The 130474-nt window shown below is 38.1% G+C and overlaps 2 protein-coding genes and 1 long non-coding RNA gene across 5 annotated transcripts; all 3 read right to left on the minus strand.

Moving 5' to 3' along the window:
- Window positions 1–548: 548 nt before the first annotated feature.
- POLR1B (RNA polymerase I subunit B) lies at window positions 549–21600 on the minus strand. Its single transcript, XM_072634666.1, has 15 exons — window positions 20652–21600; window positions 18147–18314; window positions 17683–17829; window positions 16530–16662; window positions 14352–14488; window positions 14006–14229; window positions 13212–13383; window positions 10535–10706; window positions 9210–9491; window positions 8123–8256; window positions 6897–7067; window positions 6274–6430; window positions 4381–4577; window positions 2994–3247; window positions 549–1532 (listed from the first exon to the last, which is right to left on the minus strand). The coding sequence occupies exons 1-15, from the start codon at window positions 20826–20828 to the stop codon at window positions 650–652; spliced, it is 3408 nt and encodes a 1135-aa protein (XP_072490767.1). The 5' UTR covers window positions 20829–21600; the 3' UTR covers window positions 549–649.
- A 9892-nt stretch (window positions 21601–31492) lies between these two features.
- Window positions 31493–77525, minus strand: TTL (tubulin tyrosine ligase). Of its 3 annotated transcripts, none has more exons than XM_072634667.1 (8): window positions 77302–77525; window positions 76791–77009; window positions 62762–62840; window positions 56713–56954; window positions 50906–51041; window positions 48379–48648; window positions 37060–37203; window positions 31493–33622 (listed from the first exon to the last, which is right to left on the minus strand). In XM_072634667.1, the coding sequence occupies exons 1-8, from the start codon at window positions 77330–77332 to the stop codon at window positions 33508–33510; spliced, it is 1236 nt and encodes a 411-aa protein (XP_072490768.1). In that variant the 5' UTR covers window positions 77333–77525; the 3' UTR covers window positions 31493–33507. The 3 variants fall into 3 exon arrangements, with proteins under 3 accessions (XP_072490768.1, XP_072490770.1, XP_072490769.1); XM_072634669.1 differs by lacking the exon at window positions 77302–77525 and adding an exon at window positions 77114–77296; XM_072634668.1 differs by lacking the exons at window positions 31493–33622; window positions 37060–37203 and adding an exon at window positions 39513–39634.
- A 9111-nt stretch (window positions 77526–86636) lies between these two features.
- On the minus strand, window positions 86637–91054 carry LOC140527895 (uncharacterized). The gene is made up of 2 exons (XR_011974964.1): window positions 90886–91054; window positions 86637–86834 (listed from the first exon to the last, which is right to left on the minus strand). It is a non-coding gene; the product is annotated as an uncharacterized lncRNA (long non-coding RNA).
- Between the last annotated feature and the right edge of the window lie 39420 nt (window positions 91055–130474).

A 130474-nucleotide genomic window follows, 5' to 3' on the forward strand; every position in this document is an offset into this window, starting at 1 on the left:
CCAGGCACTGAAGCCACTCTGGCTAAAGGGGCCAGGTCCTGAGGAATCCCACAAGGGGTGGGGAAGGTCTGCTAAACTGTCCCACTTACATTAAGTGGAAAACTGCCTGTATTGTCTTTCTCTCAACTGTTCCAATGCTGTGGAACATGATCTAAAATTATAATGAAATTATGACTTAAAAGCACATTAAGATTTTTACATCAATTTGTTTTAAAGGATAACAGAAAATAACTTTTTTCTTTTACCAATACAGATAATTAGTTCTTGTGTAAGGAGTATGGTTCAGATAACAAGAACACTGCAATCTTAAGAGATCTTAGACTAATGTACTCTGCAACAGTCACACACGGATCTTCTCTAAGCCTCCTTCCAAATAGAGAAACTCATTTTTGATACCAAACATAGTTCAGATTAAAAAATTCGTATAATTCCTACTGAACATAGAACACTATTAGTCTATGTGCAAAATGATATTTTGCTTTCTGAAACAATTCCCAATCAATGTTTAATAAAACAGACAAAATAATGGATTAAATTCCTCCAACCCCTGCCCATCAAAAAACTTGTTTTTTATTAAAAAGAACTTTAAATGCAAAAAATACATCTGAAACAAATATCTTGAGAGACGAAGACCAGAGGAACAGAATAGTTAAATGACATCCAGTTTGACTTTGATATTCATAGCTGCCAATTCAGCAACAAAATAGCGGAAAACATAAGGAACAGAAACTATGTCGATGGTGTCACTCCGGTTACACACAGTGCAGTTGTATTTCCTGTTGCGCATGGCTGACCAGGAAGGTGGTGGCTTCTCTAGAAGTGGTGAAAGCAAGCTGCCACACTTTACACACACATGGGCAACTGAGCGATCAGAACAGTTGAAGAGGCGATCATGAAGCAGAAAGGAAGTGCCATGTGCTAAAAGTGCATCTCGTTCCATTTCTCCAAAACGGATTCCACCCTGGACATTCCTTCCCCCAATAGGCTGGTTAGTGACTTTATCTCGGGCTCCAGTTGTCCTCACCTGAAATTTGTCTGAGACCATGTGACGTAAGCGCTGATAGTAGACAACTCCTATGAAAATATCTGCTTCTAATTCTACCCCACTGATGCCACTGTATAATCTCTCTGTGCCATAGAAGTTGTAACCAGCAGCCTTTAACATTTCACCAAAGTACTCCAAGGCAGAATTCTCCTCTGAAAAAGTAAAGGGTGTAGCATCATGGCAGAGGCCATGCAGAGCTGCAGATTTCCCTGCCATGCTCTCAATCAACATTCCAATGGTCATTCGAGATGGAAAACCATGAGGATTGAACAGAATGTCAGGTACCATTCCACTTTCTGTAAAAGGCATATCCTCAGTAGGCCACAGTCTACTCAAAATTCCCTTCTGTCCATGGCGACTAGCAAATTTATCACCAATAGTTGGGTTCCGGGGGATTCTCATTGTAATGCAGATGCTCTTGAATTTTCCATTCCCAGAGTCATTACTACATACTTTGATGTTATCCACGATACAATTTTCCTTATTTCTAAAAAAGAAAAGTTTTTATTTATTATTAGTTTTTTCAATGGTCTTAGTTTCTTCAAAATAATGTATTCAGGTAAATATTTCCTCCACGAAACATTAGATCAGAAATTCTCTTTCCCTCTCTGTGAACATGTATCCCACATACCTCAAGGCAATACACACACACACACACACACACATATATACATTTATTGTAAAAATATATGCATGTATATGTGTGTGTTAATTTGAAAACTTTCAACAAAAGTAAAATTAACCTCATCAGAATGCCAAAATGGATGAAGGAGATTTCTTCTAGATATTATTGTTATGTGAGTTTTTGTTTAGGACTGAAAATGAATTAGGTTTTCAAACTGAGGCTTCTTCTGAAGAGCCTCATGATCCTGTCTGTAACAATCAAGTTATCTGAAAAGCTACCCACTATTTTACTGAATCTATTATAGAATCCAACTATACTTAAGATTAAAAAAAACCACAATGCATTAAATTCAGATCAATAAAACAAAATCTTAAGCTTATCTTGCATTTTTCAAACTTATATTTAAGGTAGTTACTAAAAAAAAAAAAAAAAAAGGTTGTTCGTCAGTGTAATGGTAAGGAAATTTGAAGATCTTTCCTGCCCCTTAATAGGCTCATGTGACCTGCTTTGAGCTCTGGCCCAGTCCACAGTCTGAGTCACATGAAGGCAATGGTGGAAGGAGCTTGCTAAACGGTAGAGCAGGCAGGATACAGCAGGAAGAGAGTGAGGTGGAGCTGAAAGGCAGCAGGCAGAGTAGAGCAGATTGGGTGAGAGAGGGGCAATTTGCCTAAGGGAGCTTCTTTGTGGGGAGGCCTGAAAGAGGGAAGTCTTGGGGATGGTGGTTTTCTTTCTATTGGTAATGTGTACAAACTTCCTTGTTATCATAGAGGAATTGGCTTTCTGGTATCTGAATAAATATTTTGGTTTTGTCTTTGAGGAAGAGTTTATATTTTGCAAATTTATCCTGGAAATACACCTGCATATCCATAGCAGCATGTGTGGGTATAGCATTGGCTACAGTAAGTAAGCATATGTTAAGCACCTACTATATGCCAGACATTGTACTAAGGATGTCAACCCCCCTCATTTACCTTATGTTGCTTCCAATTTAGCTCTGCAGAGGGTTCTGAAGAGAGAATCAGTACAGAAAACCTAAAGGTAACTTTTACCCACAGTAGCAGTTTATTCACTTATAATTAAGGCAGTGGGTGCTGGACCTTAATGCTTTTCTTTCCCAAATAATGCCTGGGAAAGATCTTGGCTAATGAAGTCAGCACAGATTGGCTGATCAAAGACTACACCCGAGACTGTAGTTAAGATGTGCTCATCGCAGCAAAAACCTAACAATCACTTTTTAACATAAACTTTTGGTGGAAGACAGCACATTTCTCAGGAGACTCTGTAAAATGAATAAATTTTCTAAAAAGAGGGATCCAAACTTACTTATAGTATGTCACAAAGCTTTCCCCTGTATTGATATTTAGGTAACTGTAAAAAGGGTCCCCATATTTCAGAAGAGATCCAATATGTGGCAAGCCATCATCATCTAATTTCTGTAGAGTCCGTGGATCACCAGGCTTGACTCCAAACACAAGACTATCATCTCCTTGCTTGATTTTTCCTGAAAGATCTATGTGTTCTGTCTTGTAGACACTTCCATGAGCAAAGCCTCTTTCCCAGGAAGCTTTATTCACAATCTAAAAAAAACAAAAGAATCATTAATCTGAAACCTGTCTAAATCACTGTCATGTTAAGACTTTTAAAGGTAATTCTATTTGACTTTAAAATAATCTTTCATTAAGATTAAATATACTATATCATAGTCATTTTCAGTTTGGACTTTCCAAATTGGAGAAACCTGCTTTACTGGATGAATTTTGAGAGGGCAGGAATTATAACCCACAAAGAAACAAGCAAGCATAGTAATTTCTTTAAAATAGAAACACACCTTTTTCTATCATATCTTACTCTGGTGCCTTACTTGTGGCAGGTTTTTCTAGCCTGTAAAAGCTTGGTGGATGGGCCTGATAATGGACTGCATTTTTGTTGTCCAAGGACCAGCCTAGATGAAACTGGAGAGGTTCAGGATGGTTGAAGGAGGATGTTTTTTGACTGTGATAATCCTTAAAATATCTGAAAGGCTGTGGACAGCTGCACTATGTACTAGAGGAGAGTGTTCACACTGACAAAATTATAGATCCTTGAAGTATATCTGTTCTTGTATCACTTCTCATATCAAGATACTGAAGAGGAGAGTTCACTCAAAATAATCAAATTTATTGATTACAAACAATTATTGAAACAAATACAGCAAGAAGAGATTAGGTCCTTGAATATTTAAGGAATAAACAAAGTATTTTAGAGTATATATGATCTGTGTTCAAGGCACTGTGCATGGAAAGTTTTTGATTTGCCAGAAGCTTGCCTATCTAGGTGACACCATGAGCCAGAGTTATGTCAAAGATTCTTACTTGGAAAACACAAACTGAAAAGTGTCCTATCCCAAAGAAGAGAAATAAGAAATCCCTACCTTTGCTTCCTTGTAGAGGAAGGGGTCTATGGATACAAAAAGCTACATATCATAACAGACTTTTCCAAGATGTTAGTTTTGTCAACTGCTGGAGTTTTTTCCTTCTTTTCTTTTTTCTTTTTTTTTTTACAACATATTGATCTAAAGGCAGGGGTTTGGGGGTGGGGGAATATATTGGGAAATGTAGGCAACATAAAAACAAAAGTTATCAATAAAAATTAGGTTTTTATCTTTCTTTCTTTTTTTTTAAAAAGAGCCTGGTCACTCTTAGTTTTTGAAATTCCTTTTTCAATAACATACCATAGCATCTTCCATATCATATCCTGTGTAAGAAATGACAGCAACAACAGCATTTGTCCCAATGGGATAGTTATCCATATCATAGTAATCATACATGTATGGTCTCACTAAAGGGCTTTGTGGAGTCTGAAGACGATACAGTTTGTTATCTGATCGGTCTTGGTAAGTAAGAAGTGGAAATCCCATGGTTTGTTTACCTAGAGAAAAAACCCCAAAATTGTGAATTCCCAAAATATTTTTAAGGGTTTATTATTTTACTACCCAATGTATTTTTTTCCACATATCAGAAAAATACCACGTGAAAAAGTCAATGACAAGCAATAGAAAATGACGAGAGAAAAAGTAACAAGAGATCCAGATCCATAACCTACTTATCCCTGAAGTATATGACTTAGGTGGTTTATTCAAGAGTCGTTTTTGTATTTTTTACATAATTGACATTTTCATAACACTTTAAAGTTTGCACTTTATATCCATGAACTTATATAGGTAAGAACTACAGGCTATGTGACTGTAATTTTACAGTAGAGGAAATTGTGGAAGATAGTGCTTAAATGACTTGTCTAAGGTGACACAGCTAGCATCTGAGATAGGACAGAGTATCAGGTTTTCCTTATTCCAAGTTTAGTGCTCTCTCTAGTACTCCATGCTGCTTCTCCTTACTGAAGACAGTCTCAAAAAAATTATTCATCAATTATTTAATATCAGTTTGGGAGATTTCAAAGAGTTTTGGGGGGGCATCTCACGTGATGGAGGTATTTTCAGTAATGACTCAAGTGGAAGAAGATAGCTTTTATAATTGTGCTGCTACCAAATAAAGGGAATTAACTAGAACTAGAATTTTTGATCAAACAGAATTTGAATTCTATTTCCAAATTTTAAAAAGACGAATACTTCTTGTTGGAAGAATTCAACTTCAAAAGTACAAAAAGAAGAATGGTACAATGATGATTTTAAAATAAGCAAACATAACCTCTCCACATGAAATATATACCTATATAGTTTTCAAATTAAATACACATATTTGACACAACAATAAATTTTAAAATTGTGCTTTTCTCAAAAGCAAGATTTATGGAGAATCTTTTATATGTCAGAACATACAAAGAGCTTGGTGAAAATCTTCACTAATACAGTAACACAAATCCTGAGGGTGGTTAGGAAATCCATCAGTAATAACAATTACTAAAAAGACAGTCTTCTCTGTCCCACACTGAATCCCATAAGTGTTCTATGGCAAGGCCTAAAGACAGTTCTAGACAGTCTCCGTATTCCTACCAGGCTTTCATCTTCTGCCTCTTTTTTTTTTTTTTAAACTGGGTTATCCTATCTCAACCAGGGTGGTAGAACAGCAGCCACAAAGGCCCCACTACGGACTGGCACAAAAGCTTTGACCTGCTGTTTCCACCTGGATGTATTGTCTCTTGTTAGGCAGTCTGGAGGGCCCTCACTCCCAAGGACTCATCATATTGCCAGACTTAGTGTGGACACCCAATTAACTTAGCCTACTGTTGCTCAAAACTTTCAAACACAAGCGATCCACCACCCTCAGGCTCTCCTGAGGTACTAGGTATGTATGCCCCACCACTCCTGGCATCCACTTCCTTCTCAAGTGAACTGGGAAAGAACTACAACTAATGGGAATGAAGAGAACAGACTGAGCTAGACCATCCAGTCACAAATCTATTACCACATAAGAGGAGGGCTTCTAGAAATGTACACCTGGTTTTGGATTATGGTTTAAAGGACTCTCATTCTTAATGAACATCTTATTCTCATTTTAAAGTTAGTATGTAATTAAAATTGTTTTTACATGGTAACAGCGGAAAAATAAAATATATACATATATTTTTAAAAATAGCATGTAATCATCCTAATTAACAAGATAGTTACCCATCTGGCACTGATACATGTTTCGGGGACTCTGATTATGATCAGAGAAAGGAATGAAATTGGCTACCACGCTCAGCATGCTGTGAGGAAAGAGCTCCTGGTGTGTAGTTACTCCAGAAATAACCTCATTCTCAAAGATAGCAATGTTCATAAAGATCTGAAACCAAAAAGAAAGAACCAAGTATAGATTTTAAGGAAATAAATGGCAGTGAACGATGGGTATCATAATATTTAGAAAAGGGGGGAAAATTTTAGTTAATTTAGTTGAAATCAGATGAAAATGTGTACTCCCTAGACTATGGGAAATGAAGTTCAGTTTACCAGTACTCATCATCTCCTGCTGAGATCTAAAGAAATGCCTAACAATACAGAGTTGGTTTTTTAAAAAAATTAACACAATGAGCTCTCTATCTAAATGATAATGTATAAAAAGGGTTAAGATGGGAAAATTTTAAAAAACACCAATTTACAACTTTGTAACTGCCAAGATTCAGGTTAAATGACTCCAAGTATTTTTAATCAAATATTTTTAACAGAGGGAACAAATGGGCAATTAAAAGGATGCTTGAGTCCACAGAAACTATAACATCTTATACATGTACCAAGAAAGTACATCACTCTACCTGTTCCAGAGTGCCAATCAGTTCTTCTTTACCCAGTTCCAAATTCTGCACAGGTCGTATCATTCTACAAGGAGTAGTAAAAAGAAATAGCCCTGGGTACAAACTTGGTTTTCCAGTCATTGGGATAAGGACTATTTCCATCCAAGGAGGGATTTCTTTTTTCCCCAATACCTATTTCCAAGAGAAAGAAAATCAGAAAATGTTCTCCATTTCTTTAATTTCATGAATAATGGTTCCATATTTTAGAAAAAAGAAAAACCACCATGCAGCTGGTAGTAAATGTCAAATCATCCCTGACAAGCTGCAGTTGGTTAAAGGAAAAAAACAGAAGATCAGAATGGAAGGAACTTAACTATAAGTTCTTTTACCACCTCCCCTTATCCAACCCTCCCCATGACAGAGATGTTGAGCATGGGGGCAATCTAGGGGAGGGGCTAGGCCACTAACCACCTCTCTTATTCTCTAAATTTCTCCAGAATCCTATGCCTGATAATTCAGTCTCCTATACAGGAACCAATTAATGAATAATCAATTCTAAAATGCATAGTTAAGTTTAAGCATATATGACAACTTACACCTCACACAGAAGTCTTGTAGAAAGCTAAAAACACGTTCTTTAGTTTTATGTTAAATGTACAAATAGTATCAGCAAAGAATGTAAAATTTTAGGGACTGCTACTATGCTAACTAATTCTCTAAATAGAGAGCTTTATAATCAAAGGGATAAAGTCTCTGGAATTAAATGAACACATTATTTGAAAATATAAAGGCCCCAAATACCTATTTTATTTCTCTTTTCAAATCCCTGAGGGAAATGAGTAAGACCTGTTTGTATTGCATACAACCAAACATCTATTGCATAAGATCAAAAGAACTGATCTGAATACTCTGTTTTTAGATCACAATTAATTCTTATCTCCTCACTCAAATTTTAAGTTTGCCAATCAGCCCCTCAGATTGGAGACCTGAGGGAACAGCAAACATGTTGATCAGACACGATTCCGTAATTCAAACCAGTTACCCTATGGTGGTCAGCCAATTTACTTGTCTGAAAATATATTTCAACTTCATACCAGATGAAACTCTAGATACTGGCCATTCTTATGCTCTCTCAGATTTCTTCAGATCATTTTTGTGGCCCACTTTCTCAGGATGAATAAGAAAAAAATAGTAAAGAAAAGTTAAAAAAAAAAAAAAAAGAAGCCAATTTGCTTATCTAAGATCACCTTAAAATTCCGGAGAGAATCTGCAATGGCAGGAGCAAGATCCTTTTCCACCCAGCCAACCAAGATACCATTCAACATAACAGGGTAGCATTCATTATATGGTTGACTTGGAGTCCCATCAAACGGGGTAACCCCTGGGGAAAGAGGACAATAATATAGTACAGTCAACCATACCAAAACACTTCCAGTCATTAAAACTAGCTGCACACGGCTTTCCAACAGTCTCTTTCATCACTTTACGACACTTTATACATTTAATATTAATACCCTTAGACTAATTGGATGCTATAGGTCTTTCTTATTAGGTGTTTCTTTAATCTCAGTATCATTACTTTGCAGATGGCAAAATGAGTCACCAAAGTGTAACCTCAGCTTTTTATTCATTTTTTCCTTACTGGTAAGAAGCCCCAGAAATTAATGAATGGCCTCTGGATCCCACTTTAGATATCGCAAGACTGAAAGGATACAGAACAGAAGGAAAAGATCAAACTGCTCCTAAGTAAGTAGAAATATGGTAAAATGTCCATCAGGAATGGAAGGCTCATGTGAAAGACAGAAAATAGGCTACAGAAGAAAGGGAAAGGGCACTAGGAAATAAACAAGAATTGACTGAGGTGGCTTGAATGTCAGGGACCCCATGGACAGAAAAGTTTGAGTGCAATTCTATGTAGAAACAGAGATGATCCTGGAAATGACGGAAGATAGAGTCTCCCTAGTCCATGACATTAAATACTTTGTAGGATCAATGAGCACAGATATTAAATAGGCACTCACTAGACACAGAATGCATGATCTTTGGGCTTTAAGGATTGGTGCTTTTTTAGGACTTCACTTTCAAAGGAGGATCTGAACACTTGTTGGTTTTGATTGTAGCAGAATTTTGTAAAAAGCAGAGGGACACCTCTAACATTGCAAATTCCTGCTTTCCTTTTTAATTTTCAAAGTGTTTTCAACAGTTTGTAATGAAAATGATTAAAAAGCAGTTCCTCCAGGGAAACTATGTCCTTGCTGATCTCTCAAAAGATGAACAATTATCCACCACGATCACCGAAGGAGAAAAACTTTCACTTAACTGCAAGAAACATACCTAAGGAGCAGAGCAAAGGTGGGATGGTAGATACATAGGTAGTCTGTGTGACTATCTCACAGATAGCAGTCATGTGGTTCATCAGGCCACAGGGTTCTCCATCTGGTGTATGCACAGGACAAAGGAAACCCCAGGACTCTGGAAGTAGCTTTCGAACTGTGGTTGTTCTCATCCTGGCAAAGGCAGCACCTCGGTGTACACAGCGAAAATGGGAAAGATAGCGTATGAAATTCAGTTTGTCAGCCACCACACAGAGGCCAGAATCTTGCAGCATGCCAAGACCTAAATAAAGCAAAAATCAAAGCTGTTTAAAATCTCTAGATGCATATGTTACCATAATAAAATAAATCTTATTTTCACTATGGTTAAATAGTTTTATATATGTTAACTACCCCTAATATATTTTTGTCAACTATTTCAACCTCTAGAACAACCAAACCTTATACTACTGTTTCTATCAGATAACGAATCTGTGGAGGAAACTCATTCTAATCAGGGGCTCTTCACCTTTTTCACATAAGTCTCCCCCCCTCCCCCCGCCGCTCCTGCAGCAGTCTAGTGAAAAGTAGGGATCCCAGAATAATGTTTTTAATAATGTCCCAGAATAGTTTTTTTGATGTATAAGATACACAGGATTACAATGGAAACCAATTATAGTGAAATATCAAAAAATAAAACATAAAAAACCAAAATTTACTGGATCTCAAATTAAGGTCTGCTTAATTTAAGAGTAAATTAAGACTGCTCTAAATAAAGAACAGAATTTCTATTTCTGACTTACTAAGAACTCTGGTGGAAGTGCTAATATAATGGACAAAAGAAAGGGCAATTAAGATGTCTGGATAACACAAAAATCTCATAATTCATCCCTAAATAAGCAAGACTACAGCTATCCTCTCTGATTTTCACATCATTTCTGCTTTTTATTTGTTATGCCATAAGAAATGATGTATATGAAGAAAAATACCAAAAAAGGGAAACCTTATGAAGTGATGTGGGATTAAAAAAAAAGTAGAACCAGAATAGTAAATATACCATGTTAAAAAAATAAACCAAAAAAAGACTTTAGGAAGAGATGTAGAAGGAAATAGAAGATTTAAAAACTTATCTTGTTAAAGTTGATATGTACTTAAATTAAATTAAAATTAAAATTTATTTAATTTAATTATAATTAAATTATAAATTAAAAATAATGGAACTCAGTTTCATGTATGGGCAGTTTTTGTTTTCATTTAAGTATTTCAGTATTATTAACAAACTACACCAAAAGTCTAGGATAGCTTTTTTTTTTTTGTAATTTAAGAAAAAAAAGGTATTAATTTCACCTGATTTTGATCGTAGGTTCCCAGTAGCGAGAAGATACTCAAATGGTCTCGTAAGATCTAATCCCATACTAAATATTTTTATCAGATTTTCAGTGTTAATAGTGACATTGGTCTTTTGAGCTCTCTTATCTAAAGCTATTTTAATAGACACCAACCAAGCTTCCATCTTTTCCTGAAATGAAACAACATCAACAACAACAAAAAAGACAGTGGAGAGATTAGTTTTTTAAAAAATTCCAAGTGCTTTGTAATGATACAGTGACTTACTCAAACACTGAGAAAATGAGTCATGCTTGAGGAACTACATAAAAACCCTTTTAAATGTCCACCTCCTACATAAAGCCTTCCCTGATGACCCTCTAACAGGAATAATCTTCCCCAGACCACACCTAGCAATTTGTTCAATAATTTTCTAACGCATTTAATATGCAGTATTTGTTTATTTGTGACAATACCTTACTCCTATACTAGAATATCAGGTCCCTAAAGGGAGAGACCTTCTCTTATCTAAAACTCTATCTCTCTCAGCACAGCGTTTTGTATAGGGTAGGCACTTACCAAATGTTATTTGAATAAATCAGTATCTCAGTTGTTTCTAAACATACTAATATATGTTAGTAGTCTTAGAGTGAAGAAAAATATAATTACTTCTAGACTGTTCACATTAATGGCAGCTGGGAAAAGGTGAGAGTACAGAGATGTGGACCATAAAAGAAAATGTAGTTGGCTTTGGAATGTGCTCCTACCCTTAAATATGAAAAAGTCAATAAAACTTTTGAATTCTGAGAGAACAGACCTTTCAGTACCCAGACCTGCTTCAACCCTGGAAAGCTTCGAACGCACTCTAAATGCCAACAAATGAAAACAGCTAAGAAAAGCAGGTTACACTCAAGAACTTAGAAAGCTGTGAGTGGTCAGGAAAGGGCCAGTCTTTTCATATGAAAGCAGTGCACACCAATTAGTAATATCTCAGCAGCTGAGGCAGCAGAGAAGGCAGATTCAGAATTATTTCTGAATTTCTTCTTGTAAAAGTCAACTCCTCTTGATCTCATTCCCTCTCATTTGTTGGTCTTAGGTTTGTCCTTTCAACCACCCTCCTACCACCACCTCTTTTCAAATCTCTTCTTACTTATTGGCTCCAACTCTACAACTTATAAACATGCTCAGTTCTCTCCAGTCTTAAAAAAAAAAAATCCCCTTTTTGCTAAATCCCAACATCACCTCAAACCACTACCCATGTCTTTTCTTTTCATAGCACAACTCTTAGAAAAAGCTAAAAATCTACATAAACACTGCCGCCACTGCTTCTCAACTCCTAGTGATTTAGATTTCAATCTCATCTTTTAGCTAGAACCAATTTCTACAAAGGGCAGCTAGATGGCTCAGTGGATAAAGCGCTGGGCCTGAACTCAGGAAGATTCGAGTTCAAATTTGGTCTCCATTACTTACTTGGCTGCATGACCTTGGGCAAGTCACTTAAACCTGTTTGCCTTAATCCACTGGAAAAGGAAATGGCAAACCATTCCATTGTGGAAAATGGAGAAAACTCTATGGACTATATGGTCCAGAGGGTCTCCATAAGTTCAACACAACTAAACAATTTCTACAAAGTTACCAGCAATTTTATTAGATAGTCTATCTTAATCTTTCTTCTTTTCCTCCCATTTGCATTTTGTTACTGACCAACTTTTCTTCCTTAAGTTTTTAGAAAGACATTTCTCTTAGGTTACTCCTTTTTAGTTTCTTTTGCATCATTCTTATCCCAATCCTTTATGCATAGATATAATCTGAGTATCTCTTAGGACCTCTTTTTCTATGGTAATATCATTAGTTCCTATAGGTTCCACTATCACCTCTATGCAGCCCCAATCACTCCCCTGAACTCCACTGTTATATCACCAACTATCTATTGGACATCTCTAGCTGAATGTCTGCTAGGTACCTCAAACTCAACATGTCCAAAAGAGAAGTCACCTTTTCCCTCAAATTCTTCCTTTTTCCTAATGTTCCTATTTATCTTGAAGGCTCCACCATCCTTTCAGTAACCCAGGTTTGCAATTTCAAAGTCATCGCTGACTCTTCTCTCTCCCTCACACCCCAGATTCTAATAAGTTGCCAAATTTTGTCAACTGTACCTCCCTAATTTCTCTCACATACATTTCTCTCTCTCCAAATACACTAGAATCACCCTAGTTGAAGCTCTGTCTTGCCCAGGCTACAGCATAGCCTTCTAACTGATTTCTTAGTCTCTTGTTTCTCCCTTCTTTAATCCATCCTTCATCGAAGCTAAACTGCCATTCTTAAGCATAGGTATGACCATGTCACTATCATGCTCAAGAAACTCTAATGGCTGCCTTTTAACCCTAGAATGAAACGCAATTCCTCTGCTTTTAAAGCGCTTTTCCTACCTTCCAAGGTTTACTGCTAATTTTTCTTCTTCAAACACTCTACATTCCAGCCATACTGGATTACTGAACTGTTCAGTATATACATGTTATCTCTTGCTTCTGTACAGATTGTATCCCTCTAAAAAACCGCTGCTGTTATTGTATCAAGTTTATAGGAGATCTTGGTTATTCTGCGAGATAAATTATATCTATTTTGTTGGGTCCAGAATATCATTTGTTACGAGTCAAACATTAAGGAAAATTTGGAAAAAAATTGTGGGTTGGTGTACCTTTAAAAACATAAGGATGAGTCGTCCTGGTGTGAGAACTTCCTGATTCATTAAACTATCAGGATTCTCCTCCATACATTCTTCTTTGGCAAAAGTAAACAACTTCCGAGTCATGAGACAAAGCACATAAAACTTTTCTTCATTGGATTTCAGATGGATACACACACACTGACTATTAAATAAAAAAGAAAAAAATTCAAAGGAATTCAACTATTGATTGATCCTACTGCATTTACTAAAATAAATATATCACTCAGTCAATTCATACCAATGTTAAGCAGCTTCAGGAGAAAAATGAAAAATTGTCATTCTCCAATACCATAGCTTTTCCTCTCCAACTTGGCCATTAAGGTGAAGTCCAATGAAAAAGAAAAAGCTATCACTATTTCAAGCTCCAATGACCTCGTTGTAGAGATTCTGTGGACCACAGCAGCCACAAATCTACTGCTAATCCATATTCTCTCTAACCCAACTACAAATACACAAATGGAACCTGTGCACAGAGGCCAGAGCTATAATGTTGTTGGTATAAGGTACTCTTAGTGAGAAAACACCCCCTACCAGTGCAGGTCAGCAGAGGATTGCCTGAGCTTCTGAGAGGTGTAGTGAGTTGCCCAGGGTGACACAGCCAGTAGGAGTCAGAGGGAAGATCCAAAGCCAAAATTTTCTAGCTCTGAGGCTGGGGGGCTAACTACTATACCATCAACTACATTTCAAATATATTATCATAAAAACCCCCACCTTGAATCCCAAACCTACAAAAAAGTAAGAACATTTTGCAAGAAAATACATACTTTAACAGAAATTCTGCAACTTGTTCATTTGGGTACCAATCAGGAAGGCTGAGCTTTACTCTGAAACGTTCTCCCAAATAGTTAAGGACCTGTTTTTGTGTGAGACAACCCTCTTCCATTACAATTCTTAACATCTGAGAAACACAGTTCCTAAAAAATGAGTTCTCCTCTCTTCCTTTGATCAGCTCCTGAAAAATCTGGTAATCAGAAAAACCAACTAATGCCTAGAACAGAAAAAATAAGTTTAACATTAGTGATCTACTTAATCAAATCTATAATTCACTTTGCAGAATCTGATTGAAGCTTTGGAATCTTCTGATGAATCTCATAAGAAAAATACTCATACCTTGAGTATAAATCCCAGAGGAAGAAAAAATAATTCCTTATGATAAATAAAATTCACCATCACTGAGCCATTTTCCAGGTAGTGAAGGTTCATGTTGATAGCAGTGTGCTCATCCCTAACACAGTGCATTGAAATTCCTGTCAAAATAAGCATTACAAAATTAGAAACTTGGTGCCTCTAGCAACTATACTTGATGATAACTCAAAAAGGGTAGATCTATACCCAGAGGTTTAAGCAGTTTAAGTTCAAGTAATTTGTTTCATAAAGATACTAATCAGTTTGATTGCCAATACAGTTCTCATTTTAAGTAAATTCACATTTGACAAATTCAACTTTACATATAGAATTCCGAAAGAAATCCACATTCCAAAAAACCCACTTATGTTAACTTTCCTATGCTCACATAGCTTCTGCCCCTTGGCTCCCACCCTTCTACTCCCTCCCACCCCCAAACCTAAACAAACAAAAACAAGACAACCCTAAAAATAACCCCTCCAAATGAGAGAGAATAGATGCAGATACACCTGCCCACTGCCACCTCAATTGGAAGTGTGGCTTGAAACCTCCAGTGTCAAGAGAGACCTTTACCTCAATCCACCCACCCACTGTCTTCCATCTGTCCCTGGCCCCCCAGTGTTGCCTTACTCTCCTGTCTGTGTCCATATCTTGACTTCCAAGTGTCAGCCTTCAGTATAGTTGGCCCAGATCCCCATGTGTTCCTGTTCTTACTCTTACTTCTCTGTCCCTAGTCCCCATGTGTCCTTGAACAATGCGCTGACTGACCCCCTGACCCTTTTCCTCCCAACATTCACATTATGTAAAAATCACTTTATGCAGAGGTCTGTGAAATGGTCTACTTACATAAAACAAGAACTATCTGTATGTGCTTATGTAGGGTTGGTATATGCTTATGGGGAATATGACAAATAATTTTAAAAAAGGACAAAATATTAAAATATATTAGCAAGAGAAAGACAGAACACAGAAAATAAGAGAATCATAGAGCTGGAAGAAACCTTAGAGATCATCTGCCAAAGCGCCATAGCTTACTGTATGAAAACCTGGGCTCTCTCCCAGTCTAGATGGGAATGAAAAGTTATTATAGCACAGTTTAAATCAGCATTGGTCAAGGAGTCTGGGGACCTGCAGTAAAATCCTCTCTCTGATGTTTACTACCTGTGGAACCTTGGACAAGTCACAAACTTCCAGCCTTCAGTTTCCTTCCCTGTAAAATGAGGGCGGTTGCACAAGATGGTGTCTGACATACCTTCTAGCTCTGGATAGTTCATGTGAACCAATAATTCATATAGAAGAAATTTTACTTTGAAGGGGAGAACCACATTTAAAATGTAGTGATTATGTTCTTTTATACAAAGAGTTGACTTTGTATTTTAATACAAAAAACCAAGAGAACACAAGTGAATTCCATTATAGTAAGGAGGCTGAAAACAGAAGATGTTTCATTTTACAATAAACCAATATGGCATAAAATTCACAATGGAAAACAAATTAGATAGTTAACCTACTTCTATAAGGGGTATTGCAGATGAAATTACTACATTAAATAGCAGGCAATGTGGGTTAGTAAAAGGACCTTTGGACTAAAGAGAGAAAAGACTGGCCTAGTCCCATCACCCTTTAAAGGGAAGGTCTTGGAACTCTCATAAAAGAGTTGAACCAATCAGAGAGGCTCTTTTTCTGTCTGCCTATCTCTCTTTCTCTCCCCATATATGTATGTGTGTGTGTGTGTGTGTGTGTGTGTGTGTACATATATACACAGATCTATATGTATCTGCAAATATACAGATCTCTACATCCAGAGGAAATTTTGGGAAGTGAGAAAGTTTTTTCTTATATTGAGCCAAAATCAACTAGTATTATACAAAAATGAACATGATGTGTATGTCTGTGAAATGTTCAAGCAGAGGCTTGTTGATGATCTGTTAAGAATGGTGTATTATTAACAGAACTAGGTCAAAAGTTGGAATTAATGAATACTAATGTCCCTTCCAGCTTTCAACAATGAAATATTTAATAAAATGGAATCATACAGAAGAAAAAAGAACCAATTTAAATAAAACTTCTCTTCATTTCATTTAATCATTTTAATATTTAACTTAAAATTTATCTTTTCCTAAGCTACCATCCCAGTATTAATTGTTATGATTCACTACTCACCGTAATGGGTATAACCAGGGCCTCTGGTTTTCCATTTTGGTCTTATCATTGCAATGGGAAAATTTCTCCGAGGCATAATTAGCATTCTGATAATTTTTTCAATACCATTTATTATAAAATAGCCTCCCATCTCCTGTCAAAGAAATCAGAGTGATGTTAATACCACAAGGCTACATATACACATGCATATCTACATACAAAAGCACCTATATAAAATCAAAGATACTCCACGTCACTAATAAGAGAAATGTACATTAAAACAACTGAGATTTTCAACTCACACCCTGCAAAGCAGCAAAAATGACAAAAGATGGCAATAGTCAACGTGGGAAGTATTGTGAAAAGACAGGCACACTAATTAATTGTTGGTGGAGCTATAAATAAACATAAACATTGTGGAAAGCAACCCAGAATTATGCAAATAAAGCGATAAAATACTCATTATCCTTTCACTGAGAGACTTCCATTACTGGGCTTGTACCTGAAGAAAGTCAATAAGAAGAAACTCCTCAAATATAACAAAATATCTACACCAGTATTTTTTGTAATAAAGAATCAGAAACTAACGAGATGACCATTAATTGGGGAATGGCTAAACAAATTTTGGTACATGAATATAATGGGATTTGCTGTGCTATAAGAAATGCTGAATATGCTAAATAGAGAGAAGTGTGGCAAGATCTACATGAACTGATGCAGGGTGAAGTAAACAGAGCCAAGAAAACAACATACAAGGTGACTATGACAATGTGGTAGTCAGGAAGAACACAACATAAATACGTACATCAAAAGTGAATGTGGCAAAATCATAAAGAGCAAGTATGACTTGAAAGAAGGGATGTAAGAGGATATTCCCAACCCACCTCTTTACAGAGGTGGTAAGGTCTATAAATCTTGCACATAATTTCAAACTTTTTTGACGTACTTATCAGCTATGATTTTTTTCCTCTTCTTTTGTCTTTAAAAAATTCTATGTTACATGGGATAGCTCTCTGAGAGGGGGAGGTGGGGATGTAAAAAAATAATAAAGTCATTTTAAAAAAGAAAAGATTAATAAATTAGATGGAAAATTGGGTGAAAACAAACTTTTAAGTAAGATTTTGAATGAATTAAATATTTCTTTATTTAACCCAAGTTACTGATTTCATTTTACCTCTGCCTCCTCATGGTGCTTAATAAGAGCTTTTGGAGGAAGATTATGTAAGTTGCACAGCTTAGACTTCACCATAATAGGAATATGGCCAAGGGATTGTTTAATAATTCCCTTGGGGACCCCATTCACAGACCAGCTGATATCAGCCTAATGGAAAACAGAAGGAAAAAAAATACATTAGCCAAGATAAAAAACTGTGTCCAGACAACTGAAACTACAAAAGTAATTGAAAGGCTCATTTTAAACAGTTAGCACAACACTTAATTCTAATATGAGAGGAGGAACCGGAGAGAAACAGTTCTAATTTCTATATGATATTTAGTGCTTTAGACTTACAAAACATAAGCTACTAATGAAGTTAAGCAGCCCAGTTAAGTGTGATATTTTTATTAGATACACTAGATATACAATCGATCATATCGATTATTCATTTGTTATTCATTTAGTCACCGTTATTTACTTACTGTCAGCTTTCCCCGATATGTACTTCTCCGACCACGACATTCTGCTGGGTAGATTTTCAAATCTTTGCAGATGCTCCCTTTAGGGACCATGGGAGGAGCAACGACAGCATCCACAATAGCAAGAGTGATACGTTCATCTTTGAAAGCAAATTCCAAAGGTGGAATGGCCTGAAACACAACACCCCTTTTTCTTTATTTTGCATTTTCTGAGAACTTTCACTCAAAGGACATTCTAATCACGTCTGTTCTAAGTGCACTGATAACTTCTTATTTATTCTCATAAAGGAGATAAGCTCATTTAGACTTGATATAATTAAGAACTTTATAAAAATTAAAGCTATTCAAGGAAGAATAGGGCAATCACTGGATTGCAATCACTCTATGTTCCCTCAATAGAAGGGTCTCATTAATGACTTCATAAATATGAAAAACATTATTTGTATCCCTGAGCCTACAGAAGTAAAAGATGGTTACAGGAGATCAGGTTTATACATGAAAAGGAGAATGAAGCCAGAATCTCCTTTAAGTGACTTTATGGGGCAGAGTGACAGAAAATCTTCCCTGAATACCTGAACTCCCTCTGCTTCACTCTTTCATATTTCAAGCCTTTTGTATTTTCATCCAGCTTCTTTTTTCTTCTTTCAAAGAAAGAACTGAAGTCACCCTGCTTTCTCAAGGCTAACCCATCCACCTGTGCATTTGATCCTGTCTTCTACTGGGCCTTTCATACCATCATCTTTTCTTGAAGATTTTGAATTTACTCTTCCTTTAATTCTTTCCTTACTTTATAAGCATGCCTCCATATCAAAAGATGCCTTCCCCTGACCCTACTAACACTGTTTTACTATTTCCTTCCCCATTTTCAATGCTAAACTTTTTGGATGAGTTAGTCTATACTTGCTGCTCCCCTTCACACACTTCTCAAAGCCTGGTCATGTGCCTTCTGCTCTACCCCTCTTCTTTGAGGTCACTGCTCTGTCTTGTACCTTGTGTGGTAAAATGGGAAAAATACAGGAGAGCTAGGTTCAAATTCTGTCTCTAATGCTTCTGAGCTGTGAGACCACAGGTCTCTCACTCAGTTCCTCTGAACCTAACTTTAAGAAATAAACAAAATCAGAATAATTAAACCTCTAAGTGCCCTTCTTACCATTTCACCATATGGCTCAAAGGAGAAACTGGGATATGATGTACTTGGGAAAACTTAAATATTGGCTTCTATTATGTATTTTTGTCTTATCCTCTTATCTAGTAAACTCCATGGGGCAAGACTATGTCTTCTTAAGCTTTGTACATACTCGTGGGAATATCTCATATCATGTCCCCCACTCACACTGCTGAAGGGTGTGAAGTGGAAAAAGTTTAAGAAGCTCTACCCTAGAACTTAGCAAGATGAATCAAACAAACACTTATTAGGTGCCACATTACATACACAGGATGTTGATATAAAGACAAAAATCAAAATAATCCTGGCCCTAAAGGAATTTACGTTCCATGGGAAGAAGGTAGACAATAAACACATAATAAATACTGCTGAATAAATGGGAGGGAACACTCTCAACCAGCAACTATTCCCTTGCTCAAAATACCGCTTAATAAATTGTCAAAGGTAACAAGCATGACAAACAATCCTTTGAGTGGCTCTCATTAATTTCCAGGCTTAGTCAATTCAGTAGTATTTATACAGAACTTACTATGAAACAGAGACTATGCTAAGTATTGCAGATAAGAAGAAAGCCAAAATTTGATCCCAGTCTTCAAGAAGCTCATAGGGTAATGGGGGAGAGAAAGTAAAAACAAGATAAATACTGGAGAAACAACATGCAGATAAACTGGGGATCATCTCAGAGGAAAAGTACTAAGATTAAGGAGGACTAGGAAAGGCTTGTAGCAGAAGGTGGGAGGATAGTTTAGAAGACAGGAGGGAAAGATGAGGGCGAAAATGAGAGAGAGGGAAGGGAAGAGAGAGAGAGAGGGAGAGAGGAGACGGGAGAGGGGAAGAGGGAAGAAGGAGGGAGAGGGGGAGAGGGACGGAGGGGGGGAGGGAGAGAGACAGAGAGAGAGAGTCAGTCTCTTGCGAAGAAGGAGAGAATAACATTTCAGATCCTGCTGGGAATGAGATCCTCCCATATACCCGGATCTCCCAATTCCTCCCGGTCTCCAGGGCTCAGCCCTCAGCCTCTGCCCCGCCCCCAAGGACAGAGCCAGTCACGCGGGAACAGAGCGGGGCAAGGGGCAAGAGCTCGGCCCACCCCCGATACCGCGAGACGGGGATGGGGGCAGAGGAGAGACGGGAAGGTCGGGCCACGAGACCAGAGTAGGAGATAGAAGCTGGAGGGGGGGACACCAGCGTAGGAGGAGGAAGGTGGGAAGCCTGAAGGGGAAGGGGCACACTTCGGGGCAGGTCGGAAAGAGGGCAGGACAGTGCGGGGAGGAAAGCCGGGGGGCGAGTTATGGGGCAGGAGTCAGGGGAAGTGAGCCCCTGGGAGGGACGGCTGGCCCGCTCACCTGGACCGCGTGGCTGAGCCCCTCTCGCATAGCATAGTTGAAGGACTCGATGTGCGCCCGCGTGAGTTCCTGCAAAGCCGGCAGCTGCTGTTCTTTCGGGATCCCGTAACCCGGCTCGGTCAAGTGTTTCAGGCTGGGCCCGCCGGGTAGGTCCCGCCACTTACAACCGGGATCCATGCCGGTTAACAGCGTGGGAGAAACGAGCCACAGCTGCTGGACATCCCAGAAGGCAGTTCGTCATTAACTCCCGCCCCTCCCTCCTGTGGCATTCTGGGAAATGTAGTAAATGTAGTAAATGAAGTAAAGCGTCACATCTGCGCCAGCAAAAAAACCCAAAAAAACCAGACCCGTAACCGGAAAACTACAAGTCCCAGCAGCCCACGTGAGAAGTACTTTCTGTTTTCCTTTTCCTTTTTTTTTTGGTGATTTTTTTCCAAGTCCGCCCGGCTCACTGGCGGGTTACAGAGTTGTCAAACCCTGGGCACCAGGGTGCCCACAAAATTCCTTGAGATCCGCCGGAACCAGAACAAAATGTAATTAGGAACTATTTAGCAAGATAAGTAGATTAGTTTAAATAAATATACAAACGTATGGTATTGTAAATCAGTATCTCAGAGATCGTTAGTTTGAGAGCAGTTCCCCTCCCCCCCATTTGTGAATCTTGACTGTACCACCGTCTCCTGGTGGCCCACGCGTGTGGACTGCGGGCCCTGCGCCGCCTCGGCCCCCGATGCGCACGTTCTCCCAGGCTTTGCCTGAACTGAGGCTAGAAGTGTCGTCCCAGGCAGCTCCACATTCTCTACAAAACTCAGTTTCTCACTTTGTAAAATGGGTCTACTATTGCTTGAAAAGCTCCTTAATGAAGGGTAGTGACGTCATTTTCATCTTTGTATCTAAAGCACCTTTCTTATACTGGGCACTAAATAAATGTTTGCTGAATCAGACTGAATTAAAACATACACATCTTACGTTTTAACAATTGTAATGTAGACACGCTTAGGCAAAACAGAAAAGAATTTACGGGCCAATTAAGAATGAGAACGGTCCAAATGAAATGGATCACCTCATGATGTAATGAACACACTGTCACTGCAAGTGTTTCAATAGGAACCAGATGGCCGTCTGGCAGATGTTTCCTGCATTGGGTGAGAGGTAGGACTTGATCTCTGATCTTCCTTCCAACTTTGCATAATTTTAATATATATAACATCATAGTTTCCATTAGAATTTTTCTCCCTCCTGCCTCTACTTCCATTAGGAATTCGGGAAAAATAGTTTCCCCCCCTCATATTTAATTGATTTGGATACAGATATCAGGGAACTGTGTATAATGTAGTCACGAAAATCCCATCTGATCCATATACATACATTCATGCTCTGGTATGTCAACTACACAAACTCTTGATATTCTGTATGTATGCCAATTACTGTTACAGATATTTCTTTTCATTGTGGTTTGTTTTCCAAAGGTTGATTCTGTGGATACAATGTTATTTCTACATTGATTGCGCAGTGTTTTTTTCTAGGTAGGCAACAAAGTTTGGAGAACTGCCAGGAAATGCATTGAACATAGACATGCATGCAGTCTTGCAAAGGCCCTGATTACAGTTTCAACAAAGTGGTCTAGTCACATATGAGGCTGGTTTCACTTCTCTTACATGGCTTGAATTCCACTGCCATTTATTGTTGCAGTCAACCTCTGGGGGCAGAAAATGAGTAAGGGTACAATAATAATTGAAATATAGTAAATATGCTTTGTTTTAAATATGGAATTTGTTTTCTAACACAAATGACTGGCCATATATTGACTGAAAATTGTGACAAAAGTCATCATTCAAACGCTTTTCAATAAAACTGATTTAGATATGCTGAATCAGAAAGACCTCTAGCTAATTGGGAGAGGAAGGAACAAGGGGCATATTAGACAAAAAAATACTTTGCAATTTGTTGAAAAATGTGTTACTTTAAAATTAACACCCAATGATACATAGAAGTACAGAGTAAGGAAGCCCTTTCACAAACATGTGTTGGATAGGGTATTAGTCAGATATATTTGGTTGTGGTCCTTTGTTCTTGAAGAGGACCAAAATGACATCACTATGCCAGAGTCTCTTAAGTTTCAGTGTGTCTGATTATGGCTGATCAGACCAATATGAGCTTGGAAAGCTCTACCACAGATCAGGCACAAATTGTTCATGTGAACATTTGGGGGAGATTCTCTAAATTTGTTCATTCTGTGTTTCTTTTGAGCCACTTCAATTCTGCTTTGTTCATAGAGCACAGTGCCTTCTCTGATGTGGGCATGCCATGCTGAGTGGTCCTGCGCCAGTCTCTTCCATGTCACACAATCAATTCTAAAGTTCTTGAGAGACACCTTAAGAGTGTCCTTGTATTACTTCTTCTGACCACCATGTGAATGTTTGCCCTGTGTGAGTTCTCCATAAAACAGTCTTTTCGGCAAATGTACATTTTGTATTGGAACAATGTGACCAGCCCTTTGGAGTTGTGCTCTTTCTAGCAGTGTGTGAATACTTGGCATTTTAGTTCACATAAGGACCTCAGGGTCTGGTACCTTATCCTGCCAGGTTATCTTCAGAATCTTCCTAAAACAATTCAAATGGATGCTATTCAGTTTCCTGGAATGGAGCTGGTAGACTGTCCATGTTTCACATACAACAAGGTCAGCACAATGGCTCTGTAGACCTTCAGCTTAATATTCAGTCTAATACCTCTTCTCTCCCACACTTTCCTTTGGAGTCTCCCAAACACTGGGCTAGCTCTGGCATTCAACCTCTTTATCAATGTATACATTCCAAGAAGTATACTACCAAGGTAAGTGAACTTACCCACAGCATTCAAAACTTTTCCATTTGTTGTAACTGATGGTTCCATGTATGAATGATGTGGTGGTGGCTGATGGAACACCTGTGTTTTCTTGGTGTTAATTATTAGGCCAAAATTAGCACAGGCAGTGGAGAATTGATCCATACTTTGTTGCATCTCAGCTTCAGAGGCTGCATTGAGTGCACAATCATCTGCAAACAGAAAATCATGCACCAACACTTCCTCCACTTTCATCTTGGCTTATAGCCTTTTCAGATTAAAGAATTTACCATCAGTGCAGTAGTACTGATAAATTTTATATTTTAATGATCAAATTTTACTTCATTACATATTTTAACTTCAATTCAAAATTGTCTACACCTTTTGTTAATTTGGACAAAATATTCTTCCCAGTAACAGGATGCTATCATTCATCAAACTATTATTATGGGTTGTAATTGTAAATGTGTTATTTATCTGTATTGTATTATACATCTGTAAATGTTTTATTCTGAGCTCAATACATATTCTTCCTTAAGATGCCTTTATAGGAAAAAGTATTTTTCAGATAGGCTTTCTCAGTCACTAGCACCCGTTTTCTTTCAAGTTGTGGTATAGGAATCAGTATGATTTATGCTTTGTGAGTTTTTGGAAGAGGACTAATGCCAGTGTGGCATACAGATTACATATGAGAAATTTTAGTTTTTAATGAATTAAATCTCTCTAGCTTTTGAAGTTAATTTTTAACATTAATGTATTGCTGGTTGCTAACTGATGGCATTAGAAGCAACATATTAGTCAGTTCTCTGCAAGGAGCTAATTTAAGTAATCTGATGTGTAAGAAATCAATTAGAAAGATAGTAAAGGAATTTAAAGCATTCTGACTTCTGTTCCAACAAGCAGTTCACCAATTCTGAATTCAAGTAATATTCCTCCTGTGAGGAATCCTAGCATCACAAACCACATACTTGTTCCTACATTCTCTTGAATGTATTGCACTCAGTGTTACCAAAAAGCATTAGAGACTTCTTTTCTCTTCTTTTAGCATCCGTGACAAAAGTTATTTACCCTGTTGCCAGATAATGAGCTACCTTGGTATTTTCTGGAGTGAACCTCTACAAAACGAATGGAAGGAAACTACTGCTTAAAGATCATTCTAATAAATGATCATCATCAGATATCTCTGAATATGTACACATGATCCTTCATCCCAAGGATAGTTCAGATCAATGGATCAGGCTACGATCTCTTTTCACAGAAAAAGAAACAGGCATAAAAAGTTGAGACCTCCCCTAGAATCACACAATAAGTTAGTATCAAAATATAAAGGAAAAACACAGACTCCCCCTTCTCCCCCAGTTCTTAAGGTTATGGCAAGTAGGGAACCCCTCAAATGATAGACGTAGCACTTTTTTACTCTTATGCCCATCTATTACTCAGTATTTCTTAAGCACCTACAATGTGTCAGATGTTCTAGTTTCAGGGAATACAAAGACAAAAATGAAACAATCCCTGCCCTCATGGAGCTATTTTCTATTAAAAAAAAATCTTTTTTCTCTTGGAAAAGTTAACATTGTATTGCTTTGAGTCATAGTTTTTTCTGGCTATATACATTCTATTCTACTGTCCCTAGAATAGAGTAGAGTTTACAGTAAAAGCCATAACAGTTCTTTCCTCTCAGTTGCCTCATAAAATATGGTTTTATTTTAGATTAATCATGTTATCTATGTTACCTCTGGAATCAGATGTGGAAAGGACCTTAAGGATTATCTAGTCCACTTCCTCCCCCTATTTTGTATATTATAAAACTGAGATCAAGAGAGATTAAGTGACCTGCCCAACATCACAAGGTAGTCATTGGTGGAGGAGTAGAGACTCAATATCAGATCTTCTGACTCCAAATCTAGCATTCTCCCTTCTGCCCCATTCCACTTTAGTCTCTAAGGTCTCTCCCAGCTCTAAACTTCTTTGTTCCAAAAATAAAAAGGATAAAAACATTTTACTCCAGTGATCATATTGGGCCTTCAGAACCCTACAGTCCTTTAGGTCTTAACAGTATTTTTCACTTTCCTTGCCTGAGTTGATTAATTCCTATAAAACAAGAGGCTTATTGGTTATTGTAAACTCTGAATCTTCTGTCTAGTTCATACTACCCTGAGAATAAACTCAAAAAAACCCCAACCATATTTGACCAGACCCGGACCCTCACAAAGAGCCTTAAACATCAGCTATATTGAGATTTTGGAGGGCCTCAGCTCTTTTTGAAGAGCACAGTACCATACTTGGTATTACTGTCTTGATCTATCCCAGAAGCTAGTGTGGTTCCTAAGACTATGGCAGAACCTGGGTCTGATTTGGGTATTGGTTATGGTTAGGGCCCTAAAACCAATTCACACCTACCCTGGAGTATAGCTGAACCACTGGGGCCATGTCTGAATTGTCATAGCTTTCTGAAGGAGAAAGCTCTCAACAGTCATCCCTACCTGGGTTGACATAGAATTTGGTCACATACACAGACAAGGTTTCATCTACTCCAGGAAGAGTACTACTCCACTTTTTTTGGGAGTGACCCTGATGGAGAACTTAAAATTATTCAGCTTTGGTAGATGAGACACTTCAGAGCATCAAAAATCAAGCTGCACTATGTGATGCTGGCCATTGTCTTATGCCAGTATCTTCATCAGCAGAAAGATTCTGTTTTGGAAGAGAGGTTCTGTAGTCCCATATAGAAAGAACTGAGTGAGACAGCAGTCAACTTCATTGTCCTCTATGTAGAAGGATGACTTAAACTTTGCAGGTGGTAACAAAAATCAGGTTTCTACAACCTTTCTTTCTCTGTGACCTTAGAAACAAATACTTGAATAATTTGTCTTACTAAGGCATTTCACTAATTTTAGAATTGCAACAGGCTGCCATTTTTTGAAGTCGCATTCAACCTTTATGTATACAGTGACATTGTCTCTGATTCTCTTATACCCACCACCTGTGTGACCTTGGGCACATCCTTTAACCTATATGTAACCAATAGCTTATCTACTTAGTTATAGGCTAGTTGACATTTCCTGTTGCTGAGGAAATCATATACATACTGTGATACTCTCTGCTCTCACAAATTTCAGTTTAGTATTGCCATCCAGTTCACAATTTAGACTCACCTTACTTAACTTATATGGACCTATATTTAAATATTTTGATAGGAAAAAGCATTTCATGTCTAATGCTGGGGAAGGTTTTCAAAGTAACAACCCAATCAGTTACAGAGGCAATATAATGTACCAGCTATTTTGTTTGGCAGCATTATTGAATTGGTGCTTATAATGGGCAAGTCATATTAAGTTCTGTTTACTTGTCTATAAAATGAAAGGCCCCAGAAAGCTTGTGGTCCAATTCGTACCTGAAGAAATCTCAATATATGTTCAGTCATCAAGCCTTTGCTTGAATACGTTCAATGAAGAGGAACCTGCTGCCTCTTAAATCAGCCTGGTCTGTTCTGTTGTTTCTGAGCTGTGTTCAACTCTTTGTGACCCCATTTTGGGGTTTTCTTCGCAGAGATACTGGAGTGATTTGCCATTTCCTTCTTCAGCTCATTTTGCAGATGAGGAAACTTAGGCAAACAGGATTTAAGTGACTTGCCCAGGGTCACATAGTAAGTGTCTGAGGCTAGATTTGAACTCATAAAGATGAGTCTTCCTGATTCCAGGCCCAGTGCTGTATCCACTGTGCCATCTAGCAGTCCTAGAACCTATTCTACTTTTGGAATTTTTTTTGTTGGGAAGTCTTTTTCCCTCCAAGAATTTTTTATTTGGACTTTCTAGTTAGGAAATTGTAACACTAAACTGTCATCTCTATAACTTCCTTCTATGGCTTCGAATTTTGTCTATTGGAGCCAAACAAGAAAAAGAATAGCCCTTTAAATATTTGAAAAGCATCAGGTTACCCTAAGTTCCTTCAAACAATCCCAAAAGTAGCATTGTCTCAAGACCCTTCACTTCATGATCCTGGCCATATTCCTCTAGATGCTCTCCAGCTTATCAATGCCTTTCCAAAATTTTGGTACCTGGAAGTGAATAAAATATTCCAAATGTGGTCTGCCCAAGGAAGAGAAGAGCAGGACCATTAGCCACCTTCTCATTCCTAGAAATGACACATAATAATGTAGCCCAAGACTGCATTAGCCTTGTTAGCTGCCATCCTTTTCCTAAAATGTGACAACTAGAATTGAATAACATATAATACTCCAGAGTTGCTCTGACTAGGACAGAATGGCATTGTGGCCCTTGTCCTGCTCCTGGTCCCAGTCCTCTCAGCTAAGAAGGTATCAACTTTCTTACTGTTACTGAATCATATTGTTTACTCATATTCACTCATGTATTCCACTAAAATCCTTGTGTCTTCAGATTATCTGCTATTTCCTGTGACCCAAAATCATTGTAAGACTGTGTACACCCAAATTAAATCATATAACTAAGAGCAGAATGCATCAACTATGAATAGATTTTTCTTCTCCCTCATTATCAACTCCTATCTTTAATCTTCCTATCTATTGTTTCCTTTCCTGCTGTCTCTTGTCTCCTCCATTCTTAAAAAAACCAAAACCCAACCCTCACCAGATCCCAGAAATCCTTTTTCTCATCTGTATCTTCTTTTTTTCAGTTAAATTCCTTGAAAAAGCAGTCTATCCTCAGTACTGTTGAGTTTTCTTTCATTTTTCTAAATCCCTTACAATCTAGCTTTCAATTCCATCACCTAAGTGAAACTACTCTATTCATAGTTATCAATGACCTTTTTAAATGACCAAATATAAAAGTCTTTTCTCAATCCTCCTCCTCCTCCTAAATCTTTTGGTAGCAGGAGATTATTGACCAAAGGTATCAAACTTGCACCTCATTTAAAATGTGATCGGGAAATGTTTAACAAAATTAATACAATACAACAATGTTAATTTGTGGTTTTCTCAGTCAATATGAAACCCATAGGGATAAATTTCTATTTGTTTGATGTCACTGATGTAAGCCACCTTATCCTCTTACTTTCTTCTCTTCTGGTTTTCATGACACCGCTTTCTCCCTTATTCTTCTCTCACCAATCTAATCATTTCTCAGTCTCCTTTGCTGGTTCATCATCCATGTTGTGCCCACTGACTGAACTTGTTCTCCAAGACTCTGTATTGGGCACTCCTCTATATTGGGGCCTCTCTACACTCTCTCAGTCAGTGACCTCAGCAGTTTCTACATGTTAAATTAGCATCTATATGCAGATGACCCCCAGATCTATATCTATAGCCGTAGTTTCTCTCCTAGGCTCCAGTCCAACATCATCAAGTACTTAAAGCACAGTTCCTAGCACATATTAAGTGCTTAATAAATTCTCTTCTCTCCCCTGATAGTCTACTTTCAAATATATGTTGTATTGGTTTCTCAAACTCAACATGGCCAAAACCAAACTCATTATCTTTCACTTTCCCCCCAAGACCCATTCCTCTGCCTGTTACTATAGAGGCTACTGACAGCTTTTTTAATCACCTAGCTTTGCAGCCTGAGGTCATACTCACTTCTTCACTCATACCTTACATATCCAGTCAGTTGTCTTATCTCCACAACATCCTCTTCTCTACACTTATATGGACATCATCTTAATTTGTGGTGTCCATTCATCATCTCTCCCCTGAAGTATTGCAATAGCCTCCTAACTGGTCTCCCTGCCTCAACCTCTCCCCATTCTAATCTATCCTTCATATGACCACTAATGATCACCTGTGATGATATCAGCCCCTTATTCATGAAACCTTAATGGCTCCCTATCACCTCTAGGCTCAAATACAAACTCCTCTTTGGTATTTAAATCTCTTTGAAACCTGGCTTCTTCCGACCTTTCCAGTATTCTTAGACATTCCCTTCTGGCAATACAAGCCTGTTCACTGCTCCTTATACGTGTCACCACAGATCTCATCTTTGTATCTTTGTACAGCTTTTCCTCATGTTTGAAATACATTTTCTCCTTAGTTACACTGCTTGGAATTCCTGGTTTCCTTCAAGATTCAGCTCAGTCATCATCTTCTACATGAAGCCTTTTCTGATTCTCCTTCCCCATCCCACCTTCTCTTTTGTCTTCCTCAAACAACCTGGTATTCTTTTTGTATAGGTTATGCATTCATGTGTATCTTGTTTCCCCCATTAGAATGGAAGGGCCTTGGGGGCTGGGACTTTTTCTTTTGTCTTTGTATAACTAGTACTTAGCATTATATCTGGCACTTAGTAAGCACTTCATAAGTATTTATTGATTGACTGCTGCTGCCTCAATGCCCAGGCATTAGGATGTAAGAGCTAAAAATAACCACTGTGTGAGCTTGGGCAAGTCACTTCTCTGGAAGCCAATTTCCTTATCCGCAAAAAGGGGATTGAACTAGATGACCTCTAAGGGTTCCATCAGGCTCCAAATCTATGCTCCTATGGTCTATTGATGTACTAAATTGTTTTCTCTTTAGACATATATATGTAGAGATAAGAAAGCTATTCTCCACTTATCAAATTAAACTATTTCCAATTCCAATGTCTAAAAATCAATTTATCAAATTAAGCCTCAGATGTAGAAATATATATATTGTTCATATGTACATATATACACACATATAGTTTGTGTGTGTGTGTGTGTGTGTGTGTGTGTGTGTGTGTGTGTGTGTGTAAAACACATGACCTGTAAGAGATTTAGTTTTGGATGACTGATTTTTTTTTAAAGGCATTTGATTTGTCTTGGGTTTTCCCCCCTCCAATGGTGTGGGTTGTGGGAAAGAAAAAATAATCAGTTAAAATCCATTTTCGTCACTTTTTGTGACCATGCTTTCTTCTTTGCTTAGCTGTGATGAATAGAAATCAGAATCTTTATTACAATAAATCCAGTAGTGTTGGAATCTCTCTGTCATAAAGTTACTGAGTACTTTCTTGGCTGACCTTTAGAATAGTTAATGAAAAAAATCTTTTGCCACTCCACTGCTGGCAAAATTGGCCACCACACCCCTCAAGTGCTGTCATATGTGATAAATGTAAAATAATTCTCTTAAGGAAATAGTAACTAGCAATGCAATATTAGTGTGGGGCTGACTTTAGTATAACATGTTGGGAATATAGCTATCTTTATAAACTTAAAGCTACCTACCAAATAATGTGTGATTTAACAAAATAAAAATACAGAACCAAATTCATTTCTTAGGTATCCATGCTTTTGAATCAGAATCCCTGGGAAGCATTCAAGATGGATGAACGTTCTCAATTCACCTGCATTTTAAATAAGATCTACATTTATTATCAGGGCTAAAAAATTCCTAAATGTTCTGGAGGCCTGTGTTCAAAGGAGTTTTTCAAATCACTGAAAACAGAATTTTGATAGCACTTAAAAAAGATTCAGAGAATAAAGTCATCACCTGACTGGAGGCTAATTAACAATAGTAATAGTGGTAGTAGTAGTAGCTGGCTTTTATGTAGGCTTAAGGTTTGCAAAGTACTTTATATTCATTATCTTATTGAAGTCTCACAATACTCCTGAAGAACAATTATGAATCATGCTAATGACAGAAACAATGGACTCGGTGCAGAACGAGACATAGTTTTTGGACATGATCTCTGAGAGAATTAGTTTTACCTATCATATTTTTTAGGAGGAATCTGATTTGTTTTGGGTTTTCTCCTTCAATGGGGTAGGATGTGGGAGAGAGAGAAAATAATTTGTTAATTAAAAACAAAAAATTTAGAAAACTATATCAGTACTTGTTCGGGTTACCAAATACAGCTACATAGATAGCTATATTTCCGACATGTTATACTAAAGTCAGCCCCACAATAGAAAACGATATCACTCTAGGGATGCTGTACAAGACATGCTTCATTACTATCACCACTTCAGAGAAGGAAGCGTTAAAGATGAACAGCCAGTTTAAGAATCTACAAGGGTATCTTAGAGGTTGGCCACGTTCCCTTCTCCCAAAAAATGCCTGCTTAGGTTCAAACATTTAATCAAACAGCTGCTTTATAGCCTCCAAGATAGACTTTTATTAGGACTGATTTTGTTTCTCTCCAGAATACAAGTGTTTTATTATCTTTAAACCAGCGGGTTCCTGGTTTCTGAATCCCAGATCTCCATGAGAATTGACCCAATCAGGCCATGCTCTAAGCAATTCAGTAAACATGCCATTGCTGAATGCTGAATGTCACTTCTTTATCAGGTAACTCTTGTTCCTTTTGAATGCAACATTTCCGTATCATGTGTCCAAATTCTGCTACTTAAAACAAATCCCCAAAAACTTCATTGTAGAGTTTGTTTTATTGTGCCAAGAATGAAAGAGAGATACAGCGTGCCTCAGACCTAACACTGCACAATGGCTATGGAAAAAACATTTCATATTGCTGTAAGAGGAGGGTCATTTTCTTATCAGACCATTAGCAGAAGCCTGACTTTCATTTCTTAAATACGATCAAAAAGGTCTCTTTGCTAGACTTTATCCCTATCTGACATTCTAAGTGCATGAATGATGACACATTGAAGACAAATATGATTTCAAAATTTCCAACCTGCTACTCATTTGGTCTCCTGATGTATCCTCCAAAGAGAGGAAACATAAAAAAGGACAGAGTCAGCTTTATAAATCCAAAATACATCTAACTTAAAAAAGGGAAAAAAATTGGATGGGGAGGAGAGACTGGCAGGGGAAAAATCCTTTATGTGCCATGTGGACTTTTGAAAGCATCCCCCCTTTTTTTCCCAAAGGAGACTGCTCCAGTTGGGTGATGTGCCAACCTCCACCAGCAGTTCCCACGATGCTTTGCAGCACAGGTAGATAGCCAAGATTGACTGAACAATGCATAGAGCCCAAGGAGGAAGAGACAAAGGAAAGGTCATGAATAGGTGACCTGGAAATTCAAGGACATGTAAAAGTAGGATGAAATTCATTGGGAAGAAGGATGTCTATTTTTCAAAGTGCAGAAAACATTAATGAGAGAGGGGAGTTTTTAAAAAATTTCAAAAGAAAATCACTAAAATGGGATCTTGACAATGTGCTTCAATAAGTTAGTTTAAAATAAAGATCCTAAGTAGGTTTATAAAACAAATCAGATCTCAACACACCCACCTGATAAGAAATGAGAAGGTGCTATTTTTTGCTCATTACTGGTATTAATCAAGTAGGGGATAGGGAGAAGGGTGGATGACTTAAAAAAAAAGAATTAGCATTACGAGTTAAATTAATTTTCCTTAAACCCACAGGTCAGACTGAAATGATCTCAACACTTTTTCATCTCCCCATGATGAGAATTCTAACAGACAACTGATCCTAATCTTATTAGGAAACCTCTTCATCTCTTTGCTTGGATCCTCTTCCTAAGCTCAGGACTATTGGTGTTTGTTCCTTTTTAGGTTTTCAACAGATACCAGATACCAGGATAGGGCACAAAGAAGGTACAGGAGAGTCAATAACCAAAAGTTAATGCTCTGAGCAGTTCCTAGTTCCCAGAGCAAGATAGGTTTTCTTAATGGAAAAGAATAGAAGAGTTACCTATTGGGAACTGAGCTAAGGCACTAAGACTGCAGCAAGTGGAAAGAACTTACACATTAACAAAAGGACCAAGCTTCACTGGGTCCCTGAGGAAGAGAGATGCTATTCACAAAGTTGCCTTATTAGTAAAAATAAGATTTTTTTTTCAAAAAGAATGAGAACATAAAATTCTTGAATCCTCATTTTTTAAAGTAATATTTTGCTGTCCTTCCAGAGAGATTTGCTTCAGTTTTCAAAAGTTGTATGAGCTGTGTTTAGAGCAGAGTCTGGTGAAACATTCTGAGCACTTCTGGCTCATCCTGGATTCTCTTTGAAAGTATTTGTTTTTATTTTCTTCTTCCTTTGCAGATAAAAAAAATCCACTTCTCTCCCATTTTTGGCATGATTTCAAACAATCCAATAGTCTGTCCCCCCTGCTTACCCTCCCTCCTGCCCTCCCAAAGCCCAACGTGCGGCAGTTCTCTCCTATGTGTTGCTTTGATCATATCTTCATCATAGCTTGATAAATGTAGCCTGCTGGTTCTGCTTTTGCACCGTGTCAGTAAGAGGAAAGACACTGGATATGGCTATATCTACTATACCTTGGCAAAGCTCTGCATAAAGTTTCCTAAAATGAAAGACAGAGACAGAGGTAGAGACAGAGAGAAATAAATTATTTGTTAAATGTGTTCATAAGAAAAACAAATGTACCATGCTTTTTTTTACTCTTTTGTCCCTAGCCTGCCTACAAAAATTACTTCCTATCCCTGCTTTGGCAAAAGCGAGTAGCCATGATACATGTGAATTAGGGCATGAGTAAATCAGCATCCTCCAGCTGTGCTCTGATTTGATTTTGGGTACCAGCTTCTAGTGCAAACTCAACACATTTATTCAATCATCTTCATAAAGTACTTGGGAAGTAGACATTTACTCTGATCTACTAAGTCAAGGCCTGCTGGGGACACTAAGTGTAGGACTCCTAATCTAATCTAATCTAATCTAATCTAATCTAATCTAATCTAATCTAATCTAATCTCATCATTTCCCATGTGCCCACATGATCATGAGATCTCAGTTTCGGAAAAGAAGGGACTTTAGAGGTTCTCTAGTTCAACTCTTTCATTTTACATCTGAGTAGACTAAGATTTTCAACAGGTACAAAGAGGATAAGGAAGGGGAAGAAAGAGATACAGGAAGAGGCAGTAACTAAAAATTAATGCTCTAAGGAGGTCCTAGTTGCTACAGCAAGACATTTTCTTAATGGAAAAGAATAGAAGAGTTACTTATTGGGAACTGAATTAAGGTACTGAGCATGGAGAAACTTACAATTGGGTTTAAAAAAGTCAATTTCACAAATGCAAGGATGAGGTATGGCTAGATGGAGGTTCATCTGAAGTAGATCTGAGGAGGTTTAAGTGCATTGCAACCTCATGTAAATTGAATGTGATAAAGCAACTGAAAATGCTACTGTGACTTAAGATTGCATTAAGAGAGGCATGGCATCTAGGAAGAGATGATGGTCTTCTTGTCCTCTGCCCTGGTCAAACCTTATCTGGAACATTGTGTTCAGTTCTGAGAATAACATTTTAGAAAGACCAATGATAAGCTGGAGAGAATACAAAGGATATCTTGGTGTTGAAAGGTTTCAGGTTTATGTTAAAAGAGGACTGGCTTAAGGAACTGTACAGTTAGTTTGGTGAAAAGAGGACAGAAAGGGAACATAATAAACATGATAGTGGTCTTTGGGTATTTAAAAGGCTGTCATGTAATATTAGGATAAGATTTTCTTTGGAGAATGCAGAACTGAGGTCAGGGTGCAGAAGTTACAAAGAGGTAAACTTAGGTGTGATGTAAGGAAAAAATGACCAATAATTAGAACTAACCAAAATCAAAATATGCTGCTTTGGGATATAGTAGAGTGCCCCAGTGGGATTCTTCCTCATAGAAGATCTCCAGGCAAAAGTTGGATAATTCTCATGTGTTAGGGATGGAGGAGAAGGAATTTAGGTTTAGGTTTAGGCCCTGAGTGCCCTTCTAACTTTGGGAGTCTGTGATTTTGTTACTAAGTCATTAAAGTCAAGTGACTTTTTCAAGATTATCCAAACAAATGAGGGGCTGATCTATAGGATTTATGGAAAGGAGAAGAATTTATGAATAAACAGGAGATAGAGAGCATTGTGAGATATAAAATGGATAATTTTGATTACATTAAAAGGTTTTTGTACAAATAAAATTAATATAGCCAAGATTAGAAGGAAAGCAGAAAATTGAGGAAAAAATTTTACAGGCAGTTTCTCAGATAGAGGCCTCATATCTCAAATATATAAAGAACTTTGTCTAATTCATAAGAATATGAGTTATTCCTCAATTGCTAAATGGTCAAAGGATATGAACAGTCAGCTTTTGGAAGAAGAAATCAAAGCCATATATAGTGATATGAAAAAATGCTCTAAATCATTATTGATTAGAGAAATTCAAATTAAAACAACTTTGATTTTCCATCTCACACCTATCAGATTGGCTAAAATGATATAAGGGGAAGATGACACATTTTGGAGGGGATGTGGAAAAACTGGGGCAATAATGTTGGTAGAACTGTGGACTGGTCTAATTAGGTCTGTTTCCCAAGGTGAACAGGGAAAAAGGAAAAGAATCTATGTGTTCTAAAATATTTAGAGCAGCTGTCTTTATCGTGGCAAAGAACTGGAAATTGAGAGATGCCCATCAATCGAGGAATGGATGAATAAATTGTAGTATATGATTGTGATGGGACACAGGTTGATTTTAGTAAAACAAGTAAAAACTTGCATGAAATAATGAAGAGTGAAATGAGCAGAATCAAGAGAACATTGTATAATGGTAACAGTAATATTGATTGAAGAGTAACTGTGAATGACTAAACTATTCTGAGTAATATGAATACTCAGATCAACTACAAAGGACCTATGAAGAAAGATGCTATCTACCTCCAGAGAAAGAACTGATATATGGAAGTATGTATTGTATGGTTTCATATATGTTGACTTTCCCTAGTTTGAGGTTGGGAGGGAGAGAGAGAAGGAGCCACCTCAGAACTCAAAATGTAACAAAAAAATATATAAAACACAAAACAAATGGGCTGAGTTTTGGCCCCTGATGAAATAGTTTACCTATTGTTGTCCTTTTAAAGCACAGTACTATCTCAGAACCTTCTGAAACATTCAAATTACTTCCCCAAGCTGGGGGAAGACCTCTCTGTCTTCCTAAAACTATGTTCTTATAATTTCATGCTCATGTTCAAAAACCTTTGGTGGTTCTCCACTGCTTACAGGAGAAAAGGCAAATGGCTTAGCCTGGCATGGAAGACCTTCCAACGTCTTCCCCAAACCTATTTTTTAGTCCTAATTTCTACCATTCCCCTACAACAGCAAACAGCAAAGAGGTCTACTTATAGTTCTGAGAACAGGCCTAATTCATTCTGCATTCTCTACCTTTGCTCATGTTGTGCTATCCTCCTGGAGTTTCCCCTATCATGCTCTTCTCTTTTCTGAAACAAATCTAATGTTCCTGACTCCAGTCCAGAAGCCTCCTTCCACTGAACCACTATGGCATTTACTGTCTGTACTATTTAATGGTGACATTCATCTCACTATTGCCATGTATTTTTAGTTGATTTTTTTTTTTTTGGCATGGCCTGTTCTTTCTCCCCAGTTAGATTATATATACTTATAATTGGCAGCGTGGTAAAATAGAAGGAAAATTGGACTTGGAATTTGAAAATTATTGGTTGTATCACCTCTCTGAGCCTCAGTTCTTTATCTGTAAAATAGGATAAATGATACTCATACTACCTATCTTGCTAGGTTGTGGTGGGGAGATCATTTCGTAAACCTTGAAGGACTATATAAATGGGACCTATCATAATTATTATATGCTTTTTTATTCTCCAAAGCATTTCACACAGTGCTGAACACATAGTAGGTGTTTACTAAAAACCTGCTGAATGAGGGGGAAAATTATATGATAAGAACCTAATATCAATCTGTCTTAAAGAATGCAAAATGTCTTTATCTGGGGTTGGCTTACTGGGCACATGCGGGAGCCCCATTGACTTCAATGAGCCAGACCTTCAGCTCCTCATCCACCATGAAGTCAAAGCCAAAGAGCTGGAAACTCTGGTAGTGAAGGTGTTTGGTGCTGATTGCAGGCTCTATACACATAAGGCAGCTTCTGTAAAATTGAAAAAAGAAAGGGATTTAACAAGGAAGGAAACAAACATTTATGAAACACCTACTACGTGCTAGGTGCTGTGCTAAGCACTTTACAAATATCATTTCATTTGATCCTTACAGCCATCTTGGGAGGTAGGTGTCATTATAATTCCCATTTTATAGTTGAGGAAATAGTCACCCAGTTAGTAAGTGTTGGAGTTCACATTTGAATTCAGATCTTCCTGAGTTCAGTACTCTATCCATTGTGCTACTTGCTTTTAAGAAAGCTTAAATTTCTGTTGTTGTGTTGTTCAGCTGTTTCAGTTGTGTCTGACTCTGTGACCCTATTTGGGTTTTTCTTGGCAAAAAGATTGGAGTGGTTTGCCTTTTCTTTCTCCAGATAATTTTACAGATGAGGAAAATGATACAATAGGATTAACTGACTCGTCCAGGGTCACCTAGGTAGTAAATGTCTGAGGTCAGATTTGAACTCAGGAGAATGTCTTTTTGACTCCAGGCCTGGCTCTCTATTTACTACCCTACCTAGCTGATCCATTAGATTTCAGTAGGTAGACACATATTAAATGTTTGAGGAAGATTTTATATTAAGAGCTCTAGTTTAATAAGAGTTAACAGAGATTATCATTGGAAGTACTCTCCATATTTAGTAATAATTTAGGTAACACTTCAAGGGTTGCCACCTCATTGGACCCTCATAGCCACTCTGTGAGGCAGGTACTACAAGGATCATCATCACCCTCCTCTGATATCAAGGTTAAGTGAAGAACCAGAGGTCAGATTCACACCAGAATTTTCCTGACTTCAAGTTCAGTACACTGTCCCCTATGCCACCCTTCATCTCTGTTTCCTTTTCCATAGTTAGGTATTATGAAATAATTAGAGAGAACCAATCAACCAATAATTTTTCCCCCAAAGTCCTGAAATTACCAACGTGTTCAACCATAACTAAAGTGATATTTCTTTGCCAGTCATTACAGAAACAAATAAACAAAAAAGCTCCAATCTGGCTCCACCCTACATTTCTAAAATGTATGTTACTCTTCACTGTGTATTTCAGATAAACTGCACCAATAACTCTTCCATGAATTCAACAATTTCATATCTCACCTCGACGCCTTTTACCATAGACTTTTCCCTGTTCCTGGAATTTTCTGCCTCACCTCAGAATATTTGGTTCCCTCCAAAGTGGCTCAGGTGCCACTATATACATGAAGCCTTTCTTAATCCTCATCAGTGCTGCTCCCCACCCCCATTTGCTTTGTTTAAATTATCAAACATTTTTTTTCTCTTTTCCAAATTACTTTTTAAAACGTTTGTGTTATTTTTTTCAAATATCAAGCACTTATTTTTTTCCTTCCTTCCATTTCCTTCCACCCATTGAGAAAAAAAAGAAACCCTGAATCCCAGTAGCCCATAAACACATCTGTTTACATGTAACCCTCAAAGCTCCTTGAGGGCAGATTGTTTCATTTTTATTTTTACATCCTCAGTGTATTGCTTGGGATTGTGATAATTAACACATTTTATATTGCATGGGATTATGATAGTTGACATTTTTATAATCTGAATGAAGGTACAGATAAAAAGTTTATTAGATCTGAAGATGACACAATGTTGGGAAGGATACCTAACACAACAGAAAACAAAGTCAAACACCAAAAAGATCTCAACAGACTAAAACACTCGATCAAATCAAATAAGATCACATTTTTATAGGAATAAAATAGAAAATTATCCTTGATTTTTAATCTCTCCCTCTAAGGTCCTTAGTTTCCTTCAAGGATCAGCTTAGGAACTACTTTCTAGAGGAAATCTTTCCTCATATACCCAGTTACTAGCACTTCTTACTCCACCTATCTCATATACAGACTGTTTTGGTTTTATCCCCCAAACCTAGCTTCCAGCACATACTCAAATACATCTGTGATCATTTATGAGTTCCTCTTAATGATGCAGATGACATCCCCTCCATTCCTGTGTATCCTGTGTGCCTTTTATCCATGTCCTTCCATAAGTTGGCCATAGGGGGAGTCCACTGCACATGCTAGAGGCCTACCTCTAGATGCCTCAAGGGTATCATTGGAGGACATATCCCTTGAGGATATATTGTAATTTAGTTCTTCAGAGTTCCTTACTGTTTGTATGTTGCCGCCTGTTCACATTCACTAGGAACTTCTCTCCAGTGCCCTTTATGCGGTAATCAGTTTTAATTCTTCAGTAACAGTTGTATTCCATGTCTAGGTACCACATAGTAATGCTGGCAGAATGTTGGAATTAAAAATATGGGCATTTGCTTACCTGAGAAGCTTTGGGGTCAGTAAAGGAGCTTTGCCATTTCCCAAAGGCAAACCAGCCTGCCCTCCCCAAGGCAAACCAGTTCTTGTCCTCCTGTTCAACTCTGGACCCAATTCCTTGACCATCTGTATTGCCTGTCCCAAACATATATTCAACAAATATTTAGTAAGCATCTAATACATAATAGACAAGGAAAAGATATAGTAAGTGCTTAATAAATGTTTGTTGAATTTAATCAAATAAAGGAGAGCTGGACCTGTTTTGGAATTCAGTTAGCATGTCTGAGCATCTTAATCTAATCATCCAGGTCTCCTCTCTGCGTGGAGGGAGTAGATGGGGGAGGGTGGGCAACCTTTTCTCTCCAACTTCACATCACATTTTCAAAGACTTTGTACCATTTATGAATTTGCTTGCACTTTTCTTGTTTTCCTACTATGTGACATAGTGTATTTTTATCCATATGTGTGTTATTTTTAGGCTCTGTAAGGGCAAGAACTGCATTTTATCTAAATTTTGTATTTTTTCCAGGGTATAAATACCATACTTTGCATATACTAGTTACTAAATAAATTTTTTTAATTGAATTGATGTGATTATGCTGCCATTTAAGAACTATTTCTTGGAACCTGAAACATTAAAATTTATTCTTAGAAATATAAATTCTTCAGTTGTTGGGGGCGGGGGTTGGCAATGAAATAATTTTAGACTTTTAACAAAGCCTTTGGGTAGATGACTTGTCACTGATAGCAGTGTTATATATGTCTATGAAGAACCTGCCAGATTAGGTCAAGATAACATGGCCACCCAGGTCATTTGTTCCCAAGCAAGATACAACTGGAAGTTACCATGTCATGTTTGTGGAAAAGACTCAGCGAGCCATAACAACTTACATGAACCCAACAGCAAAATTAAACAGGATTTCAATTTGTGCCTAGGTTCTTTAAATTTCAGGATCTCAGTTCACACTGATGAGTCAGATGGTCTGCAGTATGTTCAAACCAGAGAATTAAAAAAAATTCAACTAAGAAAAGCATATGTATCAACTAATAGGTGGAACAGTTACATTTCTACTAAAAATCTGTATCTTAAATGTTTTTCTGAAGAAGACAGACTCCAATATTACCTGCTAATTGGCTTAATAACAAGCCTCCTGTATTTTAAACCAAGTTAAAACCTCGCACAGAAGTACAGTCAAAATATATTTGCTCATTCTCTTCTCCAATACACATGATCAATGAACTGTTCTGAAGCTGCTTTACAGAACACTGTCAGCTATAAGTTCTGTCAACACCTTAGTCTTAAGGGTCAGCATAAATTCAAATAACAACTCCAACTTATATTCAGAATCTTTGTAAACTAAGGGAAGCCCAGAGCCTGTAAACCAAGCTGTATCTAGCAGTTGTTGAAGAGGGATGGCTTCACACATTGGATGACAGTGATGATCTAAAAAAACCCCCCAAAATAAAAAACAAACAAAAAACTCGACAGAGAAGGCATTTGGCTGAATTGAGTGGGATGAAATTTTGTAGGGATATAAGTAAAGGCTTTCACTTGGATTCAAACAATCAACCTTACAAATACAAGATGGAGAGGCATGGTTAGAGAGTAATTTGTCTGAAAAAAGACCTGGAAGCTCTAGTGGACTGAAAGCTTGACAGAAGCCAATATTGTGTTAGGGTAGTCACAAAATGATCTTAGGCAGGAAGAGAGGTACAGTGTCTAGAAATAAGGAAGTGACAATTCTGCTGTATTTTTTTTTAATTGTTAGACCGTGCTGGGAGTGGTTAATTAATTTCTTAGCTTAAATAGTTGGCTTTCTTTTAGGAAGGTATCACAATATTAGAGAGAACTGGAATGTAGTTGGGAAGACCTGAGTTCAAATCCTGTTCTAATCAGTTTTTAGCTGTACAACCATCAGTAAATTCTTTAAGTTTTTTTTTAGGCCTATTTTCTTAACAAAGCTGGGAAGCATTATCACAAAACGGAAAAAATGCTGAACTTGGAGTCACAAAACTAGTCTGAATTCCAGCTCTGTTACTAACAGTGTAACCTTGGGCAAGTCACTTACCCTTTCTGGGCCTCAGTTTTCTCATTTGTAAAATGAAGAAGTTGAGATAGATGACTTCTGAGGTCTTTTACAAACTGGAGATCCATGATACCATTTTTACTATAACTTTGTATCATGATCTAATTAAACTTTTTTCCTTATAATTGCATATGGTGAACTTCTTTTGATATTTGATATTATTCATATGATTTATGTAACAGTGAATTCTTCAGGCATGAAATACAATTCACCACAATTTCATAGTAAGTTTTAAGGACCATCATAACTACAGATGGGGGGGGGTCAGAAGTTATATTAAGGGCAGATGTAATAAATAGCAACAGAGAGAAAGTCACCATGCTATTCAAGCGTGAGCCCAATGACAACACTTCTTTATTTGTAATGCTGGTCAAGAATGCTCATCTGGAGCATTAGATGCTCTTTTCTTAAATGAGAATGAAAATATACTCTGCTCTAAATTAACCCAGTAAATCTCACAGAACAGTTCATCCTCTAGCTAGAACAAGCTAACTTGTTCAGTTTGGCCCCAAAGGGCAAAAGTAGGAGCCATGGGGGGAAGTTGCAAAAAGAAAAATTTAGGTTTGAGGTAAGGAAAAAGTTCTTAGTAATTAGGGCTATCCCAAAGTGGAATGGGCTGCTTCAGAAAACCCTGAAGGTCTTCAAGCAAAAGTGGAGGACCATCAGTAGATTAGGTTGTAAAGAGTGTTCTTTTTCAGAGAGGGGTTGAATTAGATGGTCTTTGAGGTCCTTTCCAACTTTGAAATTCTGTGAAAATCTAAATATTCTCAAATGCAAAGAAAATCTATTTTCTAAAACACTGCATTATACTTGACAGGTTAGCTGTGACTGAAAGTTACGATGCTACAGGAAGAACTCAGGTGTGGGGCATATATCACCTTTCAGAGAAGCTTGGGATTCATGTTCTAGGGAATGAATGATTATTTTAGTCAATGCACAACTTGAACTGAAGCCTAGTAAGGATCATCCTCTTTAATATAATAATAGATGATGCTCTAGGTGAAGGGTTTGAAGGCCAGGAGCTAGACATAAGGCTAGGAAGGGAATGAAGACTGGCTGAGACTCCTGCATAAAATGGAGACTCTGTGAGGAATGTATTAGACCACATATGGCCTTGAGGCTGCAGGTTTCCCACCCCTGCTCTAGACAGAGAAACAGGGGATTGGAAAAGACTGTAATGGCTAGTCCTTTAGCATGTATCTTTCCCCAGCATCCAACTAGACTGGATGAAGTTAAAAATTTGAAAATTTTCTATCTCCACAGAACTCAGCACAAAGCTGTGTAGATGACAGGTCTTTAATAAATGTTTATGGAATCAAACTGGATAGGCAATAAAATGTAGGACACAAAGCCAGCAATATGGCTGATTATTAAACACTGAGAATGAAGCTTAGTAAAGACAGCAAACAGATTTAAAATTCTAAATGACACAGGGAAACTTAGGTTAAGTTGGCTTTTCCTAAGTAGGCACTAATTTGGAATATTTTGGCTTAAAGATAATCCTTTCAGTTCCTATGAATATCATCCAAAGTGACTGAACCTAATTATTTCAGATATGTATATTTAGGAAAAAAAAAAAGAGACCAGGTATAATTTTGACCTTTTAAAGGTTGTGCGAGTTATGAGAGCTGAAAGGCTAATTGAGGGCCTCAAAATATTTTGAGAAACAAGAATTTTAAAGTGCTTTTAAACAAATTCATGAAACTACCTCAGCCACTTTTTATATTATGCTAGAATACAAAATGTAAAAGGCCCTAATTGCTTAGGAATTGTCCTTACATAAGCAAATCCTTAAAATGCAAATTACTTGGTATTTTAATGCGGGATACTAAAAATTGGGGAGAAAAAGAGGTCAAATTGCATTCTACAGAAGTTAATATTTAGTTAAAAATCAGAGAGATTTCAGGAAATGAAATTCACTCTTATTCACGGCTGAATAACAGAACAAAAACGGACTAACCTCAGACAACAGAATCTATTTTATTTATGGTTATGTACTAAAATGATTGCCATATTTAAGCATATAATAAATAACAGTTTTAGAAGCATTAACTTTTCATCACCAAATATGTTTCAGGACGTCAAAGTAAGCATTTATTAAGTGCTTACTAAGAGCCAGATACAAAGAAGATAAAAAATATGGATCCTCCAGGAGCTATAGGATTGAGAAAAGGTCATTAGAAGTGATCTTTAAGAGATCACTGGTGATTTTGGGGAGGGTAATTTTAGTTCAATGATGAGATCAGATTAAACAGGGTTTTGAAAGGAGTGAGAGAAAAGTGGATGCACCATGTATAGAATGTTCGAATTTAGATAAGAAAGGGAAGAGAGATATTGGCAATAGCTAGCAAGGATGGTCAAATCAAATGAGGGTTGTTTTTTTTAAGGAATTCTTCCCTATACCCTATTGCCTACCTTGAGGATGGATAATCTATGATTTATTCTTCCCCTAGAAACAGTTTTTAATTTTCTGACACCAAAAAAGAGACTGGATTTTAAAATTCTTAAAGAGATAACAAAGTATTTCAGATTTTAAGGCATAAAATTTTTTGCTCATTTAAAAAAAATGCATAGCATCCTTCTATCCACTGGGGTAATGGTGGTGGTGGGGAAGGCACTTATGATATACTATTTTAAAAATCCAAACCTAAGAACAATTTAGCCTGAGCAGCTTATACATGACCATAAGCTCCTTTGTTTCACCCAGCATACCATATTCTTAATACTCACACATCTGTTTTCTTACATTCTCATATTCAGTGGGAGAGCCTTTAATTATGGGACAGGAGAAACAGGCAAAGGCTGAAAATGTATGTTACTTTAGCCTGAAAGACAAAGCTGGATTTGAACGTGTTTTATTTCGATCAAGCCAATCATCTTATTACTTGCTCTCCCTTAGAATTTAAGCACTGAAAAGGATCTTAGAAACCACCTAGTTCAATGTCATCCACGTTTGGATTAAACATCTTCAGTGACATGAATCTCACTATCTCTCTTGGCAGTTCATTCCTTTTCCCAATATTAGCAAACTGATTGGGAACTGTGCTTACATAGGGACCTGAAAAGTGTTTCTCTGTAATTTCTATCCACTAGTGCTAGTTTTTTCCTGTGGAGACCCAGGGGAGAAATAGCATTCCTCTTCCAAATGACAACCCTTCTACTATCTGAATGTATCCATTCCATTCTTCACCTCATCCATGAGTCCCCAAAGTTTTCTCCTCTAGAGTTAATATTACACCCTGTCCTTTTAAGTATCCCTCATATGTCATAGTTCAGTCCCTTCATACTGGCTGGTCTCCAGGCACCCCACTCTAATTTGACAATGTCCCTCTTAAAACACAGCAGTCAGAACTGAATACAATACACTCAGTGTGTTCAGACCAATACAGAGGTTTCTACCAGTACAGTAGTTTTCACCCAGTAAATACTTATGGGCAGTTTGGTGGCACAGTGGATAGAACACCAGGCCTGGAGTTACGAAGACCATTTTTCTGAGTTCAAGTCTAGACTCAGACACTTCCTACCTATATGACTCTGGGCAAGTCACTTAACTCAGTTTGTCTCAGTTTTCTCACCTTTAAAGTGATCTGGAGAAGGAAATGGCAAACTACTCCAGTCTCTTTGCCAAGAAAACCTCTAATGGGATTATGACGAGTTGGACATGACTGAGATGATAGACAGCAACAATACTTGTTAAACTGAATCGAATGTTACTTCCCTTGTTCTGGATATTACACTTGTTTAAATGAAGCCTAAGATCACACTAGCTTTTGGTAGTCCACTACAACTCCTGAGGATTTTTCATTTCCTTATCTTGTTTCCTGTACTCATAGGATTTCAGAACTGGAAGAAATTTTTGGAAGCTATAGAGAAAAAAGGATGTTAGGAAGCCCACCCTCTGCTGATGTGGTGGGGATGTGGGCTATGCTCTTCCTTCTACAGAAAAGACCTTTTTCTCAGCTCCATAGTGACAATATTTCTAAGTTTAAGAGGGGTTAGTCCACTTAGAAGTCTATCTTCACTAAGGCTACATTTTCAATTTGATCATCACCAATAATGCTTTTATTTCCCATCAATTCAGTTCGCTTTCAGTCCTTGGTCTGTATCAACATGGGTCCTTAGCAAAATGCTATTAGTTATCTTTAAAGTGGCAAATGTAATAAAAATGACATTAAATAATAAACATTAGAAAGGTTGTATAACAGAGACACTAATACAATTCTCTTGGAGCTATGAATTGCTTTATGCATTCTCAAAAACAATTTGAAAATTATAAAACAAAAGTCACCAAACTATTCATATCCTTTGACCCAGAGATCCTAATACTGGGCATATGTCCCCAAAGAGGTCAAAGACAAAAAAAGAAAATATCCACAAATCCACATATCCACAAATAGGGGTATTCAAAGCTGCACTTTTTTTGGGGGGGGGGTAGCAAAAACTGGATATAAAGTGGTTACACATCAACCGGGGAACAGCTGGACAAACTGTGTTAGGTGAATACTATTAGGTTGTAAAACATGAGAAGACTTGCATGAACTAATATAGAACAAAATGAGCGAAGTAGAACAATGTAAATAATGAACAGAATAATGCTAAATGAAAATGGCACTAGAAGGCAGCAAATCTGAGTCCCAGAGAACAGAGGGTAAAACATACCTCACTATTTTCAGGAGAGAGGTACAGATTGTGGATACAGAGTGGGGAATATTCTATCAGACTGTTTTTTTATGAGAGGGTTCACTTGGGAAGGACTATGTCTTGTGAAATAACTATGGCATGAAAACAAAAAACATTAATAAAACTTAAAAATACAGAAATACAGAAAATTTGGAACTCACAATTTAAAAAAATGAATGCTAAAAATTGTCTTTACATGGAACTAGAAAAAAAACTATTAAAAATTAAAATACACAAAGAAAAATTGCCATCCATTTTATTAGCCTGGAACTATTTAGAACTGAACTAAGACTTTGGGGGCATCCTGTATATTGCTATTACAGAATAATTCCCATCTCTCTCAGTTGCTTGCACCTTATCAGAAATATTTCATGCTCAGAGTAGCTACAACGTCTTAACTGAAGAATTCTAGAGGAGTTTTATGAATTCACTAAATTGAATTTTTCACAAAAAGCTGAATAATTTGGGGGGAGGGGGAGGAGTTGAATCAGTAGCAGTTTGGCAGACCCTGTCAAAACAGAATCTATAACAAATCCAGCCACTAAATTTCTTTTCTTTTTTGTAATCAATCCTACTTATAAAATAATCAGTTGGTTACAACCTCAGACAGTGGATTAGGATGGATATCTTCCACTGGGCTCACTTTGTTCTGAATGATAAGACCCACAAAAGGACATAAGACAAATAATTTGACCTAAGAATCAGAGAAGACTACAACTAATTAGTGAGCAACTGATAATATGAGGGATTTTTTTTTGTTCCACGCATGGCCACAACTTGTTGGAAAAGTACTGTTTGCTCCCCTTCCGTCCTCTGTCATCAAGTAGTACTGACTGGAATGTCTCTCACAAAGTAACTTAAATTGCAACCAGAACCCAATTTTGATTCTCCACCCTCTCAGAACAAACATGTCCCAAAAGCTACTTTCTGAATTTTCTCAAGTAGAAAGTAGCTCCCTGCAGGACAAACATTCCTTCAGGATGAGGACAATTAGGAAACCCCTTTTCCCAGTTTGTGACCAGTAAAAAAAGAGTGAACATTAATGACCTGTGCTTCTACTTGCTTACTTGTCATCCAGAGACACACAGGATGCCAACATAGAGGGAATGTGGTAAAAAAAAAAAATTGAACCCCAGGATGTTTATTTGAACATATGATAGACACCATGGACTAGTATTAAAGAATGATTGACCAGGGATTTGGAGACCTGAATTCTAGTGCTAATTGTACCATTAACCTGGAGTAAGCCATTTAGGTTCTTTGCAATTGTTTCCACATCAATAAAATCAGACCACCACCTGTCCTTCTTAGCTCATCCAGTTGTAATAATCAAATGTGTATAAACATGAAAAAGCATAATATTTTAAGCAAGTCTAAGGAGATGCTTTTTTTTTTAACAGTAGCTACTCAGCCATCATTCCAGAATAAATACTCCATGGATGTGAGTTCAGTCATCTTCCCTAAAACAACATAAAAAAAGGGCCAATATCATTTCATGGGTTCTCTTGAAAGGAAGTAAGTGCTGGATTTGAAGTCAACAGAGACCTGGGTTTAAATCCAGTGGCAGACAACTCTGATAACCTCTCAAACCTTACTCTCCCTATCGGAAGGGGCTGATATCTATAGTACCTACCTCACAGAGTTGTCAAAAGGATCAAATGGGATAACATAAAAGAAGTGTCAAACGTGTAGCCTGCAGGATGCATGCAGCCCACAGCACTAGGAGTACAGCTGGAGCCAGATTAAAATATAACTGGAAAATATTTAACAAATTAAATCAAAATACAAAAAAACACCAATAATGTGATATGTAGTTTTCTAAATCAATATGTATCCTGCAGGGATTCTTATAGATGATTAAAGGCCCCCATTCTGATTTGAGTTTAACACCACTGAGAATGCAGTTGGAACCCCGATGCAAACCTCAATTTTCCATATACATGTATCAGTTATTATTACTACTGAGACCATGACAATTGCCTCTCTCAGCTTGATAAGCAGCCTACATTCTTGGGGAAGGGTGAAAGAGGGGGACTCCTTTCCACGTAGGAGAACAAAGCCAAACTTTCACTTGAAATTGTCAGAGACAACAAAAAGATACAAATAAATTACCTTATTATTTGTTTGATTTGCAATAAGATACTATTTTCCAGCGTAATGTTCAAAGCACTTATTAGATACTGATTGAATTCCTCAAAGAACATTTCATTCCCTTCTTCGTATTTCCCATAGTTTTTTGAATATTCCTTTTGAATGCAGTGATTGGTCAAATGGCAAGTTTTATCTTGGAAATTAGTGATATTGTATGGTTCTGAAGAGGTCCGCAGCACGCCCTCTCTGTAGAGGTAGATATTATACTGATGATCCACTAGGACCCAGCTCCTGCCAAAAAAAGAGAACAGTCACTTTTCTACCCAAGCACTTGAAAGATTCAGTTATCACAAGAAGGTAATGAGATGATTATTTTCACAATTTGCCATAAATTTTAGCAGGAAACTTTGCTCTGAAAGATTAAATAAGTTCTGATATAGTGTTTGTGTTGGTAACTTTAAGATGTAACAAATGGGTAACACATCTGAACATTTTACAGAAAACCATTCTGGTTTAACCTGGTGATGAGATTGGAGGAAGGAAAAAATAAAGGTGAAGCCAGACCCAGGAGTGGGCAAAATGGGCAGTTGCCCACATAACATCTTGTTTTTATTCATGTTTATGCACTTATATACTTCTAATGCCAGAAAATATCCTTCTCCTTGTTGCATAGTTATTTGTGATGAATTACACCGTGTGTTACAGTGAAACTCAAAGCCTATTGGGCACCCAATTTTTGAATTTCACACATATAGTTAGTTGTTCAGTTGCTTTTAGTGTCTGACTCTTTATGACTCTATTTTAGGATTTTCTTGGCAAAGATAGTAAAGTGGTTTGCCATTTCCTCCTATAACTCATTTTACAGATAGGAAATTGAGCCAAACGGGGTTAAGTGACTTGCCCATGGTCACACAGCTATGCCTTTCCCAGAGTATAAAAACCTCTTGTTCTAGTTGCATTGGAAATTACTAAAGAGATAGTCTGATCATCTAGGGTGAAGAACTTTTTTATAAGAATAATAGCTCAATCTAAAAACCCATTCATCCTAAATTTGGTTCTTTATTTTGTGTCATCTTATGACAATTAATGACCTGCCTCAATGTAAATTTTTATATCTCTGAAATGAAATATATCACACAGGGATCTCCTGTACATAAAACAATAAGCTTACAAGAAACTCCCAGTAAAATGATTTGTTACTGCCAGACAAGAAAGCACTTTGGATTGCCTCTTTAAGAAAAACAGTAAATAATTACTAACTCAGAGAGTAGCAGTTCAAATTGTTAATTAAATAACTTTTTGCTTCATGATCAAGACTTGGATAACTGAAATTCTGGTTGATGAGTAATAATCAATTTAGAGCACATACCCTTCATGGAAAGATGGAAATACCTGCTGTGAGCTAGTATTAAAGATATCACAGAATATACTCTGTTGTCTGATGATGTCCTTGCATGACCTTAGGGCTGCTTTGGTCAGAATAGAACATCACACCCTTCTCTTCTCTTCTGTCAGTCCTTTTGCCTGGCTCCCTTAAGACTAGGATAAATGAGGTTCTGGTTAATAAATCAAATTCTAAATATAACCTCACACCCATGAAATTCCTAAACAGTTGGATGGAAATAAGATGCTGATGTTTTGTTGCACACATCTGTGGCAGGAAATAGCTTCAACTTTCCACATCATTTATTCATTTTGTGTAAATCTTCTTGATGATGTCTCAACTTCTTTTCAAAATTACAAAAAAAGTCCCTTAATTTTACTGAGCAAAATCATCTGTAATAAAACAAAGGGTTCTGGTTCTTTTGGAAAGACAAAAACCTGATTTTAATAGACTTTTTTTTTTGGTTTGAACCTGAGGTTTCATTGTTATAGTAAATTCTTGGTGAGAAAACTCCATCCACTGAAGCATATCAGCAACTTATCTGTCACTTGTAGTCTTAGAGAGCTGCTCAAAGCTTCTCAAGAGCAGGGATTGTCTTTTGCCTTTCTTCACATCCTCACCACTTGGCAAAGTGCCTGGCACACATTGTTGTTCAGTTGTTTTAAGTTGTGTTTGACTCTGTTTTGGGGTTTTCTTGCCAAAGATACTGCAGTGGTTTGCTATTTCCTTCTCTAGCTCATTTTACAAATGAGGAAACTGAGCCAAATGGGGTTAAGTGACTTAACCAAGGTCATGCAGCTACAAGTGTCTGAGGCTGGCTCTGAACTCATGAAGATGAGTCTTTCTGATTCTAAGCCCAGAGCCCTATCCACTGGGCCACCTAGCTGCCTCCGGCACATATTAGGCACCTCATAAATGCTTACAGGCTGACTGAGTGACTATGGTCAGAGGCAGAACTTGAACACAGGCTTCCTTTACTTCAAAGTGAGCAGTCTAGTCACTATGTTATGCAACACTTCCTTTTATGCATATAATCTAATCTTTGAATCTGTTAACTATAATGTGAAAGGATTTAACAAACATGTCCTGGACCATCCTTACTGTTTTCATAATTTTGTTTTTTAAGTATGAAAACCCCCCAGAAACATCAATTAAAAATATTACCTAATATCAAATTTGCGGTGACCTGGCTCTAATAGCATAGGCTTTTCAAGGTATTTCTGAATCACATGCACTTGTCCTTGGTTATCTATAAAATCCAGAAGTTCTGTAGCCTCTGAAGAAATAAGAATGCCTTCACCTAACAGGGGAAAAGAAAGCAAGTCATTTCAATTCATAGAATGGGGGGAAAAACCCACACATAACCAAAATGGGAGTTAGTAGTGTCTTCTAAGAACACCAACTAGTAACCCACATGTGCTTCCCCTCTCCATTTGAGGCAGTCTGACCGTGAACAGATTTTCTTAGGGTCTGAACAGATCATTAAGGTTCTCTTGTCCAGCATTTGCTTTTTCAGCATAAAACTAATTACAACAGCATGAGTATTATACTGACAGGTTTCTTTTAGAGATGTGATTTCATTACTATTTCAGCATGAATAAGTATACTAAATAAATGTCACTCCTGCATTAAGGAAAACAGCAGATTAAAATAAGTAAGATTTGTTAGGGGGTGTTTAACTAGAAATTTGTATTTTTAACTTTATAGCTCCAGTTTAAATTTTTTTTTTCCCAGATGAAATTTCAGTAATTAACAGAGGAGTATAGGATGACTACCATCCTACATACTCCTTAACTCTAAGTATCCACCAAGGTCCTATTCTCCCTATAGATATTCAGTCCCTTGGTGAGCTCATCCACACTCATAACTTGTCATGTCCATGATGGTGACTCAAAAATGTACATCTCTGCCCTCATCTCTCAAATGAACTCAGTCCCAGAGCAAGTTGTTTCAATTTTTGGAAGAAAGTGTTTTATTAACCTTGAAGCATGATTTAAGGATGAATTATTATTTTATATATGGTCTCTTCAAAACTTAATGCTTTCCCTTTTTTTTTTTTGATACCCTTGACTATAGTATTCTTATGCTCATCAGCTAGGTGGTGCAGTAGATAGAGTGTCAGGCCTGGCATTAAGAAGACCTGGGTTCAGATTCATCCTCAGACACTTAACCAGCTGCATGACCCCAGGCAAATCATTTAACCTCTTTTTGCCTCAGTTTTCTCAGGCAAATCATTTAACCTCTTTTTGCCTCAGTTTCTCATCTATGAAACAGGAATAATTATAGTGCCTACCTCTCAGGGATGTCATGAGGACCAAATGAGATAACCATTGTAAAGCTTTTACCAAAGTGCTATAAAAATATTACCAGGTCGGGTTTTTTTTAGGAACAGACAGGGCCATGTTATTCAAATGCCAAGTATACACTTGTCAAAAAGACTATGGAGAACTCACCAAGGGCAAGTTCTCACAGAGTGGTCAGAAGAGACACAAGGATACTTTCAAGGTCTCTCTTAAGAACTCTGGAATGGATTGTGTGACATGGGAAACACTGGCACAGGACCACTCAGCATGGCGTGCCCACACCAGAGTAAGTGCTGTGCTTGATGAGCAAAGCAGAACTGAAGTACCTAAACAAATTATGCAAGAAATTTAAAGAATTCACCCCAAATGTTCACATGGACTATTTGTGCCTGACCTGCGGTAGAGCATTCTGAACTTGTATTGATCTGATCGGCCACAGTTAGACACACTGAAACTTGACTCTGACATAGTGATGTCATTTTTGGTCCACTTTAAGAACAAAGGACAACAACCTATATAAATGTTAGATGTCATTAATATTAGCCATAAGGATTATTTTTTAGTTCACAAATGCACTGATTTCATTTAGAAGAGCACAAAATTTCCTCAATTCTCAGAGCAAAATTTTTCTCTTGTCTGGTTTTGGGTTCTCTAATCTATTAATAACATTTTACATTCATTCAGTGCTTTAGATAATTTACATTCTCATCACCTCTCATAAGAACCCTATTAAGTAGCAAGGTAAAGAATCAGTTCCATTTATAGATGAGGAAACTGAGGCTTAGCGATTTAAATGCAGTAATTTGGATAAAAGCATAGGCAGTATGCCCATGAGGTTTACAAATGATACAAAACTGGGACAGTTATAATGGTGGATACCAAAGTCAGAAGTCAAAGAGTTCTCTAGTGAGGCTGAAGTCATGGGTCAAATCTAGTAATATTCCATTTGGTTTCATTATATTTCAAGACTTCTCTGTGGGAAGATGGGACTTGAATCTAGGTTTCCTGATTCTAAGTTCAGGGCTTTTCCCACTATACCAACATTGGCTCCTAGAATTTTACAATGCTACATTTTGGAGGAACCTTGGATCATTTCATCTAAGTCCTTTATTTGAGAGTAAAGAAAATAGAACCAAAAGCCCCAGACTCAAACCCTTTCCCCACTATATGGATCAGTTCAAGTCAAACTCATTTGAAGGTTTTAATGGACTACAAGCTCAATCTGAATCAACAATGTGACAGAGCTGCTACAAAAGTTAATGTAATCTTAGGTTAAATCCAGAGGCATAGAGAGTATCCAGAATGAGAGCTGTACCTGTTCCACTGTACTTAACTCAGATCAGAGGACATCTAGGGTGATGTGATCAGTCAGGAGTGGCACAATTTGGGAGGCACACTAACGATCAGAGGAAATACAGAAGAGGGTGAGGGGAACATGACTAGAAGAAGCTGAAGGAACTGGAGATGTTTCACCTGGAGAAAAAACGTAGGGTGGATAGAACAACCTTCAAGTATCTGAAGGGTTTTAATGTGGAATAGAGAATTGGGCTTATTCTGCTTGGATCTAAGAGGGCAGAAGTAAGAGGAATGGAGTCATGTAACCTTTCTGAGTTTCAAATTTCTTCATCTATAAAATGAGGTGGAAAGGCCAAAGGTTAAAATAGGCTTGATATAAAGAAAAACTAAAAAAAAAAAAACCAAGGTAGAGCTATCCAAAATTGGAATAAATTGCCTCAGGAAAGAGAGAGGATCTTCAGTGCTGGATGCTGGGTGATATTTGTTGCTAATTCTTATTCAGGTATGTTTTAAATTAGATGCCACCTGAGGTCCCTTATAATCTCTTGTGCTAATTTGATATGCTACTAATTTTGCTGTTGCTGTTGTTGAATTGTTTCCGCTTTTTTGTGACCCTGTTTTGGGTTTTCTTGGCAGAGTGGTTTGCCGTTTCCTTGTCCAGCTCATTTGACAGATGAGGAAACTGAGGCAAACAGGCTTATGTGACTTGCCTGGGGTCACACAACTAGTGTTTGAGGCTAGATCTGAAATCAGGAAGATGAACCTTCCTGACTTCAGATCTAGCACTCTATGCACTTCACCACCTAGCTGCCCCCTCTGCTAATTAGACTTGTCAAAAGATAGAACAGGGCTCCTTAGAAGGTGGTGGGTTCTTCTTAACTGAGGGTTTTTATGTAAAGGCTAGATGATCACTTTTAGGAAATGTCATAGAGAAGGTTGCTATTCAGGCAGGAGTTTGACAAGATAACCTCTGCGATGCCTTCCAAATCTCAGATTTTATAATTTTATGACTTTCCCAAGGTCACATGGTTGGCAGAGTGGGAAGTACATTGGCTTTGGAGTGAGAAGACCAGACTTACAACCCCAACTCTGTTATTCACTCCCTCTGGGACTTTGGGTAAGACACAAACCTCTCTAGACCTCAGTTTTCTCATCTGATAGGTTAAATAATCTGTAATGTACCTTTCAATTGAAAATCTCTGACCCTATAACTTGCTCTACCTGCGGAGAATTCTAGATTATAAGAATCTTAGTGCAACATTCTCATCTTACACATGAACTGAGGCTTAGAGATCAAGGGACTTGACCAAGGTCACATAAGTAATAAATTACAGAGCTAAGATTTAAAACTAGGTCTTCTGGATCCAAATTCAGAATCATAGGAATGTGAGAACTGAAAGAGACTTTTACCAGATTGATTTCAGTCACCTCATTTAATGGATGAGAAAACTGAGACCCAGAAGTATGGCCATATGGACTACCTAGAGAGATGCAGATTGGATGGTACAATAGTTAGGTGGGTTCCAGATACCTAGTGGAATGTCACACAGTTCTGTTACTGATAGAATACTGTATCCACTGTTAACATTTTAAACATTTCCTTGGGAAGCAGACTTGGCATAATTATTATATTTTCAGAAAATATGAAGTGGGGAGATTTAGCTAGCTAATACCCTAGTTGACAGAAATGGGATTCAAAGTGATCTTGACAGGCTCCAGAAATGGAATGAAGCTAACAAGTCGAAATTTAATGTCTATAATTATAAATTCCAATACTTGAATTCTCAAAATCAATTGTACAGGTACAATTGTTCTGTGAATTAGAAAACAGTTAATATCAAAAAGATCTGGGAATTCTAGTGGATTGCAAACTCACTAGGAGCTGACAATGTGATGTGGGAGCCATAAAATTAATGTAATATTAGGCTGCATGAGTAGCAATATAATATCCAGAGTTAGGACAGATATTACTGTGCTCCATCTTTGTTGGATCATATTTGGAATATTATGTCCAGTTCTGGGCAGTAGATCTTGGAAATGACATCCATAAGGTAAAAAATGTCTAGAAGAGAGTAATGAGGATGTTAAGGGGAGCTGAAGCCATGTAATGCCAGGGACTGCAGAAAGAAAGGGGTGTTTTTTAGCTTAGAGAAGACATAAAGGAGGACATAATGAGAGCAGTGACCTTCAAAGAAATGAAAAAGGAGTCATGTGGATGAAGAGTCAGCTTCTTAACAATTCTAGTTGTACATGACTAATATGGTGATATGTTTTGCATAATTAAACAGGTAAAACTGATATCACATTGCTTACTGTCTCAGAGAGGGGGGAGGTAAGGCAGAGAGAGAGAAAATTTGAAACTTAAAATTTTTTTCAAAATGAATGTTAAAAATTGTCTTTACATGTAACTAGGGGAAAAGAAAATATTATTAAAAAAAACAATTCTAGTTGTATAAGGTGCTATTTGGGAGTGGGTGAAGTAGAGAGGAAAAGTTAATCACTGTGCAGAGGGCTCAATGATCACTACTGGAGGCATAAATTGGGTAGGGGCTAGATTGGATGATCCCTGAAGTCCCTTTTGAAATCAACAGTTCTACAAATCTACAAAGCAACCTACCACAGATCATAAAGTTTGCCAGTGACAGAACCAGATCTAGAAGAACCAAAGTCTCCTGATTTCCAGGATTACACTTTCATATGCTATATGATGGACATGGCTGAGATTAGACACATAAAACATTTTTCAAAATAACTGCATGAATCACTTTTGCCACAGTCCTTAAACAATGCTGACATCACTATGCCCAAGCTTAAAAAGCAGTTTTCTTAAAGCTTACAAATGTTAGTCCCCTCTTCTATTAGGTAAGTGAAAGAGAAAGAAAATTGTAAAGAGGAACTGTGATCCCCAGTAACCCAAAAGGGAGGCTAATTATGTAATATCTTTTCTTTAAACATTACTAGCTATAGCTCTGATTTGGGAATTTGGGCAGGTATATAATATAGGGATACTTACAAATGGTTTCTTTTTTGTACCAGTTTCCAAAGAAAAGCTAGAATTGCTAAGACTGTCATAATGTTCAATGCAACAGCATTCATTTGGAGAGACAGGACTCAGCAATTCCACTTTGATCTCATGGACAGAAAACTTGAGCCATCAGGAACTATGTAGCTCTATTCTCAGTTCATCTAAAACTCTTTCATTATTGGTCTTGGAGACAGATTGAATCTTACTACTCAGGCTAAGATGATTCAGTGCATCACAGTTTTAGGGAAGCAAAAAACTATCACTGAAACACCTTCAAACACAAAGGCTAATAATAAAATTGAGGAAGACAATATTCTTTCAAATATGGCCATGGCCATGAGACTAACCTTTGGCACCTGCTGAGGATTTGGCTATCCATACATTGCCCTCCCCACCCTCCTTCCTCTTGTTATAGGAGGCAAGGAAGACTTCCCTTTCATCTGTCCTTGAATTGTTTATCAAATGACGGATTCCATTCTGCGAAGGTGATGCTGGGGCCACAGGAGTCTTGAGATTAGTTGGATAAATCACATAGGATTCCGGGAACCATGTGCACGATTCTGTCAATTCAGGACTTGTCTTGATTAACCTAATGGATAACAACAGATGGTCAGTTGCCCTTTTTTTAATTCCAAAGAATATCTTCTGGGGCATGGGAGTGGGAGGTAGGCTCAGTAAGTCCAATCTGTCACTCTGATCACTTTAATAAGGCTGGGGTTCCTTCATCTAGGTGACAACAAGTCACAGGAAGAACAGAGTAGTCAAAGACTGAACTCTTTTCTGGCTTAGCTGTCCTTGGGCCCTTACATGAGGGAAATACGATACACCCTGAGGCTGGAGTCCATTTGCCAAATGGAATGTTAAAAGCAAGTCCAGCTCATTCTGACATTTCACTTGGTTCAAAATAGCTTTATAGTATCTACAAAGAACTAGAGATATTTCCTGTTATCCTTCAGTGTACAACTTGTCAAATCAACATTTTTTGAACAAGAATACATTTCATGAAAAACTGAGCCAGACCTACACTGGCAAGGTGAAAAGTTGAAATTATTTGGATAATACAAGCTAAAGAAACAAGAAAGCACTTTTGCTTCAATTATGGGGATAATTTACAGGGGGAAAAACAGCAGGGGTGGTGGTAGGAGGCACCTTAGTTATTCAGACAATTTGCACAATTCTCTAGTTCTTTGTTAGTGTAGAGCTATTCTCAGTTTCCAAAGAAAAAGAAAACATCTTTGATTGGAGAGAGGACCACAATTATGGTAAGGAGCCTGGCTACTTCTACAGCTTCCTAATTAGCCTACTTGCCTAAAGCCTTTACCCCCTCCAATATATCTTCCACATAGCTGATAAAATCATATTCCTAAAGTATAGGTTTGATTGTGCCACTCCCTTACATAAAAACCAAAACTCTAGTTCAGGGGTGGGAAATCTGCAGCCTCGAGGTCACATGTGGCCCTCTAAGTCCTCAAGTGCGGCCCTTCCACTGAATCCAATCTTCACAGAAACATCAAAGGATCAAAGTCAAGGATTTGTCCTGTGAAGCTTGGATTCAGTGAAAGGTTCACACTTGAGGACCTAAAGGGCCACAGGTGGCCTCAGGCCATAGGTTCCTCACTCCTGCTTCCCTATTGCCTTTAAGATAAAATACAAACTCCTGTATCGGGTATTTAAAGCCCACTCTACCTCTCTAAGCTGATGACACCTTGCACCTCTTCACACACTTGATAAGCAGACTGACCTCACATACAAAACTCCATCAATCCCTTCCACAACCTTGCGTAACCTGCCCTCTTCGCCCCCATGCCTGGACAGCATTTCTTACTCTTCTTTTTCATATCCTTAACTTTCTTCAACCTCAGTGTAAGCAACAGCTACTGCTTGAGACCTTTTCTCCTTCTCCCGGATGCGCATGCCTCCCCTGCCCCTCCAAATAATCTTCTTCTTCTTTTTATTTACATATTTCCCATTTACTTGTGTATGTTGATATGGCCAACTAGTTAGCACAATGAATTGAGCATTAGAGTTGGAGTTAGGAAGTCCTGAGTTCAAATTCCTTCTCAAATACTTAGCTGGGTGACTCTGGGCAAGTCTTTTAACTTCTGTATGCCTCAGTCTCTTCATTTGTAATTGTACCTACTTCAGAGTGTTGTTATGAGGATGAAATGAGGAAAGATTAAAGCATGCTGTCAGTCTTAAAGTGCTATATAAATGCTATTATTCTTCCTGTGGTTATTCAATCACTTCAGATGGGTCAGACTCTTCATGACCCCATTTTGGGGTTTTCTTGGCAAAGATACTGGAGTGGTTTGCTATTTCCTTCTCCAGCTCATTTTACAAATAAGGAACTGAGGCAAACAGGGTTAAATGACTTGCCCAGGGTCACATAGTTGTTAAGTGTCTGAGACCAGATTTGAGCTCATAAAGATAAGTCTTCCTGACTCTAGTTTTAGTGCTCTATCCACCAGGTCACCTGACTGTTGTTTTCATCAATAGATCATAAACTCTACAGAAGCAGGGATTATCTCATTTTTGTCTTGGACAGAGCATCTCGGACAGTGCTTAGAACACTGGATACTGAATAATTACTTGCCTATTGATTGATGATGTATTCAGACAGCAAATAAACAAATATTTGTTGACTCCTTACTTTATTTGAGTTACCAAGCCAGGAGAGTGAGTACTCAAGTAGAAAGGAAGGAACTTAGTGAATACTGAAAAACAGACTGAAGACTCAGAGCTAATCTTAAAAATCAAAGGAAAAGACGCTTGATTCACAGTTACATCTGAATTCCCTGCTACAATCCCTTCCTCTTAGCCTCACATCAGGGAGAGGGTTATGGGAATGAGACTTTTCTTTCAGCAGTTGGGGGAGGGGAGGTGGAGGTTGTTGATCAGGGGAAACCTGAGCAACTGATGCCAATCAGATTGGCTGAGGAAATTACAGGATACAAGGGGTAGTAACTCAGATAACAAGCTACTAAATAAAGCATCAAGAAGGGCTTGCACTTTGCTGCCCTTTTACAAGGTAGGAAGAATGGTTGCAATCAAGTTTGATGGAATTAGAGGGAAGCTAAGCCACTAGCTGGGCAGGAGCTCAGCCACACCCTAGGTAGCCCTTCAGAAAGCCAGAGAGTTCTCAAGAAAAAGAAGAGAGGTAGAAGACAGCTCTGAGGAGTATGGGCACTGGCAGTCAAGAAAAGAGCCAGTTATGGAGGAAGAACCCAGCTCTAGAGAGAGAATCTCTTTGCCTTTTGGGGGAGAGAAGGGATTGGTTACCCTCACCCCCATCCACTGGCCATGGCATCCATTGGGGGAGGGGAAAGTTTTGTAGCTAATTTTCTCAGATATCATCTCAGCAACTGTTTTTACTTTGAGCTAACTGTGTTCTTTAGGTTTTCAGTTGTCTTTCAGTCATGTCCGACTCTTCAAGATCCCATTTGGGGTTTTCTTGGCAGAGATATTAGAGTGGTTGTTTGTCATTTCCTTCTTCAGCCCATTTTACAGATGAGGAAACTGAGGCAAATGGAGTTAAGTGACTTGCCCAGGGTCACACAGCTAGGAAGAATCTGAGGCCAGATCTGAATTCAGGAAGACTCATCTTCTTGACTTCAGACCCGGCGCTCTATCCACTTTGCCACCTAGCTGCTCTGTTCTCTATGTATTAAACATGAATGAACCAATGGGTGATCTTGAGCTATAGTATTAGAGGAATATAGACCTATAGAGTATCCTGGGGGTAGTTGTTCCTCCAGAGGACCCAAACTTCAAGTTCAGATTAGTGGGAGAGGTCCCCCAGAAGGGTACTCCATTTCAATCTTGAACATAGCTATTATTTTTATATATGTAAAAGTATATATAACTATATATGTATATATTACACATATATACATATATACACACATATACATATACACATATATATAATGTATATCCCCATATACAAACAGGCAAGAAGGACAGAGTCAAATGAGGATAACACTTTAAAAGAATTTTAAGTCATTTTTTTGTCTTTGTTGGAATTTTGAAAGGTTATTTCACTACCTTATTATTATGCTAAAACCCTGTTGCATCTAATAATAATAATAGCTAACATTTATATAGCACCTACTATGTTCCAGATACTGTACAAATATTATCTCATTTGATCCTAACCTGAGGAGATAGGTACTGTTATTAACCCTATTTTACAGATAAGGAAACTGAGGCAAACAGAAGTTTAAGTAACCTGCCCAGTCATAGAGCTACAGAGCACTTGAGGCTGGATTTGAATTCAGGTCTGCATGACATCAGGTACAGCAATCTATTCATTGCTCTACTTAGTTTCCTCAGGTTGTCTTTTACTCATTTTTTAAATGTGATAAGATTTTAAATTAGCTTCATTTTCAAAGCTCCAGTTTCTTATGCAGCCAGTTTTTGAATGAACCATTTTCTATATTCAGACCTTAACACATCTCTAAGTAGAAAGAATAATAACTATAGTAAACATGTTTGTAGTGTTCTAAAGTTTGAAAAGGGCTTTTCAAATAATATCTCATTTATCTTCACAATATTCTTGGAAATCTGGCACTATTATTCCCCCATTTTCCAGATGAAAAAACTGAGATACAGATGAAGTGATTTGCTCAGGGTCACAAGCTATTAAGTGTCTGAGGCTAGGTTTGAATTCAGGTCTTCCTGACTCCCAAGTCCAAGGTTCTTTTCATTGTGCTCTAGCTGCCTTTAAATCAGTACATTTGGAATCCATCAACAATAAAAAGCTAAATATTTAGCAATAAAAAAAACTGTGACAGTCTAGGATCACAGGAAAGTTAACCATAGTAATGGCTTTAGCAATATTTGGTATTGCTACAATTACTTCAGCATTAGTATGAAACCTTTATTATATGAATTATATGAATCCTTTGTGTCATTCAGAGAATAATCATGAAGAACCCAAAGCAAAGTATGATCAGGTATTATGCTTTGAAGATCAACGATCCAAGTTTTCCTTAAGTACAAATAGGCCATGTTGATCTTAGGAAGATCACTTATAGACTGATTAGAAAGCTGTTTCACAGGAAATACCACCCTAGAAAATAACTATACATGTGTATTTGTACTCCACTCTTTCCTGTACTGACATTGGCATCTCATGGAATACCTAAAAAGGCATGGAAAGACAATTTATGTGGCTATGAAGGGGCCTGAAATTTACTTTTTAATTAGGAAAAAAAATTGGAAAAAAAGGAAAAGTAGCAGACACAGCATTTTCTTTGGGAAAAAAGGGTAGCACCCCTCCAAATGAGAAGAAACTAATCACTATTTCCTAAATCCTGGTAGGATTTATTTTTATGGACATTTCATGGACATTTATAATAAAGTATATATTATAAACCTAGGATCCTATGACTTTGGGAAAAAGAATGAAGGGAAGGAGCAGTCATTAGGTGCTTACTAGGGCTGGCTTATACAGACCACTGTGCTAAGTGCTTTACAAATGTCATCCCATTTGAGCCTTACAACAACGCTGGGAGGTAGGTGCTGTAATTACTTATTATTATTCACATTGTACAGTTAGGGAAACTGAGGCAGGCAGGTTAAGTGACTTGCTCAGGGTCACACAGCTAGAAAGTATCTGAGGCCAGATTTGAATTCAAAGCTTCCTGATTCCTCTGTGCCATGTAGCTGTCTAAAGAGGACTCTTCCTTAAATGAATGCAATTGTTACCCTCAGTCAATATTTAGGTATTCATTAGGTCTAGGTCTTTTCAGTGGAGAAGGAGGGAAAACGGGAAGGAGATAAACAATCACATAACACCTGCTATGTGCCAGGCATCGTGGCAAGTACTTTATCAATATCTTACTTGATCTTCACAACAAGCCTGCAAGGTAGGTGCTGTAATTATTCCCATTTTATAGATGGGGAAACTGAAGCAAACAGCACTCTATCCACACACCACCTAGCTGTCATAGGGCAGCTAGGTGGTGCAATGGATAGAGCACCAGTGCAAGAGTCAGGAGGACCTGAGTTCAAATCTCACCTCAGACACTTGACCCTCACTAGCTGTGTGACCTTGGGCAAGTCACTTAACCCCAACTGCCTCATCCTGGGTCATCTCCAGTCATCCTGATGAATATCTGGTCACTGGATTCAGATGACTGGAGGAGAAGTGAGGCTGGTGACCTGCACAGCCCTCCCTCACTCAAAACAAAGTCAAGTACAAGTCATGTCATTATTTCTCTGTTGGCATGGTCTTCTTTGGCAATGAAGGACGAACACACAGCTGTCATAACAGAGTTCTAGTGTGTTATCAAATAAAGATAAAGAAAACTTTTTTCTATTTCTTAAAAAAAAATTTTCAACATGGAAAAATGCATTCTCAAAAAAATTAAACAAGGTTTAATGTACACTTACTTAACTAAAGAAGCTTTTCGACAAAGTTTGTCAGCCCCTCTATAATAATTCACCAATTGTATAAGACCAGGTTCATGACCTATAAAGGAAAACAAAGAGTTAAGGCATTATTTTTAATGGTTGGGTAAGATGAGAAAAAAGGGGTGGGCAACAGAACACTAAGAGAAACAACTGTATCATCATTATCCAATAATGTTACACAGAAAAGGCTGACTATGATACTATAACCAGTTTATGTTTGCTCTGTTTGAGAACCAGCCAGTTAATATTTCCTAAGCATGTACTGTGTGGCAGGTCCTGAGCTAAGTTAAGGGCTCCAAAGTATTGAAAAAAAACCACTCCCTGCCCTCAGCTTGCATTCTAACGAGGGAGACAACACATACATAACTCAAAATATGTAAGAGAGATAAAACATAGATTAAAGTAATCTGAAAGGGAAAAGTAGTAGCAGCTGGGCTGAGGGGATGTGTGACTCAGAAAAGCCTCCCAGAGGAGGTGGGATTTGAACTGAGTCTTAAAAGAAGACAGGGAAATCAGAAGGAAGTGAAGGGGTGGAGCATTGCAGGCATGGAGAACAGGAGAGATGGCAGGTGGAGTATCATGTCTGAGCAAGTGCGAATGAAAGAGAGACAGAGACACACAGAGAAAGACACCCAGAGAGAGCAACAGAGATGAAAGGATTTAGAGATGGAGAGGCAGAGTGAGCATGAGAAAGAGGGGAAGGGAAAAGGACAGGGAGAGAGACAGAGACACAGAGAAAAACACAGAGAGGCAGAGAGAGTATTACAGAGATAAAGAGATTTAGAGATAGAGGGGCAGAGCAAGAGAAAGGGGGAGAGAAGGAAAGGGAGAGGGAGAGACAGAAGATAGAGACAGAGAAAGACACAGAGATAGATATTCAGAGATACACAAAAAGATAGAGACAGAGAGAGATGGTTAAACTTATATGCTTTAGAAAAATCACTTTGATTGTTGAGTGAGTGTGGATCTGAGTAGAGAGAATTAAGTAAGGCAGAGAGACCAGTTAGAAGACTGGTGAGAGGTTATATAGGCCACAGCTAGGACTGTGGCTATATGAATATGGAGAAGGGGACATAAACGAGATGTTGTGAAGGTAGAAACAGTAAGATGTAGCAGTGGATTAGAGATGTGGGGTGAGAGTGAGGTGTAGAGGATGGCACCTCTGGGTGACTAGCGGGATGGTGGTACTCTTGATACTAGGGATGTTCAGAAGCAGAAAAAGTTTTGGGGGAAAGATAATGAGTTCTGTTTTGGATATGCTGAATATGATATGCCTATGGGACATCCAGTTTGAGATGTCCAAAAGGCAGGTGGAGATACATGAATCAGCAGAGCCATGTAATTCTGGGAACGATTTGCGTGAAGATGAGAATTTAATTCATGGGAACTGATGAGATTATCAAATGAAATAGTATAGAGAAATGGGTTTTAACCTAGGCTTCATGAATTTAAAAAAATTGATAACTATATTTCAACACAATTAGTTCCCTTTGTAATCTTACATTTTTAAAATTTTGTGCATTTAAAAATGTTATTCTGAGAAGGGGTCATAGGCTACACCAGACCACCAAAGTGGCCCGTGACACACAAAAAGGTTAAGGGCTTTTGGCATAGAGGGAAAAGAGAAGAGGCTCCTTGGAGGAATACTCATGGTCAGTGGATATAATATGGACAAAGAACTAAAAGGAGACTTGGGAGTTATAAGTCAGAAAGGAGAACTAGGAGTGAGCACAGTCTCAAAAACCTGGAGAGGACATACCATCCAGGAGGTATGAGTGACAAGTCAAATGCTGCAGAGACCTCAAGAAGAATCAGGATCGAGAAAAGGCCTTAGGTTTTGCAATTAAGAGCTTACTGGTAACTTTGGAGAGAGCAGTTTCTGTTGAATGGTTGGGCTGGAAGCCAGAGTGCAGTAGGAGTGAGTAAGAGGAGAGGAACTGGAGGCATCAATTATAGCTTGTTTTTTCAAGGAGCTCAACTAATAAGGGAAAGAAAGACATAGGGAAGGTGGGATCAAAGGTTTTTTTTTTTAAAGGATGGGGGAGATAAAGATAGGTCTGTAGGGCAAGAAATGTCATTTTATATAGAGAGATTGAAGAGAGATTGGGGATGATAGCTGGAGTAATTTGCTAGAGAAGTATGGAGGGTATACTCCATATGTCCAAATGTCAACATTCACTCTTATCCTAGTAGGGGGTTACCTGTTTTAGGAACTTTCCCTTAATTAGAGATTACCTGAAAGGCATTTTAACAGATCAATGCTTACCTCCTCCCTTGATCTCACTAGCTAATTTTTGTTTGTTTTTCCCAATCACATACTTCAGTATAAGCAAAAAGGTACCTTGCAAAAGGGAGGTGGTGTGGTTTAGTAGAAAGCTACATAATGAAGTACTGGGGCAGCTAGGTGGTGCAGTGGATAGAGCACCAGTGTAGGAGTCAGGAGGACCTGAGTTCAAATCTCACCTCAGACACCTGACACTCACTAGCTGTGTGACCTTGGGCAAGTCACTTAACCCCAACTGCCTCATCCTGGGTCATCTCCAGTCATCCTGATGAATTCTGGTCACTGGATTCAGATGACTCTGGAGGAGAAGTGAGGCTGGTGACCTGCACAGCCCTCCCTCACTCAAAACAAAGTCAAGTACAAGTCATGTCATTATTTCTCTGACGGCATGGTCTTCTTCCGCAACAAAGGATGAACACACACATACTGAAGTTCAGAGAGGCAGAGATTTAGACCTGAAAGGAGTCTGCTACTCTAGGCCCTCCCTCATCCTCAACCACTTTACAGATAAGCAACTGAGGCCCTAAGAGATTATATCACTTAGTTAAGATTGCACAGGTATAAGTAGTAGAAATGAGATTTGAACTCAAAAACCTTTATCAGCATTGTAGGAAATGTGGGGTCAGCTAGAAGGGAAGACAACAAAGTCACTTTTTGAACACGAAACTCCTGCCTCTAAACACGATGGAATGCTGGGCCTGGAATCAGGAAGACTCACTTTCTTGAGTTCAAATCTGGCCTCAGACACTTACTAGCTGTGTGACCCTGGACAAGTCACTTAACCCTGTTTGCCTCAGTTTCCTCATCTGTCAAATGAGCTGGAAAAAGAAATGGCAAACCACTCCAGTATCTTTGCCAAGAAAATCCCAAATGGGGTCATGAAGAGTTGGACATGACTGAAACCACTAAACAATAATAATCTCTGCCTCCAGATTCAGCTTTCTTCCCATAGTATACACAACCATATTCAGGTTTCAGCTCCCAAGTATTACACTGAATGATATTCATGGGAGATGGTGGTGGGAAATGGAAGGTGCTATTAATGTCCTAATGAAAGCATGTTATTAAAATCACCTAGAGGGCAAAGAGTTATCAGTATTTGCCCTGCCTATTCTCCTGCCTCAAAAACCCTACTTATAGATTTGAAGTTTTGTTGGGCTGACCCCCCTAAATTTCATCCTCAACAAATTCTCTCCTTTTATCTTTTATCTAAAACCAATTATATAAGGGGAAAAGATTATATGAGAAGGGAAGGAAAAAGGGAAAGGGTTATATGGTGGATAGGAATAAGAATTCAGATTAACAGAATTTCAGAGCTGGAAAGAACATCAGTGACTGTCTATCTAGTTCACCTCTAATACCTGAAAAAAGAATCCTCATGACAAAATACTCATCATGTGATCATGGACGGAAGGCTCTATGCCATCAGAGTGGCCTTTCCTTTGATTATCCGTCCACAGCTTAGCAATGTCCTTCCTAAAATGTGCTGTCCATTCCTGAGTATGATACTCCAGATGTGACTTGAGGCAGAGAACAACAGTTATGGTACTTCCTTATTCTTGGACAATTTCTCTTCTCTTAATGCAGCCTAAGACTGCATTAGCTTTCTTGGCTGTCCTATCAACCTTTTAAAAAGCTTTTATCTAAACATTTAAATTGGTTTCCTCAATCCCTTCCCCTCTAGGAAGTCAGTTCCTTTGTACATATTTTTCTAATGGAGCAATTTCCTATTATCTTAAGATGGCTTCTGGTTTTTACAAATTTCTGAAGGTCAGAAGTATCCATTTCTGTGGCTTCATCATTGTAGGTCATTAAACTTCTGCCTCCTCCTCAGCACTCAAATATCAAAACTTCCTCCTTTACTATACAGTTTTTAAAAACCAGGACAATTTCACTTTGCTTTGACCCACAGTGTGCAGAACTATACAGTGAGAAACATTAAGATAAGAAAGTAAACTGTAAGCTGTCTCCTCCCACAAGGAAAAAACGTTTTTCTTTTAGTACTTTAGGACCTAAAGGAAAGCGTAGTGCTTACTACAGGGATATATATCCAACAGACATTTAATACTGTGGATAAAGAAGGTGACTAGAAAGGGATCCTTGAGGCTATATATTGACTTAGAAAACTACAAATAAACGTGTTATTTTTATTTATCTTGCTAAACATTTCCCAATTACATTTTAATCTGGTTCAGGCTGCACTTGGGAGTGGATACAAGTTTGACACCTCTGCTATAAAGAGGAAGAGAGGTAAGAGAGGAAAGGAATATACATCTCTACAGTACCTACTATGTGCTAAGTGATTTTTATATATTACCCCATTTGATCCTCACAACCACCTTATGAGGTAAGTGCTATTGTAATCCCCATTTTACAGTTGAGGCAAGCAAAAGTTAAGTGATTTGTTCAGAGTCAGATGTCGTTAAGTGTCCAAAGTCAGATTTGAGCTCAGTTCATCCTGACTCCAGGCCTAGCACTCTATCCACTGAGCCACCAATTACCAAAAACCAGTAAAAGAGAGGTTGTATCCATTGGACAATCTTGCTGCTACTTGTTATCAGAATCAAAGGATAATTTAAGGTATCATCACATGAGAGGCTTTGTGGGATCCCTCTGACTTTGAAGATTATTCTGATTGGGGCTAGAATTGAGACTAGCTATCTTCATTCATAGAAGCTTAGATTTAGAACCAGAAAAGACTGCAGAGGTCAATCATCTAAGCCAACCTCCTCATATTAAAAATTCTAAGAGGAAGAAATGAGGAGGGAATGAAATCCAGGCATATTACAGACATGGAAATGAAAACAGCATGCTGTGGGAGGTACAGCAAGGAGGCCAGTTTGGATGGAATGTAGAAGGGGAGTAACATGCAGTACACTGGAGAGGTAGGGTTGGGCAGGTCATAAAGTGTTAAGAGTGTCAAACTAGAAGACTTTGTATTTTATCCTACAGTCTTGAGGGAAACACTGGAGTTTAGTGAGTAGAACAGTGACATAGTCAGGTCTGCTTTTAGGAAAATCACTCAGGCAAGTTAGCAGGGAATGGATTGGAATGTGGAGACTGTTGAGGCAGGGAGATTCAAATGACTGCTATAGTAATAGTCTAGGTGAGAGAAAATGAGAACCTGAATTAAAAAGGTGGCTGAGAGAATGGAGATAAGTTAATATATACAATAGTTGTTGTTGACATAAAAAAAAACAAGATATGGCAAAAGATTGGATGTGTGGAATGAGAGTGAGGCATCAAGGATGATATGAATATTACAGCAAAGAAAAAAAGGAATATAAAATGCTGAATGGGATGCTAAATGTTTATTTATATTCCTGGACTTTTACTCTGCAAAACTAGACCAAGAACAAGGAGGCCATTATATTTGCCAAAAAGAACAGGTTGGTGGTGAAGGGCAGAGAAAATGGAATGTTGAAGGCAAATCCCTAAATGATAAGAACCATCACTTTATGAAAGGATTTTGAAGTCCCAAAGGTGATATCATCTCTTGGGGATTATGCTGAGAAGGATATATAGTTATCGTTTTCTTGCTGTAAAATGGAAAGGATTTTTTATTTATATGCCCAGCACCTAGCACAATGTCTGGTTTACAGTAAATAGTTGTTAAATGTTTGTTGATTGACTGAAAACATGAGTATCATGTAGACTAGGAGTGGGAAACCTATGGTCCTGAGACCATATGTGACCCTCTAGGTCTTCAAGGGTGGCCCTTTGAATCCAAACTTCACAGAACAAATCCCTTTAATAAAAGGATTTGTTCTGTAAAACTTTGCACCCAAGGACCTAGAAGGTCACATGTGGCCTTGAGGCCATAGGTTCCTTACCCCTGATGTAGAATGGAAGGATTAGAGTTCTATTTCATTCAGATTTTAGAACTAGAAGAGACTGTAGGGGTCATCTATTCCAATCCTCCCATTTTACAAATGAGAAAACTGAAGTATAGACAGGAAGTGATTGGTAAGTCACAAAGTAATTTAATAGCACAGCCAAGACTAGAACTAGGTCACAGTCCTAGGTCAGTGCTCTTTCTACTACACTGACAAGTAAACAAGAAAGGAAACTGGTTTTTAGAATACTAAGAAAATATACGCTTAATTATGACATCAATGAATTAGTCTGTCATTAAACCGCCACACATTCACTCATTTGCTGACGAAACACTAGTCTGGTAAAATTTATATTACACACCTGTTTTCTTTATACTTCACAAATCTCACCTCCAAACCCCCTAACCACTGTTACTGGAATGCCTGCTAGCCAAGACAATTGGGAGATAGAAAATTAATGGGACTTTAAAACCCTGACCCGCTTCCAGGCTCCCAGCTAGCTCTGGTCTGCTTTAAGCCCAGGAATTCTGCAGTTGGTCCTCTAGCTGGCCACAGGGATCAGATACATTGGACACCTGTCAGAAGAACAGTCGGATCATTTCCCACGAGCTAAGGGAACAATGTGATTTGCAAAGCAGAGTACATGGTGAAGCACCACAAGGCTGTTAACTGCTAAATTGCACACGTGCTATGTTAAGCAGCAGGAGTTAGTAACCAATATGTTTTCCCACCAATGGCTTTCCTACTTGTCCTCAGTCCAGGGCTAGCCTGCAGGAATAATTATTTTGTTCAGGTCACTAGCACAGACCATGCCCTTGGGAGACAAATCTCAATTCTAGCCCCAATCAGAATAATCTTCAAGGTCAGAGGGATCCCACAAACCCTCTCATGTGATGATACCTTAAATTATCCTTGGATTCTGATAATAAGTAGCAATGAGATTGTCTAATGGATACAACCTCTCTTTTACTGGTTTTTGGTAATTGGTGGCTCAGTGGATAGAGTGCTAGGCCTGGAGTCAGGATGAACTGAGCTCAAATCTGACTTTGGACACTTAACGACATCTGACTCTGAACAAATCACTTAACTTTTGCTTGCCTCAACTGTAAAATGGGGATTACAATAGCACTTACCTCATAAGGTGGTTGTGAGGATCAAATGGGGTAATATATAAAAATCACTTAGCACATAGTAGGTGCTATAGAGATGTATATTCCTTTCCTCTCTTACCTCTCTTCCTCTTTATAGCAGAGGTGTCAAACTTGTATCCACTCCCAAGTGCAGCCTGAACCAGATTAAAATGTAATTGGGAAATGTTTAGCAAGATAAATAAAAATAAAACACAATGTTTATTTGTGGTTTTCTAAGTCAATATGTAGCCTCAAGGACCCCTTTCTAATTGAGTTCAACACCACTGCTTTAAGGGACAGAATTAACCAGAATCCAAATAAGGCTTTTATTTTCCTCTTCTCATTTCCTTAATTCCCTGTAAGAAGAGTAACTAAGTTGTCACTGCCTGCCTTGTGTGTAAGTGAAATTGACAAGAAAAGAAAAATAAACCTAAGAAAATACCCAAAGCAGAACCCAATCTGGTCATATTCAGGGAAAAGCTGATACAGCATTGATAATCTCTTGATTTGGGATTTAAATGAGCATTCTTATAAAAACTAACTTGTCTTTGGTATAGTGGCTAGAATGACAGCCTTGGAATTCAGAAAATCTGCCTTTGACTCTAACTATGATCTTGAAAAGTCATGTAAACATTCTCAGCCTTGGTTTATACATCTGTAAAAGGAAGATAATAATTTCAGATTGTTGCTGCGAGGATCAAAGGGGGATATCTGTAAAGTGCTTTGGAAACCTAAGAGCACCATATAAATGTGAAATATTATAATTTAAGATAACATTTTTTAAAAGCCTCCTCAGAAAAGAAAAAAAAAACATGTTAATAGGATTATTGGATCATAGCTTTAGAGATGGAAGGGACATGAGAGTTCATCTAACTTAACCCCCTCAGTTTGCGGATGAAGAAATGAGGCTCAAAACTTCTAAGCTTTAAACGTATCACTGGTAAGATCTTTGCTCATAGAATTTCTAATGTCTATGAGTTATTCTTCTCCCACTAACCACAATCTCATTAGCATTCTTTATTTCTCTCTGATTTCTGTACAAGCTCACCTTTTGCACAAAGTCTTCCTTGATCCTCTCTTCCACCTGTCTTGGGTGAAATTCAGAACTTATGTTCACAGTATTGTTGATATTCTGATTTCAGTTTTTCTGTTTATGTTCTTATACTTTCCTTATTGTTCCAACCACGCTGTTTTTGGTCCCTCAATTTCAATGGTAACCTGAAGTGCTAGGTCGATTCTTTCATCTTCATCGCTGTAAGCCTAGTGTGCACTCCAAAAAATTTAGTTCGCACTGAAAACCGTAAGTCCAACTTGCTTAACAGAGGATTAGCAACTGTTATTTGTATAAGTATGCTATATTCCTGAGCCACTTGTGCAAAGGGAAAATGAACATTAATTCAATTTTGTAATTAAGAAGAGACTAGTAGGCACTTCTAAAGAAAAGATGTCTAAGGAAGGGGGACACAATATCTGTCTTCAAGTATCTAAAAGGCTGTCATGTGAAAGAGGCAGTTAGGTGGTACATTGGATGGGGTGCCAGACTGGGAGTCAAGAAGACCCATCTTCATGAGTTCAAATCTGACCTCAGACACTTACTAGGTATATGACCTTGGGCAAGTCACTCACCCTTGCTTGTCTTAGTTTCCTCATATAGAAAAGGAGCTGCAGAAGGAAATGGCAAACCACTCTAGTATCTTTGCCAAGAAAACCCCAAATGGGGTCATGAAGAGTTGAACATATCTGAAACAACTCAACAACAAGTAAAAGAAGAATCAGAGCCAAGAGTAACTTGAAAAGAGGAAAATTTAGGTTTGACATGCTGAAAAATTTCTTAATAATCAGCAGTATCCCAAAGTGGAATGGGCCGTCTCAGGAAATGGAAATCTTCAAGCAGCGGCTGGCTGACCACCTGTCTGGTTCCCTCCAACACTGGGGAGGGGACTCTTTTTCAGATACAGGCTGAGTGAGACAGTTGCTGAAACCCCTTCTTTCTCAGAAATTCTCAAATTCGGTGAAATAATTTCAAAAATCAAAACATGAATTATTGTTACAAACTAACACATATTTGGGTAACACATCCTATTGGACCAATAGTCATATCTTCTTATTGGATTCAGTGTATACACATATTTTAATTTTCTCTTAGGGTCATACATTTTTGAGAAAATAACCTTCTTTTTTTTTTCCTCCAAAATTCACAATCATGCTTTCTTCCCCCATAATAATAGCAATTGCATATATGTGTACAGTGTGTTTAAGATTTACAATGTGTTTCACAATTTATTTCACTTGACTCTTACAACCCTCTAAGGAGGTGGGGCAACCACTATGATTCCCATAAGAATCAGAAGTCTTGTCTCCAAGGTCACACAGTTAGTATTCCCCCAGCAGACTCTAAGCTCCTTGAGGGTAGAGACTGTTTTTCATCTAGGACCTAGCAAGGTGCCTTGCACACACTACATGCTTATTAAATATTTCTTGGAGTGAAATAAATAGCACTGTCAGGGACCCAGCCTAGGTCCTCAGGCTCCAACTCCTCTTCTGTCTACTAGTCCATGCCGACTTTTATCCAGTGCTATGGACCCAATGGAGATTTAATAATCACTTAAAAGTGAAGCCAGACCCAAATTCAGCTATTTCTCTAATTTGATGTAAAATTTTTTCCCCTAGTTTCCCACCAGCCTCTTATCTAATTGCATCCTGTTTATCTTCAGCAGACATGAGGTCATCCAAGCTCCACTGGGGATACTAAAAGAACTGACAAGAAGCTCTCTAACTTAGAGGAGTTACTTTTCACTTCATTCTACTCCAAGGAGAGGTTTATGTTTTCCTCTGGGTTTAAAAGTGCCTGAATTAAAAACTACATATTAGCTACCTCAACTTCAGAACTACTTCCTCTAGATCAGGGGTGGGGAACCTGTGGCATTGAGGCCACATGTGATCCTCTAGGGCCTCAAGTATGGTCCTTTGACTGAATCCAAACTTGGCTTTGTTTGGATTCAGTCAAAGGGCCACACTTGAGGCCCTAGAGGGTCACATGTGGCCTCAAGGCCGTAGGCTCCCCACCCTTGCTCTAGGTCATGAAAAACTGTCCTGATGGCCTCTCAGTATCTATAAGGAAAAACAACTCTCTTTATGGCTGTATTAGTATTAACTGTGTAGATGCCTAAAATGGCCCCCAAAGGATAGTTGTAGGCAGTCGATTTAGGACTACCCAGGACCTTAGAAATTGCCTAACTCAACACTTTCATTTTACAGATGAACAACTGAGGTCCAGAAATATTAAGTGACTTTCCCAAAGTCATACAAGGAGTTGGTAGTAGAGCATGGATTCAAAACAAGGTCCTCTGACTCAAACCCAATGCTCTATCTACTACAGTATATGGTCATAGCCTTCTCTCTACTTCCTACTGTTACCATCCTGGGATAGGCCTTCATTTCTACCCACATCAATAGCCTCCTAGCAGATCTTCTGGCCACCACTCTCTTCCCCTCCCCTCCTCCAGTTCATCTGTCATACTTCGTCTACTGGACTTATATTCCTTAAGAAGACAGGAAGTATTAGCATCACTAGACTTGAGTACCAGGAGAATGAATGAAGGCTCTGTGATTTCATCAGCAGAAGGAACTGCCACATAATCTATGACTTAGGGAGTTGCCTTAGATAGGCAGAAGTTGAGTGATTTGCTCAGGACTGCACAGCTAGTAATTCTCAGAGGCAGGATTTGAACCAGGTTTCACTGACTCCAAGTTCAGCACTGTGGTCATGCTGCCTCTTCAGCATCACTGTAAGCAAAATAAAATACAAAAATCTGGGAGCCCTACAAATATCAGTAAGTGCATTTTAACTTGAAAACTGTCTGAGAAGAGATACAGAAAAATCATATACAAATGAACTCTCTGTGGCTTTATGCCATACCTCTAGATAGGTATGCTAGAAAATGTCTTGGTTTAAATTAATTAAAAATTTCCCATCTAGTCACTTAATATTACTCTATTATGATTTTATCAGTGAAAATGACATTAAAGAAGAGTCATTAAAGAAGAGTTAATGACTCTTCTGTATTGCATACAACTATCGTTTGAGGGGCCATTTTAGGCATCTACACAATTAATACAAAAACAGCTATAAAGAAAGTTGTTTTTCCTTATAGAAACTGTGAGGCTGTCAGGACAGTTTTTCATGACCTAGAGCAGGGTGGGGAACCTACGACCTTGAGGCCACATGTGACCATCTAGGGCCTTAAGTGTGGCCCTTTGACTGAATACAAACTTCACAAAACAATTTTGCTGCTGCACCCTAAGGACCAGGGGGGTATTTCTATCTATTTGCAGCTGAAACCTTCCATATGTTTTGTTCCCCCCGCCCCCTCCAGTTAGAATTGGAGATCATTGAGAACAGAGATCATCTTACTTTTTAAAACTTGTATCTCCAGAATTTAGCATTATACTTTGCACATAATAAATGCCTATTAAATGCCTAATAAATGCTTCATGCATCTACTTAAAGTTCTTCTCAGTAAATTTTTGATGTGAGCTTCCAAGACACCAGAAGATGAATCAGATGTCATGCCACATCTTTTCCATCCCCTGCCAAAGGTTTCTGAGGCTGAGGAATTTGATAAAAAAAGATTTTTTCTATCACTTTAGGCATGGCAGTTGATATGACCTAAGTCAGCTAGATTGCTAAACTGAATATATATCTATGCAGCTCCATGCTTTTTTTTTTTTTTTACTGTGAAAACACAAAACAGACTAGAGCAGATGTAAGCAAAGGATGTGTATGTGGTTCTATAAAACAGAATGAAATTACTTGCCTCCTACCTCATTTCACAAGAATACTGACAATAAAGAGCAGACATAAGCCAAGTAAAGAAGAGTAGCTACCTTTCTACTCAGCCCATGTAGACTTCTTTAAATGACATCTGGCTTAGATCTGTCACTCCCATTAGGTATTAAACACATGGTCATTCTACTTCTTCAAATTCTGTTAATAACCACCTAGGAAAACACATTATCTACAAGAGCAAAATGCTAGTCATCAGGCTAACAAAGTCATCTTGGCCCATTTAAAAGCTAACTCACTTCCATTTATCTCTCAGAGGGAAGGTGACAATGAGCCAAATCAGAGGGAGAGTGTTGCAGTAAGAGTGATAACTCAGTTCTTTGGAACTTGGGCTAATTTTGATATATATAAACTCCAACGTACAAAATTGAATATCTGTTTCCAAGTTCTTTTTCACCCAGATGTCCAAATTCTAAAAAGTTCTAAAGTTACTTTGTATTAATTTTTTTAAATGACCTATAATTTGAAGACTCCATTTCTCTCCTTTCAAAGAATAATGTTACAATTTCAGTCTTTATAAAGAACTTGTAACCTTTATGCTTAAGACATATACAAATAATACATTGCAACCTGATTCTATTACATGGGCTATTTTCATCTTTAAAATTACCTTTTACTCACATGGTGGTAACCTGCTGTTTAGTACTACAAGAAACTGAACATGGAAAGAACTGGACAGTTCTATAGTCACATAAGCTAAACATGTCAAATACTAAAATTATTAACAAGCACGCTGATAAAAGGTTTTAAAAAATTATATTGATTGAATATAGTCCATGCCCACGCCTTCAGAAAAGATGAATGGATGGATTATACTGACTCAGGCTAAACACTCAAAAGGAAGAATGAACATATGTTATACAAGTTATATGACTACTTTGTTCAAAGTATTCAGAGGAGAATGAAAGGAAAAGATTAAGTACTAAGCTGACAGTAGTCATTTTGGGTCTTGTTTCATTTTGGGGTCAGATCTATCCTGTATCTTAAATTCATAAAAAATCTGCTTTCACTGAATAATTTGGTCAACATATTTTTAAAAAAGAAAAATTTAAATGTGATACTCTAACCAACTGTACACTCTTTTTACTACATTGGTTCATTAGTGTCATTTTTTGAGTCCAGCTGTTACTTTCCTATCTCATTACAATTTAACTAAGTCTTCCATTGATGGATTTTTCAGCCTTAAAGAGACAATAATCCTAAATAGACTACTTCACTAGGAATTCAAAAAAAAGAGAATCACTCAGCAGAATATTTCCAAGAGCTGAAGAGTGAATGAAATACCAGGTCCAAGTTGAAAGGGGGTTTGTCGGTGCTGCAGAATGACTGCCCAGTTTTGTTGCCAACCATGAATGACTATTAGAACTGATTTTTTTTTTTGAAACCCAGGAAAAACTTTTCTTTTTCTTTTCTTTTTTTTTTTTTAAGAAATAAAGCTAGGGACATAATTTATTACCTTGGATGCTGCGCAAAGCCCCTGTTCAGGGCTTCTAACTGGTGAATACCAGACCTGAGTCTCTCCCTCGTTGCAGCAGGCAACACCCAAGACGCAAAGCTACCGCTTGCTGTTCGGACCCTGCACTGTGCCAATCAATACTTCCCCTTCTCCTAGGGCAGCTCAGTCGGGTCCTCTTCCACCTTACTACACAGGGTTTCTCAAAATGTAAATTTCTGAGTCGGCCCATTGTTCAGGATGGGCTGGAAGAGAGGAATCATCAGCTCAAAATTCACCCTACGTCTGGTTTGGGTGAAGGGGTGAGGAATTAAACCGAACAGGCTCTCAGACCCTTCGCTTCGGGGATGGGAAAAGATATATTGTCTTTATTTCCTCAGGATGGGAGGAGAGCATGCATAGAAAAAGCAGCGAGGAGGAGGGGGAGGTGGGCAGGGGAAGGAGTGGGAAGTCTCTCACCCAGTCTCCCAAAGGGTAGCCTGTTCCTCTCTCCTAGCATCAGGTTAAACCTGGGGTTGTCCTTCTTCAGCCGTTTCCATTGTCCAGTCGAAAGGAGCAGCTTGGAGACTTCGGCATAGACGCTGCTGTTCTCGTCGCGCACCACGAAGGTGTACATGATGTCAGGGGAGGGCTGCCCCGGCCCAGGTCTCAGTGGCAGCTGCAAGAACAAGTCTGGCCCTGGCGGGCGACAGCGAACGATGCGACTGGCAACCTAATGAAGGGGCCGCCCTCCCGGCTATGCATCGGATACCGCCCCAGCACCCAGGCGCCCGGGTACCGACCTCGGCCACTGTCGGACTGGGTCCGCTCCGCCTGGGAGAGCCCCCCCCAGCCCCCTCCGCTTCTGGGCTCCCACCAGCGGCCGCCTTCCTCCTCCTCCTCTTCTCCGAGCAGTGTGGGGATTCTCCCCGGCAGCAGCGGCGTGCTTTTCGGCACTCCCTGCCCACCCTTCAGTGGCGGCACCGCCTACCTGGTGGGGCCCCCCAGCGCCCGCAGCCCATCGAGCCCCGACTTCTGCTCAGCAGCCTTGCCTTCCATGGGCTCTTGGGGCATCAGTAGCCCCCTGCCAGCCTTCTGCTCATAGGTAGCCGGGCTCCTGGGCGTCGGAGGCGGCAGCCACCTCTCGGGCTCTCCCTCAGTCCAGCCCCAGCCCCAGCCCCAGCCCTGGCTATCGCCACAGCCTGGGCTGCTGCCCCTCCTCTTTCCTGCGAGCTCCTCCTCCTTCCCCTGTGATTCCGCGCTGAGCTCACGGGTCAAGGAGGCGGAGCTACGCGGACGTCGCCACTCGGTTTCCACTCCTCTGCCGCTCTCCTCCTAGCTCTCCTGTCGTTCGTACTCCTCGCTTTTACTGCTCTGTCCTCGCCACCCCTTCTGCGGACGCCCCAACTATTTAGCCTCCCATGGCTGGGCTAGAGTCCCCAAGGGCATTTGTGTGGGCCCATTTCCCAGGATTTGAGTAGTGGCAGCTGGAAAATGCAAGAAGGAGAACTCAGAGATGGGGCGGGGAGTTGGGGTCAGATTGATGAGGAAGGCGGAGGGATAGTCTGCATCTATCCTCCTGTTTTAGTTGTTTTGTCATACTCACGTTTTTTGTTTAAATGGACAAAAAAGAGTTACGTGCCCACCTTGCAACCCCAACACCTCTATTCTGAGGTGTATTTCCTTAACTTTTCCCCCACACTAAGTCATAAAGCAAATCAAAAAGGAACCCAGCAGAAGGATTTGAGGACAAGGAAAAACAAAGTCTGGTACTTCATGACAACTTCCGGGACGTCCTGGCCCCCACCCCCCAAATGTAACATCTACAGTAGTTGCCTTAATGAGGATTTTAGAGGAAACCTGTGTACACTGCATGAAGTGAAAGCGGTTAGAAGGGAAGGGCCAGAGAAAGGAGGGAGAATAGCGGTAGAAGGGGACCACGTGGATGGGTAGTAGGTACAAACTGGTATGTTAAAGATGACTAGAAGCTAGTCATGTGTTTGCTTAGTGCTGGACATTCCAGAATTTGGACTTCATGCTTCACGTTTATATAGTGCTTAAACCTTTGCAAAGAACCTTCCTTATAACATGCCTGTGAAGTAGGTAGTGCTAGCAGCATTATTCCTACTTTACAGATGAGAAAGTGAAGCTCGGGACAGGTTGTGACATATCTCTAGTTAAACATCGTTAGTATCTGAAGTCCGAATTGAATTCAGATCTCCAAAAGCCAACTATGCTATTTCTTTAGACAGTCTTTTTTTCCCCCCCTAAACATTCTTGGCCTTTATTCTCTTACCTCTTCCTTATTTCTTACCTCTTTCCTCTTTCTTTCTGCCTTTGCTCAGCAGGAATCATATACTATACTACATCCCTTACATTTCCTTTATTTCCAGTTCCTTCTTTGTCTGGGTTTATCACCTTCCTGTTGGTATCCACCTTTTCTAGGCCATATTTTCTAGCTCCAATACCCCTAAGCTTTCTGCAATGTCTTCAGTTTTAGACATACCCCCTTTTTCCCCCTGCAGTATCAGAACTGAAATCTTGGACATTATTTTATAGAACTGGTACTATAGTCACCTCTAAGTTTATCTATCTAAAACTGAGTTCATTACCTTCTCATCATCCCCCAAGACTCCTCCTCCAAGGTTTTCTTTCTCAGATTCTCAAATTCTCATTTCTTTCACCCTAATCCAATACCTCTTCACTTCTTGCCTAGACTATTGTAAGTACCTCTTTTTTAAAAGTCTGACTTAATCCCACCCTTCCAAAAATATTACTATACACACAGCAGAATACAAAATGAGAATTCCATATGAAACCACAAATCTCCATTTCATAGTGGTTTGAGATTACTAAAAGTAACTAAGAGATTCTACACTTTAAAAACTGTCCCCTACTTTTCTGTGCTTCCTTCAGAGCTTTATGTTCTTTTCTGGACATTATAGTCCCCTCCTCCAACCCCCTTTCAGCATCACTGTGGTTCTCTATCCAGTTATAAGTCAAGAGAAAGGGAAAATTTGAAAAAAAAAAAACAAAACCCTTCACAATAAATAAGCAAAGACAAGTAAAACCATATGCATATAGGCATATAGAGGCCAAGTCTAAAACTATGTATCTTGGAACGTTGTGTCCATCAGTTCTCTGTCAGGAGGTGGTAACATGCTGCATCTTAGGTCGTCGGTATATATGGTTGGTCAGTGCTTTGAAAAGAATTCTTAAGGCTTTCAAAGTTTTTTTTCTTTACATTATTGCTGCACTTACATAAATTGTTCTCCTGGTTCTGGTCACTTTCCTTTGGGTCAGTTCATATTACCCAGGATTCTTTGAAATCATCTCTTTTATCATTTCAAAATTACAGCACAATGGTACTCGATTACATTCATATATCATAATTTGTTCTGCTATTTCCCAGTTGTCTGAGGCACACCCTTATATTCAAGTTCTTTTCTTTTTTCTCCTTTTAGTCTTCACCCCTCAGAATCAAGGTTTGTTTTTTATTTATTTTTATTAAATTCTTTTATTTGTTTTCAGTGTTCTAAAATCACTCCTATATATCTTAGATTTTTTCCCCTTCCTCTTCTTTTCCCTCTCCCTCCCCACTCCCTCCCTGAGCACATACATTCCTACTAAATACATTTTCACCGTAGTCATGTTGCATAGAAGAATTAAAATGAATGGGAGAAACAATAAAACAAAACAAAACATAATACAAAAGAAAATTGTCTGCTTCATTCTGTGATCCAATTCCATAGTTCTTTCTCTGGATGTGGAAGGCATTTTGCTTCAAGAGTCCATTGGGAATTTTTTAAGTCTCAAGGTTTGTTTTGCTGGTGACTTCTGTCCCTCACATTATCCTTCCTTTTAATTCCTTCCTATCCCCATGTTTCCCTGTTGAGTCTGATGTATTTCTACAACAAATTGTGTTCAACCACCATTTCAGATAAGAGTGAGGTTCACCTGATGCCCACTGCCTCTACCTCTTCCTTCATGTTTTCAAATTCTTTTCATGTAACCCAATTATTCTTAAATAGCAAGTTCTATGTCTTCTCTTCTACACAAGTATATTCCTCTTTTTATTTTCCCTTTTCTTTCTTCAAACACTTAGAATAAAGCCAGTCCTACTTCACCTACCACCTCTACTTTTTCTTCTTTAATTCCTTCAATACTGTTTGAAGACAGTGAAGTTCTGAAGGGGTTCTTGTTTCTTTTTCCCTCTATTAGAATGTTAGCACTACATCACAAAATCTTCCATTTATTCAAATAAATGTCCCTTTTCTTGGTTTCTATTGATTCTTAAATGTTTGTATTTCAAAGTTCCTATGCAGCTCTGGTCTTTTCAGCAGAAATGCTTGGAAAGTGCTCCATTTCATCAAAGGTCTATTGCCCCCCCTGCCCAAGGATTATATTCAGCTTTGCTGAATAAGTTACTCTTGGTTTATAAGCCTATATAATTTTCCCTTTGGAATATTATATTCCAGAATCTCCTCTTTTTCTTAAAATTAATTTTATTTATTTTCAGTGTTCTTCAATCACTACCATATAACTTAGATTATTATTTTTCCCTCCCTCTCCCCTACCTCTGTCCTCCTTCCCCGAGGTGGCATACAGTTTTGTATAGGTTCTACACATACATTCCTATTAAATACATTTTCACTATAGTCATGCTGTGTAGAAGAATTAAAATGAGTGGGAGAAATCATCTAACAAACCAAAAGGCAATACACACACACACACACACACACACACACATACTCACTCACAAAATGATCTGCTACGTTCTGCGATTGAATTCCATAGTTCCTTCTCTGAATGTGGAAAGCATTTTGCCTTAGAAGTCCAGTGGGAATTTTTTTTAAGTCCTTCCATTGCAATGAAGTTCCAAGTCTAAGAGAAAAAACTCTTGCACACTATGGTTGTTGCTGTGCACAACAAAGAACAAAGTTCTCCTGATTCTGCTCCTTTTACTCAGCATCAGATCATATAAGTCTTTCCAGGCCTCTCTGAAGTCTTCCTGTTCATCATTTCTTATAGCACAATAGTATTCCATTACATTCATATACCATAATTTATTCAGCCATTCCCCAATTGATGGGCATCTCCTTGATTTCCAGTTTTTGGCCACTACAAAGATTGCTGCTATAAATATTTTTGTACATGTAGGACCCTTTTCCATTTTTATGATCTCTTGGGGATACAGTCCTAGAAGCGCTATTGCTGGGTCAAAGGGTATGCATATTTTTGTAGCCCTTTGGGCGTAGTTCCAAATTGCTCTCCAGAATGGTTGGGTCAGCTCACAGCTCCGCCAACAAAGTATTAGTGTTCCAATTCTCCCACATCCTTGTCAGAAATTATTATCTACCTGTTCTGTCATGTTAGCCAGTCTGATAGGTGTGATGTGGTACCTCAGAGTTGATTTGATTTGCATCTCTCTAATCAAAAGTGATTTAGAGCATTTTTTCATATGACTGTAGATAATTTTAATTTCTTCCTCTGAAAATTGCCTGTTCGTATCCTTTGACCATTTATCAATTGGGGAATGACTTGTATTTTTGTACATTTCACTCACTTCTCTTTATATTCTAGAAATGAGGCTTTTATCCCCTATATTAGCTGTAAAAATTCTTTCCCAGTTTTCTACATCCCTATTAGTTTTGGTTGCATTGGGTTTGGTTGTGCAAAAACTTTTCAGTTTAATGTAATCAAAATTATCCATCTTGCACTTCATAATGCTTTCTATCTCTTTTTTAGTCAAAAATTCTTCCCTTCTCCATAAATCAGATAAGTACATTATTCCTTGCTCCATCAATTTGTTTGTAGTATTAATCTTTATGCCTAGATTGTGTACCCGTTTGGATTTTATTTTTGTGTACAGTGTCAGGCATTGGTCTATGCCCAGTTTCTGCCACACTGTTATCTAGTTTTCCCAGCAATATTTGTCAAACAGTGAGTTCTTATCCCAGAAGCTGGGGTCCCTGGGCTTATCAAACCGCTGATTGCTGTATTCTTTGTCTACTGTGTTAAGTACCTAGCCTATTCCACTTGTCTATCCTTCTGTCTCTTAGCCAGTACCAAGCAGTTTTGATAATTGCTGCTTTATAATACAATTTGAGATCTGGTAGCACTAAGCCACCTTTCCTGGCATTACTTTTCATTAGTCCCCTTGATATTCTGGACCTTTTGTTCTTCCAGTTGAATTTTAATACCATTTTTCCCAGCTCTAGAAAATAATTATCTGATAGTTTAACTGGTATGGCACAGAATTTCCTCTTATAGTAGAAGTTATCAGGTCTGTGATCCTGACTCTGGTTCCTTGGCACTTGAATTTCATTCTGGGTGCTAACAGTACTTTTTCTTTAATATGGAAGTTCTGAATTTTGGGTATAACATTTCAGAAACATGTTCTTTTGGAGTTTCCTCATGTGTTGATTGGTAGAATTAGCTTCAATTTGCCCTCTCATTCTAATAGATCTAGGAGGTTTAGCACTTTGCTCCATCATACAACTAGTAAGTATCTTAGTGAGAATTTGAACTCAGGTATTCCTGACTCCAAGTCCAGTACTTCATCTACCCTCTCATGTGAACATAGATCTAGAATCACCAAAAAACTCAGAAGGTCATTTACTCTGATTGCTTGATTTTACAGATGAGGAAACTGAGGCCTTGCCCACAGTTACTCAGCGGATAACAAAGAATTAGAACCCAGGTCCTTTGTCTCCAAATCCATTACTCTTTTACTGTATTATACTGCTTTTAAAGAGACTCTACCTTAAGAATTTTAGTGATTGGTTCTACCTGAGATAGCCAGGATAGATCTAATTTTGGATAGATCTAATAATTGGATCAGGAATTAATCTAAAAAGGGTAATTAATATCTGATGTAGCTTAGCAGCATCAAAAGCATTTATTGGAGTGCTCTTTCCTTAAATATAAAAAAATGAGATTGGAAGAAGTGATTTCCAAAATGTTATGATTCTAGGTACAAAAGGTTCCATGTTTTAGAATTTTATTCTAAAATATAATTAATATTTATTGATTAAAAAGGGTAATTGAATAGAACCCTTAGTCTCCTTGAATTAGGAGTGGTAATTCTTTAACTATAAATACATTTTTTTGTTCTTTTCTTCTTTCTGTTTTCTCTATCCTCTTCTACTCTTCCTTTATTTTTTTCTCTTTTCTTTCTCTGTAACCTAGATCTGTCAGAGGCATCTATGGGCCTATGCCCCATTGGTGGCATTTAACTAAAGGAGTTGTTGGAACATGTCTTAAGACTGTCAGAAAGAATATTTTTTTTCTTCACCTACCTATGCAAAGCTCTTTTATTCATCAGCCTCCAATATCATATTATTCATGAAATCTTACTTTACTTACTTTTTCAGCCCACAAAGTGTGCCATTAGCCTTTTCTGAGCTCCTGTCCTATGATGCAATTAGACACTAAGTAGATCACTGACTTTCTGAATTGTTGGTATCTCCAGTTGAACTCTGTATAAGATTCCTCATCTATATAATAAAGTGGTTGACTTAGATGACTTCTAGGGTCCTTTGTTATTGTAAATGCATAACTGTATGAGCCATTGGTGTACTTTCTATGAATGAAGTTCAAAATCTATCAAGTTGGGGGATAAATAGCATAAAGGATATTTGGGAGAAGGTCAACCTAGTTTTCAGTTATTTTGATGTTTTAATGCTGAATGTGAGTAACATCATTCAACTGAATTTTTTTCCCCTCCTCATGAATGGGGAAACTTTGAACTCTGGTCCATTCTGATGCGCCCCTTGATATAGGGCAGGAATAAGCAGAAGTTTCCTGTTGGTTCCAGCATATAGTTGGCTTGTCAAAGAGAATTGGAAAGAATTGGTCACTTAGCAAGAAGACTCCTACTCTCCCATTAAAGGGGAGATACCACTTCTGCTCTCAATTTCTTCTTCCTCTCTTCTGAACATATGATAATATTCTGTCCTTTGAATTTCCTGTGAGGGGGAATGAGACTTCCCCCTTCCCTTTCAGCTGTGATAGTTGCTTTCTTAAAGCAGCAAGAACAAATATTTATCCAGGTGAACATGAGTTTGAATCTTAAAGCCCTATCTGCCTCTTCTGCTATGTGTTTCCCTCCCCTTGAGCATAGGTGACAATAGCAATGCTTATATGGATGATTCTAGACTTGAGAATAACATAAATTCAAGAGATTGAGAACTCCTAAGTCTGGTGCTAGCTGCCCAGTAGGAGGTGATCTCTGAAACAAAAAAACCAAAACAAAACAAAACATTATTTATTTATTTTTTACATTAAAATTTTTTTTGAGTTCTCAATTTTCTCCCTATCCATTGAGAAGACAAGAAATGTGATATCAATTGTAAAACATATTTCCACATTAGTTATGTTTTTTTAAAAAAGCAAAAAAATGAAAAAATTATGCTTCAATCTGTACTCAGACTTCATCAGTTCTCTTTCTAGAGGTGGATAGCATTTTTCATCATAAGTCCTTCAGAATTATCTTGGATCACTGTATTGTTCAGAATAGCTAGTCATTTACAGTTGATCATCATGCAATATTGCTATTACTGTGTATGATGTTATTTTATTTCTGTTCATTTCACTCTGCATTAATTCATATAAATCTTCCCAGGTTTTTCTGAAACTGTCCTGCTCTTCATTCCTTATAGCATGATAGATAGTATTCCATAACAATCATATACCACAATTTGTTCAGTCATTCCCTAACTAATGGGCATCCCCTCAATTTCCAATTCTTTGCCACCACAAAAAGAACTGCTACAAATTTTTACCATTGTACAAAAATGCAGCTTGTCATTTTCAAGGTTATTTAAGTAAAACTTTGAAATAGTGGTGGAGAGAGATTGAACTTGTGTTTCATTCTGTCTTCACTTTTCATATTTCTCTTGGTTATCGTATGTCAAATCTATTAAGTTCAGTTTTTAAAAAATAAAGTCTTGAAAATCTGAGAGTTGATCAAATGTCCATTTCTTTCATTCATGATTATATCTAATTTTGCTGTGCATTATATTTTCATCCAGAGCTCCAATTCTTTTGCTCTTTGATATATAGTATTCCAATACTTATAGTTCTTTAATGTCTCTTCTAGGTCATTCATGATTCTAATTGTGGTACCATCATATTCAAATTGTTTTATTTTTGTTGCTTTTAATATGTTATCCTTGAGCTGGGGTTTTGAAATTTGACCATGATATTCCTATGAGTTTTCCTCATAGGATTTAAGTGGTGATCAATGAATTTTTTCTCTTTTCCTTCCTTATTCTAATACTTCAGGACAATTTTCTTTAATTGTATTATTGTATCAAGATTCTTTTGAAACAAATTTTTAGAGGACAAGATGACCACTACTAGTAAGGTAAGGCTAAGCCATGCCCTGGTTTGACAAAAAAATATGTACCTTTTGTGCATTGCTTGAACAGTTCAGATCTGAGGTGAAAGAGAAAAGCCTGTTAACAATCCACCAATGTGTTTCATGTTTTCATATTTTAAGTGCCAGTCTCCCATGGGAATACAATAGGAATTATTATATCTTGTTTTAAGTTATAATATTATGTTTTAAGTGTTTGTTAATGCATTCTTATGAGTCTTTTGTGTTTTCATCATTTCCTTTATGATGGAGAAAATAAATAGCTGACTTATACCTGATTTACTTTGTAAATCAAGTAGCTTTCTAGAAGGGACTCTGTTAATTCATTTTGGGGAAGCCAGAAAGAGGCATTCTAAGCTTTATTTTAAACATTTTCCCTTGGAGCTCTGGTAATGAGCCATAGGTACAAAAAAAGCCTTACTCCATTTCATTTCTAAATCAGGCTTCCCAGGATTGAACTCAATCTCACATTAATCCCAGAGATGGAGTCCCTCTGGAAAAGAGGCTACCTGCTACCATGGGTCCATAGGTTTTTATATCTGTATGGAAGAATATGTATTCTGTCAGCAAATGCAAAAATGAGCTTAAACAGTCACATTTTTTTCATTTAAAATAGGACATTTATTAGAATCATAGTGACAGGAACAGAAAAGACAATAGTTCGAATAAAAATATCTCCTCATATATAGTATTCTTGCATTTAATGGACATTCTATTAATTGTACTCACTCTGAATTGATATGTCTGCATGTCTGTAATATCATCATAACTGATGTTCATAGTCATGCAAGATTCAAATGCTCTTGAAACTTTAAAGCAGAACTAATTGTATTCAATCTAGTTTTTGTGAGGTCTAGTGCATTGTCTTTTTCTTCTTTTTCCCCTTCTTTGCATTCTTTTTCTTCTCCTTCCTCTTTCTCCTCTTCAAACCATCCTGCTCATAATTCCTTGTAGCACAATAGTGTTTCATAACAATCATATACCACAATTTATTTAGCCATTCCCCAGTTGATGGGCATCACCTCAATTTCCAATTCTTTGCCACAACATGAAGAGCTGCTATAAATATTTTTGGACATATAGGTCCTTTTCTTCCTCCTCCTCTTTCTTTTCCTCCTTTTTCTTCTTTTGAAGATAGCTCACTATAGTGGAAACAAGGAAACCTTTAGGACTTGATTTCAAAAGATTGTGACTGTTTTGTGATTCAGAATTTTACTTCTGCCCTATCCCAGCTTGTATTTTTGTAATGGTTTCTATGTGTACATAACACAGATATTTTCCCATTTATACCTAATCAAATGGAATTTTCTTACCCTGTTGAGACTGATCAACTTTTGGTGCTTTCCTGTGATTAGTTGCTTTACAATGCTTAATTCCCATCAGTCTTTTCTTTGGTGCTGTTAGGATTCATGCTGATTTGTCCCACTTAAAACTGTATAAAAGCCTGCTCCTGCAGCTGACTTTTGGGTCAGCTTAAGATTGCTGAGCTATGCCAAGCTGGTGAATGTTTTGATGGATATTCCAGAGTTGAGGAAGCCTGGGATCTGGAGGTGACTATGTCTTTGAAGGATATAGGCATGAAAGGAAACTTGGAGGTTATCTGGGCTGATGACCTTATGGATCATGAATCCCTGCTATGATTTCCCCAACAAAAGGTCTCACAGCTTTTGCTTGAACCAGACCTTTCCATTCCTGTACAATGCTGAAGAGAAGTAGAGCATTGACTGTATTTGGAATGTGAGGTGTTAGTTTTGTGTAATTGTGTATGTTTGTGTGTGTGTGTGTGTGTGTGTGTGTTTAGACCACCTTGGAAGTAGAACAATGATCTCTAAAGACTTATCTGGCTTTTGTTGATATTAGTGTTTATGCCAGCATGAATAATTGATAGGGAAATGGGCTATTGATGTTTCCACTTGGTAACTGAGATCATTACAAAATCTTTTATCAGGAGAAAAAGTGTTTCCTTTAATATACTGCTAATATTCTTTGCTCAATCTGTTATTTTCAGTAAATTTCCTTTTTACACAACCCTGGAAACATCTGTGAACAACATCCTTGTTTTAGCTTGGAAACATCTATGAACACTATCCTTCTTTTAGCTTTTAGAAAATTTGGACAGGAGCCTTTTCTGATCAATTTTACCTTTGTCTATGTCCCCCGCAAGTGACTATGAATATACATGTGACCACTCTTAAAGCCATCCTTGAGGAATGGGAGGGAAGATATTTCTTGCTAAGTGGCAAGAGGGGCATTCCCTTTGTGAGTTTTTCATTGGTATTCAGAATTTAAAAAATATAACAGACAGCGTACTGGACTTAAAGTCAGGAAGACCTGGGTCCAAACCCTATTTCTGAATATTACTAGATGTGCAAACAAATCTTAATCTCTCTTCTCTGCTTAAAAAAAGGGGGTGGGTGGAAGAGGGAGACATGAAAACTCCTGTTATTACCAACTTCGCAGTGTTGTTTTTACATTCAAAATGAGATGAATGTAAGCTGCTTTGAAGATTTTAAAGCAACACGTAAATGTCAGTTCTTCCTATTGGCTTAAAATGAAGTGGCGTGAAACCCTACATGCCAGTGGCAGGAGCGTCGACCTTTTCCTTTCTTGGTGTCTGGCAGGGACCAGGAGACAGAATTTAGTCGAGGTTATCTTTACTGCTTTTAAAAATCTGCTTTCCCCAAATCTAAGGGTCACAACACATTAGATCAAGTTTTTCCTCTCCCATGAACTCCAAGGTAAGGTAGTCATTTCCTCCCACTATTACTTCTCAGTGAGCATGTGGTACTTTCTGGGCCTAGGGTACAGTGCTCTATTCTGGCCTGCTCTGGAAGTAGGCCTTTAGACTCTGGATTAGCAAGGTGTAATAGAAAACTCAATGCAGGTAGAGTCAGGAGACCTAGGTTCTAGTCCTAATTTTTTCATTATTGAGCTGTATTCTCAGAAAATCTTGTAGTCCCTCTTGGCCTCAGTTTCCTTGTCCGTAAAATAATGGGTTGGGGTAGAGGGTCCATTTCAATTCTAACCCTCATGCCAATAAAAATGCATTTGTCACTTGGAAAGCAATCTTGGATAATTTAACTAGATTGTAAGCCTCTGGAGGACAGAAATCCATCTTAATACATCTTTGCATTACTTATAGGGCCTACCATAATGCCTTGCTTATAGTAGAGACTCAATAACTTTAAATGAATGAATTCCTTCTATTCTATCATTGGTTTAACATGTGACTATACCCATGAATATTGGCTTTTTGTCCTTGTATTTTGTTTTTTAAGTGTAGTTTTATTGATGATTTGTTTTTATATCTTTTCTAAACATAGCATTCCTGATTTCTCTATGAAATACTTCCTCCCAACATGAAACCATCTCTTGTAACAAATAAAAAATCAAGAAAACAATCAATACAGTCACCATGTTTGAGAGTATTTGTAACACTGAACCCTTAGTCTCCTACTTCTATGTCCAGAGAATGGAAGTATATACCATCATTTATTCTCTGGAACCAAGATTGAGCATTATAATTGCTTGGAGTTTGGCTTTCTTTTGGTGTTTTCTTTTCCATTATGTAATATATGTATATTTTCTTACATTATGTAGTTATGTATGTTATTCTGATATATATATATATATGATTCTGCTTACTGTATCCTGTGTATTTGTATTTTACAGAGAATTCTTGAAGAATAGCAGTGATTTGATCCAAAAGAATGAATCTCTACTGGTATAATTTCATACCAAAAGGAGTGATATTTTGGGGCAGGCAAACTTTCTCGTGGGCCCTCAGATTACACTGTGTAGGCGTCCACCTTCTCTAATTACTTATCAGTATGGTCTCATCTCCCACCTTGAATCATTTTCTCCTCCTCTCTTGCCTTTTCTAGGGCTACTGAAAAGAAGACTATGATGATGAACCACACATAAAGAAAAAAGCAAGAAGGAGGGAAAGCACCAGACAGTCCTCTTTATGCCCCAAATAGCTCAGCAGTGTATATCAATAGTATCTTTTCCAACCCCTCCAGTAATAAAGACTGTTGGTATCAGGCACTACCCCACTATTAACAAAGCCATTTGGGCACACCCCACTCCTTTTTGTCATGGTAGGATGCCACCCATATGACTCATGCTCTGGCTGCCCACCCACATTTTTATGCAGTGTAACAGTCCTGTGAATAAACCAAGTTAATTATGAGTTTGTAGTATCTTTTCAAGCATGGAAACTCACTCAGAATGTTAGCCACTAGAGCAAGGCATTCTCTTCATTTATATGTGGAAGCATCATTTTCCAGGCCTGGGATTAAAGTTCATAGAGTTTATAGAAAGTCAGAATTGTAAGGAACCTCACAGATCATCTAGGCCAGGGGTTATCAGTGTGTTTTTGTGTGTGTGTGATAGACCCCTTTGTCAGTCTTTGATCCAGTGATGCTGGCCTCCTTCATGCTCCACCAACAAGACACTCTGTCACTCAGCTCTAGAAATTTTCTCTGGCTGTCCCCAATGCCTAGAATACTCTTCCTCCTACACTTTGGCTATTGACTTCCCTGGCTTCCTTTAAGTCCTAAATAAAGTCCCATCTTCTACATGAACCCTTCCCTCACTCCTCTTAATTTCAGGGCTTTCTCTTTTTTAATTAGTTCTTGTTTATCCTGCATATAGCTTGCTTTTTATGTATTTATTTGCATGTTGTCTTCCCCTCTATAAACTTCCTGAGGGCAAGGACTGTGTTTGCCTCTTTTTGTATCCCCAGTCCTTAGCACAGTGCCTGGAACATAGTAAGCATTTAATAAATGCTTACCGATTTGTAATTGAGTTGATGAAGCCTATGGACCCCTTTTCAGAATGATGTTTTTAAATATATAAATGTATTACAGAAGAAACCAATTATATTAGAATATGGTTATCAAAATAGAAAATAAATAAGTTCATGGACAAGAACCCCTGATCCAGTGTAACCCCCTCATTTAACAGATGAGGAAATAGGCCCAGAGAAAGGCCTTGCCCAAGATCACATAGCTAGCTATAACATGAACACAGGGTCCAAGCACAATATAATAAAAAATCTTGAGATTCATGAGAAGCCTAAATCTATTTCTTTCAACTAACTCTTACTTCTTCTGAGAAGTTGGGCACATAGCCAGAGAGCAAGGGAGAGGTATAAAGGGAAAAGAAGCAAATTGAGGACAGTAGACTCACCAGCAGCCGCAAACAGAGGGCTGTTTTCAGTGTTCGTGATTACTTTGAGTTGCCGAGGCAGAGAGCACCGCAGACAAGACAGCTGGCCTCCCGTCTTCTGGTCTAGCTCCCATTGGTTAGGCCCGACCTCCCCAGGAATTCTTGGCCATCCTCTGAAATATCCTTCTACAGCAGATTGGGAGACGAAGATGGAGGAGTCACTCCTGAATGTCTGCCCACACTCCCTGTGTCATTCCTTAGCTCCTTCCGCCCACTAGTAAGAATGAACAGAAGGCCCTACCTGTCAAACTCTAGAGGATGAATAACACACTTTCTAGAGCCTCCGGGAGGTGAGAGAACCCTCCCTCTTATCTCATAGGCTATTTGCTTAAATCAAACATTCCCAGGAAAATTCATCTAGCTCATTCTTCCCTGTCCTCTTCTCTGCCTAGTTCAAGCCTTTATTACCTCTCCCCTGAACTATTGCAGATGCCTCGTAATTGGTTTGCCAGACTCTCTCCTCTCTAATTCATCCTCCACAAAACTGCCAAAATGATTTGCCTAAAGCACCGACCAGACCATGTCTCTGCACTGCTTAAGACTCCAACATTTCTACATTGCTTCAAATACAAATATAAACCGCCCCTCTGGCTTTAAAATCCTTTGTGACCTTCTTTTCCAGGCTTATTATCCATTACCATGTTTTTAAGGGAGTCTTTGATCCAAACAAACCAGACGATTTTCTATCTTCCCCATCCATGGCTTTCTAAACGCTGTTTTCTGGGCTTATAATATTCCGCCTCTTCCCCTCGAATACCTCATTTCCTTTAAAGATCACCTCAAGCACTACCTCTTACATGATACTTTCCATCTTTTCTCCCTCATCAAAATTACCTTCTATGTACTTTGTTTATACTTATGTGTATAAATGCTGTTTCCTCTATTAGAATATAACTTAGCAGATGTTGCTTAATTGACAACTTATTGAACTCTTCAGTTTGGGGTCTGTTCTGACCAGAAACTCTGAGATTCTTCACCTCCCAGATTGATTCTTTTATGAAGGCAAACTAGACCATCTTTTGCTTCAATTCATACCTAGCCTTTGATTGTTAAGTGAGACCTGAAAAAACCTTAGGTTAAAATGGCCAAGGTCTCCCACTGCATCCAGGGCCATCATAAGTCATCTTGACCTATGTCTTGCCATTGGACTCTGATCTGGACGAGAGAGTGAGACTGATGACTTTGCACAGCTTGGCCTCACTTATATCCAATTCAGGTGCAAGTCCAGACAATCACCTTCTTGATGTCATTGTCTTCTTTGAGACTGAAGGATGAACAACAAACAAGCTTGGTTAAGGACATCAGCATATCATTTTTTCCAGAAGAACTTTTTAAAGCTTAGTTGCAAATGGAGCTAATTAGAAAGACAAAAACCAGATGCTTGACAAAATGATGGGAAAATTGTTTTGGAGTATTGGGAAATGAGCACATTGGTAGATTGCAAATGAGAAATAAATAGAAAAGTACATGAATAAACATCTAAAATAGCCATTCCTAATGCAGAATTGCTGGTCAGATAGAATTTCAGAAAAGAACTCTCTGACAACAGGTAGCGGAAGAAAACCAGAATGTCACATTGAGGCGTGTCTGTGCAAGATCTTTTCCAGGAGCTTCCAATATGTCCTCTCTGCACTATGCCACAGTTGCATACAGTTGGCATTTAATAAATATTTGTTGAATTGAATTACTAAAGGCTCCATTTCATTACTTTGCTGATGTTAGTATCTGTACTCTTCTTTCGTTAGGAACCTGTCTTTCTCTGCCATCTGGTCCTTCAAGCTGCCATAGAGATAAGAAATGCTTTCTTGGCACTCCTCTCTTCTACCTTGGGAAGCAATTGTGTGCAGTGACTTCACCCTTCTATAGACTGTACAATCCATTAATCTGTGCATTCAAAAAGTTCTTGCTGCCTTGGCCAGGAATATACTGTTTCTTTGTCTCTGTCCCTCAGATTTCTCATCTACCTTCAAGGATCATATCAAGTACCATCTCTACTTCCAGGCATTTCCTGACCTGCATACCTGATAATATTCTCACCTTCCTCAAATTACTTCTTATTTATTAATTTGTATAAAGCCAATGGTCAATAATCGTTTATGAAAAGCTTACTATGTATCAGGCACTGTGCTAGGTTCTGGAGATAGAAGGAAAGACAAAAACCAGTGTCTATTCACACGGAAATCTCTTAGTAGAATATAATCTCCTTGAGAGTAGGAATAATTTCCTTTCTATTTCTGTTTCTTCTTCCACCTAGCACAGCACACTGTATATGCTTCCAAGGGATTTGTGATTTCAGTGCGTGTAATCTCTTTCCAACTCAGTTAGCAATTCCTGTCTATCTTGTGCAACTATTGTCCTTGTATATACTGAGATGTTTTTCTTTTCAATTATTAAGTTAAAGTTTTTTTTCACTCAGCAAGAGTCTATTTTGTCTACCTCTTCCCATTCTCTTTCATTGGAAAAAAGGAAAAGAAAAATAAAATCCATGTAACAAATATGCATAGTCAGACAAAACAAATTGCCACGTTGGCTATGCTACAAAAATTTATGTCTCATTTTGTACCCTGATTCCATCACCTCTTTGTCAGGTGATGAATAGCATGCTTCATCATTGGCCCTCTGGAGTTATGGTTGGGGGCATTGTGTAGATCAGCATTCTTAAGTCATTAAAAATTGTTTTTATTTTCAATGTTATTGTGTACTTGTTCTCCCGGTACTGCTCATTTCACTTTGTATCAGCTCATAAAAATCTTTCCAGGTTTTGCTACGATCATCCTTTTCATTATTTCTTTCAGGACGTTAATATTCCATTACATTAATGTACTATGAATTGTTCAGCCATTCTCCAAATGATAGGCACTTCTGTATTTTCTAGTTGTCATCACAAAGAGGCATGCCATAAATATTTTTGCACATATGGATTCTTTTCCTCTTTCATTGATTTCTTTGGGGGTATAGGCCTAATAATGACATTACTGTGTCAAAGGGTATGTACAATTTAGTAACTTTTGGGACACAGTTCCAAATTATTTTCTAGAAGGAACCTCCCATACATTTTTGAAAGAGAATCCATGTGATGGACTTGGACCCTTTCTCTAATTCAGAGGTACTTGTTCTGGGGTCTATGAACTTCTTTTAAAAATATTTTGATAGTAGTATTCCAATATAATTGGTTTCCTTTTTTTATTCTGTATATTTGATGCATTTAAAAAGATTATTCTGAGAAGTACATATATGTTACCTGACTGCCAAAGGAGTCCATGACACAAAAATCTTAATAGCTCTTGATCTCTTGACATTGTCTATATACCAATAGGACATATAAGTTGTCTGTCGGTGATTCCTTGCTTTTGCCAAATGACCTGCCCATTTCTGCGATGACATCCTTTCCTATCTATTTCTTGGTTGGTAATGCTCCCTTTCCTGTCTATTTCTTAGTTGGTAATGTGTTACAATCTACCCATGTCTGTCCTATACCTCTCCATTATATATTGGATAACCCTCAGATTTAACTCTTTAGAGTCTATGGTATTCCATTTTCCTTGAACATTAGGTAGAGATAGGGTATGGACTTGTAATTTCAATAGTATAAAGGACTCCTGGATGGAGTTCGGTTCATCTACCAATGCAGATCAACAACTTCTCTGTGACTGATAGTTTTAAAAAGTTGCCTAGAGCACTGAGAGGTTAAATTACCTGGTAATTTGACACAATATGTGTCAAAGGGTGAACTTGAATCCAGGTCTTCTTGTTCTAAGGTCTCCATGCACTGTGCCACAGTTGCATCCAGTCAGCGTTTAATAAATATTGGTTGAATTGAATTACTAAAATTCCCTGAAGTACAAGTGTAATAGGGGTATGCACAGAGCTCTAGGGAGAGACTTAGATTTTATTCCTTTTTTTTCCTTACTGTTATAATACTCAAAAAAGATCCCAAGCAATACAACTTCTCTCTTTCTTTGGTGATTTCTCTCCCCGCCCCCCCCCCCCTGCCCCCCCCCCCCCCCCCCCCCCCCGAACCCTGCCATTTCTATTTCAAGTCCAGAGTACTCTCACTGTCCTAGGCAAAACTACCACTTCTCCCTCTCAGTTTCAATAGTGTTATGACATGAAAAGTTTGCTTGGGTTTAACCTAAAGTCTTCCTATTGCAGTTGTAGTGTATTTCATCCCTTTAGATAATTGATTTATCAGGCAAATTTTACACAGAGATGTAGAATGCATTTGCTGTATAGTATGATTTCCTCTTGGAAGGCCATTGTCCGTAAGTACCTTCACACCGAGGTGCTAAAGGACTTGAAATTCCATCATTAAGGATTCATTCCTTTTTGTTGAAGAGTTTCCCCCCCTGAGATCCTCTTTTAAAATGCCACAGAGTCAGGGATAGTTAACACATTAAGTTACTAATGATTTGCAAGTCAAACATACCCTCCTCATGTCATTGGTCCTCTTGCAAGGATAAACAATAAATTACTGACACTTTTATGCTAGTTTATAATGCTCCATTCCTAGCAAAAAGAGGAAGGGGGAATCTTTAAAACATGAGGGTAAAGAGGAAAGTTGCCAGAGAAAGGGTCTTTTTTAGTATGACACATTTTGTTTATAATTTTGCCTGCTTTTGGAAATGACATTACTGATCAGTTGCTTTATGAATCATTTAGAAAGATTCAGAACCAGAAGTCCTAGAAATGAGTCTTTGTTATGACACTTTTTAACTGTATAACCTTGGGCAGTCACTTTGTTACTTTGTGCCTCCATTTCCTCATCTGTAAAATGAAGATAATTTTTCTGCTATCTGAATCTCAGCATTATATGGAGAATCAAATGAAAAATGTTATGTGGAGCACTATATAAATACATATTATTATTCACTTCCAATCTTCTTCATAGGAGCTTCTGATTATGAGAGAGGATAAGTTAGAGACTTCTGGCCAAGATAGCACTCTAGCTCCAATAATACCTGGTTCAATAAAAACTTGAAATTTGAACCAGAATGATTAGTGATCAAGAAATCTAATTTAAAAAACTGCAGTGACTACTTCTACCCCAGAAATGCAAAAAAAAAAAAAAAATAGCCAGAAACTCATAGTCAATAGCAAATTGGGACACCAGCAAAACTAGCTCCACTTCAGTCTTGCAAGCTCACACCCTCTGAGTCCCACCTGAGCCTAGCCAGAGACAAGGGTAGCCTGTAGGGCTCTGTGTCTGGAGGCAGCTCAAGGATCCTCCAAGAAAGCCCCAGGGTAAGAAAAAGCTCCAGGACGGGGAATTTGGAAATGTCTGAGAGTTGTAGTGTGATGTGCCAGCACTCAGATCTAGACATCCTAGGTTCATGGGCACAAAAGTTCTCAAGTTCTCTCTTCTGAGATGCCATAGAGGGCCCCAAAGATCTAATGCTCTGAACTTCAGAGTTCCAGGGAGATCTGGCATTGGTAGGTGGAGGTCAACACAGAAACCCAAGTGATTCCTGATGAAACCAAGCAGAGGTGTTTAAAAACTCAGCAGGTGATAGAGGTTGTACAAATACGTGGAAGAAATAATTTAAGAATCATTGGGCTTCCTGAAAACTATGGTTTAAAAAAAAGGGGGTCTGGACACTATAGCTCAAGAAATCATAAATGAGAACTTTCCAGAACTATGAGAACCAGAAAGCCAGGTAGAAATGGAATCCACTAATCACCTTTTGAAAGAAATTCCAAAAGAAAATCCCAGGAATGTCATAACTCAAATTCCAAACTTCCATATAAAAAAAAAGTCCTGTAAGAATCCAGGAAAAAAACAAGAATTCATGGACCAAAGAGTCATAGTTAGGATCACACAAAATCTAGCAGCATTTATTACTTTTGATAAGAGATCTTGGAATATAATATTTTAAAAGTCAAAAGAGAGAGGCTTACAACCAAGAATGACTTACCCTCAGGAGACACTTATCTATTGATGAAAAGACCAGAGCTGAATAGAATCTTTGAATACAAACACAAGAATCAAGAGAAGTCTAGAAAGTGACATTTATTAGAGGCAGTGATAACATTTTAGTAGGGGGAGAAGAAACCAGTGTTCTTTCAAAACCTTAGTGTCTTCAAAGGGCATTGAGGGAGCTAAATAAGAAAAATAGGAGACCTAGAGGTGAATTGGTTTCATTCTGAGAGTTTTAAGAGGAAAAAGAGAAAGAATGGTAAAAAGGAATGGTGAAGAAGGGAGTAGCACTTGCTATTTCTCATAATTTGAATGCTTGAGAGGAAAAAAATTATAAAACTGGGGGAAAGGAGGGGAGAGCCATAGTCAGATGAACCCCATTTTTATTTGAAATGAACAAAGAAGAGTTGAACATATTTAAATACACAAATTGGAAATAAGTAGAGATGGAGGGGAAGGATTAAGAGGAAAGATAATACTTGGAAAGAATCATTGTAGGCAAAACACATTTTGTTATGGGGGGCCAAAAGGAGGAGGGAAAAAGCAAAGAAGTAAATGAGTGTTTATTGGTTAGGGAATGACTGAACAAAAGTGTGGTATATTAAAAAAAGGGAATATTATTTTGCTGCAAGAAATGATGAAAGGAATGGTTTCAGAGGTAAATGAGCATAATCTAGAGAACAATTTACAAAAGGATAACAAAACTGTAAAAGAAGACAGTTTTTAAAGACATAAAAACACTGATCAATGAAATGATCAACTATGTCTCCAGAAGACCTATGATGAAGTATGCTACCCATCCCTTGACAGAGGCAAGATAGACTTAAGGTGCAGGAAGAAATGTATGTCCTTGGTTAGGGCCACTGTGTGTATTTGCCTTGTTTGACTACACTTATTTGTTAGAAGGGTTTTCCCTCCCATCTCTCAGTTCTGAAGGGGGAGGGTGTTATTAGGAGAGAGAGGTGAGATTAGCAACAGTCATGACGACAGAGAGGGAGAGAGAGAAAGAGAGAGACAGAGACAGAGACAGAGAAAGAGACAGAGAGACAGAGACAGAGACACAGAGAGACAGAGAGAGAGAGACAGAGAGAGACAGAGAAAGAGAGAGAGACAGAGAGAGAGAACCATCACATTTTCAAAAAGTACACATAATAGAACAGAAGAAAATTCAGAAGGAAACCAAGATAAACAGGACAGTTTTGAAAGTGGAATTTATTATATACTTTTTAAAAAGCAAGAGGCATGAAGTGGAGATTCATGGTTTCATATATGATCCTCTTTTTGTATTCAACTGTTTTAAGGAAATGCTAATTTCTTTGTGGGTTTTTTTGGTGTTTAAGTTCAAGATTAAAAAATGGAATTAATTTTAAAAAAGAAAAGCTATTTAAATCCTTTTTTTCAAACATCTCTTCATACTCTGCCATCTGCTCCTTATATTTCTAGGTTACTGTTTTTTTTCTTCCTCTCTAGTTTTCTCCCATTTCAGTTTTTCTTATTGGTTGATGACCCTTGAAGGAACCAGATGGACTATTTGATTATATGATCTGCAGCCAGATGAAGGGACAGCTGTAGGACTCAGGGATGTTCTTTCCAGGGCCTGGTTACAGCCTGTCCACGAAGGTCCTGTGGGGAGCTGTTGTCTTGCTTCATTAGGACTTTTGGCTGCAGTGTTGGCAAGGCTTCCTAATCCTGTTTTTTAACTCCGTTCCTGCTCTGGAACTAGTTTCCATCATCACATCTTCCAGATTAATCCTCACTCCTCACAATCAAGAGCAAGAAAAAGCATTTAGATAGCACTATAAGCATTTTGGAAAGTACTTTACAAATATCTCTTTTATCCTCACAACAACCCTAGGAGGTTGGTAATAATATCATCCCCATTTTACAGATTAAGAAAATGAGGTTGAGAGGTTAGATGTGGCCCAGGCTCACACAATCAGCTAGCGAATGTCATGTCTTCCTAACTACAAGTATGCCACTCCACCTACAGCACATTGCTGCCTAAAGGACTTACTTTTCTTGCTTAGAATCTGAGAATTGAACCATCGTCCAGGAGAATCAAACCAAGAGTAGCCAGGGTTCCCAGCTCTTCATGTCCAGTGCAGTTCCTGTTTTCTACATTGACATCCTGGACTCTTGAAGAGAATGCCTTTGTTGTGTACAATAATACCCCCTTTGTAATGGGCTGTTCTCGATAGTGAAATGATTTGAGAGCAGTAGTGAAGGGAATCTTGTAGAGTATTAGTCTGTAATCAGCTTGGCAGCTACTCCACCATCAGCTGCCCTCAGTGCCTTGGCAGGGGTACCTGCATCATTCAAGAAAAAGGAGAAACAAAAGGAAATGATTGTCTTGTCAATAGGCAGGCATTTTATTCATTTCTTGGCTTAGAAGATCCAAGAGCACAAGGAATTTAGAAGAGATTCTGTGGTGAAATAACACTGATGGTAGTAATGATGATGGTAAAAAAAATGCTGGAGTCAGAGTCCAGGGAGACTCCTATCTGAGTCCTACCTCTGACAATACTGGCAATATAACTATGGGCAAGTCCCTTAAGTGTTCTGAGCCTTAGTTTTCTCATCTGTAAAATAGGGATAAGAATGCCAGTATCTATCTTAACGGCTACTATAGGGTTCAAATGAGAAAACATTTGCAAATCACTTTGGAATCATTCAAGTGCTGTGCATAAATGTTAGCTAATATCATAAGATAATAATGATGCATTGATATAGCATTTTAAGCTTTCAAAGAACTGTCCTCACAAGCTTGTGAATAGATAATACAGGGATCATTATTTCATTTTATAGAGATTCAGGGAGATTAAGAGATTTCCTCAAGGAGTTCTGCCTTGAAATTCAAGGTCTTTTTGAAATGCTGCCCACATAGACATCATTCATTTTAATATCCTGGAGTTGATAATGTGCCTAGACCATCTGGATGGTTAGATTTTTTTTTTTCAAAAGCTGAACTTTTGAAGAGTTTAGTGTGCTGTTTTTGAGGTTGTTTTGTTTAGTCTTTTTTAGTTGTGTCTGATTCTTCATGATCCTTTTCGGGGTTTTCTTGGCAAATATACTGGAGTGGTTTGCCATTTTCTTCTCCAGCTCATTTTGTGGGTGAGGAAATCAAGGGAAATAGAGTTAAAGGACTTGCCCAGGGTCACACAGCTGGTGTGTCTGAGGTCATATTTGAACTCAGGTCTTCCTGACTTCTGGTCCAGTACTCTTTCCACTGTGCCACCTCGCTGCTCCAAGGTGTGAATGTTCACCCTGAAAATTTAAGTATTAGCTCTCAGGAGCTGGTTCTAGATAACTTCAGCACATTTACAAAAAGGACTGTCTCTTTCATTGAGCTATGATTTGCACCTATCAAAGTTCAAAATTACAACAGAGAAAAAAAAAAACAGCTAGTTTTTTTTTATGATATCCCCTAAAGGGACACCATGCTGTGTAGCACCTCAGTGTTTGTGTAAGACAGTAGCTAATAAAGTGTGGTCTGTGGATCCCTGGACATCCCTGGAACCTTTTTGGGGGATCCATGGGGCTAGAACTATTTTCATAATAATACCAAGATATTTTATGTCTACTAATACTCCTCCCCTTTCTAGCTAGATATCCATGTGAGGCCAGATTTTCTTCATGTACTTCAACCAAACCCACAGATTGCAACAGATTGAAGGCAAAAGCAGATATGAGAATCCAGCTGTCTTCTCTCATTCCACACATTAAAGAAATTTCAAAAAAATTATGTAAAGCAATGACACTCTTCTCAGTAAATTTTTTGGAAAATATATTTCTCATAAAAATGCTATTTATGTTAACATGTAATGATTCATTGTTAACTTAAAATAAATTAGTAAATATTTTAAAATACTATCCATTTTAATTTCTAATCTAGTAAGTATTGATAGATAGAACCCAAACAAACAGCAAACAAATATGACAAATACTCTTTAGGGCCTTCAAAAATGTTTGAGTGGAAAGTTGTCCTGAAACCAAAAAGTATGAGAACCACTATTCATCCCTGGGGAGAGGGGAATGCATGTAGAGACAGACAATGCCACTGGCTGGCTTCTTTCTAAACAGGAACCGTCTATAGTTTAGACTTTTATCATTTCTAATACACCCTGCTTTTCGGCATGGAGGTTTCATGGAAAAAGAAAACCTGATCAGACTATCAACAAGCTGTCAGCCTCCAGGGGGGCCTCTCTTCCTTTTGTCTCTCCACCATTGCTCCTTTGTAGGAACAGACTTGGTTATGCTGCTCTTTATACCAAGTTGGGAAACAGATTTCCTTTCCATCATTAATTAACTGGGATGGAGCTACTGAGATAGGACCAGCTAAGGATTCTGAGTCTCAGAGATCAGGAAAGGATTCTGAATGTCAATGGCCCTGACCCTCTGGACAAGTCAGTTTCATCTTGGTGGTTTACAGGACCTGATTGGGTTTTAAGTGTCTAATTTGAAATGAGCAGCTATTCTTTTGAACTTAAACTTTAGTTTTTCTCTTAAACTTTGTGTGGAAGTATAGAACTTATGTGTAAATTGTGGTTTAGGTGGATATGAGGGAAAAGAGCAGAGTATGAATGATGGGGGAGTAAATGGGTAAGGTAGAAAAACTATTTGGAACTATGTCCAAAGGGCTATAAAAATGTGTATATGCTTTGACCCAGCAATACCACTTCTAGGGCTGCATCCAAAGAGATCATAAAAATGGGAAAAGGACCCACATGTGCAAAAATATTTATAGGAGCTCTTTTTGTGGTAGCCAAGAACTGGAAATTGAGGGGATACCCATCAATTGGGGAATGACTGAACAAGTTGTGATGTATAAATGTAATGGAATACTATTGTGCTATAAGAAAATGAAGTGAACTTCAGAAAAACCTGGAAAGACTTATATAAACTGATGTTGAGTGAAGCAAGCAGAACCACGAGAACATTATACACAGTAATAGCCACAGTGTGTAAGGACTAATTTTGATAGACCTAGCCCTTCTCAGCAATGCAAGGACCTAAAACATTTTGAAAGAACTCGATGCAAAATGCCATCCACATCCAGAGAAAGAACGATGGAGTTGGAATGCAGAATGAAGCAGACTATTTCCCCTTTTTTATGTTTTGTTTTTTTGTTGTTCTCATGGTTTCTCCCATCTGCTATAATTCTTCTATGCTAAAAGAGAAATGGTGGAGCTACATTAAGAGGGAAGGGTCAGAACATCAACTGAGGACAACAGCAGAATTCAGAAGCTCCACAACTATGGCCCCAGTGGAGGAGCATTTGGCACCAACTTTGTACCCAGCAGAAAAATGCCCATTACAACCATGAGAACTACAGAGCACCACCCAGAAGAGATTGCACACCGTACAAGACAAGGGAGTAGGTGTGAAGGGCATAAAAACATCAGACTTTGGGGGTCTTGTAGTCTTAGGCAGAGGTGTGAATTACCCCTCCACATGTGTTCCTTACATGTACACCCATCTGTGAGCCCTGGACATGTTTTCCCTATATTTTACCCTGATCGTATGTTCCACATATATGAGCCCTGAGGTATTCCCCTCTATATATTTTCCCTAGGGCCTAGAGGTGGGTAACTTGTGGCCTTGAGGCCACTTGTGGCCCTCTAGGTCCTCAAGGGTGGCCCTTTAACTGAATCTAAACTTCACAGAACAAATCCCCTTAATAAAAGGATTTGTTCGTAAAACTTGGACTCAGTCAAACAGCCACACCCAAGGATCTAGAAGGCCACATGTGGCCTAGAGGCTGTAGGTTCCCCATGGGTTCTAGAGGCAGTCTACTCTTTCTAAAGATAAAGCATGCATTTATGAGAGTATATCCAGGTTTGTGAAGGAAATATCATATTGTTATATTTCTTACTATGCTATTTTATTACACGCCTTTCTTTGACCTAAATGTGTCCTCTTACTAGAAAAAAAGAAACCCATTGGTGGGCTTTCATGACCTTTTTTTTTTTTTAAAGTACCTTCAACCTGGGTTTTTATGTTTAATGGGGATGATGCTGTGGGTGTCATGCTTAAAACCAAAAAATCTCAGCAAAGTTAGTACTTGAATTCAGGTTTGTGGACTCCCAGTCCATTGCTCTTTCCATTTGAAGAATTTACTATTGGGTTCTTACTAAAATATAACAACTATAAACTATGCAACAAAGGCCAGCATGAAAAACAAAAATTGAAGATCCCTTAATTCATTTTTCTAGCACATCACTAGAACATAATTTCAGATTCTTGTAGATTTATAGCCTTTGAGGGAAGCAATCCTTTCCAGTTCTTACTCGGATCATGAATCTGCTCTAGCACTTCCCATTCCAGTGATCATACAGTTTCCACTTGAAGAGCTCCAGTTCTAGGGAATTAGGTACCTCTGTAGGGAGCACTTTTATCTCCGACTATCAGGTTATTTTCAGAGTTTTTGATATGATATTGAAAGAACTTGTTCCCTATATCTTTGGGAGTTTCTAAAGGATTGAGACAAGGAAAATGCCCCAATTTTATGAGTATGAGAATGTTTTTTATTGTAGTACCAATTAAAAAAGTCTTTGGGAGAGCTTTTCTATGGCTGTTACTGTTACTACTACTAAAAGTAATGATGGCTAACAATAAAATTCCATTGAATCTGAGATCTTGGGGATGTGAGTATTTCCTCAAAAAAAAAATGAAGATCTCAAGCATTTTTGCTTTCCTATCCTGTAAGACTCTTGCCCACCAGTTTTCCAGAACATAGTTTATTCAATATTATGGGGACTTTACTCAAGTTCTTCTGACTTCATGAAATTCCTTTTGGAACCTGAGGACTGTTCATCCATTGTTGTTATTGCTCAGTCATGGCTGAATCTTGGTGATGCCATCTGAGGTTTTCTTGATAAAGACAATAGAGTGGTTTGCCATTTCCTTCTTCAGCTGATTTTATAGATGGGGAAAACTGAACCAAACAAGGCCCAGGATCATATAACTAGTAAATGTCTGAAACCAGATTTGAACTCAGGAAGATGAATCTTCCTGACTCTAGGCTCAGCACTCTATCTTCTGTGTCACCTAGCTGCTTGTTCATCCATTAGCCCTTCCTTCTGCAAAGTGACCAGTCCATTTTATTTTCTGATCATATTTTTTTTGATGATATCCTTTATCCTACTTCTTCAAAATCCTAATTTTCAGTAGCCTGCATCCTTCCATCATCATCATCATCATCATCATCATCATCATCATCATCATCATCATCATCACCATCATCATCATCATCATCATCATCATCATCATCAGTAGCAGCAGCAAACCAATATTAATAATACTAGCTAATACTTATGCACTTTAGAATTTGCAAATTACTTTAAATTTGCTAGTTTATTTTATCCTCACAACAATCCTGTGACGTAGACATTATTATTCCCATTTTGCATCAAACAGAGGCTCAAAGAGGTGAAATTGCTTGCTTGGGGGTCACATAATTAGTAATTTAGCAAGTCATAGCAGTGGGATTTGAGCCTAATTTCTCCTGGCTACAAGTCCAGTGCCCTTTCCCTGCGCCACTCTGCATGGCCTTTATTACTTGAAATATGTTTATTTATGCCTTTTGCATGGATATCTCTCATCTGTTGCAGTAGATTAAGCAATTTATTAGCAGGTTAGGGAAAATTATCTTTATTTTATGGGAGACATCCTCATCGCCTAAAGCCTGAATTATGGCAACAACCTTTTTGTTAGTATCCAGATTTCTAGGCTCCCTTTACTCCAATCAGTGTTACATAGATCACTGCCAGGAAGATCACAAGATCAGAGTTTTAAGAAATTGAGAGTAGGAAGGAAGCCTAGAGATCTTTCTCAAATATTGCTTTTATCACATGACCCTGTCATTTAAGAAACTGAAGTAACTTTTTTATCACTACTTGTCCGATGAAAAGAAATGTAAATCCCTGGAGAAACTTTAATTGGTTCAACCATTCTGGAAAGCAATTTGGAATTATGTTAAGAAAGTGACTAAAATACCTGTAGCCTTTGATCCAGAGATCCCATAGCAAGGCACGTCCTCCACAGAGGTAAAAGACAGAGAGATCCTATGTACACCAAAATATTCATAAGAGCATTTTGTTTTTGTGGTAGAAAAGAAATAGAAAAAAATCTACTTTTTTGTTGGGGAAATGGTTAAAATTATGATACATGAATGTAATAGAATAGAATATATTGTAAGAAGGGCAGTTAAATGACTCAGTGGATAGAGTGTTGGGTCTGGAGTCAGGAAGACCTGAATTCAAATCCAGATTCAAACATCTACTAGCTGTGTGACCCCAGGCAAGTTCCTTAACCACTATATTTGTTTTGATCCACTAGAGAAGGAAATGGCAAACTACTCCAGTATCATTCGCTGAGAAAACCCCATGGACAGTATTAGTGTGTTATGGTCACACAGAGTCAGACACAACTGAACAACAAAAATACTGTAAGAAACAATAAATATGACAACCTCAGTGATGCCTGGGAAGACTTATATGAGCTAGTAAAGAGTGAAGTAAGCAGAAACAAAGAAAACACCATATATGATCACAACAATATATGAAAATGAAAAGAATAAAGAACCTTCCCATTAAGAAACTGAATTCTAATCCTCCCCTCAAGAAACTGTTGTATACGTCTAATGACCAAGCTTGTCTCTCTAAAGAAATGAGAAAATGCATCTCCCTCCCTTCTTTGCAGAGGTGGGGCACTATGGATGTGGAACATAGCTTATAATGTCAGTCTCACTTGATATGTTGGTTAGTTTTGCTGAACAGATTTTTTTCACATTGGTTTTTTATTGTTGTTGTTATAAGGGATGAATCACTGGGGGAAGGGAAGGAGGGATGTATCTGGAGTAAAAGGTAATATAAAAACAAAACATATCAATTAATTAAAAAAAAGGAAATCCTGTAAGCCAGCATACAAAACTGTTCACAAATTTCTTCCTAGACGTATCTTTCAGGATTCTCCTTCTATTCCAATTATTTCAGTCTTTCTATCATCAACTGAATATATCCTGCTTTTTCCTTTCTTTGTGCCTTTGCTCATACCCTGCCTTTTTCACCTGCTTATTCTCAACTTATTTCCATCACTTTTTTTCAAAATCTGGCTCAAGACCAACCTCCTCTAAAATTTTTTTCCTAATATATTGTAGAGGAGCAGAAAGCAAGGAAGTGATCAACATGGAGAGTAATCTATAAGCTGTTTTTAATTTGCTCCTATTTTCCAGTTGTAAAATGAAATATACAAGAAATAGCTATGTTGTAATATACTTAAGAACACTTTTTTTCTACTTTCTATTTTTGCTTTTTATAGTGCTAACATAGAGACTTTTTAGATGAAAATCACCTTAATGATCTTAGTTCTTTTATTATTTTAAATAAATTTATTGATGCATCTTGTTTTTACATCACAATCATTTCTGGAAATCTCCCATTCCATTCTCCTATCCCAAACTAAATCATATTCCCTAATAGCATAGCAAAGTAAAAACAATAAAGTGAGCCTTTCTAATAATGTATTCAGTACTCTGATCCTGTAGCTCTACAGGAGCTAAAGTTAGTTTAGCACTAATATTAAATAGTCTCTGAAATTCCTTCTAACTCTGAGGTTCTGATTCTGTGAATATCATCTTAATGTTCTTAGGTGTCTTTCAGCACTAGAATTCAGGACAGCAAAGAGAGAGGATGAACCTGCTTTCTACCACATTGGTTTTTATTGCTCTAGTCAATAAAAATAATTAAGTTAGTATATTCTACTTTCAATTATTCATGTGGAAATAATTATTGAGGTTGTAGATTATTCAGGACCTTCATTTCTTGTCTTTCCTTTGACTCCTTTGACATGTTGTTTTGTGAAGAAGGGCAGATATAATCCTGAAAGAGTTCCAGACTTGATCAGGAGACCTGAGTTTGAATACTGGCTAAAATACTAGCTGTATGACCCTGAGGAAGTCACAATTCTCTGAGAATTGGAGAGAATACTTGTTCTCCTTTCCTCACAATGTTATTGTGAAGAAAACTCTTTGTAAACTTTGTAGTTCAATTCTAATTCAAATGAGAAGTACTAGGTAGTTCACTGATCTTTATTTACCTCCCTGCTAACTGCTAGCTCTTCATCAAGTTGAAGATATTGTCTCATATCATAAGCCAGAGTTCTACTGGGTTACTGACCATAATGATGACAGAATAAGCAGAGTCAAAGATCAGTTGTTTTCCATTTTGCTCAGTCTTATGAATTGCTATTTTGAGCTATGATACTACATGATTTATTTGTGTATAAGAGATTACTTTATGGGTGAGAGCTCAGCAGTGCCAGGACAACTGTTTTCTTATAAAAAGTCCAATCCATTTGAACATCCATATATAGAAACCCAAATACCTCACCTTTGGTTGAAAAAGGATTTCACTCTGCTTGTGCTTTGAAACATTGATCAGTTGCTTTATTTATAATGTCATCAGACTACTTTCTGAGCATAGACTTGGGCATATTTACATAATGTAATGTCATCAAGGAAGTTTCAGAATTTTAACTAACCAGCCTAATCCCATTCCATAGAATCAAAGGATATCAGAGACAAAAGAGTACTTAGAGATCATCTAATCCAGGCATTCTCGGCAACTGTGAATTTGTGTTAACTATATTCCAACATATGTGGTTTCCTTTATATTCCTATGTAATGCCTTTTATGCATTTAAAAGTATTATTCTGAGAAGGGGTTCATAGGTTTCATCAGAGGAGGGTCCCCCAAATATTAGGAACCCCTGCTCTAGTACAACTTTGTTATTTTGCAGATGAAAAAACTATTTTTCTGACACTTGTGCCATTATTGGTAGTGCTAATTCACTTGTTAATTCAGATATGTAGTGAACACTTAGTAGCATCCTAGAACCTATGGTTGAAATAAAAGGAAGTAAATGACAGTCTCTACCCTTGAGGAACCCTACAGGCTAAAGATGCAAAAGCACTTCGAAAGTAATTTCACATAGAGCATCCTCACAAGAAGACACCTACCTCCTCCCTCCTTTTTTGGTAGGCTCTATTTTGGGGACTTTTTAGAAACATGATGACTACTTTTGTCCAATTTTTTTCTTTTTCTTTCTTCTTTATCATAAGGGCCTTACTCTCCCAGAATGATTCTTTTGTGAAGGCAAACTAGGGCATCTTTTGTCTCACTTTTTACATAGCATTTAATCACTGAGTGGACATTGCCCAGATAGAATGAGACCTGGGAAGGACATTAGCTTAAAAGCCCAAGGTCTCCCACTTCATTCTGGGCCATTGCCAGTCATCTTGACTTATGCCTTGCCACTGGACTCTGATGACTCTGGAGGAGAGAGTGAGGCTGGTGACTTTGCACAAATCTGCCTCACTTGAACCCAATTCACTTGAAAGTCAAGAGCTCTTTGAGAACCAAGGACAAACAACATTATAAGGGATTTATGATATTATAAGGGATGACTCTGGGAGAGGAGGAAGAGAGGAATATGGTGAGAAATGTAGGTGACATAAAACAGAAGATATAAATGAAATTAATTTAAAACAGTAAAAATGTTTAAAGGTAGTGTATAGAATTTTAGAATTTCAATTCTATATTGAATTCTATCCCTCCATTCTATCAGCAGGAACAAGAATCTGTGTGAGTTCATATCCTGTTGCTCGTGGCCATTGTTCATGTCCCTTTGCATCTTGACCAGATGGAGTCACAGATAAATGATATTATAATAATTGAAAAAGGCATTTATTTAAAATACTGCAAGGAATCCAAACCAGGCAGCAGGAACACCATCACATGTGTCCCAAAGTTAGTTCTTCCAAGAACCTCAAGGACAAAAGTATATCCCACCTGCAGGGCTTCCCCTGCCCCAAATCTTATGCTTAGAGAAAGACACATGGTTTCACCACCTCCCAGTTAACTCTTATGTATCCCCAAACATTTGTTGTTGAGTCTCTAGTTGTGTCCAACTTCTTGTGACCCCATTTGGAGTTTTTTGTTTTAAAGTGGTTTGCCATTTCCTTCTCCAGCTCATTTTACAGATGAGAAATTGAGACAAAGAGGGTCAAGTATCTTGCCCAGGGTCATATAGATGGTGAGTGTCTGAGGCAGGATTTGAACTCAGGAAGTTACCTCTTCCTGATTCCCAGTCTAGTGCTCTATCCACTACACCAATTAGCTGTGCCTCTCCCCAAACATTCCGTATGTGTGTGTGTGTGTGTGTGTGTGTGTGTGTGTATGTGTGTATGTGTGTGTGTGTGTGCTTCACTCAGAGTACCTACTTTTTAGACCAAATGCTTCAGGCATGGTTGGTGGTACTTTACCCAAGTGTGAAAATTCCAAGTTAGGGCTCTATTATTTATCAGAATATAAATGGAAAAGAGTAGAAAGTTCACTCACAGGATCCCTCTCAATCATCTGTGTATTTATTAAATACCTGTTCTGTGCCAGACATTGTCTTAGGCTCTGGAAATATGAATATGAGCAATGAGACAATCCCTGCCCATAAGGAGCTTACATCCTAATGGGAGAAAATGACAAGTATACATATCAAGTTGTTAAGTACAAGGTAGTGGGCACTAATTATTGAGGGGATCTGAAAAGATTTCATGTAGAAAATCATAATTAAGGGAAGTATAAAGAAGAGGAAGAATCAGCTAGATTTCTAATATTCATTGCCTAATTTCCATTAGACCCTCTGACTAATTTTCTTTTCAGCTTATTCTTCCTTATTTCTTTAAGAACTATGGGCAAGACTTTATCTTTTTGACTGATCCAAAGTTCCTTCCAAAACTTTGACACTCCCATTCTATTATACTCAGTACTTTTGCTAGCAACAGACTCTTCTCAGCTTAATGTATAAATAAATCATCATGGCCTGTTACTGATCCTGGCTGTGACGGTAATACCACAGTTAGCTGAAAGATAGTTGCTATGAGACACCACTGCTTCAAACCATCCTTGAAATCTTTTTGCCAGTAAACAACACCAATTTCTGCCATTTGTATTAGATCCCATAAACTACTTTTGGACCCAGACACAGGAAAGTTACCTCTTATCAAGGTAAGGGAAGCATTTCTACTTAACTTGTCAATTCTTCATTCTGAGGTCAATAGTTTGGATAGGATATTTGCATTTTGTATTTTGAATAAAGAGACTGGTGGTCCTATTATTTTCATGGTATGGCCTGAGTCAAAGGCATCCACAGCACTCTACATCAACAGGAAAAAAAAATTCCCCAACCATACCAGATAATAGGATTTCTTGAAGGAAAACCGAGTGAAACAAATGTCCTAGTTAGTAGAAAGTTTCTATAGATGGGTAATAAATTAAATTTTGGAAAAAATTGCTTAGAATGCAATAAAATCCATTGGACACTAAAACTACACTGAACCAAAGGTAATTCTTAAGGATTTATGCTATATAATATTTCATATGTTACATAATAAATAAATAGTAGAAATTCTTCTTTAAGTTTGAATTGGAGTCCCTTCCAAATCTGGCATTCTGTGATTATTTTTCTTTGAGAATTCAGATAGTACTTTAAAATCCTTCAGGCTTCAGGCTTATCATTATGGACATAAAAGATCAATGCTCTTTAAATGTTCCAAAGTGTTGAATTAATGGAGAGTTCCCATTAGTGGAATATTGGATTACAGAGTTTGCAAGTATATTTTCTTGCACTGAAATGTCAGCACAATGTGACCAACATATTATAAACAATTTTTCCAAATGTATACTATATAACTGTATTGCACAAAACAATATGGTTGGCAAGACTTGTCAATACATACATACATATGCATATATAGGTAAAACAAGTGTAGCTGTAGCCTTGGGTCCTTTTGATGGGCACCACCTCATCTTCATCTAAGTTCATGGTACTGTTTGAATACTTTTCTATTCAAATTGACAGTCAGTCAGTCAGTCAAGAAGTATTTATTAAGTACCTACTATTTTCCAGGCACAATGATAGGTTGTGTGTTTGTTCTTCATTTTCGAAGAGGACCATGGCATCAGGGAAATGATGACCATGCTAAGTGCTGGGGATATGAAGGAAGGTAAAACAGATTCTGCTCTAAAGGAGCTCACAGTCTAATGGAGGAAACACCATGTAAACACTAGGTACTAACAAATTATGTACAGGATAAATTGGAGATAATCAACGGGGGAAAACACTAGAATTAAGGGGAAAAGGAAAGAAGGTGAGATTTTATCTGGGACTTGAAGGAAGCCAAAGCAGCCAGGAGGCAAGTATGAAGAGGGAGAGCATTCCAGACATTCCATAGTCACTGAAAATGCCCAGAGTTGGGACGTGGAGTGTTGGCATGGACAGCAATGTCTTTGGATCAAAGAATCCGTGATAGGAGGTGGGAGGAGCAGTGTAAGGTGTAAGAATAGTTGAAACATTAAAGAGTGGCTTTTAATGCCAAAAAGAAGGTTTTATATTTGATTCTGGGGGTGATAGGGACCTTCAGGAATTTATTTAATGTAGGAGCTTGACATGGTCAGAGCTGTGCTTTAGGAAACACTTTCACAGCTGAGGAAGGAGCTGGAGTTGGGAGAGATTTGAGGCAGCTTTGAACACTCACTGATGAATCTCTATACTAGACCAAACCATATGACACATGCATTTCAAAGCAAAGACATTTAATTAAAATAGAATGTCTAGATAATTACGAGAATATGCATCAAGTATCAATTACCCTTGACACCCATTCCCAAATGACTGGTCCCCAAATGTCTCCTAGATGTGCTAGTTGACTCCCAGTTAACTGACTGTTATTTCTCAAAAACAGCAAGAGAGGAACACATGAGCTGTCTCACAGAAAAGTGCTAGAGGCAAGCTCGGATGACAGATTTATTTGCTTCTTTCTTTCTATTTCACCACAGTTGCAGCCTTGGGAGCAATGGGACATTGTGGCTAGTTGTATTTCTTTTGCACAGTAACAGTCTTGTGAATGCTTGTGATTTTTCTTGGGAAACACTGGGGAAGCCTCCTGCTGTGTTTTCCATGTTCCCATCACTCCACTGTCCTTGCTAGCTCGATTCTACAACCTATATTCACATCCTCAGCATGATCTAGACTTAATTGCTATTTCTTTGATTTTCCCCTACTTCCCCTAGATGTGTCTACAGCTCAGTTGTCAAAATCCTGTGTCATCCTACAACTGAAATTAAATTGTGTATGCTGAAAAAATGTTTCCTGAGTCAGTATGTACTGGGTGATATCACCAAGCTATGTATACTGTGCACAGACTTTTGGAAAGTACATTCCAAAGGTAATTTTCTCCAATGAATGAAGGTTTCTTAGTGTCACGCACTATGAGATCTTGGGCTCTGTTCCCAGGCACACATTCTTGCATTTCTGTCATTCAGATTACACTGTGATAAAAATACTAGAAAAATTCAGACAAAGGAAAAACCACATGGGCTGGGGATGGCCAGAAATGATAAGCAGGACTTTCTCTTGACCCTTAAAGATGAGTAGGATTTGGAAAGACAGGAGGTAAGAAAGGGATATTGTAAGTAAAATATTAAAGTTAGGGGTTCAATTTGGTTGAACAAACAATTATTACACACCACCAATGAGTAAGAAATTATGTTGATCACTGGACATACAAAGACAAAATGAAAACAGTAGACTATTGAGAAGAATAGTGGATGTTCAAGATACAGTGAAAAAATCAGTTTGTTTGCTGTTGTTTGTTGGGAAGAAATAGGATATTAGGTTAGAAAAGTGGAATGGAACAAGATTGGGGGAAGACCTTGAGTGCCAGCTAAAGGGTTTGGACTTAATTCCTTAAAAAAATCTGGAGCTATTGGATGTTCTTGATAAATGATTTGATATGAAAAAAATTGATGTTTTAGAAAATTCTTTTGATGGTGGTATGCCAGATGGATTGGAAGGAGAAGAGGCTGAAGCCAGAGAGGTCAGCTACATGGCTGGTACAGTCATCCAGATATGAGAAGATGAAAGCAGAGCTAGGGCATTGGCAGTGAGAAGAAAGAAAGTGACAAATATCAGACATATTTCAAAGGAAGAGTCCGTAGATGTTGGTGACTGCTTAGTCATGGGAAATGAAAGTAAGGAAAGAGTCAAAGATGATTTTAAAGTTTGAACCTCAAAGACAAGGAATAAAGATTTTTTTTAAATAAACTGGCACCTACTATATGCCAAATACTGTTGATTGCTAGAATATGAAGAAAAGGAAGAAGTCAATCTACTGTCAAGGGGGAAAGCAGTCTAATGTGGGAGATAACATGCAAACAACTATATACAAGCAAGCTATATACAGGTTTTGTGTGTGGGTGGCTTGTCTTTCGTTTTTGAAGAGGACCATGACAGCAGGGAGATGATAACATGACTTGCAACTGAATTTTATTTGAGTGAGGGTGGTAAAAAGTCACCAGCCTTACTTTCTCTTCCAGAGCCATCTGGATGCAGTGGCCAGATATCCATCAGGATGAGCGGAGATAGCCCAGGATGTACATATAGGATAAATAGGAGATAATAAATAGAGGGAAGGGGCAGCTAGGCGGTGAAATGGATAGAATGCCAGGCTTGGAGTCAGGAAGACCTGAGTTCAAATCGGTCCTTAGACAGTTACCAGCTGTGTGACTCTAAGCAAGTCACAACCTTAAGCAAGCCTCAGTTTCCTCATCTGCAAAATGAGCAGGAAGAAAAAATGGCAAACCACTCCAGGATCTTTGCCAAGAAAACCCCAAATGGCCTCATGAAGAGTCAGGCAAGATTAACTGACTAAACAACAACAAATAGAGGGAAAGCACTAGGATTGAAAGAGATTGGGAAAGGCTTCTTTTAGAAAGTGATTTATTCACTGGGGTTTGAAGTTAGGGAAGTCAGATGGCAGAGCTGAGGAGGGAGAGAGTTCTAGAAAAGGTAGACAACCAGTGAAAATGGCTGTTGATATATAGAGTATTGACTATGAGGAACAATGAGGAGGCCCATGTCAGGGGTTCACTGAGTACAACAGGCAGTGAGGTGTATGTGTGAGCTGTAAGAAGGCTAGAAAGGGGGAGAGCAAGTTAGGAAGAGCTTTGAGCTCCAAATAAAAGATTGATCCTGGAGGTGATAGGGAGCCACTGGAGAAAATAGCGTCGTTAATTAGAATAAAGAAGTTTAGAGAGGTAGCTGTGTGTGTGTGTGTGTGTGTGTGTGTGTGTGTGTGAAATATGTTGAATTCAGATTTGTATTTATTGAGGTGATACGAAGACATTCATGTGGAAATGTCCTCTGAATGGTTAGAGATGCCAAGCAGACATGCAGTATTACATAAACTGCTTAACTTTAACACCATTATTAATGTAGTTCCTTTAAGAGTAAAATCTTTCCGAAGAGGAGTGCATTTCCCCAGAATTTATCAGAAGTAAAGACCTATGTTAGGGAGAATTTTTCAAAATCACTTATTTATTTATCTTTATGATGAGCTTAATAAGTAGCAAATAAAATGGGCATTTCTATACACATAGCAGAACAGAAAAAGAGGATTGTACACGAAACTGTTAAACTATATTATGTATAGCCTCTCTTTTTAAATACGTAATAAATTGAACATATAGTTTTAAAAGCTATCCTACTTGTCTGCGATTCTTCTTGGCCTTCCTTTGGCTCCTGTGTGTTAAGAAGTACTTCAGTTCCTATTTTCTTTCTTCTCTTTTTTCTTTTTTTGAGTGAAATGTTATCTTCAACCCCCTCTCCCTTTTACCCACCAGTTGAAAAGAAAAAAAAGAAAAACAAAACTGAACAGAAAGGCGTGCTGCACAGGTTCTTAGATCTGCTTTTCTAAAAGGAAAGCAACTTTTGAGGGGTCAACAATCACTTTAATCAAGCACATAGACCAACAAGAGAAAATACAAGCAGAACCAACAGACAGGGCTTCCAACTGCCTGACCATAGGCAATACGTACATACGTACGTCATTACCAGAGAGATAAACCCCACAGCCGAGGGGATGGGGATGGGGGCTTCTTAAAACGGCTGCCCAGAGTCTCATCTGCACAGGAACCTTCTTCCAAAAACTAGTACTGAAGTAAAACCTCACCCCAGAGTATATATACTCTTTTCAGAGCTGGAGGGCACAATTCTTCCTGACTCAGGACCTTCTTAGCAACCAGCAAAAGGTGTGTGGGCCTTCCTAAGAAAGAGCCTCCCCTAATCAACCCTCCCTCAATAGCCCCACCTGAGGCCTATCAATGGGTGGGAAAGATTTTTAACTCCCATTACAAAAGGGAGGAAGGCACCATAAGGAAGAGGGTGGAGAGGGGATGAGTGAGTTGGGAGCACTGGACTGCACGGCATGGACCCTTGAGAGATGGAAGAATGCTGGAGACAGGGGGAGGGGTTTGAGATCTCATTTTTACAGAATTTTCTTGTGAAACAGACCAATTCCTTTCTGTGCCACCTTGGGGTTAATCAACATGTCAAAATCATTTTGAAGTTATCAGTCAAACTTCAAAGTTGTCATCTCAGAGTTATCACCGCCTTTTTTGACGCTGTGCTGGTCCAGAGTTGTGGAGTCTGCAATTTACATATCACAGGACCAGAAACCTTGATAGTATCATCTCGATGTTTTCACCTGATTTGGCACATATTACCAGGATGGGAATTTTGGTTCATATGTGTGAAAAAACTTTAAATTATGGTCTTTTGATCTTTGAGACAGTTTGTCTGTAACTTCTAGATTCTAGTGCCACTTTATACTGGCTACTTATAAAACTTACTTACTCTACTGACTAAAAGTAGATGTGGTGGTCAGAGGAACCAGAACAAGATACAATTTTAATACAACACTAGAGAAATTACTGGAACAGTTAGATGATACAGTGGACAGAGTGCTGGACCTGGAGTCAGGAAGACTCATCTTCTTGTGTGACTCTGGACAAGTCAATTAACCCTGTTTGACTCAGTTTCCTCACATGTAAAATGAACTGGAGAAGGAAATGGCAAAACACTTCAGTATCTTTATGAAGAAAACTCCAAATGGGGTTACAAAGAGTCAGACATGACTGAACAACAACAAGAAAAATAACCTGTTCCATTTCCATAAATCACTTGGGATGACATTGACATCCACTAACCACTTATAGTCAATACTTCAAGGACTTGAATTTTGTCAGTGTGGATATTGTCTCTACTGACTGATTAAAACCCTTCTACAATCTGATAGGTTTTAAAAATTATTGTAGCTATTCACCCCAGCTAAAATATCAACCTATGTTCTGCCTAGTCAATCAGTCAGTCAACAAGTATTGTTCTGAGACAAAAGACAATCAAGGTCTTTCCAACTTGGTAGGGTTTGCCAGGAAAGGAAATGTGGTTTTAGGGATAGGGAATCTTGGATTCCAATCCTATCTCTAATACATACTATTTATGTATTATGACTATTGTTGTTGTTCAATTGTCTTCAGTCATGTCTTACTCTTTCTGACCCCATTTAGAATTTTCTTGGTAAAAATACTGGAGTGGCTTGCCATTTTCTTCTCCAGCTCCTTTTACAGATGAGGAACTGAGGCAAACAGGGCAAAGTGACTTGCCCAGGGACACACAGATAGTGTCTGAGGCCAGAATTGAACTCAGGAAGATGTCTTTCTGCATCCAGGCCCTGCACTCTATTCACTGCATTACCTAGCTGCTCATTGTGTGACTATCGACAAAACGTTTACTTTGTCAGTGACTCAGGGAACCACGTCAGATGATAAATTACAGATAAATTGCTGAACTTTGTTGGAGACAATTTCCCACACAAATGAGGATCACAGTCCTAGAGCTGGAAAATTCCTCAAAGGCCAGCTAGTCTAAGCCCTTCTTTTTACAAATGAGGAAACTGAGGCCCAAAGAGTTGAAGTGGCTTGTACAAGCTTCTACAGGTAGTCATTGTCAGATTTGAACCCTGGCTCTCTATTTCTAGAGCCAGTGTTCTTCCCACTATACCTCACTGCCTTCTTATCCTAGTCCAGGACAAAAGGACCTGCCAGAGCTTGGGCTTCAACGGCATAGCCATAGACAGCCTGAGTCACCTTTGTGCTATGTCAAGGCATTGGAGGACTTGAATTGAGGATTCATTCCTTGCAGGGCATACTTGTCATCAAAAAGGCAAATAAGCAATGCTTCATAATTGTTTTATTACACTGTCATCTGAGTCTTTACTCATATTTCACTTCTCTAAGACTTAGAAGTATAAATATAGTATACAAGATAGCATCTTATTTGGATACAGTTCAGTTAGTTACTGGGTTACAGGACTGCCAGGTCACACAACGGATAGAGCACTGGGCTTGGAATCCAGAAAAGCTGAGTTTAAATCCAACATTGGATTTAATGTGACTTGTGACTCTGGGCAAATCACTTAACCTCTGTTTGCCTCAGTTTCCTCAACCATAGAAATCGGGATAATAATAGCCCCTATTTCTCAGGGTTATTGTGGGAATAAAGAGATATTTGGGAAGTATTTGTCATGGTCTGTGGCACATAAAAGGCACTATTTAATTGCTTAATTTAATTTAATTTAATTCAGTCCAATCCCACTTTGTATGTGAAACATTTCCTGGCATCCACCCAGCTTCCAGTATCCTCCTTCCCTAATTACATTGAATTTATTCACACACACATATACATACATATATGTGTGTATACATATATATATATATGTATACACACACACTTTGTGTATAGTTATAGTGTATATATTGTATTTGAAAACTGGGACTGGTATATTTCTGACATTGTATCCTCAGAGTCTTGCATAGTGACTTATTAACTACTATTCAATATGAATTGGTGTTGCCCCGGGGTCTCTATTTGTCCTAACCTCGAGGTGAGTGGGAAGAGTGGTGATGGTGAATTCTTCCATGTTCCTGGGGGCAGGTTGTGGAGAGGGAATGGGAAGGTTCCCCTCTAAAGATTAGAGATGAAAGAGGAAGGGGAGTAGAAATCTTCTCTCTATCTGAGCAGTGGAGGAATATGGAAGGGATACTCTTCCATGATGTAGACCTGGTTATTGTAAGTTCCACTTTGAACTTGAGATAGAGTTTCCCATGGAAACTGACAATGTAGCAAATTACAGTGCTGATGGTTGAAGAGGTATTACTGTTTCGTGCAGTGGTGTCAAACTTTGAAGTAGGAGCTACTAAATCATACATAAGATCCCTGAAGACCACAAATTGATCTTGGAAACTACATATTAATATTATTTATGTTTTGTTGTATCTTTATCTATTTTGTTAAATATTTCCAAATTGCATTTGAATACTCAGGAGTGTTTTGGGTACCGCTCATGGGTCATGTGTTTGATACGTTTTCTTTAGTAGAAAAGGCAGATAGGTGGCACGGTAGATAGAGAACTGGGCTTAGAATCAGGAAGAGGAGTCTTCCTGACTTCAAATCCAGTCTCAGACATTTACTAGCTGTGTGACCCTGGGCAAGTCACTTTACCCTGTCTACCTCAGTTTCCCTATCTATAAAATTTGCTGCAGAAGGAAATGCAAACTACTGCAGTATCTTTGCCAAGAAACCTCCAAATGGGGTCATGAAGAGTTGGACAAGGCAAGAGCAACTGAACAACAACAATTTAGTAAAAAAAATGATGAATTTGGAATCAAGAGATGTTAATTCTGTTCCTGGTCCTACTACTTATACTTACTAGCTGCATGAACATGGGCAAGTCATTTCTCCACACTGAGCTTCAGTTTCATCATCTGTAAAATGGGTAAAATAATAATGTCAGTACCTATTTCTCAGGGCTATTAGGAGGAGAATATTTTGTAAACTTTAAAGAGATTGAACATCATGTATATAGGATCACAGAATTTAAGAGTTGGTTACCTCAGTGGCCAAACCATACAGAAAGGAACCTCCACTATAACATATTTGAAAAATGGTCACCTAGACTCTGAAAACCTCCAAAGAAGGAAAACCTAACATCTCTTCAGGTGGCTTGCTCTAATTTTGACAATTCTGATTGTTAGGTAATTTCTACTGCTATTAAGCCTAAGTTTGCCACTTTTCAACTTCTACCTATTCTCCTGACTCTGCTTTATGGGACCAAACCGAACAAGTCTAATCCCTCTTTCATATGACAGCTCTTCAAATATTTGAAGAAAGCTATTCCTCATATGACAGACTCAAGGCTCTTGACATTCCTGTTTGCCTTCCCATTCATCCTCTTATCAATGTCTTCCTTAAACTGTGGTGCCCAGGAATAAACATGATGCTGCAGAGGAGGTCTGCTGAGGGCAGAAAACAGAGGAGGCTCCTTCTTCTTGGAAGTTGTATTCTTAATGCAACAAGAGATCACATGAGCCTTTCTGGCTGCCACTTCACACTTATTGACTCATTTTGAGATGACAGATTGCTAAAACCCTCAGATCATTTTCAGAAAGACTCTTGTCTAACTATGCCTCCCACATCTTATACTTTGGAAGTTTTTTTTTATCCAACAGTAAGATGTTTTTATTCTTATTGAATTTCATCTTACTGGATTAAGCCCAATGCTTTAACCTGTGAAGATCCTTTCGAGCCTGACTCTTGTCATTCTCTGTGTTAGCTATCCTTCCCAGCTTTAACCAAGTTATTGATAAAACTTTAAAAAGCACAGGCTCAAGCACTAACCACTGAAGTCCTCTACTGGAGACTACTCATCATATTATTGACATTGAACCAGTAACAACTGCTCTGAGTCTGGTCATCGAATCAGTTCTGAATCCATCTAATTGTATTATCATTTAATCCATATCTGTCCATCTTCACAAGAATAGTATAAGATAATTTATCAAAAACTCTGCTAAAAGCTATATCCAGAGCATTTTCTTCATGTGTGACAAAAAGGAAATTATTTTAGATCAACATGACTTGTTCTTGAAGAAGCTATGTTGTCCACTTCCTCTTTTGGATATTACCTATCTCTTTAAAACTCAGTTTTAGAATTTTCCCAAGAAAATGTCAAGCTCATGGGGCTATAGTTTGTAGACTGTTTTCTCTCTCCTAACCCTTTTTTTTTTGAAAACCAGGACATTTGTTTGGCATGGTGGTACACGATTCTAATCCTACTTTCCTGTTGTATTTTTTAAGCTCAGGAGTTCTTAGCTGCAGTGGTCTAGGCCAGTGGGGTGTCTACACTAAAGTTGACATTTTTGTTGTGAGTCCTTGGGAGAGGAGGGTATACTAGGCTTCCCAGGTAAGAAATGGGATAGGTTAATGTTCTCATGCTAATCAGTAGTGAGATTGGCCTGTGAGTAGTACCTGCACTTCTAGCCTAATTGAGATGGACAAACCCATACCTTAAGAAACAGAAGAAGGAAGAAGGAAAGAAAGAAAAATCAAGAAATCCAATCTTACCTCTCTTGTTTTCCATGATTTTTTAAAAGTTAATTTGTTTATTCTTAGTATTCAATATTCACTTCCATAAGTTTTAAATTTTCTCCCCCTCCTTTCCCTTCCCCCTCTCCAACACAGCATGCAATCTGATATAGGCTCTACATATATATATATTCCTATTAAACATATTTTCACATTAGTCATGTTGTATAGAAGAATGAGAAAAAGAAAAAACAAAACAAAACAACAACAAAAAAGGAAATAATCTGCTTTGCTCTGCATTTTGAGTCCATAGTTCTTTCTCTGGATGTGGATGGCATTTTCCATTATAAGTCCTTTGAAATTGTTTTAGGTCCTTGCATTGATAAGAAGGGCTAATTGTATCAGTCAGTCATTGCCCAATGTGGCTGTTACTGTGTATAACGTTCTCCTGTTCTGCTCACTTCACTCAGCATCACTTCATATAAGTCTTGCTAGGTTTTTCTAAAGTCTGCCTGTTCATCATTTCTTATGGCACAATAGTATTCCATTACACTCATGTGCCAGAACAGCTATTCCCCAATTGATGGCCTTTTTCTCAGTTTCTACTTCTTGGTTACCACAAAAAGAGCTGCTATAAATATTTTTGTACATATGGGTCCTTTTCCCATTTTTATGATCTCTTTGGGATACAGCCCTAGAAGTGGTATTACTGGATCCAAGGGTATACATATTTTTATAGCCTTTTGGGCATAGTTCCAAATTGCTCTCCAGAATGGTTGGATCAGCTCACAACTCCACCAACAATGAATTAGTGTTCTGACTCTCCCACATCTTCTCCAACATTTATCATCTTCCTGTTTTGTCATGTTAGTCAATCTGATAGATATGATGTGGTACCTCAGAGTTGTTTTGATTTGTATCTCTCTAATCCATAGTGATTTAGAGCATTTTTTCATATGACTATAGATAGTTTTTATTTCTTCCTCTGAAAACTACTTGTTTATATCCTTTGACCATTTATCAGTTGGGGTGGGACTTGTATTCTTGTAAATTTGACTTAGTTCTCTATATATTTTAGAAATAAGGCCTTTATCAGAGACCTTGTTTGTAAAAATTCTTTCCTAGTTTTCTGCTTCCCTCCTAATCTTGGTTGCATTGGCTTTGTTTGTGCAAAAACTTTTCAATTTAATGTAATCAAAATTATCCATTTTGCATTTCATAATGTTCTCTGTTTCTTGTTTGGCCATAAATTCCTCCATTCAGAGAATGGACTAAATGAAAGGGAGGACAGGATAGAGGGAAATGTGGTTACTCTTTTACAACATGACTATTATGGAATTGCTTTGCATGGTTACACATGTAGGACCTATATTGAATTGCTTTCTTTCTCAATGAGGATGGGTGGAGAGCGAGAAATGGAGAGAATATGGAATCATTTTAGCATGCAACTGGGAAATAAGATGTACAGGCAATGGGGTATAGAAATCTATCATGCCCTACAGGAAAAGAGAGGGAAGTGGGATGGGAGAAGGGAGAGTGATAGAAGGGAGGACAGATTGGGGGAAAGGGTGGTTGGGGTGCAAACTGTCTTGGGGAGGGGGAATGGGATATATGGGGAAAAATGTGGAATTCAAAATCTTGTGGAAGGGAATGTTGAAAACTGAAAATAAATTATATAATAAAAAAATTTCCTCCATTCTCCATAAATCTGACAGATAAACTATTCCTTGCTCCCCTAATTTGTTTATAATATCAGCCTTTATATGTAAATTGTGTACCTGTTTGGACTTTATTTCAGTATACGGTGTCAGACGTTGGTCTATGCCCAGTTTCTGCCACATTATTTTCCAGTTTTTCAAGCAGTTTTTGTAAAACAGTGAGTTCCTTTCCCAGAAGCTGGTGTCTTCGGGTTTATCAAACAGTAGATTGCTATAATCATTGACTACTGTGTCTTGTGTACCTAACCTGCCAGTACCAAGTGGTTTTGATGATTGCCTCTTTATAATACAATTTAAGATCTGGTATGGCTAGGTCACCTTCCCTAGCACTTCTTTTCATTAATTCCCTTGAATTTTCCATGATTTTTTAAAGACCTTGGCTAAACAATCATATTTGTAGGTTCTTTCATTGCCTCAGGATGTAGTTCATTTGGACCAGAAGACCTGAATTTAATGAGGGCAGGTAGGTGCTCTCTTACTCAATCTTATGTTAGATATCAATTTCCTGTTAGCCAACGTTATCCTGTCATTTCCTGCGCAAAGCTCATTCTCCTTGTTTTTTCTTCAGAGAAAACAAAAACAAAATAAGATTTGAGCAGTTCTCCCTCTCGTTGTTGTCATGATCTTTATCCCAAGCAAAGGTACTTCTTTAATCTTTAGTTTTTACCAGTTTTAAAAACCACATCTTATTGTTATCCTTAGCTCCCTTCCCCAGTCACAGCTTATTCGGAGCATTAGCAGTCCTGATGTTATTTTTACAGAACCATGCCATGTTCTTCTATTCATCCTGTGTTACCCAAACTTACTTCTATTTTCTGCAAATTTATTTTTCAGCATGAAGTGGTTGGTGAGTTCCCCGTGCAGCCACATTGGACTCTTCAGATATATCCTATTTGTCTTCCTCATTGGAATTGTTCATCTTCTGTCTTCAAAATTTCATTCCTGAGTCTTTTCCATCCCTGATACGCTAACTTTCTTTTTAGAAATTTAGTTCATGTATAATAACCTAACAGGGGTGGGGAATCTGTGACCTTGAAGCCACAAGTGACCTACTAAGTCCTCGGGTGCGACCTTTTGACCGAGTCCAAGTTTTACAGAACAAATTCTTTTATGAAGAAGATTTGTTCTGTGAAGTTTGGATTCAGTCAAAGGGCTTCACTTGAGGACCTAGAAGGCCACAGGTTCTCCACCCCGACCTAGAACAAGGCCCCCAGCACAGTGAGTAGAATCTTTTATGGAAAACATGGACAAGAGTTGCTTCAAATGAGAGGGCATGGATAAATTGCAATCTGCATTATTGGAGGGAGTACTTACATTGATGAGATCATAGATCCACGAAAACACTGAAATATCAATACACTTGAGACACTTGAGGGAGGAGGCAAGATAAGTGAAGAGGCTGCCATCAGAAATGAGATAATCTCTTTCAGTCTGGGGAGGTCAGAGACTGTCTTTATCCTTATCAAGCAGTTTTGTATGAAGTATTGATATATGGGTCATTCTGGGCACCTAGTAGGTATGCAATAAATAACTGTTGTATGACTGATAAAAAATGATAAATAAATTCTATATTCACATTAAATTGGAATCTCCTATTCTGGAGATGTATTCATTTTGATCTTGTAAAGCCCAATTCTAGCTAACCCCAAACTAATTACCTCTAGTTAGCCACCTCCAAATTAGAGGTTTGTCTCTTAGAAGTAGAAATTATTAACATATTTAAATTATAGAATGAACCATCCTGAAGAAAGCAGCAGAGAATACCTGCCTAGAAGAGAGTGAACGACTAGGTCATTAAACACACAAAATTGAGGGGAACAACACACAAGTTAAATTCATAATAATTGATGAATTTACTTTTAATATGTTTATTTTGAAAAAATCAATTACTGATTTTAAAAAATTATCTTTTGTTTTTGCCTCGCCTTCATTTCCAAAAAGATCTCTTTCCACTGTCCTGTCCAAGGAACCATCCCTTGTAACAAATTAAAAAGAAAAAGAACCAGTTCAACAAAATCAACTAACACAATGAATCTGGCATTTTGTCTATATGTATGTGTGTGTACACTCACATACATATGTGTATACATATATATGTATGTATTCATGTATGTATTCACAGTTCTAGTCCCCCACCTCTGCAAAGAAAGGAAGAAGGAACATTTCTCAACTCTTCTAGGGTCAAGCTTTTTTTTAGAAATGGAATTAAACTATTGTTTTCAAATTAGTTTCTATGTGTAGATCCTATGATAATCTTCCCCACACATTTTGTTTTCCCTTAAACCACTTGGGAATAGCTTTGTATGGTTCCATGCTCTTTTGGGGTATTCATAGGGTCCTTTGCCTCATGAGATGCCTTACAATATTTATTCATAGGTGCTGTCCTCACTTAGATGACCTGGAGGACGGCTCTCTTAATAATATTTTTCCATTGGTTTATCTGCTTGTGCTCAAAGTTTTTGACTGAGTTTTCTTCCTCCTGAGATCTTTATTAATTTTAGTCTTTTCACCCTTATATTCATCTATCTCTTATTTTCTGATTTCTTCTTCTTGGGGCTTGTCCTTGAAGGTATTTGAGCCTCCTTCCATGCTGGAAAATTCTTGTTTCACTGGCCTCAGTCTTTGCTCTAAGTGACTTCTGGGGGAGGGGGTGAGGAATGAAGAACTGACCATAGATCCCTGGTTTTCAGGCTCATGAAGCCAGGTTGTGTTCGTCCTTGAAGAGGACCATGACATCAGAGAAATGATGACATGACTTGCAGTTGACTTTGTTTTGAGTGAGGGAGGGCTGTGCAGGTCACCAGCTTCACTTTCTCCTCCTGAGCTCATGAAGCCAAACTTACATTAGAGTCCTGCTCAATTGAGTTCCTTCTGTTTCTCAGTTCTCCTGCTGAGCACTGTTGCAGCATTGTACGATGTTCCCACCAGAACAAACTTCTGGCTTTTAAAGTGGTACAGAGAGAAGGAGAGGACTTGAGTTCTATTGCAAGCCAAGAGCACTGCCAGAGTATGCTGGCCAGTGGGGAAGAAGGTCCTGAATGAGCATGTTAGGGATCTAGTATGCCCCTTCTCTGCTATTAGTTAATTCTTTAGGAGTCTTGTTTTCTTGGACCTTGGATACAACTGAAATGGCTTTATCTCTTTATGCATGATTCCTTTTTTAAAAAGAGGTTTAAAAGGTCATGAATGAGGATTGGAGATAGTGTCTAGTCCTCCATCTTATTGGTCACATGACCCAGAAGTCGGCCTATGCATTATTTTAACAAAAGTTGAAGAGACTTTTCCTATTAAAGCTCAAACATTTAAATTTTTTTCTCCTTTCAACTTTTATTTTTTCAGTTAATATGCATTTATTTTTCTTTCCCTTCTATCTCTTCCTCATTGAAAAAAAGGAAAAAAAACAAAACCCCAGTAAAAATAATATCCACAGTGAAGCAAAACCAAATCACATATTGACCACATCTCCACATTTTGTCTCATTCTACATCTTGAGTCTATTACCTTTCTGTCAGGCAATAGGTAGTGACATCCTTCATTTTCAGTTGTCTGGAATTGGGTTTGCTCATTGAATCAATCAGAATTCTTAAGTCTTTCAAAGTTGTTTCTATTTCCATTGCTATTACTACTCTATAAATTGTTTCCTGATTCTGCTCATTTCACTCTGGATCAGATCATACAAATCATCCCAGATATCTCTAGAACTGCCTCTCTCATAATTTCTTATAGCAGTATGTTACCTCACCCTAAGTGAGTACCTGAATAGCCCTTGGACTAAAGAGACCAAGGTCTCCCAGTGCATTCTGGGTCATCTCCAGTCATCCTGATGAATATCTGGTCACTGGATTCAGATGACTCTGGAGGAGAAGTGAGGTTGGTGACCTGCACAGCCCTCCCTCACTCAAAACAAAGTCAAGTGCAAGTCATGTCAGCATTTCTCTGATGGCATGGTTGTTTTCAGCAATGAAGGACGAACACAACAACGATAGCAGTATGAAAAAATCAGTGATTGACATGCATAGTTGATCTAGGATCTCATCAGTAAAAATGAACTTTAATTTTTTTCTCTTTAGAAAAGAATATACTTGTACTGTCTCACTCATCTGCTTTTCAAATAAAGAGCAGAAGGCTTGAGATGCTTTTCAATAAACTAATAAATCATGAAACTATGGACTTCACTTCTAAATGACTGCAAATTAAGGAAGAGTGCCAGGGTGCTGAAATGGGAGTAGAAATCCATGCAGCAGAGCAATTATTAACACTCAGTGAGGTCTTCATAGGATCACGAGGCAAACTATTAGGGGAATGCTGGTGGAGTGATCATTGGACACAGCTAGGCTCCTCAACATTTTGACTTTTTATGGCCATAGCATGTGTTCCCTGCTGGCTCAATGGCATGATTATAAGCTGGTCTTTACCTTGATACTGCCTTGCTGCATAGATTGTGCACTTGGACCCTGAGAGGCAAAGACACAGCCAATTTACTACAACTCTTTTTTGGAGGTGGAGGGAGAAATCACCAATATTAAAAAACACAAAGATAGAATCATAGGATTTGAGAGTAGGAAGGGATCTCAGTAGCTATCTAGTCCAGTTCATAATGGAAAGGTATTTTCCAGTATAATATGCTTGAAAAATGGATATCTGGCCTTTGCTTAAAAACCTCCAAAGAAAGGGAACTCATTACTTCCCTATTCTTTTCATTGGTGAACTGTTCTAATTTCTAAGAAGTCTTTCCTGACAAAAGACCTGCATTTGCCTCTGAAATTTTTACCTACTTCTTTCTTCTGTATACAAATATACACAAACAAATTACAAAAATGTTCTAATTACTACTGAAAATCTGGAAGTCCAAGAATACTTGAAATTCTTATTGTCCCTCATTTTTAGTGGAGAAAAAGATAAACTTCTGGTAAATATAAGATATGTTATTGGCAAAAAAAAAAAAAAAAGTCGACTTTCTTGACACATAGGAGCAATGGGCAGAACTTCCAAAAAGAAAAATTTAGGGTTTTTGTCAGAAAAACCTTCTAATGATTAGAGCTAGCCAAAAATTGAATGAGCTTCCTGAGGAGGTAGTGTTTTCCTCCTCGGAGGTCTTTCAACAAAAGCTAAATGAACATTTATTTGAAATGTAGTAGAAGGGATTCTTGGTCAGGTAAGGGTTAAACTAGATGACCTCTGAGGTCCCTTCAGACTCTGAAATCCTGTGAACCTTAAGGCTTTTAAGGATATCACTAGCAAACCCTTTTAAAGCTACATTATGTTTTTGTAACCGTAGACATAACTGGAATTGCTTTGTGCTACTTGCCAAATGAAACTGGTCCAGAGCCAGATCCAAAATTGGACTAATTTTCTTCTTTGCCTCATCCTTCCCCGTGATTTTTTCCACTTCTGTCAAGGCCACCATAATCCTGAGTCATCTAAGTCCGAAACCTTTGAGTCATCTTTGATTCTGCCCTTCCTCTCCCTTTTTCCCTTTCTCTCGCTCTCTTCCCAAATCTAATTAGTTGTTAAATCCTGTCATTTCCACTGCCAAAGTATATCTTGTATCTCTCCCCTCTTTTCTATTCCCAATGCACCCATCTTGTCGAGGGGCTCTCATTTTATCTGACCTAGATCACTATAGTAGCTTTCTCCCTAGTCTCTCCACTTCTAGTCTATTCCATTTCCAGTCCATCCTTCACTCTAATACCTGAGTAATTTTCATAATGCACTCGCTGTGATCATATCACTCCTCTACTTAGAAAATTTTAGTTGTTCTCTTACCTACCACTAGAACAAGGAGTTTATAAAGTATTAACACCTAAGTCTAGCATTTCAGCTCCTCCATAATCTGACTTTATTCCCACCCTACATACCTTCATATAGTCTTCATGTAGCCAAAGTGGATTATTCAACAATCTTCACTCTCCTCCTCTACCCTCTCCTACCCTTGTGCCTTTGTTCATGTTATTTCCAAATCCTGGAATAGATTCTTTCCATCTCTAATTTCATCTTTTCATTCCTTCAAGACACAATCAGATGCTACTTCTCTAGGAAGCCTTCACTGATACTATCTATCCTTTGTCCCAAGTTAAAACTCCTCTTGAAATTTCTTATAGCACTTTGCCTGGATTTACTCATTATAACACATCTCATTTTCCCCTATACCATAGCTTTGCTTGTATAAACTTTCCCCTGTTATTTAACTGAAATCTTGGAAGTTCTGTGCCATCTCTATTTCTCTATCTACAATGTCTGACACTGTGCCCTGAACATTTTTTTTTTTCTGGACCCATCATTTTATTGGTATAGGGGACTCCCAATGAAAAATTTTCTCTACTAGTACAGATCAATATCTGTTCTACAGCTTGTATTTTTAGAGTTGCTGGGGACACTGAATTTAAGTGGCTTGTTCAGGGTCACATAATCAGTATGTGTCAGAGGAGGGACTTGAAATCAGGTCTTCCTAACTCTGAGAGCAGCTTTCTTATATACTGCATTGCCCTGCACATAGCAGGTGCTTAACCAGTGCTTGCTGAATTGCACTGAATCCAGCCTATAGGCCAAATGTTCCTTGCTTCTTGTCTAAACAAATCAGTGATTTGCTCTACCTCCGGCTGTCAGTTTGAAGCAATTCTTGTGTTGAGGCCAAAATTTCAATCATTTCCAATTATAATTAGAATCTAACTAAACACAATATGGGGGAAAAAGGGGGATGGTGAAAAGAGCTGACTTTAGCAATATTGTGTACCATTGGGTGGCCTCTCTATAGGTGGGAATATTTGGTAGGCAACTAGGTGGCAGAGTGGATGGAGAATTGAGCTTGGAGTAAGGAAAACCTGAGTTCAAATCCTGCTTAGATACTTTCTAGCTGTGTGATCCTGGACAAGTCACTTAAGCACTGCTTGCCTCAGTTTCCCCAACTATAAGTTGGGGATAATAAAAGCACCTACCTCTCAGGGTTGTGTGGATCAAATGAGATAGTATTTGTAAAGCATTTAGCACAGTCCCTGGCACATAGGCAGCACTTCATAAATTGTTATTATTATTACTGCCAGTGTCAAGTAGAGTTGCCATCTTGGTAATTTTGTGTCACTGTTAGCAAACATTCATATTAAAACAGAGCAGCTGATGAAGTAGTTTTCATTTGGCTAGACAAACACTAATAAAATGCAAGTTTTTTTCAGTTCATGTAGAAATGCTCATAAATCACAGATTTTTTTTCGGGTAACATGAACAAACAAACAAAGGAAAGCTTCTCTGGGCTTTATGCCAGGCTTTGTACTTTCTCTACCATGCAGCAGGAGCCTGGAAGCTCCTCGGAGCTCACTTCATCACAGTCTTCTCGTCTCTGTCTTTTTGGCAGACTGACTCATTAGTCAGCACCATTTTAAGGGAAGTGCCCCCGCCAGCCTTGTCATCATTCTTCTCTGGGCTCCACTCCTGACTCTCCAGAATCTCCACCAGGCCCCAACACGGGTATCTTCCTCTTCTATCTCACTTTCAATTCCTTGTCAGCCCTATATGTGAGTTGTGATGTCCTATTAGTATGTGAATTTCTTGAGGACAGGATTAGCTTTTTTTCTGCTTGTATTTGTAATCTTAGAATTTAGCACAGTGCTTGGTATATAGTGGGCACTTAAATGCTTGTTGACTTGGGCTTGGAATTAGGAAGACTTGGATTCGAATTTCACTTTTGGCATTTATGAGCTGTGCCACTTAATCTTTGAGTCTTGAGTATCTACTAGGACTTATTTACTGAGTCATAAATGGTTGCTGCACTGATAGAGGTAGTTCCCACGCAGCCATTCTATATGATGATGAAATCAAAGACCCTTTGTGAATTTGCAAAATAAAGAAACAATTTCTTTGCCAAGGCAATATCTAGCAGAACTAGATATTGTCTCTAGATACCTTTAGAGGGATAGAATGAGATATTCATTTTCAAGGGAGGCCAAAGTCTAGATTTATTTTGATTAATTACACTTGTTTGTCCCAAGGGAGACCTTTGATTTTGGGGGTTGGGATGGAACGTGGGAAGCATTTATAGAGGGTAAAGCCATGATAGTGATGCCAAAAAAAAAAGACAAGAATATTGATGAAATATTTTCATAACACTAAGAAGAAAGAAGAAGGAAATTCAGAAAGAGACACAGACTAGCAGTACAATTTTGGAACCATCAATTTATGCACTAAAATAAGCAAACAAAAAAAGTCCCTAATGATCTATATATAACAGGTTTTAGTTTCATATTCAACTCTTTTTCTGCTCCTTGTATATGGAAATGATGATGTTTATCAAGTTAATAATAATAAAAAAGAAATTTAAGAAAGAAATATTTCCACTCCTCAATATTTTATTTATGATGCTTCTCCATAATATGCCTCAGTCTAAGAGGATACAATTCCGTGGTGTTGGCAACAGAAAGCTGGCTGAGTGCAGTCTCATTAAAAAAACAAGTTAGAAACACTCCTGTTATTTTCGATATTATCACATAAGACCAAAAGGAATATTGATCAGAAACTTTATTCCTGATGCTGTGGTTAGTAGAGCACACCGGCTCCGTGGAGTACCACTGATCATTGGAGGAGGTTCAAGCAGTAACCAGCAGGGGTTACTT

The sequence above is a fragment of the Notamacropus eugenii genome, chromosome 1 (assembly GCF_028372415.1).
Source record: "Notamacropus eugenii isolate mMacEug1 chromosome 1, mMacEug1.pri_v2, whole genome shotgun sequence".
NCBI classification, from domain to species: domain Eukaryota; kingdom Metazoa; phylum Chordata; class Mammalia; order Diprotodontia; family Macropodidae; genus Notamacropus; species Notamacropus eugenii.

Excerpts from the sequence above, each read along its gene's own strand:
- TTL (XM_072634667.1), bottom strand. The coding sequence starts at position 77,332 with ATGGGCTGCGGGCGCTGGGGGGCCCCACCAG. Across the intron at positions 56,955-62,761 it reads CGAAAAGCTTCTTTAGTTAA|GTTAATCAAGACAAGTCCTG; the intron begins GTAAGTGTACAT and ends GTTATCCATTAG. Across the intron at positions 37,204-48,378 it reads CAAATCAAACAAATAATAAG|AAGCTGCCTTATGTGTATAG; the intron begins GTAATTTATTTG and ends TCAATTTTACAG.
- POLR1B (XM_072634666.1), bottom strand. The coding sequence starts at position 20,828 with ATGGATCCCGGTTGTAAGTGGCGGGACCTACCCGGCGGGCCCAGCCTG. Across the intron at positions 14,230-14,351 it reads CTCTGGGATTTATACTCAAG|GCATTAGTTGGTTTTTCTGA; the intron begins GTATGAGTATTT and ends TTTCTGTTCTAG. Across the intron at positions 8,257-9,209 it reads ACCTTTGCTCTGCTCCTTAG|GGGTTACCCCGTTTGATGGG; the intron begins GTATGTTTCTTG and ends CTCTTTCCCCAG.